The 144,179-nt window shown below is 45.9% G+C and overlaps 1 protein-coding gene and 2 pseudogenes across 1 annotated transcript; 1 reads left to right on the top strand and 2 right to left on the bottom strand.

Annotated features, from left to right (window-relative positions):
* Positions 1-28,860: 28,860 nt before the first annotated feature.
* LOC134983681 (5S ribosomal RNA) lies at positions 28,861-28,978 on the bottom strand (annotated as a pseudogene).
* Positions 28,979-29,598: 620 nt separating this feature from the next.
* Positions 29,599-29,716, top strand: LOC134983683 (5S ribosomal RNA; annotated as a pseudogene).
* Positions 29,717-68,746: 39,030 nt separating this feature from the next.
* Positions 68,747-121,862, bottom strand: LOC134983670 (zinc finger protein 135-like). Its single transcript, XM_063949334.1, has 7 exons — positions 121,481-121,862; positions 98,377-98,525; positions 96,353-96,544; positions 95,555-95,633; positions 95,339-95,436; positions 90,234-90,726; positions 68,747-71,493 (listed from the first exon to the last, which is right to left on the bottom strand). The coding sequence occupies exons 1-7, from the start codon at positions 121,812-121,814 to the stop codon at positions 70,010-70,012; spliced, it is 2,829 nt and encodes a 942-aa protein (XP_063805404.1). The 5' UTR covers positions 121,815-121,862; the 3' UTR covers positions 68,747-70,009.
* Positions 121,863-144,179: the final 22,317 nt, after the last annotated feature.

The raw sequence follows: 144,179 nt of genomic DNA, 5'->3' as shown, positions 1-144,179 counted from the left end.
CCTATGTTTAGGCTCCATAAAAGTTCAAATCTCAGCCTTGTCTTTTTCTTCCAGGGAACAATTGGCTGTTCTCCCAGTGGTCCAGATGTTCTTGACAGGTGTCCTTCATATTCGACCACCCTTTGTTCCTCCCACAGCGCCATGAGTTCTCAATTTGGTTTTGGCCTTTCTCCAATCGGTTTGATTGAACATTTACACAAGGTGGACATGGAGTATTTGACATGGCAGGCTATCATGTTGTCCTTGGCCTCAATGAGGCGTGTTTTGGAATTAGAGGCCTTATTCTGTAAGAGTCCATCTGTGGTGTTTCATGAGGATAGAGCATTGCTTAAAACTCGCTAGACATTCTTGCCTAAGGTGGTGTCAGCATTTCATATCAATTGGCCAATGGTGGTTCTGGTTGTCACTGGCACGTCTGTTACACCAATGTCCTTGGACGGTGTTCGGCCTTTGGAGATTTATGTCAAGAGGCCAGCTCGTCTCAGAAAATCAGACTCGCTTTTTGTTCTCTATGATGCTTCAAAGATTGGTTGTCCTGCTTCGAAGTAGTCTATTGTGTGTTGGACCAGGCTTACGATCCAACAGGCTCACTCTTCGGCAGCTTTGCCGCTTCCGAGGTCTGTTCAGGCCCACTCCACACGGTCAGTGGGTTCTACCTAGGTGGCTGCCCGGGGTGTCTTGGCTTTGCAGTTATGCTGGGCAGCTACTTGGTTGGATTCGAACACGCTGTAAAGTTTTAAAGGTTCAACACCTTGGCTACTGAGGACCTTCAGTTTGGTCAATCAGTTTTGATGGGGTCTCAGCACTCTTCCACCCAGTTTGGAGTTTTGGAACTTCCCCATGGTACTAAGACCATCCCAGTATCCCCTTGGACATTAGAGAAAATAGAATTTTAATACCTACCGGTAAATCCTTTTCCCGTAGTCCATAGGGGATACTGGGCGCCCGCCTCTGTGCTTTGATATTTTCCAGGAAGAGATGTTCTTGTGTGTTGTAGTTTGGGTCTGCTTTTGCTGTCCCTATTTTCAAGTTGTGGTTAGTGTTGCTATCCTCTTGTTATGTTGTGTGCTGGTTCATTCTCACCACTTTCTTGTCTCTCTTCCTCCTTTCAAAGTATGTCCGTCTCCTTGGGCACCGTTTTCCTGGACTAAGTCTACAGGAGGCGCATAGAAGGGTGGAGCCAGCACACTCTGAAGAAGTTTTAAATTGCCAGGCTCCAATGGACCCTATCTATACCCCATGGTACTAAGACTATCCCAGTATCCCCTACAGACTACAAGAAAAGGATTTACCGGTAGGTATTAAAATCCTCGGTTGATGGTATCACTGTGAAGGCTCCGTTTCGCATTACAATAAGCTTAGTAGGAAAGCCCCATTTGTATTGTACATTTCCTTGGGTGGAATAGACGCCTTTTGGCCAGCGTCACAGGAGAAATATCTACAGATTATCCAGGCACTCAGCTGTGGATGAGGAAGGCAAAGCAGCCGTAGAATGCGTTCTTTAATATGAAAAAAGTGGACCCTGAACAGAGTGTCCCTCGGTGCTTGGATAGGGGCCTGGTTGGACTTTGGGAGTCTATGGATCCTATCAATAAGAAGGTCAGCGGCAGAAGCCTTCAGTGGAAGTTTCTGAAAAGAGAACCGTGGCATAATCACAAAGCTCAGCATTTGTAGCACAATCCGGAACGCCCATTGGCCCTCATTCCGAGTTGTTCGCTCACTAGCTGCTTTTAGCAGTTTTGCACACGCTAAACCGCCGCCTACTGGGAGTGAATCTTAGCATATCAAAATTGCGAACTAAAGATTAGCAAAATTGCGAATAGACACTTCTTAGCAGTTTCTGAGTAGCTCCACACTTACTCGGCATCTGCGATCAGTTCACTGCTTGTCGTTACTGGTTTGACGTCACAAACACACCCAGCGTCCGCACAGACACTCCCCCGTTTCTCCGGCCACTCCCGCGTTTTTCCCAGAAACGGTAGCGTTTTTTCACACACTCCCATAAAACAGCCAGTTTCCACGCAGAAACACCCACTTCCTGTCAATCACATTGCGATCACCAGAACGAAGAAAAAACCTTGTAATGCCGTGAGTAAAATACCTAACTGCATAGCAAATTTACTTGGCGCAGTCGCACTGCAGACATTGCGCATGCGCATTAGCGACTAATCGCTCCGTTGCGAAAGAAAAATAACGAGCGAACAACTCGGAATGACCCCCATTATTCTGATATTATTTCTCCGAGAGCAGTCTCCTAAATCAATGAATTTATCACGAATAGAGACCGGGTCTTCCTGAAGGGTGTCATGTGCTGAAATCAGATCTTTGTGAGACGCAACAATCTCTTTAATCTTAGTCTGTACGAGTGCCAATCTCACTGATACCGGACTTCAAAGCTTGAATATTAGAGTTAAATTCTGAGATTATTTCAGTCCTTAAATGCAGATAACATAGAATGTATAGAGCGTAGAGTAACAGGACCATCTAGAGTGTCTTAAGACGTCTTCAGCCATTACAGCTGGGCTGTGCGTCTGACAAGAAGAAGCAGGTGATGTTGTAGCGGTCTCAGAAGGACCACTTGAATTCGAGGTACTAAAGAGATGGACAGGTGGGGCCGATTTGGTACCTTTAAACCTTTTTTGGAGGCATGGTAAGCCGGCTACAAAGAGACTGACCTCTCTGAGATAGGAAAATACAAACGATCTATAAATAAAAGGAGCAGTAGTACGCTGTCAGGAGGTTACATCAAGATGACTCAGTTCAAAATGACATTCTTAGTCGGGGTGATGGGGGAATCCGAGCCAAATTTTCAAGTAAACATGATGTAATGCAACTCAAATAACACAGTAATGACCGAGAAATTCCACTAGAGGTCAGCGTGATCACAGACGTGAAGTACTCCGCACAGAGAGACACAAATGGCAAAATATATTCAGTGGATAAATCCACAAAATAATATACTGTGAGGTTGTAATCAGAGTGTAATGCGCTGTACTCAGACGATACTTGATACTGGGCTCTGCATGTAGACTGAGAGGAAGTAGATTATAGTGGTACCATATAAATACAAGGTAGTTTCACCTCCAGGCAAATGCCTCAATTTAGTGTAGTGACCCCGGTCCAGCCGTCAGGACACTTATTTATATTAAACCTTATTGAAGGCAGAAGGCAAAGCATGCGATGGCCGGGCACCAGGATCCAAAATGGCAGCCCGTTCTGCGCACCCGTGTTATCTGGAGAGCAAGTACTCCTGCCTGAGCTAAAAGCGCCTTCAAGTCAGGTGTCTGTAGTGAGCGGAGCGAGCAGCTTTAGGACAGTAGGAGTGGGTGACTTAATAGATTGGGTCTTGGTCCCAGTAGCGGCTGAGAGCTATCAGGTAGGGTAGATAAGAAGCCACTTAGTAATGAAAGCTCCAGAAAGCACGTCTGGATGGACCACGCCCCTCTTATTTATTATTTTATATAATAACAGGGGTGACAGGTGTGGTACATCCCTGCTAAGGCAGATCCAATCTCTTTCTCATCAGACTCTGCTGTCTTCCCTGCACTCTCACTCAGATGTTCACTGCTGCCAGTAGCACACGTATGAGAAGCAGAAGTATGGCAGAAGCTGTATAGATTCTGATATGTAATTCTCTGTATCATATTTACCGTACACACATCATCCTTATTACTATTGAGAGAATAGAGGTAAGACACTGATTATGGGGATGTAAAAATAGGATTTTAATTACCTACCGAAAATCCTTTTCTCGTAGTCTGTAGAGGATGCTGGGGTCCATTTAGTACCATGGGGTATAGACGGGTCCTTTGGGAGCCACTGGCACTTTAAGAGTTTAATAGTGTGGGATGGTTTCCCTCTATGCCCCTCCTACCAGACTCAGTCTAGAAACTGTGCCCTAGGAGACAGACATACTTCGAGAGAAGGAAATACACAGATAGTGGTGAGATTCACACCAGCTCACACATAACAAAAAGGAAAGCCAAACTAACCAACTTGGAACAATTCAGCAACGGCTAAACCAACAATACTGAACCAAGTAACAATGCAGTAATACGAATCACAGGGCGGGCGCCCAGCATCCTCTATGGACTACGAGAAAAGGATTTACCAGTAGGTAATTAAAATCCTATTTTCTCTTACATCCTAGAGGATGCTGGGGTCCATTTAGTACCATGGAGATGTACCAAAGCTCCCAGTACAGGAGGGAGAGTGCTGAGGTTCCTGCAGAACTGATTGACCAAACTTGAAGTCCTCAGAAGCCGAAGTATAGAACTTGTAAAACTTAGCAAATGTGTTCGACCCTGACCAAGTAGCTGCTCGGCAAAGCTGAATAGCTGAGACACCCCGGGCAGCTGCCCAGGAAAAACCCACTTTACGGGTAGAGTGGGCCTGAACAGATTTTGGAATTGGCAATCCTGCTGTGGAATAAGCATGCTGGATAGTAAGCCTGATCCAGCTTGAAATTGTCTGCTTAGAAGCAGGACACCCAATCTTGGGATGATTGTAGGAGGCTACCATCTTCCCCAGAAGGCGAATGCGCTGATGAGCCGTTACCCGGGGAGGTTTCAAGACATCCCGGACCATTGATTGGATCACCAACGCTTTCTCCACCAGTAGAAACAACCTCTGCACTTCCGTGTCGAATATCATCCGCAGGAAGGGCAGTCTCCTTGTCGGCTCCAGATGCGACTTTGGAAGATTCAGGATCCACCCACGATCCTATAGTTGAGTCATGAGAGCAATACTCTGTAACAGCTTCTCGCTGGAAGACGCATTGTCTGTTCCAAATGTGACGTTGGAAGGTTCAGGATCCACCCATGATCCCAGAGTAGTTGAGTTGAGAGCGCAATACTCTGCAACAGCTTCTCCTTGGAAGATGCCTCTATCAGCAGATCATCCAGTTATGGAATTAGGTTCACTCCCTGTTTGCGTAGGAGGAGCATCATCTCCGCCATGACCTTGGTGAACACCCTAGGTGCTGTGGAGAGGCCAAATGGCAATGTCTGGATGTGACAGTCCTGTAGAGCAAACCGTAGATAGGCCTGTTGAGGTGGCCAGATCAGAATGTGAAGGTACGCATCCTTGATATCCAGGAATACTAAGAATTCCCCCTCCTCCAGACCTGAGATCACCGCTCTCAGAGACTCCATCTTGAATTGCAAAACCCTCAAGTAGTGGTTCAATGACTTCAAGTTCAATATGGGCCTTACCGAACCGTCTGGTTTTGGTGCCACAAACAGGTTTGAGTAATAACCCTTGGTTTTTGGGTGAGGTGGAACTGGAACAATTACATTTGTTTGTACCAATTTTTGAATGGCTTCCTGTAGAATAGCACTTTTTGTCAGCGAAGCTGGTAAGCCTGATTTGAAGAATCTGTGAGGTGGGAGTTCCTGAACTCCAGTCTGTACCACTGGGTAACAATATCCGTTACCCAGGGGTCTAGGCATGATGACACCCAGACGTGACTGAAATCTTTTAGTCTCACTCCCACCTGCCTGATATCCAGGCTGAGAGGTCCACCATCATTCTGAGTATTTGGAAGAAGCAGAACCTGGTTTCTGTTCCTGGGAACCTGTTGGTGCAGGTTTTTTTTATTTTCCCCAACCTCCTCTAAAGAAGGTGGGAGGGGGTTTTGATTTTTTTAAATTTTGCAGTCCAAAAGGACTGCAGTGTAGGTGTAGGATAAGATTTCCTAGCTGGGGCTGCTGCGGAGGGAAGAAATGTCGACTTACCCGCAATCGCCGTGGAAATCCACGCATCCAATGCGTCCCCAAATAGTGCTTGACCTGTGAATGGCAGGTTATCCACACTTTTCTTGGATTCTGCATCCGCAGTCCATTGGCGTAGCCAGAGTCCTCTGTGTGCCGAGAGAGCCATGGAAGTAGCAGGCCAATGTCCTTCATGACCTCCACCATGAAACCTGCAGAATCCTGTATGTGATGTAAAAACAAGTCAATGTCACTCCTATTCATAGTATCTAAGTCCTCTAGTAAGGTGCCTGACCACTTTACTATGACTTTAGAAGTCCACACACAAGCAATAGGGTGCCTTAAAGCCACGGCTGTAGCAGTGTAGAGCGATTTGAGCGTAGTCTCAATCTTGCGGTCAGCTGGCTCCTTTAGGCGGTTGAACCATGGACAGGTAAAACCACCTTTTTAGACAGCCTAGATGCAGAAGCGTCTACTATAGGTGGGTTTTCCCACTTCTTCCTATCCTCTTCAGGGAAAGGGAAAGCAATGAGAATTCTTTTAGGTATCTGGAATTTTTTCTCTTGGTTTTTCTAGGATTTTTCAAACATAGAGTTTAACTCCTTAGAAGCAGGGAAGGTAAGTGAGGATTTCTTATTTACTGTAATATAAGATTCCTCTACTTGTTCTGGAACCTTCTCAGAAATATGCAAAACATCCCTAATGGCTTCAATCATTAGCTGCACCCCTTTAGCAAGGGATGCACCTCCCTCTGCATATCCCCATCACCGTCCCCTGTAACAGAGTCGGTATCAGTGTCAGCTTTCATTATCTGGGCAAGTGTACGTTTTTTGGGGTATGTAGGTGGGGTTTTAGATGAAGTAGTGGGAGCTGAATACTTCAAACCCACTACAGATTGTCTCAAAAACTGCGTCTCTTTCTCAGTATGTGACATCCTTGTTGAAATCTGGGATATCATTCCCCTTAAAGAATCCACCCATGGGGGTTCGGATTCTGAAGGCTGACACAGCACATTGCAGTCCTGAGTACATGGAATAGACTCCTCAGGAGACGATAAACACTCTGCAGCACAGGACACAGAGTCCTTAGACATGGTAATGTGGATATACACACACACACACACACACACAGGAAAATGTCAGACACAGTTTCCCCCAGAGTACCTTCAGAGAGTCACAGAGTATAAGGAGCCAGCCACACAGCGCCCCTGTAGGCAGTTATGATAAAAGCCCGGCGCTGACTTTAATATGGATGGCAGCGCTCCCTGTCAGTGTCCTAGTTCCTAGGATCTGCAGGGAGAAAATGGCGCTGGTGAGTGCTGGATCCTCTCTGAGAGGAAGCCCCGCCCCTTGTAATGGCGTGCGGTTTCCCGAACTAATTTGTTTATACTGGCCTGAGGATTTTAGTGATAACAGGGGGATTAGCGCCTGTTAGCTGTGTGACCAGTGTAGGGTTTATCCGTGCTGGCTCAGGATGCCCCTTAAAGTTCCTACACTGTGTGTTGCTGAGCCTTCCTGGAGCGCAGCCTGTCAGAGCTGCGCTCCCACCCTTGTGCTGCCATACCCGGCCGCTAACCGGGACGCTGGCGCTGTACTCGCCACTTTTCTTTCTTCAGGCTTTGTTAGGGGGTGACGGCTGTGCTGCAGGAGTGAGCAGTCGCCTCGTGGGCTTGCGATCAGCACCCTCAGGAGCTCGTTGTCCTGACAGTGGAGTAGAGAACCATTAACTCTTCAGGAAGTTGGTTCATATTCCTGATTCCCCTCCCCCCCCCCCCCCCCAAGTCCCACAAAGCAGGGAGGCTTCTTGTAACCTAACTAACTCTATAAAATAAAAACAACTAAGAAAACTCCTAGGAGCTCCCCTAGCTGTGACCGGCTCCTCCAGGCACATTTTCTAAACTGAATCTGGTAGGAGGGGCATAGAGGGAGGAGCCAGCCCACTCTATTAAACTCTTAAAGTGCCAGTGGCTCCCAAAGGACCCGTCTATACCCCATGGTACTAAATGGACCCCAGCATCTTCTATGACATAAGAGAAAGTAGATTATAACCTAGCAGATGATGATGATTATAGGGTATCATATGGTGTATTGCATCTAAAATACCTTGTTCCACACCTACTCTGCTGTAGCAATATACCTTATATAAGGGTGAGTAACACTTGTACAGGCTTACCAGCGTATGAGCACACACATAAAGGAATGCTACCTTACCAATGCTTCCAGGAGTAACGTTAGGAGACATTTCTCTGATCCATCAGCTCATATGACTGGTATTATTGTTCATCTAGAATCTCCAGTTCATACGATAAGTTCCCCATCCATTGTTTTACATTGGTGCTGACATAGGACTTGGCGAGTGACTACATCTCCATTTATACTTCATGGTTAGTTACCAGTACAAGAGAGAGAGATATCTAAGTCTTATTATAATATTACATTTGTTATTGTGAGTGTTCTCAGGAGGCTGGACACAATGATAGTCTGAGACGCAATACTATAAAGCCTTCTTTAAAAGTTTTATGTTTTATTATACACACACATTTACAATTAAGTGTTCCAGAGAGTCGTCTTCTATTGTTTACAAGATTAATATTGTTACAGAAAATGTCACATTTCCATAATGTATTTTATTTCCAGCAGATATCAGCAGGAATATCTCAGAAGGACATCTAATGTTATCCCCGGATTGTGACATAAAAGATAATGACAGTAGACAGGATTCTCCAGGAGATAACCCCATAACCCTAATTATACATCCAGCTCTATCAGCTGGTCCCCCTGATCCTGGAAAAAGTTCTCCTGATCACTCTGATATTAGTGCATCTGTTACAGCTCTGAGAGTAAATACAGAGTTTCCCTGTTCTGTAGATGCCAAATGTTTTACACAGAACACAAAGCTTATTACCCATCAGCCAGCTAAGGCAGGTGAGAGGCCATTTCTATGTTCTGAGTGTGGGAAATGTTTTACACTGAAATCACAACTTCTTACACATCAGCGAAGTCACACAAGTGAGAATCCATTTCCATGTTCTGAGTGTGGGAAATGTTTTACACGGAAATCAAATCTTGTTATACATCAGAGAAGTCACACAGGTGGGAATCCATTTCCATGTTCTGAGTGTGGAAAATGTTTTGCATACAAATCAGCTCTTGTTATACATCACAGAAGTCACACAGGTGAGAAGCTATTTCCATGTTCTGAGTGTGGGAAATATTTTACACAGAAATCAAGTCTTGTTATACATCAGAGAAGTCACACAGGTGAGAATCCATTTCCATGTTCTGAGTGCGGGAAATGTTTTTCCCGTAAATCAGAACTTGTTAAACATCACAGAAGTCACACAGGTGAGAAGCCATTTCCATGTTCTGAGTGTGGGAAATATTTTGCACACAAATCAAGTCTTGTTATACATCAGAGAAGTCACACAGGTGAGAATCCATTTCCATGTTCTGAGTGCGGGAAATGTTTTTCCTGGAAATCACAACTTGTTACACATCAGCGAAGTCACACAGGTGAGAATCCATTTCAATGTTCTGATTGTGGGAAATGTTTTGCACAGAAATCAGTTCTTCTTAGACATCAGAAAAGTCACACAGGTGAGAAGCCATTTCCATGTTCTGTGTGTGGGAAATGTTTTGTACACAAATCAGAACTTGTTAAACATCACAGAAGTCACACAGGTGAGAGGCCATTTCCATGTTCTGAGTGTGGGAAATGTTTTGCACTCAAATCAGATCTTCTTAGGCATCAAAGAAGTCACACAGGTGAGAGGCCATTTCCATGTTCTGAGTGTGGGAAATGTTTTGCACAGAAATCAGTTCTTCTTAGACATCAGAAAAGTCACACAGGTGAGAAGCCATTTTCTTGTTCTGAGTGTGGGAAATGTTTTACACTGAAATCACATCTTGATAGACATCAGAGAAGTCACACATCAGAGAAGTCACACAGGTGAGAGGCCATTTCTATACTATGAGAAATATATCAGCTCTTGTTGCACAAAATAGACATCAGTCAGGTGAGGAACCATTTTAATTTTCTGGAGTATACTTAAAATGAAAGATGAGATATGAGGTGCACTCTGGAAGCTTATAAGGGGTTAATCAGAGATGAACGCAGATGTGACATCACGCAGCCCCCGGAAAATGGTCCGGGCCCTCCCGCATATAGACAAAAATCTGTGTATTAAAGATATGAAATAAAGTTGTTTAAAAACAAAATATTTCCGGTGAGTCATTTTATGTGTCTGTGTATTATCTTATTTCCAGATAATTGTTGCTATGGTGACAGAAACAATTTCCTGTTAATGTGTCCCTTGTAGTGTTACTTTTGTGTCCACATAATATCAGTGTTTGCTGTGTATAAATATCCCGTCTGGTGTATAAGGGTGGCTACACACGCTGCCATTTTAGCTATGTCTGATTTTGACAGCTCATGTGAATAGTGGGGTGACATTACAGGGGGGGGGGGGTGTCATGGCTGGGTTAGGTTGTGCACCCGGACTAGTACTGGACATTGCATCTGGTCTTGAGCGCTGTGTACAGAACTGGTCTGGCTTAATTGGTCTGATTCAGGCGTGGCAGTCAGGCAGTATGAACTGTGATGGTAGGTGACCGGCTGTGAGGTGAGTACTGGACCACTGATGGGAGCCACCAGTGCAATGTGTAGCCGGGTAACACCTATAGAGAGAGTCACTTGAGGACTGGTGAGTGACGCAATGCTGGGAGGAACAGCAATGCAGGAGAGGCTCGGGTCACTGGCTGGAACCAGTGTGGTAGCTGTGAGGACTGGTGAGTAACGGAATGCTGGAAGGAACAGCAATGCAGGAGAGGCTCGGGTCACTGGCTGGAACCAGTGTGGTAGCTGTGAGGACTGGTGAGTAACGGAATGCTGGGAGGAACAGCAATGCAGGAGAGGCTCGGGTCACTGGCTGGAACCAGTGTGGTAGCTGTGAGGACTGGTGAGTAACGGAATGCTGGGAGGAACAGCAATGCAGAGAGAGGCTCGGGTCACTGGCTGGAACCAGTGTGGTAGCTGTGAGGACTGGTGAGTACTGGAATGCTGGGAGGAACAGCAATGCAGGAGAGGCTCGGGTCACTGGCTGGAACCAGTGTGGTAGCTGTGAAGAGGTAGAAGTCTATGGTAATTACTGTAGAAGAAGCTGAGGGCATCAGCAATACTTGCAGACGAAGCTGAGGATGTCAGCAACACTTGTAAATGAAGCTGAGGATGTCGGAAATACTTGTGAACGAAGCCGAGGATGTCGGCAATGCTTGTAGATGAATCTGAGGATGTCAGCAACACGGGTTTTCAGATGCTGGGCAGCTGAGGTAGTGCAGTGGGGATTCCATATGCTGTGCAGGCACTGCTGGTTTCCCAGTAGCTGTGATGCGGTGGTTCTGCATAATGGATACTGCAATGTTGTAGACAGCAGTAGCAGGTTTTCCGGATACTATGGTGCGCTACTCTGCACATCGGAGAACTGGAAGCTGGTAGGAACCAGCAGAATCTCTAATGCCGCTAGGGATATAGGACAGCCTCTCTGGATCACTGGATGACTTCCAGGGAGTCTGGAGATGCCAGGATGTAACGGCAGTGATGGCCTTTTAAATCATCCAGGGAGTCGGGCAGTGCGGGGGATGGTAACTTGCACTGAGTCTATCACCAGCAGGAGATTCTCGAGCTCACTCCAGGCTGAGAGACACCAAAGCACTGACAGCTTGTTAGTGCTGAGAGCTGGAACTTATACCCAGTGCTTGCAGCTGAGTGGATGAACTGCTCACATGACACGGAGAGACTCTGGGTTGGCTCCTGGAGAATCAGCTGTCTGGAGACTGTCATGGCACTGCCCATGGAGGGGAGCAGCGGGAACTCCGGCGTGCTGTGGCCTGATCCAATGGCTGCTAGCAGGGAGACACTGGAGCACAATCATGGAAACGGCAGCGAGCAGCAGGACACAGCGGAGACGTGCTTGAACGAGGGATCGTGCCCAGACTTGTGGTGGAGGTAGGCCAAGGCGTGACTGGGGAACGCAGGTAACCTCCATTTTGTGACAGGGGGTCTCTCTCTGTGTAACTAAATAGTGGCAGACATTTTATATCAGTGCGTTTATGTGGAGTGGGGGCAGTGGCCTGTCAGGAAGCTGCAATTACATCATGTGACTTCCTCTCATTTCCATATTCCCTTCTGCTGTGTGTGTGTATATATATGTGTGTGTGTGTGTATATATATATGTGTGTGTATATATATATATGTGTGTGTGTGTGTAGAGCACAATCATGGATCAGTGTTAAAATGACCTTCAGGCTGTGTGTATAAGGTGTATATGATGTGCATACGGTGTACATGAAACATAAATCCCAATGATATCTCATTATGGTAAGCAATTATTCCAAAATACGGAAAAATACGATATCCAAAATACTTCTGGGGGTATATTTACTAACATTCGTATCTTTCGGAAAAAGGTCAAAGTTCAATCACGAATGACATCGAAAGTGTAAAACTGCAACTTTTTGAATTGATTACGACTAATTTACTAAGCTGTCGTATTCTGCATTTTCGTTTGTTCCGATGTCGATGTCATTCGTTTTTTTCCCTGTGTTTTACGGCAGTGATTTGCAAAACACTGCCGACTTTAACACAATGAATCACGGCCGGATCTGTGAGATCCGTGCTGGGGTTCATTGTGCATTTAAAAAAAAAAATAGTGTAAAACCAAAAAAAAAATTGCGTGGGGTCCCCCCTCCTAAGCATAACCAGCCTCGGGCTCTTTGAGCCGATCCTGGTTGCAGAAATATGAGGAAAAAATGGACAGGGGTTCCCCCATATTTAAGCAACCAGCATCGGGCTCTGCGCCTGGTCCTGGTTCCAAAAATACGGGGGACAAAAAGCGTAGGGGTCCCCCGTATTTTTGAAACCAGCACCGGGCTCCACTAGCTGGACAGATAATGCCACAGGCGGGGGTCACTTTTATACAGTGCCCTGCATCCGTGGCATCAAATATCCAGCTAGTCACCCCTGGCCGGGGTACCCTGGGGGAGTGGGAACCCCTTCAATCAAGGGGTCCCCCCCCAGCCACCCAAGGGCCAGGGGTGAAGTCCGAGGCTGTCCCCCCCCCATCCAATGGGCTGCGGATGGGGGGCTGATAGCCTTTGTGATGGTTATGAATATTGTTTTTAGTAGCAGTACTACAAGTCCCAGCAAGCTTCCCCCGCAAGCTGGTACTTGGAGAACCACAAGTACCAGCATGCAGCGGAAAAACTGGGCCACTGGTACCTGTAGAACTACTACTAAAAAAATACCCCAAAAAACACAAAACACACACACCTTGAAAGTAAAGTTTTAATACATCCATCCACACAAACATATACACATACTTACCTTATGTTCCCACGCAGGTCGGTCCTCTTCTCCAGTAGAATCCATGGGGTACCTGTTGAAAAAATTCTACTCACTAAATCCAGTGTAGATCGGTCCTCTTCAAATCCATTTGTAATCCACATACTTGAGAAGAAAAAAAAACGGAGTCCCGACCACGAACTGAAAGGGGCCCCATGTTTTCACATGGGACTCCTTTCCCCGAATGCAAGGAACCCCCTCTGACTTAAGTCCAAGAGGGTTCCATCAGCCAATCAGGGAGCGCCACGTTGTGGCACCCTCCTGATCGGCTGTGTGCTCCTGTACTCACTGACAGGCGGCACACGGCAGTAACCAATGGTGGGCATTTTGCGGTCAGCGGTGAGGTCACTTTCGGTCAACCGCTGAGCAGAAAGTTCCCACCATTGGCTACAATGGAGCGCATAGGCGCTACATTGTAACACTGCCATGTGCCGCACGTGGATTACAAATGGATTTGAAGAGGACCGATCTACACTGGATTTAGTGAGTATAATTTATTTCAACAGGATTTCAACAGAATTCTACTGGAGAAGAGGACCGACCTGCGTGGGAACATAAGGTAAGTATGTGTATATGTTTGTGTGGATGGATGTATTAAAACTACTTTCAAGGTGTGTGTTTTTTGGGGTATTTTTTTAGTAGTAGTTCTACAGGTACCAGCGGGCCCGTTTTTCCGCCTGCAGGCTGGTACTTGTGGTTCTCCAAGTACCAGCTTGCGGGGGAGGTTTGCTGGGACTTGTAGTACTGCTACTAAAAACAATATTCATTACTTCAAACAAAGGCTATCAGCCCCCCATCCGCAGCCCATTGGATGGGGGGGACAGCCTCGGGCTTCACCCCTGGCCCTTGGGTGGCTGGGGGGGGGACCCCTTGATTGAAGGTGTCCCCACTCCCCCAGGGTACCCCGGCCAGGGGTGACTAGTTGGATATTTGATGCCACGGCCGCAGGGCACTGTATAAAAGTGACCCCCGGCTGTGGCATTATCTGTCCAGCTAGTGGAGCCCGGTGCTGGTTTCAAAAATACGGGAGACCCCTACGTTTTTTGTCCCCCGTATTTTTTGAACCAGGACCAGGCGCAGAGCCCGATGCTGGTTGCTTAAATATGGGGGAACCCCTGTCCTTTTTTCCCCATATTTCTGCAACCAGAAAGAGCCTGAGGCTGGTTATGCTTAGGAGGGGGGACCCCACGCAATTTTTTGTGTGAAAAATAACACTTTCCCACCCCTTCCCACTGATATACATGCACGGATCTCATGGATCCGTGCATGCCTATCCAATCACGGCTCAAAAAAGCAGGTCTGCTTTTTTTTAGCACTTTTTTACGATTTGTAATTTTTCACTGCAGTGTTTGGCTCTTTTGAGATTTGCACTTTTTAGTAAATGACCGAGTTCTGCTAATTTGCTGGCGTATTTGACCGATGGTGTATTCATTCGTATTTTTCTTCTTGGACTTCCAAAAAAATACGAATGCCCTCATCACTGCCGTGATTTGAGTTTAGTAAATGACCGAGATGACACTTTGAAGAAAAAACGGCATCTCAGTCAAAATCGGGACCTTAGTAAATATACCCCCTGGTACCAAGCATTTTGTATAAGGGATAATCAACCTGTAATATTAGTGATGTGCACCGGAACTTTTTCGGGTTTTGTGTTTTGGTTTTGGATTCGGTTCGGCGGCCGTGTTTTGGATTCGGACACGTTTTGGCAAAACCTCCCTGAAATTTTTTTGTCGGATTCGGGTGTGTTTTGGATTCTGGTGTTTTTTTACAAAAAACCCTCAAAAACAGCTTAAATCATAGAATTTGGGAGTCACTTTGATCCCATAGTATTATTAAGCTCAATAACCATCATTTCCACTCAGTTTCAGTCTATTCTGAACACCTCACACCTCACAATATTATTTTTAGTCCTAAAATTTGCACTGAGGTCGCTGGATGATTAAGCTAAGCGACCCAAGTGGCAGACACAAACACCTGGCTCATCTAGGAGTGGCACTGCAGTGTCAGGCAGGATGGCACTTCAAAAAAATAGTCCCCAAACAGCACATGATGCAAAGAAAAATTAAAGAAAAAAGAGGTGCAAGATGGAATTGTCCTTTGGCCCTCCCACCCACCCTTATGTTGTATAAACAGGACATGCACACTTTAACAAACCCATCATTTCAGCGACAGGGTCTGCCACACAACTGTGACTGAAATGACGGGTTGGTTTGGGCCCCCACCAAAAAAGAAGCAATCAATCTCTCCTTGCACAAACTGGCTCTACAGAGGCAAGATGTCCACCTCATCATTATCCTCCGATTCCTCACCCTTTCACTGTGTACATCCCCCTCCTCACAGATTATTAATTCATCCCCACTGGAATCCACCATATCAAGTTCCTGTGTACTTTCTGGAGGCAATTGCTGGTGAATGTCTCCACGGAGGAATTCATTATAATTAATTTTGATGAACATCATCTTCTCCACATTTTCTGGAAGTAACCTCGTACGCCGATTGCTGACAAGGTGAGCGGCTGCACTAAACACTCTTTCGGAGTACACACTGGAGGGGGGGCAACTTAGGTAAAATAAAGCCAGTTTCTGCAAGGGCCTCCAAATTGCCTCTTTTTCCTGCCAGTATACGTACGGACTGTCTGACGTGCCTACTTGGATGCGGTCACTCATATAATCCTCCACCATTCTTTCAATGGTGACAGAATCATATGCAGTGACAGTAGACGACATGTCAGCAATCGTTGGCAGGTCCTTCAGTCCGGACCAGATGTCAGCACTCGCTCCAGACTGCCCTGCATCACCATCAGCGGGTGGGCTCGGAATTCTTAGCCTTTTCCTCGCAGCCCTCAGTTGCGGGAGAATGTGAAGGAGGAGCTGTTGACAGGTCACGTTCCGCTTGACTTGACAATTTTCTCACCAGCAGGTCTTTGAACCTCTGCAGACTTGTGTCTGCCGGAAAGAGAGATACAACGTAGGTTTTAAATCTAGGATCGAGCACGGTGGCCAAAATGTAGTGCTCTGATTTCAACAGATTGACCACCCGTGAATCCTGGTTAAGCGAATTAAGGGCTCCATCCACAGGTCCCACATGCCTAGCAGAATTGCTGTTTTAGCTCCTCCTTCAATGTCTCCAGCTTCTTCTGCAAAAGCCTGATGAGGGGAATGACCTGACTCAGGCAGGCAGTGTCTGAACTGACTTCACGTGTGGCAAGTTCAAAGGGTTGCAGAACCTTGCACAACGTTGAAATCATTCTCCACTGCGCTTGAGTCAGGTGCATTCCCCCTCCTTTGCCTATATCGTAGGCAGATGTATAGGCTTGAATGGCCTTTTGCTGCTCCTCCATCCTCTGAAGCATATAGAGGGTTGAATTCCACCTCGTTACCACCTATTGCTTCAGATGATGGTAGGGCAGATTCAGGACTGTTTGCTGGTGCTCCAGTCTTCGGCACACGGTGGCTGAATGCCGAAAGTGGCACGCAAATTCTTCGGCCACCGACGGCATCTCTTGCACGCCCCTGTCATTTTTTAAAATAATGCTGCACCACCAAATTCAATGTATGTGCAAAACATGGGACGTGCTGGAATTTGCCCAGATATAATGCACGCACAATATTGGTGGCGTTGTCCGACGTCACAAATCCCAAGGAGAGTCCAATTGGGGTAAGCCATTCTGCGATGATGTTCCTCAGTTTCCATAAGAGGTTGTCAGCTGTGTGCCTCTTATGGAAAGCGGTGATACAAAGCGTAGCCTACCTAGGAACGAGTTGGCATTTGCGAGATGCTGCTACTGGTGCCACTGCTGCTGTTCTGGCTGCGGGAGGCAATACATCTACCCAGTGGGCTGTCACAGTCATATAGTCCTGAGTCTGCCCTGCTCCACTTGTCCACATGTCTGTGGTTAAGTGGATATTGGGTACAACTGCATTTTTTAGGACACTGGTGACTCTTTTTCTGACGTCTGTGTACATTTTCGGTATTGCCTGCCTAGAGAAATGGAACCTAGATGGTATTTGGTACCGGGGACACAGTACCTCAATCAAGTCTCTAGTTGCCTCTGAATTAACGGTGGAAACCGGAAACACGTTTCTCACCACCCAGGCTGTGATATTTCATCTTCCTCGCAAAGGACTGTTGGACAGTCAATTGCTTACTGGAAGTAGTACAAGTGGTCTCCTGACTTCCCCTCTGGGATGATGATCGACTCCCAGCAGCAACAACAGCAGCACCAGCAGCAGTATGCGTTACACTCAAGGATCCATCGGAGGAATCCTAGTCAGGAGAGTACTCGTCAGACTTGCCAGTGACATGGCCTGCAGGACTATTGGCGTTCCTGTCTAAGGAGGAAATTGACACTGAGGAAGTTGGTGGTGTGGTTTGCAGGAGCTTGGTTACAAGAGGAAGGGATTTAGTGGTCAGTGCACTGCTTCCGCTGTCACCCAAACTTTTTGAACTTGTCAATGACTTCGGATGAATGCGCTCCTGGTGACATATAAGGGAGGATGTTCCTAGGGGGTTAACGTCCTTACCCCTACTTATTACAGCTTGACAAAGGCAACACACGGCTTGACAAATGTTGTCCGCATTTCTGTTAAAATAATCCCACACCGACGAGGTGATTTTTTTTTTTGTAATTTGACCAGGCATGTCAATTGTCATATTCGTCCCACGGACAACAGGTGTCTCCCCGGGTGCCTGACTTAAAAAAACCACCTCACCATCAGAATCCTCCTTGTCAATTTCCTCCTCAGCGCTAGCAACACCCATATCCTCATCCTGGTGTACTTCAACAGTGACATCTTCAATTTGACTATCAGAAACTGGACTGCGGGTGCTCCTTCCAGCACTTGCAGGGGGCGTGCAAATGGTGAAAGGCACAAGCTCTTCCCGTCCAGTGTTGGGAAGGTCAGGCATCGCAACCGACACAATTGGACTCTCCTTGGTGATTTGTGATTTAGAAGAATGCACAGTTCTTTGCTGTGCTTTTGCCAGTTTAGGTCTTCATTTTTCTAGCAGGAGGATGAGTGCTTCCATCCTCATGTGAATATGAACCACTAGCCATGAACATAGGCCAGGGCCTCAGCTGTTCCGTGCCACTCCGTGTCGTAAATGGTATATTGGCAAGTTTACGCTTCTCATCAGACGCTTTTTATTTTGATTTTTGGGTCATTTTACTGAACTTTTGTTTTTTGGATTTTACATGCTCTCTACTATGACATTGGGCATCGGCCTTGGCAGACGACATTGATGGCATTTCATCATCTCGGCCATGACTAGTGGCAGCAGCTTCAACAGGAGGTGGAAGTGGATCTTGATCTTTCCCTATTTTACCCTCCACATTTTTGTTCTTCATTTTTTAAAGTGTGGAATTATATGCCAGTAATATATCAATAGCAATGGCCTACTGTACCGTACTACTATATATTATATACTGGTGGTCAGCAAAATTCTGCACTGTCCTACTATATATACTGCGCACAACTAAAATGCACCACAGGTATGGATGGATAGTATACTTGACGACACAGAGGTAGGTAGAGCAGTGGCCTACTGTACCGTACTGCTATATATTATATACTGGTGGTCAGCAAAATCCTGCACTGTCCTCCTACTATATATACTGTGCTCAACTAAAATGCACCACAGGTATGGATGGATAGTATACTTGATGACACAGAGGTAGGTAGAGCAGTGGCCTACTGTACCATACTGCTATATATTATATACTGTGATCAACAAAATTCTGCACTGTCCTCCTACTATATATACTGCGCACAACTAAAATGCACCACAGGTATGGATGGATAGTATACTTGACAACACAGAGGTAGGTAGAGCAGTGGCCTACTGTAAAGTACTGCTATATATTATATACTGGTGGTCAGCAAAATTCTGCACTCTCCTCCTACTATGTATATTGCACACAACTAAAATGCACCACAGGTATGGATGGATAGTATACTTGACGACACAGAGGTAGGTGGAGCAGTGGCCTACTGTACCGTACTGCTATATATTATACGCTGGTGGTCAGCAAAATTCTGCACTGTCCTCCTACTATATATACTGCGCACAACTAAAATGCACCACAGGTATGGATGGATTGTATACTTGACGACACAGAGGTAGGTAGAGCAGTGGACTACTGTACCGTACTGCTATATATTATATACTGATGGTCAGCAAAATTCTGCACTGTCCTCCTACTATATATACTGTGCACAACTAAAAAGCACCACAGGTATGGATGGATAGTATACTTGACGACACAGAGGTAGGTAGAGCAGTGGCCTACTGCACCATACTGCTATATATTATATACTGTGGTCAGGAAAATTCTGCACTATCCTCCTACTATATATACTGCGCACAACTAAAAAGCACCACAGGTATGGATGTATAGTATAATTGACGACACAGGTAGGTAGAGCAGTGGCCTACTGTACCGTACTGCTATATATATTATATACTGGTGGTCAGCAAAATTCTGCACTGTCCTCCTACTATATATACTGTGCACAACTAAAAAGCACCACAGGTATGGATAAATAGTATACTTGATGACACAGAGGTAGGTAGAGCAGTGGCCTACTGTACCGTACTGCTATATATTATATATTGGTGGTCAGCAAAATTCTGCACTGTCCTCCTACTATATATACTGCACACAACTAAAATGCACCACAGGTATGGATGTATAGTATAATTGACGACACAGGTAGGTAGAGCAGTGGCCTACTGTACCGTACTGCTATATATATTATATACTGGTGGTCAGCAAAATTCTGCACTGTCCTCCTACTATATATACTGTGCACAACTAAAAAGCACCACAGGTATGGATGGATAGTATACTTGACGACACAGAGGTAGGTAGAGCAGTGGCCTACTGTACCGTACTGCTATATATTATATACTGTGATCAGCAAAATTCTGCACTGTCCTCTATATATACTGCGCACAACTTAAATGCACCACAGGTATGGATGGATAGTATACTTGACAACACAGGTAGGTAGAGCAGTGGCCTACTGTACCGTACTGCTATATATTATATACTGTGATCAGCAAAATTCTGCACTGTCCTCTATATATACTGCGCACAACTTAAATGCACCACAGGTATGGATGGATAGTATACTTGACGACACAGAGGTAGGTAGAGCAGTGGCCTACTGTACCGTACTGCTACATATTATATACTGGTAGTCAGCAAAATTCTGCACTGTCCTACTATATATACTGCGCACAACTAAAATGCACCACAGGTATGGACGGATAGTATATTTGATGACACAGAGGTAGGTAGAGCAGTGGCCTTCTGTACCGTACTGCTATATATTATATACTGGTGGTCAGGAAAATTCTGCACTGTCCTCCTACTATATATACTGCATGCAACTAAAATGCACCACAGGTATGGATGGATAGAATACTTGACAACACAGAGGTAGGGAGAGCAGTGGCCTTCTGTACCGTACTGCTATATATTATATACTGGTGGTCAGCAAAATTCTGCACTGTCCTCCTACTATATATACTGCACACAACTAAAATGCACCACAGGTATGGATGGATAGTATACTTGACGACACAGAGGTAGATAGAGCAGTGGCCTACTGTATTGTACTGCTATTTATTATATACAGGTGGTCAGCAAAATTCTGCACTGTCCTCCTACTATATATACTGTGCACAACTATAATGCACCACAGATATGGATGGATAGTATACTTGACGACACCGAGGTAGGTAGAGCAGTGGCCTACTGTACCGTACTGCTATATATTATATACTGGTGGTCAGCAAAATTCTGCACTGTCCTCCTACTATATATACTGTGTACAACTAAAAAGCTAGAAAGTATTTAGTGTGGAACCGCACTAGTCTGACAGTAATACTAAAGTATAAGGAATAAATGAAAAAAACAATATATGTGCAGTTAATGAATAATTCTTAAACTGCTAATGATTGGCGGTGCTCCCAGGAATTTTGTAGGTTAGACTACAATAAAAAGGAGAGGAAAGACAAAAAACCCTTGTTTGGGAGCACTCATTAGTAACGATCGAAATGTGAGTAGTGAAAGGAAATAAAATAAAACTTAACCTGGGGGCGTGGCTTGGAGGCTGTATGAGCAGGCTGCGTTTTTAGTGAGCTCTCAGGGACCTGAGAGTTAAAGTAGAATACCACAGCAGCATCTTATCCTATTTGATCCAAATTTACTGGATCCTTTATCTAGAGGGCTACTACAGGGGGCGAGTACGAGCTGCGGAATCGGGGAGCCGGTCTTCCGGCTCCCGCGGATTGCGGCCTACTCAACACCCAGAAGCCGGGGCCTAAATTTCCACACTACACCCCAGCTGAGAGACCGGCCTGCCCGGAAAGATTGAAGGACCAGCTACCATCTCACCCCTTATAAGGGTGCATCGGAGGACTCACCGGAGGTTCCCGCTGGTCGGCGAAAGGAGGCCCAGGCTTGGATGACAGACGTGAAGCGCACGACGGGACAGGAGTGGCGGCCATCTTGGAGACGGGAGTGCGGGAGGCAGGACAGAGGAGACCCGGAGGAGACGTCTGGTGACCCGGGAGGAGACTGAGAGCTGCCAGGAGAGGTGGCTGCTGCTGACTGCCGCCGCGCACAGCGGAGGAGCCGCGGCCGAGTCAGACCGGAAGCCGCGCTGTGGGGAAGAGAGCTGTGACCCGGGACCCGTCCGCTGTGAGCGGCCGCAGCGGGGCCGCCCGCCGCAGCAGCGCATCACCAGCCGCAGCTGTAGCCCTGGGACCCGAGAGGCAGGCTGTGTGGAGTTGTAAGCTGGCAGCTGATGCCAGCCGGGACTCGCTGGTCTCTCCCTCACCTGTCAGCCGCGGAGGGGAGCCCTGCGTGGCCGGTCACCACAGCGCTGCAGGACCGAGTCATCAGCCGCTGCAGTGCCAAGAGTCTGAACGTGGACACCACTGACGACCCACCAGCAGCTGGTAAGGAGATTGCCCCCTACACTGCACCACCGCTGACCCCGATCTTCACCATAGAGGCTTAGACAAGCCACTGAGGCAGTTAACCATTTGCTCCCCTCCCATTTACTCTATTAAGCCAAAGGCTTTTGCTCCCCCCCATCAACTCTATTAAGCCAAAGGCTCTTACCTCTGCCAGCATCGCCAGTGCATCAGTAGGAGGCAACAACAAAGAGGGAAGTTGTGACTAGGTCATAGCCGACCCGCAGAACTACCACAACGACATTTACGAACCGGCGGGACTAAGCCCTGATATCGCACGGTGACGATCAGCTCCTGTCGCTATCCATAATCTACATACGTCACTGACATTCCTAACCCCTACCGACACATATACTATACCTATTATTCACAGTAAATTTCTAAACCTGACCGCAGATTCCCCTGCAACTATGAGAAGACCCCTAGACACTCCTTGGAAGGTGTGTCTGCTCGACTGATGCCGCCTTGAAGCCACGTGGGGGGCTACTGTATGGCGATGGCCCGCACCTTGTTATATTGCCGGGGATATGTGAAAGTATAATACTACACCAACCTTTTTGCAGACCGATCTCATGGTGGGAGGCACGAAGAAACAAAAGGCCAAAACCAAGCCAGACGAAACTCCAAAATACGCGACGCGTCATTCTTCGGACCTGCGTCAGTTTCTCACTCCATCAACCGCGGGCCATACTTCCACCCCAGCGACAGCGGATTCCTCGATTCTTCATATACCAAAGGGCGACATGTCGGTTTCCAAAGACGCACATTCCTCATGGACTTCCTCCTCATCTGCAGAAATTAGTGAAATTCTGTCTCACGTCAAGTCGCTTCCTACCAAACAAGACTTCTCCGCGCTAGAGACACGCTTACGCTCTACTATTAAACAGGAGGTGGCAACTCTCCAACAGGACATATCTCAAGTCGCGGCCCGGGTAGATATATTGGAACGCCACGAGACATCTGGCTTGGACACTCTAACTAAATTTCAAGAGGTGCTTACCCATCAGAGGAATGATATTGCCTTTCTCAGGTCACGTATCGAAGATATGGATAACCGCGGGAGGCGGAACAATATTAGGGTCAGAGGCCTCCCTGAGAGTGTCCAACAGGCAGATCTGACGTCAGCCCTTATCTCAATATTTGGAGAGCTTATAGATCTGGATTCGAATGAGACAATCATGTTTGATAGGGCGCATCGAGCCCTCCGTCCTCGCGGTATACCATCAGACAAGCCACGGGATGTGATTTGCAGGCTCCACTATTATGCCCAAAAGGAGGAGATAATGAGGAAAGCCCGTCAACTGAATGATATCGATTTCCAGGGGGAAAAGATTCAACTATTTCCGGATCTTGCATGGTCGACATTGCAACAACGCCGTGCCTTAAAGCCTCTTACCGATTCCCTCCGGAAGCAAGAGGTGAAATATAGATGGGGCTTCCCTTTTTCTCTCCAGGTCACCCACAATGGCAGATCGGTTATCCTCTCCAGACCTTCAGAGTTACCAGCCTTCCTCTTGACTTTGGGTTTGCAGCCAATATTGTTACCTGATTGGGACTCTTTTCACCACCAACCTGAAATACCAGAGGTGTCTCCTCCAGAAGACGGGTGGCAACAAGTGCGATCCCCGCGGCCGCGGGGAACTGGGACTGGGAGCGCACGATCTTCCGAGCCTCCATGATGGCGTTGCCTTATTCTTTTGAGGCATAAAAGTTTTTGTCATTGCAGCCGCATAATTGGTTTCTTTTGCTCCTTTGTGCCGCAATGCGCTATTGATATGTATAATCGGTTCTGTAATGGTTCTTCTAAATGATTGTTATGTTTTAGTTAGCTTGCGTTTCGATTATGTCCAGACTGCATTTTTGCTAACGATGCTCATACTTTCCTCATTCCTTAGTAAATTTTTGAGTACTGTATAGATTCCTAGACTCGTGGGCGGTCGCCTTCAGTGGCCCCCTGTAGGACCCCCTATATGCTGCACCCCCTATCTCTTCGGGCTAGGAGCTGGCAGGACCCCGCTCCTGTCCCTATTGCAGCAACCTTTTTTCTACCACTACGGTTAGCTAGGTTTGATATTATAGCACTTTGTGCTGTGGTTTTCCATACTACATTCTTTTTTATTTTTCTTGATTATATTTGGACTTTCTTCTTTTCTTTTCTTACTGTCCTTTTTTCTTCTTCTCCCTCTACTATGGTTGAGATGATTGATATAAATCTGTTCAGGTTTAGGCTATAATGAGTCACGGTGATTTACATGTTACTTCCCTCAATGTTAAGGGCCTAAATATCCCTGAGAAAAGGTCCAAACTTCTCAAATGGCTCAGAGATGAGAAAGTGGACGTTGCCTTTATCCAGGAAACTCATTTTAAGATTGGTCATGTACCATCACTTAAATGTCATTATTATCCCCATGTCTTCATGACTAATAATCCCTCTGGTAAGACACTAGGTGTAGCTATTCTGTTTGCTCGCCACTTGCCTGTTCAAAATGTCACTTCTCATAGACTAGTGGAAGGCAGGGGGTTGTTGGTAAAGTGCGATATCCATAACCAACGTTTTTCCTTTTTGACTGTATATGCTCCCAATACTAAGCAGCCTTCCTTCTTGACCTCGGTTCTGGAACTCGCCGAGCCTCTTTTGGAGGGAGTGGTGGTGATGGGAGGCGACCTGAACTGGACTCTCGACCCTCTCCATGACTCATCTAAAAAGGTATCTCATAAACCAGAGAAGGAGTATAGGAGGATGAGACGCGCTCTGCTTGACCACCAGCTGATCGACACGTGGAGGTTGACACACCCTTCAGAGGTAGACTACTCTTTCTTTTCCCATCCCCACCAGACATATTCTAGGATTGACTACTTGTTTCTAAGCCACCGACACTTACACCTAATTTCTGACACCTCTATAGGACAGATTGTATGGTCCGATCATGCCCCTGTTAATCTCACGATACGCCTTCCTTCAAGTCCACGGCGTCAATGGTCATGGCGTTTCAACGACACACTTTTACAAGATGAGATATGTCGCTCTCAAATAGGAGCGGCTATAGACTCCTATATTGGCGACAATGACCTAGACGATATATCTAAACTCTCGGTGTGGGAGGCACATAAGTGTGTCCTGCGTGGGGTTTGCATTCAGATAGGCTCTCGACGCAAAAAGCAGAGAGAACAGCTCAGAGAGGATCTATTATTTAAAATAAAATCCTTAGAACTCTTACATAAGAAGTCCCACACTCCTCAACATTATGCAGATCTCGAGACAGCTAGGGCAGATTTGAACAGACTGCTTTCCGATAGAGTCAAGTTCTCCTACCGGAAATGTCGAAGCAGATATTATCAATGGGGCAATAAACCGGGGAAATTGTTAGCCAGGGCTCTTCGTGAACAACGTGCTATTACTTTCATTCATTGCATTAAGGATGGTCGGGGGAAACCCCTCCACGAGACTCCCCACATAGCTAAAGCCTTCCAGGCTTATTACTCCGCCCTGTACAATCTTTCTGGGCCATCTGGGAGGATAGACAAGATTTCACACCAAACAGCCATAGCAGATTATTTAAACAGCATAGATTACCCTACTTTGTCAAAAGAAGATGCAGAAGGTTTAGACGCACCCTTCTCTCCTGAGGAGGTTTTAAAAGTCATCGAATCCTCCCCTAATGGCAAAAGTCCGGGCCCCGACGGGTACACTATTGCTTACTATAAGGCCTTTAAGGAGAAATTAACCCCTATTCTCACAAGAGCTTTTAACACCGTGTCGGAAAAATCACAGTTTGCTTCACAATCCCTAGAGGCACATATCACTGTTCTACCCAAGGAGGGTAAAGACCCCAGCCTCTGCTCCAGTTACCGGCCGATCTCACTACTAAATTTAGATATAAAACTCTTCGCAAAGCTGATTGCAAATCGCCTTAAATTGCTGCTACCAGATTTAATTCATGGAGACCAGGCGGGGTTTGTCTTGGGTCGGGAAGCCAGGGATAATACCTCTAAGGTGCTTAATATGATCTATTATGCCAACCAGGCCACATCCCCCTCAATTATATTGTCAACTGATGCTGAAAAAGCGTTTGATAGGGTGGATTGGGACTTTATGTCCGGCATCCTGAGGCACCTGGGACTTGGCAACGCTTGTCTCCATAGAATTTTATCCCTATACTCTACGCCATTTGCCAAAATTAAGATTAATGGCTCCTTATCGGACCCCTTTACCATTTCCAATGGCACGCGACAGGGATGCCCGCTATCCCCTTTACTTTTTGTCTTAGGCATGGAAGCCTTAGCGAGAAGCATTAGGGCTAACCGAAATATCTCTGGGTTATTAGTAAGAGGACGCGAATACAAATTAGCTTTGTATGCTGATGATTTGCTTGCCCTAATTTCAAACCCGGTGACTTCTCTCCCAAATTTGATGCTAGAATTTGATAGGTTCGGAGCCCTTTCTAATTTTAAGATAAATTATTCCAAATCCATAGCAATGAACCTAACCACTTCCCCTGGCGTGCTGACCGGTCTGAAGGGCTCTTTCCCTTTTACTTGGCACGAACACAGAGTTAAGTACTTGGGGGTAATGCTATCTAACGATTTATCTAAAATATTTCCCTTAAATTTCGGCCCCTTGTTGAAAACACTCCGTTTAGACTTCCAGAAATGGAAGAAACTGCGTTTATCCTGGTTTGGTAGGATTAACGTGGTTAAAATGAACGCTCTCCCCAGGATTCTATTCTTTCTTCAAACCCTCCCTATATACATCCCTCCTCTGTGGTTCAGGGACGTTCAGAACCTCATTCGCACGTTTGTTTGGGGAGGTAAAGTTCCCAGATTTAAACATGACATTCTATTCCGGAGGGGACATCAAGGGGGACAACAACTCCCTCATATTCCCAGCTACTACCATGCTGTACAATTAAATAGAGTTTTGGAATGGACAAGGGCCAAAGACTCTAAACAATGGGTGCTTTTGGAAGAAGGCTGTCTCCCACATTACATAGAAATAGTTCCATGGCTGCCCTCCCTCCCGAAAATCGCTCACCCAACGGTCACCCCCACGCTTAAAGTATGGCACAAGCTCAGGTTAAAGACACACATTTCCTCTCAGTGGTCCCCCTTGACTTCTTTTCTTCATAACCCCGAATTTGGTCCTGGACTCCACAGCCTGGCATTTGCTTCTTGGGCTGAGGCGGGGCTTTTCAGGGTCGGTCAGCTGGTGAGTTCGGGTAGAGTGCGCTCATTCTCAGATGTTCAGTCCCTCTGGAAAATATCAAGCGTCGATTTTTGGAAGTTCCTTCAGGTTCATCATTTTCTGGCATCCTCCAAAAATCTTTCTGACATAACCAGAGATCTCACTAATTTCGAAAAACTATGCGTTTCCACTCGTTCCCCTACACATACCATCTCCCAAATTTATGCGCTTATTGTGGAGGACCTGTTTTCCCAACCCCCTGCCTTCATGACTTCTTGGGAAAGGGAAATGCGAGGGATAAACTCTCAGGCCAATTGGGACACTATATTTCGTAATGCTCAGGCAAGCTCTCTATGTTTGTCGACGAAGGAAACGGTATATAAGCTTATATATAGATGGTACAGGATTCCCTGTGTCCTTAATAAAATGTTTCCTACCCTTTCGAATCTCTGCTGGAGGTGTAAGGGGGCACCAGGGAGCTTTTTACACATCTGGTGGGACTGCCCTCTTATAATTCCTTTCTGGAAGGATGTTTTTAGATGCTCCGAGCTGATAGTGGGAGATGTGTTACCCGAGGGGCCTGAGTTTTGGCTCTTTAATCTTACTTCAGCAAGTGCACATTCTTATAAATGCTCACTTCTGAGACACCTTAGCAACGCTGCAAGGGCCGTGATACCGACTCTTTGGAGATCCACCTCCCCACCCTCGATCAAACAATGGTTTAACAAGATTACATACTTTTTAGACATGGAAGACCTTATATCCTTCTCGATGGGAAGAACCACTGACTTTACCGCTACCTGGTTTCCGTGGTTTGATTTCATGGAGTCTCCGATATACAGGTCCTATATGGTAACTTAATCATCCCCGTATAAATCTCTAGACAAAAAACTTCATCTCAACTGACTTCTTTTATATTCTCTTCCTTTTCATATTTCTCACTTTCTTTCTGTTTCTACTCTCTTTTTCCTTTCCTACATTTCTCATAATTAATGCTTTATAATGTCTGTATTCCTTTATATATATTTTGATGGAAGAACAGTCAACTTTTCTATCTGTGCTATTATGTTTAAAACAAAGTTAATAAGACGGTACGACCAGATATGTTTTCTTTTGTTTATTTTGGATTCAATTGTTTGAAAATGTTGTACTACTGTTATATCTACAGCTTTAATAAAAACAGATTAAAGAAAAAAAAAAAAAAAAAAAAATAAAACTTAACCTTTATTTCTTGAAAATAAAAAGATATATATACCTAAAGTAATATCTATAATAGAAGAGCTTGTTGACTAATGAAAAAACTTGGTGACCTTTTTAACATATGAGGTACAAGATGGTTGAAGAGGGTGAAAATATCGAAGGACAATGATGTGTTAAATATCTATATATATATATGTGATATATGTGTGGATGCCATGTGGCACCAAACGGCATTAAAGGCATCCCAAAGGAACATCACTGAGCATGCCCAAAATATAGGTATAACTGGTAGCGTAGTTGTAATGTGAAACTCGAGATTAGAGTACCAAAAAGATAAGAGAAAGAATGTTGGAATAAGTCGAAGGTTTCATTTGGGAAAGAGGCCCACTGCACCTGGTATTCTCAGGAGGTTTCCCTTCCTGATACTAAACAGGCCATGCCTGCTTAGCTTCCGAGATCGGACAAGATCGGGCGTGTTCAGGGTAGTATGGCCGTGGGCCAATGTTGGGAGGGTAATGGGAAAACCACACTCTGCTTTCTGTACTTCACATATAATGAAAGAAATTGATCTGAAATGGTATTTCCAGATAGGAGTGTGTGTTTGTGGCAGAGAGATGTTGAGAAAGAGGCACAAGGGAATGAAAAGAGATTGAAAGGAGAAAAACAATTTGTGTGTGGGAAAGATTGTGAAGATATGTGTGTAAGTGTGTCTGCTGGTGGAAAAAGGGGTGAGAAAGGGTGTGTATTGGTGATTGTGTGAGGTATTGAGAAATGGTGAAAATGGATATTGCAGATGGGTGCTAGCTGGGATTTGATATGGAAGAGAAAAACTTTATGTGTTGAGCATGTTGGAGCTGGGTCAAATTGGTTGTTAGTACCCTGAACACGCCCGATCTTGTCCGATCTCGGAAGCTAAGCAGGCATGGCCTGTTTAGTATCAGGAAGGGGAACCTCCTGAGAATACCAGGTGCAGTGGGCCCTTTTTCAAGAAAAATACCCATTCTCCACACTTTTGCTTCTGGAAAAACCTATTGAATCAATTTTCCTCTGATTTATGTACGGTACAGATAGCAGCAGTGACCTTTCTTTTCATTTCATTTACTTTCATTCCAACAAACGTCCCACGGCCATACTACCCTGAATACGCCCGATCCTGTCCGATCTCGGAAGCTAAGCAGGCATGGCCTGGTCAGTATCCGGAAGGGAAACCTCCTGAGAATACCAGGTGCAGTGGGCCTCTTTCCCAAATGAAACCTTCAACTTATTCCAACATTCTTTCTCTCACCATTTTGGTACTCCAATCTCGAGTTTCACATTACAACTACGCTACCAGTTATACCTATATTTTGGGCATACTCAGTGATGTTCCATTGGGATGCCTTTAATGCCGTTTGGTGCCACATGGCATCCACACATATATCACATATATATATATATATAGATATTTAACACATCATTGTCCTTCGATATTTTCACCCTCTTCAACCATCTTGTACCTCATATGTTAAAAAGGTCACCAAGTTTTTTCATTAGTCAACAAGCTCTTCTATTATAGATATTACTTTAGGTATATATATCTTTTTATTTTCAAGAAATAAAGGTTAAGTTTTATTTAATTTCCTTTCACTACACACATTTCGATCGTTACTAATGAGTGCTCCCAAACAAGGGTTTTTTGTCTTTCCTCTCCTTTTTATTGTATTACAACTAAAAAGCACCACAGGTATGGATGGATAGTATACTTGACGACACAGAGGTAGGTAGAGCAGTGGCCTACTGTACCGTACTGCTGTATATTATATACTGGTGGTCAGCAAAATTCTGCACTGTCTTCCTACTATATATACTGCGCACAACTAAAATGCACCACAGGTATGGATAGATAGTATACTTGACGACACAGAGTAGGTAGAGCAGTGGACTACTGTACCGTACTGCTATATATTATATACTGGTGGTCAGCAAAATTCTGCACTATCCTCCTACTATATATACTGCTCACAACTAAAAAGCACCACAGGTATGGATGGATAGTATAATTGAGGACACAGGTAGGTAGAGCAGTGGCCTACTGTACCGTACTGCTATATATTATATACTGGTGGTCAGCAAAATTCTGCACTGTCTTCCTACTATATATACTGCGCACAACTAAAATGCACCACAGGTATGGATGGATAGTATACTTGATGACACAGAGGTAGGTAGAGCAGTGGCCTACTGTACCGTACTGCTATATATTATATACTGGTGGTCAGGAAAATTCTGCACTGTCCTCCTACTATATATACTGCGCACAACTAAAATGCACCACAGGTATGGATGGATAGAATACTTGACAACACAGAGGTAGGTAGAGCAGTGGCCTTCTGTACCGTACTGCTATATATTATATACTGGTGGTCAGCAAAATTCTGCACTGTCCTACTATATATACTGCACACAACTAAAATGCACCACAGGTATGGATGGATAGTATACTTGACGACACAGAGGTAGGTAGAGCAGTGGCCTACTGTATTGTACTGCTATATATTATATACAGGTGGTCAGCAAAATTCTGCACTGTCCTCCTACTATATATACTGTGCACAACTATAATGCACCACAGATATGGATGGATAGTATACTTGACGACACAGAGGTAGGTAGAGCAGTGGCCTACTGTACCGTACTGCTATATATTATATACTGGTGGTCAGCAAAATTCTGCACTGTCCTCCTACTATATATACTGTGCACAACTAAAAAGCACCACAGGTATGGATGGATAGTATACTTGACGACACAGAGGTAGGTAGAGCAGTGGCCTACTGTACCGTACTGCTGTTTATTATATACTGGTGGTCAGCAAAACTCTGCACTGTCTTCCTACTATATATACTGCGCACAACTAAAATGCACCACAGGTATGGATGGATAGTATACTTGACGACACAGAGGTAGGTAGAGCAGTGGCCTACTGCACCATACTGCTATATATTATATACTGGTGGTCAGCAAAATTCTGCACTGTCCTCCTACTATATATACTGCGCACAACTAAAATGCACCACAGGTATGGATGGATCGTATAGTTGACGACACAGAGGTAGGTAAGCAGTGGACTACTGTACTGTACTGCTATATAATACTGGTGGTCACTGGGCAGCAAAATTCTGCACTGTCCTCCTACTATATACTACAATGCAGCACAGATATGGAGCGTTTTTCAGACAGAGAACGTAGATATTTTAAGCACAATGAGCACAGATATTTGCAGCACACTGAGCACAGATATTTCCAGAACACTGAGCACAGATATTTGCAGCACACTGAGCACAGATATTTGCAGCACACTGAGCACAGATATTTGCAGCACACTGAGCACAGAAACTGAGAGAATGCAGCCACGTCCTCTCCCTATCATCTCCAATGCACGAGTGAAAATGGCGGCGACGCGTGGCTCCTTAGATAGAATACGAATTTGCGAGAATCTGACAGCGGGATGATGATGTTTGGGCTCGCTCGGGTTAACCGAGCAAGGCGGGAGGATCCGAGTCTGCCTCGGAACCGTGTAAAATTGGTGAAGTTCGGGGGGTTCAGATTCCAAGGAACTGAAACCGTTCATCACTAAGGCTAACCAGTAATGTTTTCACCTGCTGATGTACTTAGTGGGTAATTCAGAGTTGATTGTAGCAGCAAATTTGTTAGCAGATGGGCAAAACCATGTACAGTGCAGGGGAGGTAGATGTAACATGTGCAGAGAGAGTTAGATTTGGGTGGGTTATATTGTTCTGTGCAGGGTAAATACTGGCTGCTTTATTTTTACACTGCCATTTAATAAAATGCAGTTAAATTCAATTTGGTTCCATACTCACAATCTCCAAAAAGACTTCAAAGAGTTACAAACCAACAATAACACACAAAGGCAGCAGGCTGAGGCAGGGACACATGGAGCAGAAGTAAGATAACAGCTCTTACCCGTGGCCACGGTTGATCTAGGTACCCCAGCACCAGTACACCTTCCTTCTTCATGTTTCAATGTTGGATTGATCTCGGTGGTGGCCTCCAAAATTATTTTGCTGTTCAAAATAATTGAAGTCTCTTTGGTAGATTTATTGCACTGGAAAATTCACAGGGCTCATGATAAAAGAATATCATGAACTGCCCATTGACACAATAATTTCATCTTATATACTTCTAATTACAGCGTTACATGATCCAATCCAATTAACAGGCCAATAATTTACATAGACCAATCACAATTCATTTATCAGAGTATATTATTAATTTAAAAACTCCCCTTAGGGAGGATCTCCAATTAATTAGCTCAACATCTTGTAATTATGACTGTTTAATATCAAAATACATTTTACCTTTCACCTACTTTTAATTATCTTTATTCTGCAAAATACAATTGCCTACTCTGCAGAACACTAGCTAACCACAGTCTCATGACACACTGCGCAGCTGCCGTACTTCTTGTTTTCACTAACGTCAGTTTCTGCAAACATATAAAAAAAAATCACTTTTAAAGCAACAGTTTATTTTATGAACAATAGACAAACTGACATCCAGCTTCCATTTTGTATTCACTTATCTATATCAGGCATTACGGTGTGTAATAATGTGTAAGGGGCATTATGTATTTATAATAATGTGTAAAGGGCGTTACGTTGTGTAATAATGTCTAAGGGGCATTATGTATTTATAATAATGTGAAAAGGGCGTTACAGTGTGTAATAATGTGTAAGGTGCATTACGTATTTATAATAATCTGTAAAGGGCATTACGGTGTGTAATAATGTGTAATGTGCATTACGGATGTGTAATAATGTGTAATGGGCATGACGGATGTATAATTATGTGTAATGGGCATTATGGTGTGTAATAATGTGTAATGTGCATTACGGATGTATAATAATGTGTAATGGGAATTACAGTGTGTAGAATAATGTGTTATGGGCATTACAGTGTGTAATAATGTGTAATGGGTGTCAAAGTCGAAAAATATCGTTATTCACATTGTCATATACTAACCCCAATGCGCCCGCCCACTGCTCGTGCATGCAGTCTGCCGTGCGTGCACATGTCCGCAAATTGCGTACACTCGCTCCGGCAATTATGCGCATGACATGCGTATGTACGGTAGAGTTTATGGGCTTGTAGCGGGCGACTCGTTTATAGTACAATTAACCCACATAGCGTGTTTTATAGATAATATTCCCCTTAACAATGTCAGTAAGTTTGTTTAGTTTAAACGGTTTCAGGGACTTGGGAATTCCTCTTTACATGATACAAAGGGTCTGACAAAGGTTGAACAGCGGTGTCTGGTACCTAACTGAAGAGTATTTTATTAGAAACATTCCGGTGTTGGTTAGGAAGAGATCGGTCGCTCCAGCGTATAGTTATATGTAAAAGTAGTTTATGGACATTTACAGTATTTGCAGTTCATTACACATGCAGGGGGGATCCAGAGGATGCCTCCCACCTGAGCAGTTGGAGAGAGACACATCCCACCCGTACGAACCCACCTATGACCTTTTGTTATAGTGCAAAGAGACATTCCTGTGTCCAATGAACAATGAGATTGTAAGGACCATTGTATTGTGAATGTAGGCTGTAAATATAAGGCAGCCAGCCTGGGCCAGCTCACTCACTTCTCTCAACAAAGGTTTTCATCATTGATTAACTTGGAGCTGGTTTCCAGATTGCGCCTGCGATTCATTCCCACGTGTGTAAGTTTTTCTCTGTGGCCATTTCGTTACTCTGTATGTATGCAATTGTTCTTTTGTAGCTAACTTATATTATAAGTGTTTGCCATTTATCCTCTTTCTGTTTATTTGTATTTGCAATCGTTTGCTAATGTTTGTATTTCTGCTTAGTTATTGTGTTTAGGTATTAATGTCAGGTCTGTAGTGTATGAACTGTTTTTGTTTTTCCCTTTTCTTATGTACTAAATATCGTCAGTAAAGGTGTTGGAACCTTAGCAAGGAGTGTGTGTTTCACTAGTTAGTATAAAGGGTTTCTGAGCGTCTCAATCGCTCAAACAGCTTTCATATTATCTGGGTTAATCAGCGTTTCATTGTGGTAGTATTACAGTACTAAGGTCTACAGTATAAGCATACCCTTACAGTGTGTTGTTACAAGGTTGTCTGTGTGTAGATCAGTGAGCGTCAGCGCCGCTCGTATCCCGCTCTTGCAGTACAGCGTCCGCTACGCTCATAGCGTAGCATTACGGTACTCGGGCCGCCTATAGCGTGCTCGATACCAAGCGTAAGCTGTGAGCGAATGTGCCGCTCGTGCATCTCGACCACGGCCTAGCGTCTGCTACGCTAAGTGCGTACCATTATGGCACCTCGTGCATCTATTGCGTATGTTGTAAGTATATAGCTTAGGTTCAAGATAAATAATTAGCTTTATCATGGGCATTATGGATGTAAAATAATGTGTAATGGGCATTACGGTATGTAATAATGTGTAATGGGCATTACGGATTTATAATTATGTGTAAAGGGCATTATGGTGTGTATTAATATGTCATGTGCATTACAGACGTATAATAATATGTAATGGGCATTGTGGTTTGTGGCATAATGTTTAATGGGCATTCCGGATGTAAAATAATGTCTAATGGGCATTACGTATGTGTAATAATGTGTAATGGGTATTACGGATGTATAATTATGTGTAAAGGGCACTATGATGTGTAATAAAGTGTAATGTGCATTACGGATGTATAATAATGTATAATGGGCATTACGGTTTTGTAGCATAATGTGTAATGGGCATTACGGTGTGTAATGAGCATTATGGATGTATAAATATGTGTAATGGGCATTACGGTTTGTAATAATGTGTTATGTGCATTACGGATGTATAATAATGTGTAAAGGGCATTACAGTTTATAATAATGTGTAATGGGCATTACGGATGGATAATGTGTAATGGGCAATACGGTGTGTGATAATGTGTAATGGACATGACAGTGTGTAATAATGTGTAATGTGCAGTACGGATGTATAATAATGTATAATGGACACGACGGTGTGTGGCATAATGTGTAATGGGCATTACGCTGTTTGGTATAATGTGCAATGGGCATTACGGTGTGTAATGAGCATTACAGTGTGTAACAATGTGTAATGGGCATTACATATGTATAATAATGTGCAATGGGCATTACGGTGTGCAGTATAATGTGTAATGTGCATTTTAGTGTCCAGTAATGTGTAATGGGCATTACAGTGTGTAATGCGCACTACAGTGTGTAACAATGTGTAATGGGCATTACAGATGTATAATAATGTGTAATGGGCATTACAGTGTATAGCATAATGTGCAATGTGCATTTCAGTGTGTAATAATGTGTAATGGCATTACGGTGTGTAATAATGTGTAATGGACATTACGGATGTTTAATAATGTGTAATAGGCATTACGGTGTGTAGCATAATGTGTAATGGGCATTATTGAGTATAATGGGCATTATGGTGTGTAATAATGTGCAATGGGCATTATGGATGTATTATTATGTGTAATGGGCATTTTGGTGTGTAATAATGTGTAATGTACATTACGGATGTATAATAATGTGTAATGGGCATTACAGTTTTGTAGCATAATGTGTAATGGGCATTACGGTGTGTGTAATAATATGTACTGGGAATTATGGTGTGCAATGTGTAATGGACATTATGGATGTGTAGTAATGTTTAACGGGCATTACAGTTTGTATCATAATGTGTAATGGACATTACAGTGTGTAATAATGTGTAAAGAGCATTGCGGTGTGTGGTATATTATGTAATAGGCATTATGGTGTATAATAATGTGTAATGGGCATTACGGTGTGTAGCATAATGTGTAATGGGCATTACTGAGTAAAATAGGCATTACAGATGTAGAATAATGTGTAATGGGCATTTCAGATCGGTAATAATGTGTAATAGGCATTACGGATGTATAATTAAGTGTAAAGGGCATTTTGGTGTGTAATAATGTGTAATGGGCATTATGAATGTATAATTAAGTGTAATGGGCATTATGGTGTGTGTAATAATAAGTACTGGACATTACGGTGTGTAATGTGTATTGGGCATTACGGTGTATATAATAATGTCTTATGGGCATTACGGCTTTATAATAATGTGTAATGAACATTACGGTGTGTAATGTGTAATTGGCAATATGGTGTGTAATAATGTGTAATGTGCATTACAGATGTATAATAATGTGTAAAAGGCATTAAGGATGTGTAATAATGTGTAATAGGCATTACGGTGTGTAATAATGTGTAATGGGCATTACGGACATATAATAATGTGTAATGTGCACTAAGGATTGTAGAATAATGTGTAACGGGCATTAAAGATGTGTAGTAAGGCGCCCATAACTTTATTGTGATTACATAAACCTTTCTTAAGCTAGCTTATCACTAAAATAAAACAACACGCACACTGAAATAAAGACACGGACACGGTAGCTGGAGTTAAAGGTCAGACGATATTTATTGATTGCTGACCAACTCTTTAAACTATAATTGTAATTGAATTGGAATTAATTTAGATTGTAGAGTTAAATTTAAATTGGAGGATGGCAAAGGAAAGTCGCTACCAGACACCAGCTCCAGTCACCTAGATGAAAACCAACAAACCATGGAGGGGAGTACCCAAACCTTGCCTCCTTCCTGCATAACCCGCATTGTGCTGGCCTCACCACTCTTTTCTCTGGCAAATGTTCGGTTCCCGCATGGGAACGTCTAAATGTCCAACTGCAAGAGAAGCACACACCTGCCGTCCTTCTAAAGAGGGTGCTCCACAATGACCACTTATGCCTGTTTGACCGCTGGTTGGTAGTGACTTCCCGCCAATCTGGCTTTCAATAGCCAACTGAAGGAACAAAACAAAGTAAATGTAATCAGGGAGGGCGGGAGTGCATACAATAAGTGGCAAGAGGAAGTCTGAGGCACATGATCCTGCCCTATATACTAACATACGGCCAACCCTTTAAAGCTTGATGGACAACCCTCTAATCCTATAGGAAAAACCACCGGAAATATGATCTGCCTAGCAACTGCTTAGTCATCAAACAACCAATCACCAAAAGTTCGGCTCTTATATGGCCTCAGGCTTATGCAGCCTTCAGCTAATCTAAGACGATCACTTATGCCTGTTTGACCGCTGGTTGGTAGCGACTTCCTGCCACCAAAGGTTTACAAAACCGCCACCGCCATCCGAACCAGCAAATAATAACAAACTAAGAACAAACTAAAGAGCCCTAATGAAAAGGACCAAAAACATCCTCCATGAAAACCTGCACTACGGAGAAAGATGCACCCCATCCTCCTTGTAGAACTGCCGATTACGCAGCACAAGTAAAGGATGCCTGATAGCTACTCCACCTATGGCCCTAACAAACAGAGACACTGCCGAGTTCACCTTCTTGCGAGCCTTCTCCAGAGCCGAGAAACGCACCGCACCACGCCAATGAAAACGCGGAACTATCTCCGACCACACAATACGGACTCCCGGCCAGTGACAACGAATTGCCACCAAATCCGCCTTAATGGACAAAATTAAATCTATGCCCTTAACTCGGCCCAAATCATTCCCACCTATTTGCAGGATAATACAACTGGGGCGACCCCAGCGGCGCTCACGGTGAAAAAGGAGCCGCAACAAATCACCCCACAGCATGCCCCTGACACCTAACCAACGCAACTCCCTGGACCCAAAAACATCAGCTGCCCTAAGTGCCATGAGATGCCTCGCCGCCCCAAAATCAACTGAAAAGAAAAACACCCTAACATCAGAAATGTGAACACAAAACAAAACATATATAATGCAATAAACAGAAATAACCCAAGTGAAGGAGAAAACTCAAAAAACCTCCCGTGGACCTTAAGAGAACAGCCAATTGAAATTAGGCCCCCTCGGAGGAAAATTTAAAAATTCACTTCACACCCTCGATTCCTGAACGGTAAGCGTTCAAAAACCAACGAGTAAACACGTTTTTGGGTTAGTGCAACAGGCGCACCTACATCTTATCAAAACGGACATGAGACTTATAGGAGGCGGACTTTCAATGGCCCAGCTCCCGAATAGCCGCCGGGGATGAACCCGTAGCCGCTGCATGGGTAGCCACCCCAATCCGAAAGGAATGGGTACCGAAGTGCGCCCCGCGCAAGCCCAACGCCTCCAAACATTTCTTAGACACAGCAGCAAATTGAAACTTCATCAGCAGGCCAGCGTGCGCGTGCACCAGCAACTGGTCGCCCTCCGAAGGCCTCAACCGGAGATACTCCTGCGCCAACCGCAGCGGGCAAACACTCGCTTCCTCCTGAGCCTCCAAGGACACCCAGCGACCCCGACCTGTTTGATCTGTCTTGGACCGCACAATCCTACAGAGCAACAGGCCATCCTGCAGGCGTACATTCTCGTAAAGCATACCCGAGATGACTTGCTGAACGCCACTAACTCGCTCACTCGGAAAGCCCCAAAGAAAGCTAGGGCATATGCACAACTAAACAGGGCCACCTCGAACTCCGAGGTCGCAATTCGAGGCAGCACACCCAGCAACACCGTTAGAAGCTGCAACGTCACGGGTCTACGGAAGTCCGCGGGCGCTGGTCGCATCCTAGCCTATTCTTTAAGTGCTCTGGAAATGACAAAAGACCCAGTGGGGTCCATCATCCCGTGGAGCTGAGAGTGAAAGGAAATGCTCGCAAGGGCAGAAGACATGGGCGCTTTTGACCTACCCTTTTGATAATGTTCCCAAACAAAGGCTATCAAAACGCCAGCCGTGGACTCACCTGCCACATCGTACCTACTTTGAAATGCCGACCAATCACGCCAGGCCGCATCATACGCCCTGAGCGTGGAAGGAGCCAACGCACACCTGGCCAGAGCAGCTAACCTGATTCGACAATCTGCCAGACAGAAGGTGGGCACGGTAAACCCTCCGCTGCCGCTCCCAGAACCAACGCCCGGAACTTATCAAATTGGAACCGAGACAATGCATCCGCAATTCCTTTGTCGATTCCGGGAACATGACGGGCCCTGAAATTAATATTGCGCCGCAAGAAAACTAACACTAGATGCCGTAGAAGCCGCAAAGCCTGAGGAGAGGACCACCCCCAAGTTGGCCCACAACTCAAGAAATCCTGGCAAAAAATGCCCCGAAGCCCTGACTGTCCAAGGCATCCGTGAACAACTGGAGCCAACTGCTGGAACAACAAGGGGGAGGCCACAAAACCTCCCTGTTGAAGGACACCAGGAACGAAACCCAAATCCGCAAATCATCCCTGATCTCGCGGGAAAGGTACACGGTGTGATGCTGCCGTACCATCCCACGCCGTGGCCCGTTCCAGTTTGCGACAGAAAACCCTACCCATGGGGATAATCTGGCACGCAAAGTTGAACGAACCCAGTAAAGACTGTACCTGCTTAAGCCGAACCCTGCGCTTGCCTAAACAATCGTGAATTAAACCCAACAGCTTACACACTTTATCCTCGGGGAGGCGACATCAACCCGCCACCGTGTCTATTTAAATTCCTAAATAGCTAAGACAAGTACAGGGGCCCTCACACTCGTCCTGCGCGACGGGAACCCCCAAACTTTTGAACAAGGACCTAGCCACCGACAGAATATCTCCACAGATCGAACTGCCCCCTGGGCGCATAAAGAGAAAATCGTCCAGGTAGTGAGCCACCCCGAGTTGGCCGGAGGCGGCCTGGACGCACCAGTGCAAAAACGTGCAAAATCTCTCAAAATAGGCGCAGGAGACCGAACAGCCCATGGGAGACACCGATCCACATAAAACTCGACCCCCAGTTTGAAACCCAGAAACCGCAGGGAATCTGGATGCAGGGGAAGTAGCCGAAAATCCGACTCCACGTCCAATTTCGCCAACAGGCCCCCCGGACCACAGTTCCGCACCAAGCGCAGAGCAACATCAAAAGACTGATAACGCACCCTGCACACGGCCTGAGGAATGGAGTCATTAACCGAAACGCCCAAAGGATGCGACAAGTGCTGTATCAGGCGAAACGTGCCCGGGCCTTCTTGGGCACCACCCCAATGGGGGAGATGCACAAGGAGGGCATAGGGGGAAAGGCGTAGGGCCCACACATATGCCCCAAGCCGATCTCCGCATCCACTTTCCGCCGGACCTCCTGTGGGAATTCGCGAGCCGACCTCAAATTCTGGCGCGCCACCACGTGCACCGAATCCGAAATGGGCCGACGAAAACCATGCCGAAATCCCTTCAAAAGGAGCGACGCTGCCGACTTGTCGGGGTATAAACTCAGCCAGCGCCGCAATTTGGGAACTCGAATCGGGGAGAAGGCCTTACTTGCCAACTCCCCCCGGCCTCGGCTGGAGCGGAGGGCTTACAGCTCGCCGCCGAGGTGCAGTCTTTGGCCGGGTGACCCCGTACAACTTACACGAGTGTCGAAAACGTCAATTTACTCCCCTGGTGCATTTTCCTCGTTGTAGGCAAAACACTATCCTTTCCCCACCGAGCAGGAGCCCAAAACCCCGGCCGCCACGGGCTTCTTGACCACGGCGTCCGGAGTGGGCTTAAACTGCTGTGTGACCTCCAACCACACCTTGACATCCTTAAAACCCGCGGGCAGAATGGGGTTACCATCATGATTATGACGGAATTTCTCGTCGTAATCCCGCCAAGCAGAACCTTTGGATTTTAAGTATATGTCATGCACCAAAAACAGGTATTTGACCAAATTGGAATACTCAGCGGGCCGCGATTCTGTGCAGCAAGCCTTAAAAACCAAGAACCCCCGCAACCACTGGTGAAAATTGCAGAAAGCACTCTCCCCAATGCCCCCCGGTTTCTTAGCTGCGTCAAAACAGGTGTATGGCATAATGTGTAATGGGCATGATAGTGTTTAATAATGTGTAACGGGCTTTACGGTGTATGGCATAATGTGTAATGGGCATTATGGTGTGTAATAATGTGTAACAGGCTTTACGGTGTATGGCATAATGTGTAATGGGCATTATGGTGTGTAATAATGTATAATAGGCATTACGTGTGTAATAATGTGTAACGGCGATGGATATGGGTCAGCTGGGTGCTCATAATTCAAGTTGCTGTTTGTGCATTACTATACAGGTTGTGTGACACAGGTGTGTACATTACACATGTACTTTGTAATTAAATTATGTTTAATATTTTTCTTACAGATATGTCAGCAGAGGAAAATCACAAATTCTGGTCTGGATTCATTGAATTGTATCACGAGAACGAGTGCCTGTGGTGTGTAATAAGTGTGGACTATGCCAACAGGACAAAGAGGAATCGGGCGTATGACCAGCTGATCAGATACAGTAGAGCCAGGAACAGCGCTGCATACCTAAATTGGGTAAAGAAGATCAAACAATGTCAAAGTGTTTTTGTAGGAGCAGAATAAGTACAAGGAATTGCAACGTTCAAGAGCCGGGATGGATGAGGTTTACAAGCCAACGCTGTGGTACTATGACCTCATGATTCATTTTGGAGCAAGAGCCAAGGATAAGGTCACAGTGTAATCTGGATCCGGATTCTCCCACTCTTGTGGAAGAGTAGACATTGGAGAGTCTGGATCTGGTAAGTACACACACATTTGTATTGTATTGCAACCACACATTTTTGCATGGAGTTAATTTTTGTTTTATTTTGCAGGATATTACACCGGAGCTGGAACTGGAGCCTTCCATGAGCGAGGCAACTGAAGTGGATAACCCAACTCCACAGCCACGACCCCAACACAGCGGAGGTTGTCCAGAAACCCACTTTTTCCCCGCCTAGCTCACAACAGTTTTTTACTCACGCCAAGGATGTTCTTCATTGGTCCCGAGACTTGGAGCAAAATTTTGGCAATAACATCATGATGGAGATGCAACTGATGAAGGAGGATCAAAAGAAGATCTACAAGCATATGGTTCTTGATGCTACCTCACGCGCAAATGACGAATCTCTTGTCGAGGCGTGTGAGATAACACCACCTGCCAGGCGTTGTCTCTCAAATGTGCCCCACCCACCTACCCACATCACTAAGATGAGCTGTTTTCTGCCAGGACCCATATAGCCCTCCCCCCTCCTCCTATTCCAGCAATTCATCCAGTGGCAGTACTTAGACATGCTGAGTACACAGTCCTCTGTACTGGACGATCCTCATTTTTTAAATTTATAATTATTTTTTTTCAAACCGGTTTTTAAGTTGTGTTTAAAAAATTGTTGTTGCCCTTACCCTAGTCTCTTGCTCCAAGTGACCTGTATTGAGGTCATTAGTACCACAGCATTGGTTTCTTGACCTCATTGTCCCGGACTTCTGATCATTGTGATCTATACACTTCTTGTGTTCCTTCTAAAAGCACTGTTCAGAAATCTGCACTTTATCTTCTCTACCTAATGTATGGTGGCAGCACTGATATTCTGTGGGATACGCCTGATTCCTCTACTGGTTACTGTTGGCATAGTCCTTGCTAAAAAAGGCTCTTGTTCTCCTGATAGAGTCAATGGATCCAAACCAGAATTGGTGATTTTCTTCTATTGTTTTATATAGATAAAGTTTTTTTGGGGAAAAATTGTGGTGTGTTTTTCTTGTTTAATTAATGGTTGTTAATGCAAATGTCATTTTGTGTAACATATTTTTGTAAAAATCAGAGGGTCAGCGAGACGTTATGGAGCCAATGTATCATTTCATATTTGCTGCTAATTCCTCAAAAACAACCGCACCTCATAAATGTAAGTAGAAGGGACTGCAGCAGGTATCTCCCATACCTTCATACATGGACATTTCCAGGCAAGGGTCAGGTAAGTTTATTATTTAAATACAACAACCCTAATTCACCTACAAGTAAAAGAGAAACAGAACATTTGAACAGATATCATTTATTTAAAACTATATATATATATATATATATATAATATATAAAACTACAGCAGCAGACGGCACTCACACGTAGATCAACATGCTCTGGTGCCCACTAAGACGTGTGATACAGTCCTCCAGCAGAAAGCAGCACTCAGAGACAATTAAAGTGAAAAAAGTTGTATTAAATATCCATTAAGTCAGGGTGCCCAAACTTTTGCAGACGTCATTTTTTATTTTTTTTGAAAGTGTAAATGATGGAAATAAAATCAAACTTTTTTTTGACATGTTATAAGAATGTCTAATCTGTAATGTGATGCCTTTTGGAGATTCTCATGTGTGGTACAGTGTCGAATGCTTTGGTAAAATCTAATAAGATTACATCCACCTCTTTACCCTGATCTAGATTTGCGCTTACTGTTTCATAAAAGCCAAGTAAGTTGGTTTGACAGGATCTGTCCTTCATAAACCCATGTTGATTCCTTTTAATGACCTTATTGACTTCAAGGAACTTAATACTTTCCCCACTATAGATGTAAGACTAACTGGTCTATAATTACCTGGTTCAGCTTTACTACCCTTTTTGAATATAGGCACTACTTCCGCTATATGCCAGTCTTTGGGAACCATACCTGATATTACTGAATCCTTAAAGATCAGAAATAGCGGTTTTGCAAGTTCAGAGTGAAGCTCCATTAGAACCCTTGGGTGAATACCATGGGTACCTGGTAACTTATTAATCTTTAAATGTTTTAATCGGTCACAGACTACTTCCTCGCTTAAATAAGTACCTATCAGGGGGATATTCTCATTATTGAGATTATGTGTTAGTCCCTGAATTGGGTCCTCTCTAGTAAATACTGTTGAAAAAAACTCATTTAGTGTGTCCGCTATGTCATTATCATTTTTGCTTAAGACTCCCAACTTACATAGTAACATAGTATCTGAGGTTGAAAAATGACAATTGTCCATCGAGTTCAACCTATTTGTGGTGTCCTATGCATGATGATTTGACTAAAATTTCTGACTGATGCTGCTGTCAGCCATTGCATTTTATCCCTATTTATAGTAACTATAATGCATGACTATGCACCATACCCCTGGATATCCTTATCCAATAGGAATTTATCTAACCCATTCTTAAAGGTGTTGACAGATTCCGCCATTACAACTCCCTCGGGCAGGGAATTCCAAACACGTATTGTCGTTACCGTGAAAAAGCCTTTACGCCGTATTGTGCGGAATCTCCTCTGTGTTGATCTAACCAAAAACAGGTCCCACGCAAGCTCTGTGTATTGTCCCCTTATATATTTGTAGATGTTGATCATATCCCCTCTTAGTCTCCGCTTTTCCAATGTAAACATGCCTAGTCTTTCAAGCCTTTCCTTGTATTCCATCGTCTCCATGCCCTTAATTAGTTTGGTCGCCCTGCTCTGTACCCTTTCAAGCTCCAGGATATCCTTTTTGTAGTACGGTGCCCAGAACTGTACACAGTATTCAAGGTGTGGCCTCAATAGTGATTTATATAACGTGAGTATAATACTCTCGTCCCTAGCATCAATACCCCGTTTTATGCATGCTAATATCTTGTCTTTTGTCTTTTAAAGGGCCTATACTCTCCTTCTTTAATCTCTTGCTATTAATGTATTTAAAGAATTTTTTGGGATTCGCTTTGCTTTCCTTTGCTACTAGTTTTTCAGTTTCTTCTTTAGCCGCTCTTATTTCCTTTTTACATATTTTGTTACATTCCTTATAGTGCTGAAATGACTCTGCTTCCCCGTTTGATTTGTATTTTTTAAATGTTCACCTTTTCTTGCCCATAAGTTCCTTTATCTTTTTTGTTAAGCCACATCGGTTTATAATTTTTATTCCTTTTTTTGCTGCTCTTTGGAATAAATTTGAGTGTATTTTTAGCTAGCAGGAATTTTAGTACCATTTCTCCGTAGTATTTTTTCCTAAAAAGAAACCTTCCCATTCAATATCCCTGAAAAATACCCTCATCTTTTCAATATTCACTTTGCTAACGTTTAGAGTCCTAGTTGAGCTAGTATAGGGCTGTTTATGAAAACTACTAGAATCCGGCACTGTAAACTCAACAATAAAATGCCAAGGAAGCTATAAATGTGGAAGCTGCATTATTTGTAAACTGGTCCACAGGAATCGAAAGACATTCTTCAATATTGACAATTCCTGTGAATATACGATTAAACAGTTCATTAATTGCAATTCCACCATGGTTATTTATCTTCTAGAATGTACCTGTGGCTTAAAATATGTTGGAAAGACCAAGAGGTGCCTAAAAATACATATCCAAGAACATGTACGAAATATTAGAAATAAAGTTACGACACATGCCATTTATAGACATTTCCAGGAGAAACACAACTCCAATGCAAATGACCTTACTTTTAAAGGAATTGAAATTGTAAGCCTTGGAGAGCGGGGCGGTGACATTTTAAACAAACTGTCTAAAAGAGAAATGTTCTGGATTTTCGAACTAAAAACACTGGCACCTTCAGGATTCAACGATGGCTTTGAAATTGCACCTTTTTTATGAGTCTTAAACCACCTAACACTTTCATCACCCTTTTTATTCTGCTATTATAAGTCATTTAAAATAATATAAAAAAAAATGTTTATTCCAATAACGGCTTTTATTAATATTTATTGCACTAATTTCACTATGCACTTTATTATCACATCTCCTTGAGGATTCTTAGCTATAACACTTTTTACACACTTTTTATATATATTTATATATTTATTTATATAAAAAAACATGGCTGTGCGTTCCAGGACTTCTTTGAAATATCTACTATCAAATAGAATCAGTAAGATGGCTGTGCGTTCCAGGCATGAGGAAATATGGACGTAATTAAACAAGAGACTGACACCTGAAGACTATTGTGCCTCTCAACGCCGGTAGCCGGAAGTGATGTCTTGCCAGTTCAGCTCCCAGTGCAGTCTAGATCCTCCGACTCAACCGGAAGAGTGTGCGTGTCACCATGCGTTCCATCGCCGTCATCCGGAAATGACGTTCCGCTATACCGGCGTCCGCTACAGCTGCGATCTACTGACTTTATTGTGCAACTTTAAAAACAACCAGGGACACACTAACACTGTGACCCTATGTCCATGCGAAATGTGCTTATATATATATAAAAATTACCTCTTTTTTTTATTCTACTAAATAAGCGGGCCGCCCCCGGGAAGTGACGTAATGCGTTCCAATTGGGCGGAAGTGACGCCATATGCGTTCCACATCGTTTTCTCTTATCCCATTTAATTTCTTCATTTTTACCTTCTAAATTTATCTCTGCTGTGAATTAGTTTTATCTATCTACTGAGCTTACACTATATTGACAGACATATAATGGTTATTTGTTTTTTTTAAAACTCACTATCATTACTGACAGGAAGTGATGTCATGTTAACCTGCTCACATGTGACTACTAACTATGGTATAAATATCCTGTATTATCCATATGAGTTATCCCCTTGATGAAGTCCTCATACAAAGGACGAAACGCGTTGGGACAGGAACTTGATACTTATCCCTTGGACTTCCCATTTGCGGACAGATAAGCTGTTTTTTTATTCTAATCCTGTACGTTTGATACCTGCTATTACAGATAGAAAATCTGCTTGAATACTTCTCTTTATCTATGGCGTTCCCATATGCGGACAGATAAGCTGTTTATATTTTCTGAGTCTGTACGTGTGCTACCTATATTTATGACCAGACGAGATATATTCTTTTAATTATTTTTATCTACCACCTGTGGCTGTGACAGGACTACTGTTTAATAAATTGTTACTGTTTTTATTTCAAAATTATTGGAACCAGCAAAGTTCCTAATGCTTGCATCTTTGAAAAACGTTTGAAAACAGTACACACTATGTTGTTTTTTATCTCTCTTTTACATGTTTTACCTCTGAGAATCATCAGGCTGAAAGTTTTATTAAGCTAAGTTATCTTTTATATAAATTTCCACACCAACACTACTAGGCGCTCTTATTTACTTCATTTTCTGATTTCTATCCTTATACTGTGTGAGAGCTGCCACTCATTCACATATGAGGTGTGTTATATTATATTAAAATAGGATACTCAATAGTTCCGATAACTTTATTTTTATATAAGTGCCCTATCGGGTATATCTAGGCGCTATTCTCTATTGCTCTACATATATATATATATATATATATATATATATAGTGCAGGGGGATGAGGTTGTTACAAGCGACCAAAGGTGTCAAATAAATAATGTAAAAAAACAGGTACTGATAAAAAAATAAAATATTTTAATTTCAAAAAGGACGGGCACTAAAAAAAGGTTGGTAATAACTGAAACAATAAAACTAGACCAATGCAGCCTAGTAAAAAACTGTTGTTCATAACCCTTGATGAAGTCTATGAGGGACGAAACGCGTTGGATGCTACTCTGATTTTACCTCAACCTCTTAAAAGATAAGCTTTTTCATGTTTTATCCTGTGTATTTTACATCGTATTTTTCCTATGCCTGTGTGTACCTTTTATGAATTTTAGGCATATGTAGCTTTGAGTTTATCAACCTAGCTTCTTGCTCTTTTTTATACAACAGTTTTTTACTAGGCTGCATTGGTCTAGTTTTATTGTTTCAGTTATTACCAACCTTTTTTTAGTGCCTGTCCTTTTTTAAATTAAAATATATTTTTTTTTTTATCAGTACCTGGTTTTTTACATTATTTATTTGACACCTTTGGTCGCTTGTAACAACCTCATCCCCCTGCACTATTTTCAATTTGTAGGCATATATACCAGTGCCTTCCTATATCTTTGAGGTTTCTTAGCTAACACCCTAAATACTTGAAAGGGAGTGTCTACCAGGTCTAGTTCTGTTTATTAGTCCAGAACGTTCCCCCTTTTTTTTCCCATACTGTTTATATACCTTAGATACTGTATCTGTGGTGCTGGTAGCTTCTTTTGTACACACATATATATATATATATGACCTGTCTCCTGGTAGCGCCTCCATGATCTGGACACTACGATGACAGACACAGCAAACCTTCTTGCCACAGCTCGCATTGATGTGCCATCCTGGATGAGCTGCACTACCTGAGCCACTTGTGTGGGTTGTAAGGAGGTCATACCGGCACTAGAGATGAGCGGGTTCGGTTCCTCGGAATCCGAACCCCCCCGAACTTCAGCCTTTTTACACGGGTCCGAGGCAGACTCGGATCTTCCCGCCTTGCTCGGCTAACCCGAGCGCGCCCGAACGTCATCATACTGCTGTCGGATTCTCGCGAGGCTCGTATTCTATCGCGAGACTCGGATTCTATATAAGGAGCCGCGCGTCGCCGCCATTTTCACACGTGCTTTGAGATTGATAGGGAGAGGACGTGGCTGGCGTCCTCTCCGTTAGAATAGATAGAGACACTTGAGTTGATTACTTAGTAATTTTGGGGAGCATTAGGAGTACTCAGAGTGCAGAGTTTTGCTGATAGTTACTAGTGACTGACCACCACCAGTTTTATTTATTATTTAATATAATCCATTCTCTGCCTGAAAAAAAATGATACACAGTCACATACCATATCTGTGCTCAGCCTCAGTGTGCTGCATGATAATATCATCTATATGTATATCTGACTGTGCTGAGTGCTCACTGCTCACACAGCTGAATTGTGGGGGAGACTGGGGAGCAGTTATAGCAGGAGTACAGTGCACACTTGCTGCCAGTGTGACTGACCAGTGACCACCAGTATATTGTCTGCATGAAAAAGTTAAACACTCCTGTCTGTGGTGTTTTGTTTTTTTATTCTATAAACGCATTCTGCTGACAGTGTCCAGCAGGTCCGTCATTCATTATATTATATAAATATTTACCTGCAGTAGTGTTATATTTTTTTTGTTCATCTCTATCATCTTTATCATCTCTATATTAGCAGACGCAGTACAGTAGTCCACGGCTGTGGCTACCTCTGTGTCGTCAGTGCTCGTCCATAATTGTATACCTACCTGTGGTGGGGTTTTTATTTCTATCTTCTTCATACTAGTAGTTTAGGAGTTTGCTGACAGTGTCCAGCAGGTCCGTCATTATATTATATATACCTGCAGTAGCGATATATATATATTTTTTATATCATTATCATCTCTATACTAGCAGACGCAGTACGGTAGTCCACGGCTGTAGCTACCTCTGTGTCGTCAGTGCTCGTCCATAATTGTATACCTACCTGTGGTGGGTTTTTTTTTTCTATCTTCTTCATACTAGTAGTTTAGGAGTCTGCTGACAATCTCCAGCAGGTCCGTCATTATATTATATATACCTGCAGTAGTGATATATATATATTTTTTATATTATCATCTCTATACTAGCAGATGCAGTACGGTAGTCCATGGCTGTAGCTACCTCTGTGTCATCAGTGCTCGTCCATAATTGTATACCTACCTGTGGTGTTTTTTTTTTCTATCTTCATATTAGTAGTTCAGCAGTCTGCTGACAGTGTCCAGCAGGTCCGTCATTATATTATATATACCTGCAGTAGTGATATATATATTTTTTTTGTATCATTATCATCTCTATACTAGCAGACGCAGTACGGTAGTCCACGGCTGTAGCTACCTCTGTGTCATCAGTGCCTCGTCCATAATTGTATACCTACCTGTGGTGGGGTTTTTTTTTTCTATCTTCTTCATACTAGTAGTTTAGGAGTCTGCTGACAGTGTCCAGCAGGTCCGTCATTATATTATATATACCTGCAGTAGTGATATATATATATATATTTTTTATATCATTATCATCTCTATACTAGCAGACGCAGTACGGTAGTCCACGGCTGTAGCTACCTCTGTGTCGTCAGTGCTCGTCCATAATTGTATACCTACCTGTGGTGGGTTTTTTTTTTCTATCTTCTTCATACTAGTTGCTTAGGAGTCTGCTGACAGTGTCCAGCAGGTCCGTCATTATATTATATATACCTGCAGTAGTGATATATATATATATATATATATTTTATATCATTATCATCTCTATACTAGCAGACGCAGTACGGTAGTCCACGGCTGTAGCTACCTCTGTGTTGTCAGTGCTCGTCCATAATTGTATACCTACCTGTGGTGGGGGTTTTTTTTTCTATCTTCTTCATACTAGTAGTTTAGGAGTCTGCTAACAGTGTCCAGCAGGTCCGTCATTATATTATATATACCTGCAGTAGTGATATATATATATATTTTTTATATCATTATCATCTCTATACTAGCAGACGCAGTACGGTAGTCCACGGCTGTAGCTACCTCTGTGTCGTCAGTCACTCGTCATCCATAAGTATACTAGTATCCATCCATCTCCATTGTTTACCTGAGGTGCCTTTTAGTTGTGCCTATTAAAATATGGAGAACAAAACTGTTGAGGTTCCAAAAATAGGGAAAGATCAAGATCCACTTCCACCTTGTGCTGAAGCTGCTGCCACTAGTCATGGCCGAGACAATGAAATTCCATCAACGTCATCTGCCAAGGCCGATGCCCAATGTCATAGTACAGAGCATGTAAAATCCAAAACACAAAAGATCAGTAAAAAAAGGACTCAAAAATCTAAATTCAAATCGTCGTCGGAGAAGCGTAAACTTGCCAATATGCCATTTACCACACGGAGTGGCAAGGAACGGCTGAGGTCCTGGCCTATGTTCATGGCTAGTGGTTCAGCTTCACATGAGGATGGAAGCACTCAGCCTCTCGCTAGAAAAATGAAAAGACTTAAGCTGGCAAAAGCACAGCAAAGAACTGTGCGTTCTTCGAAATCACAAATCCACAAGGAGAGTCCAATTGTGTCGGTTGCGATGCCTGACCTTCCCAACACTGGACGTGAAGAGCATGCGCCTTCCACCATTTGCACGCCCCCTGCAAGTGCTGGAAGGAGCACCCGCAGTCCAGTTCCTGATAGTCAGATTGAAGATGTCAGTGTTGAAGTACACCAGGATGAGGAGGATATGGATGTTGCTGGTGCTGGGGAGGAAATTGACAAGGAGGATTCTGATGGTGAGGTGGTTTGTTTAAGTCAGGCACCCGGGGAGACACCTGTTGTCCGTGGGAGGAATATGGTCATTGACATGCCTGGTGAAAATACCCAAAAAATCAGCTCTTCGGTGTGGAAGTATTTCAACAGAAATGCGGACAACATTTGTCAAGCCGTGTGTTGCCTTTGTCAAGCTGTAATAAGTAGGGGTAAGGACGTTAACCACCTCGGAACATCCTCCCTTATACGTCACCTGCAGCGCATTCATCATAAGTCAGTGACAAGTTCAAAAACTTTGGGCGACAGCGGAAGCAGTCCACTGACCAGTAAATCCCTTCCTCTTGTAACCAAGCTCACGCAAACCACCCCACCAACTCCCTCAGTGTCAATTTCCTCCTTCCCCAGGAATGCCAATAGTCCTGCAGGCCATGTCACTGGCAATTCTGATGAGTCCTCTCCTGCCTGGGATTCCTCCAATGCATCCTTGCGTGTAACGCCTATTGCTGCTGGTGCTGCTGTTGTTGCTGCTGGGAGTCGATGGTCATCCCAGAGGGGAAGTCGTAAGACCACTTTTACTACTTCCACCAAGCAATTGACTGTCCAACAGTCCTTTGCGAGGAAGATGAAATATCACAGCAGTCATCCTGCTGCAAAGCGGATAACTGAGGCCTTGGCATCCTGGGCGGTGAGAAACGTGGTTCCGGTATCCATCATTACTGCAGAGCCAACTATAGACTTGATTGAAGTACTGTGTCCCCGGTACCAAATACCATCTAGGTTCCATTTCTCTAGGCAGGCGATACCGAAAATGTACACAGACCTCAGAAAAAGACTCACCAGTGTCCTAAAAAATGCAGTTGTACCCAATGTCCACTTAACCACGGACATGTGGACAAGTGGAGCAGGGCAGACTCAGGACTATATGACTGTGACAGCCCACTGGGTAGATGTATTGACTCCCGCCGCAAGAACAGCAGCAGCGGCACCAGTAGCAGCATCTCCCAAACGCCAACTCTTTCCTAGGCAGGCTACGCTTTGTATCACCGCTTTCCAGAATACGCACACAGCTGAAAACCTCTTACGGCAACTGAGGAAGATCATCGCAGAATGGCTTAACCCAATTGGACTCTCCTGTGGATTTGTGGCATCGGACAACGCCAGCAATATTGTGTGTGCATTAAATATGGGCAAATTCCAGCACGTCCCATGTTTTGCACATACCTTGAATTTGGTGGTGCAGAATTATTTAAAAAACGAGAGGGGCGTGCAAGAGATGCTGTCGGTGGCCAGAAGAATTGCGGGACACTTTCGGCGTACAGGCACCACGTACAGAAGACTGGAGCAACACCAAAAACGCCTGAACCTGCCCTGCCATCATCTGAAGCAAGAAGTGGTAACGAGGTGGAATTCAACCCTCTATAAGCTTCAGAGGTTGGAGGAGCAGCAAAAGGCCATTCAAGCCTATACAACTGAGCACGATATAGGAGGTGGAATGCACCTGTCTCAAGCGCAGTGGAGAATGATTTCAACGTTGTTCAAGGTTCTGCAACCTTTTGAACTTGCCACACGTGAAGTCAGTTTAGACACTGCCAGCCTGAGTCAGGTCATTCCCCTCATCAGGCTTTTGCAGAAGAAGCTGGAGACATTGAAGGAGGAGCTAACACAGAGCGATTCCGCTAGGCATGTGGGACTTGTGGATGGAGCCCTTAATTCGCTTAACAAGGATTCACGGGTGGTCAATCTGTTGAAATCAGAGCACTACATTTTGGCCACCGTGCTCGATCCTAGATTTAAAACCTACCTATCTCTCTTTCCGGCAGACACAAGTCTGCAGGGGTTCAAAGAACTGCTGGTGAGAAAATTGTCAAGTCAAGCGGAACGCGACCTGTCAACATCTCCTCCTTCACATTCTCCCGCAACTGGGGGTGCGAGGAAAAGGCTCAGAATTCCGAGCCCACCCGCTGGCGGTGATGCAGGGCAGTCTGGAGCGACTGCTGATGCTGACATCTGGTCCGGACTGAAGGACCTGACAATGATTACGGACATGTCGTCTACTGTCACTGCATATGATTCTCTCCCCATTGAAAGAATGGTGGAGGATTATATGAGTGACCGCATCCAAGTAGGCATGTCAGACAGTCCGTACTTATACTGGCAGGAAAAAGAGGCAATTTGGAGGCCCTTGCACAAACTGGCTTTATTCTACCTAAGTTGCCCTCCCACAAGTGTGTACTCCGAAAGAGTGTTTAGTGCCGCCGCTCACCTTGTCAGCAATCGGCGTACGAGGTTACATCCAGAAAATGTGGAGAAGATGATGTTCATTAAAATGAATTATAATCAATTTCTCCGTGGAGACATTGACCAGCAGCAATTGCCACCACAAAGTACACGGGGAGCTGAGATGGTGGATTCCAGTGGGGACGAATTGATAATCTGTGAGGAGGGGGATGTACACGGTGATATATCGGAGGATGATGATGAGGTGGACATCTTTCCTCTGTAGAGCCAGTTTGTGCAAGTAGAGATTAATTGCTTCTTTTTTGGTGGGGGTCCAAACCAACCCGTCATTTCAGTCACAGTCGTGTGGCAGACCCTGTCACTGAAATGATGGGTTGGTTAAAGTGTGCATGTCCTGTTTATACAACATAAGGGTGGGTGGGAGGGCCCAAGGACAATTCCATCTTGCACCTCTTTTTTCTTTCATTTTTCTTTGCGTCATGTGCTGCTTGGGGAGTGTTTTTTGAAGGGCCATCCTGCGTGACACTGCAGTGCCACTCCTAGATGGGCCAGGTGTTTGTGTCGGCCACTAGGGTCGCTTAGCTTACTCACACAACTACCTCATTGCGCCTCTTTTTTTCTTTGCGTCATGTGCTGTTTGGGGAGTGTTTTTTGAAGGGCCATCCTGCGTGACACTGCAGTACCACTCCTAGATGGGCCAGGTGTTTGTGTCGGCCACTAGGGTCGCTTAGCTTACTCACACAGCTACCTCATTGCGCATCTTTTTTTTCTTTGCGTCATGTGCTGTTTGGGGAGTAGTTTTTTGAAGGGCCATCCTGCGTGACACTGCAGTGCCACTCCTAGATGGGCCAGGTGTTTGTGTCGGCCACTTGGGTCGCTGAGCTTAGTCACACAGCTACCTCATTGTGCCTCTTTTTTTTCTTTGCGTTGTGTGCTGTTTGGGGACTGGGGAGTAGTTTTTTGAAGGGCCATCCTGCGTGACACTGCAGTGCCACTCCTAGATGGGCCAGGTGTTTGTGTCGGCCACTAGGGTCGCTTAGCTTACTCACACAGCTACCTCATTGCGCCTCTTTTTTTCTTTGCGTCATGTGCTGTTTGGGGAGTGTTTTTTGAAGGGCCAGCCTGCGTGACACTGCAGTGCCACTCCTAGATGGGCCAGGTGTTTGTGTCGGCCACTTGGGTCGCTGAGCTTAGTCATCCAGCGACCTCAGTGCAAATTTTAGGACTAAAAATAATATTGTGAGGTGTGAGGTGTTCAGAATAGACTGAAAATGAGTGTTAATTATGGTTATTGAGGTTAATATTACTATGGGATCAAAATGACCCCCAAATTCAATGTTTTAAGCTGTTTTTTAGGTTTTTTTGAAAAAAACACCAGAATCCAAAACACACCCGAATCCGACAAAAAAAATTCGGTGAGGTTTTGCCAAAACGCGTTCGAACCCAAAACACGGCCGCCGAACCGAACCCAAAACCAAAACACAAAGCCCGAAAAATTTCCGGCGCTCATCACTAAATATTACATTAGGTAGATGGCGTACTTCTGATCCAGTGTGGAATAGATGCTTAGAAGTAGGACACCCAAACTTGTGGGGATCATAGAGGATAAACAATGCTTCTGTTTTCCTTACACGAGCTGTTCTCGTGACATAAGTCCTCAGAGCTTTGACGGCATCCAAGGACTTAGAAACAGCTGAGGTGTCAGAAGCCACTGGCACCACAATAGATTGGTTCACATAGAAGGAAGATACAACCTTAGGATGAAATTGCTGACGCGTCCGCAGTTCAGCCCTATCTTCATGAAAGCTCAAATAAGGGCTCTTGTGAGACAAAGCCGCTAACTCAGACACCCTTTTGCCTGATGCCCAGGCCAACAGCATGACCATTTTCCAAGTGCGAAACTTTAACTCCACCTCCTGTAGAGGCTCAAACCAATCAGATTTAAGGAACTGCAACACCACGTTAAGATCCCATGGTGCCACAAGAGGCACAAATGGTAGTTGGATGAGCAGAACCCCCTTTATGAACGTCTGAACCTCAGGAAGTGAAGCCAATTGCCTCCGAAAGAAAATGGACAAGGCCGAAATCTGGACCTTGATAGATTTCAATCTTAAACCTGCATCCACACCAGCCTGTAGAAATAGGAGAAGACGCCCTAATTGAAACTCCTTGGATTTACACCAGGAGACATTTTCTTCAAATGCGATGATAATGTCTAGACATTACTCCTTTCCTGGCCTGAATAAGTGTGGGAATTACTTCATTGGGAATACCCTTTTGGGCTAGGATCTGGCACTCAACAGCCATGCCATCAAACGCAGCCTCGGTAAGTCTTAATAAACCAATGGCCCTTGCTGAAGCAGGTCCTCTCGAAGAGTAAGAGGCCAAGGATCTTCTACCAGTAACTCCTGAAGATCGGAAATATTCTCAGCGCCGTGGAGAGCCTGAAAGGTAACATCTGGAACTGGTAGTGGCAGTCCTGAACCGCAAACCTCAGGTATGCTTGGTGTGGAGGGTAAATTGGAACATGCAAATAAGCATCCTTGATGTTCACTGACACCATAAATTCCTTCTCCTCCAAACTGGAGACCACCGCTCTCAGGGATTCCATCTTGAATTTGAATCTTCTTAAATAAAAGGTTCAGAGATTTTAGGTTTAGAATCGGTCTGACCGAGCCGTCCGGCTTTGGTACCACAAAACAGGCTTGAATAAAATCCCTGTTCCTGGTGTAGTACAGGAACCAAGGAAATGACTTTGTCATGACATAATTTGTGTAATGCGTCCAGGACCTTTCCACTGTCTTGAACAGAAACTGGTAAGGCTGATTTGAAAAATCGGCATGGGGGAGCTCTTGAAACTCTTACTTGTAACCTTGAGATAATATTTGTATTATCCAAGGATCCAGATATGAGTGCACCCAGACCTGATTGAAGATCTTTACACGTGCCCCCACCTGATCATATAGCAGGGAATCCCAGCATCATGCTGTGATTTTTGCAGAAGCAGCGGTTGATTTCTGCTCCTGCAAGCCTGATGGTGTGGTAGGCTTCCTACCTCTTCCCCGCCCTCTTCCTGTGGAGAAGCGGGCATTTTTGGCCTTTTTGTATCTGTTGGGCCGAAAGGACTGCATCGTATGAGAATGATACGCTTTCTTAGCGGTTGCTGCTGCAGAAGGGAGAAATGATGATTTGCCTGAGGTAGTTGTTGAAATCATGGCATCCAGCTTGTCGCCAAAGAGGACCTCACCCTTGTAGGGAAGCGCCTCAATATTTCTCTTTGATTCCACATCTGCATTCCATTGGAGAATCCACAGTGTTCTACGAGCCAAAATTGCCATAGCTGAGGATTTGGAACCCAGCAAACCAATATCCTTCATAGCTTCTGTGAAGATACGGATTCTCAGATCACTCAGGTAAACAGTTTAGTAAAGTGGCAAATGCCCTTTATTGTAAAAATACACCCACAGTACACAAAACAGTAACTATTACATGCCAGGATGGTATCCTACTTACTAAGTCCCCTTCTGTGTAGATCTCCCCCTCAGTGCACGTTCAGTAGCCTCTTGAAACCAGCAGATCCCAACAATGCTTCTAGGCCTCAGCACACTGGCAGCACTATCTTACCAGTAGCTTTCAGAAGCCAAACACATCACTCCTCTCAGGCCAAGAACTTCCCTGCACTCTCTGTTTCAATAGCCTCTGTTATCCTCAAACCTTTGTCTGTCCTACCATAATGCGACACCTTCTGGCTCTGTATTGGGTGGGTTACATTAAAGGGGCTGACTACAGAACACTTTCAGATAGACCTACTTTAACATGTCCAGGCATGTCCTCTAGCACACAATAGATGTTAACTAAATGAACCTTAATTAATCTGATTGTGTAGCCTGGAATCCATTGTGTGGGGAAGAATGAGAGGGGTGTATGGACTGACATCTGATACTGGCTGTATCTCCAACACCAAACAAACAGGTTATCATAGCAGTCACATGGGACGGGGACGGAGACATTATTTACAAACTATAACACAATAACCAGTACATTCATATATATACATCTTCATATGCATTCTGTACAAAACATCAGGCTAGACATATTAGTCCCTGATAAACACAAACACATGACAGAGGGATGATGTTTCACAATAATATGTGATGTCCAGTTCTATTGGGAATCCAGGCAGCATGCTGTATAGGTGATAACCAAGTTCTGTCCTGTCTCTTTACACTAACGCACTGAATCCAGAAACAGGCTGGCAAAAAGTACTCCTCATGAGCCATCTGGGGCTGTGTCCGTTACAGCTTCCACCAAGTAACCTGCAGAATCTTTTATGTGACCTAGAGTTAAGACCATTTCATCTTTATCAACTGTGTCTATATTTGCAAGCACGTTGTCTGACCATTTTTGCACAGCATTACCGACCCATGCACAAGCAATCGTGGGTCTAAGTAACGTTCTGGTAGCCATATAAAGGGACTTTAAGGCTGTTAATAATTTACGGTCAGCAGGTTCTGTTAATAAAGCCGACCCTGGGGCAGGTAAAATAATTTTCTTAAACAGCCTAGAAATTGAAGTGTCTACCATGGGGGGTGATTCCCATCTGTTCCTGTCCTCTTCAGGGAAGTGGTACGCTAAACGTATCCTTCTAGGAATAATAAGATTTTAAACCTACCGGTAAATCTTTTTCATATAGTCCGTAGAGGATGCTGGGGACTCCGTAAGGACCAAGGGGATAGACGGGCTCCGCAGGAAACATGGGCACTAAGAAAGACTTTAGACTATGGGTGTGCACTGGCTCCTCCCTCTATGCCCCTTCTCCAGACCTCAGTTAGAGAAACTGTGCCCAGAGGAGATGGACAGTACGAGGAAAGGATTTTAGCAATCCAAGGGCAAGATTCATACCAGCCCACACCAAACACACCGTATAACTAGGAACACAAGAACCAGTCAACAGTATGAAACAACATAGCATCGGCACAAAACCGATGAAACCATAACATAACCCTTATGTAAGCAAAACTATATACAAGTCTCGCAGAAGTAGTCCGCACTTTGGACGGGCGCCCAGCATCCTCTACGGACTACATGAAAAAGATTTACCGGTAGGTTTAAAATCTTATTTTCACTAACATCCTAGAGGATGCTGGGGACTCCGTAAGGACCATGGGGATTATATTAAAGCTCCCAAACGGGCGGGAGAAAGAAATGTTTAAAAAAAAAACTGTCGGGGGCTCTTCTTATATACAGTGCCTAGCTGTATATAAGATTATTTTGCCATAAAGGTGTTTTATTGCTGCCCTGCGCCCTTACAGTGACTGCTCTGTGTGAGGTGTATGGGAGCAATGGTGCACAGCTGCACTGCTGTGCGTTACCTCAGTGAAGATCATGAAGTCTTCTGCCGCCTGTGATGTCTTCTTTTCTTCTCATACTCACATGGCTTCTATCTTCCGGCTCTGCGAGGAGGAATGGTGGCGCGGCTCCGGGACGGACGGCGAGGGTGAGACCTGCGTACCGATCCCTCTGGAGGTAGTGGTGTCCAGTAGCCTAAGAAACAGAGGCTACTTAAAGTAGGTCTGTTTCTCTCTCCTCAGTCCCTCGCTGCAGGGAGTCTGTTGCCAGCAAAGCTCCCTGAACGTAAAAAACCTAACAAAATACTTTCTTAACAGAAACTCAGGAGAGCTTCTGTAATTGCACCCATCTCCTCTGGGCACAGTAATAAACTGAGGTCTGGAGGAGGGGCATAGAGGGAGGAGCCAGTGCACACCCATAGTCTAAAGTCTTTCTTAGTGCCCATGTCTCCTGCGGAGCCCGTCTATCCCCATGGTCCTTACGGAGTCCCCAGCATCCTCTAGGACGTTAGTGAAATTACATTTCTTTTCTGTGTTAGACCAGGAATCTTCAAAGAATGTATTCAATTCCTTTGAAGGAGGAAAAGTCCTCACCTATTTTTTTTTTTTTCAAATTAAAATACCGTATATACTCGATTATAAGCCGACTTTTTCAGCACTTTTTTTGTGCTGAAAAAGACACCTCAGCTTATAATCGAGTCAGCGTTGAGGGACACGGAGAGCGCAGCGCGCGGCTCTCCTGTGTCCCTCCTGCATCTCCAGCGGCGTGTGTGTGTTAAAGGAAGTGCACGAACCGGCACTTCCTTTAACATGCGCCGCTGCCGCCCGAGATGCAGGAGGGACACAGGAGAGCCGCGCGCTGCGCTCTCCGTGTCCCTCATTCAGAAGACAGCGCGGGAGCGACGGAAGGTAAGTATCTAGCACTGTGGGGCATATCAGGCACATCTGGCACTGTGGGGCATATCAGGCACATCTGGCACTGTGGGGCATATCAGGCACATCTGGCACTGTGGGGCATATCAGGCACATCTGGCACTGTGGGGCATATCAGGCACATCTGGCACTGTGGGGCATATCAGGCACATCTGGCACTGTGGGGCATATCAGGCACTGTGGGGCATATCAGGCACATCTGGCACTGTGGGGCATATCAGGCACATCTGGCACTGTGGGGCATATCAGGCACATCTGGCACTGTGGGGCATATCAGGCACATCTGGCACTGTGGGGCATATCAGGCACTGTGGGGCATATCAGGCACATCTGGCACTGTGGGGCATATCAGGCACATCTGGCACTGTGGGGCATATCAGGCACATCTGGCACTGTGGGGCATATCAGGCACATCTGGCACTGTGGGGCATATCAGGCACATCTGGCACTGTGGGGCATATCAGGCACATCTGGCACTGTGGGGCATATCAGGCACTGTGGGGCATATCAGGCACATCTGGCACTGTGGGGCATATCAGGCACATCTGGCACTGTGGGGCATATCAGGCACATCTGGCACTGTGGGGCATATCAGGCACATCTGGCACTGTGGGGCATATCAGGCACATCTGGCACTGTGGGGCATATCAGGCACATCTGGCACTGTGGGGCATATCAGGCACATCTGGCACTGTGGGGCATATCAGGCACATCTGGCACTGTGGGGCATATCAGGCACTGGGGCATATCAGGCACATCTGGCACTGTGGGGCATATCAGGCACATCTGGCACTGTGGGGCATATCAGGCACTGGGGCATATCAGGCACATCTGGCACTGTGGGGCATATCAGGCACATCTGGCACTGTGGGGCATATCAGGCACATCTGGCACTGTGGGGCATATCAGGCACTGTAGGGCATATCAGGCACTGGGGCATATCAGGCACTGTGGTGCATATCAGGCACTGTGGGGCACATCTGGCACTGTGGGGCATATCTGGCACTGTGGGGCATATCTGGCACTGTGTGGGGCATATCAGGCACTGTGGGGCATATCAGGCACTGTGGGGCATATCAGGCACATCTGGCACTGTGGGGCACATCTGGCACTGTGTGGCATATCTGGCACTGTGGGGCATATCTGGCACTGTGGGGCTTATCTGGCAGCATGAGGGAATATCTGGCACTGTGGGGGCATATCTGGCACTGTGGGGCATATCTGGCACTGTGTGGGGCATATCTGGCACTGTGGGGGCATATCTGGCAGTATGAGGGCTGTGTACGGCTAGAGCTGCATTTCCCACCCTAGGCTTATACTCGAGTGAATACGTTTTCCCAGGTTTTTGGGGTAAAATTAGGTGCCTCGGCTTATATACGGGTCGACTTATACTCGAGTATATACAGTAAGTCTTTTCCTCAGGTTCAGGTGTTGCATCTGTAATCTCTAACACCTCTTTAATAGCGATTATCATACATTGAATGCTTTTGGCTAATTTGGGTCTACCCCTCTCAATTCCCCAGTGTCGACTTCAGTGTCAGAATCTGTGTCTGTGTCCCCTTGTATAACCTGCGCCAGAGACCCCTTTGGGAACTGGAAGGGTCCCAAGTGGATGACGTGGATGGGTCAGGAAAATGTACATCCTCCACAGACTCTCCAATACTTTGTCTGTTGTTCAGACTCAGAGAATTTTTTAGCAAGCTTTGACATATTACTTTGCAATTTTCTCATCCACATCGGCTCCTTCTGAGAAGGAAGGGCCACTACATTACCCTCCTGTGCATCTAGAATGGGTTCCTCTGGGGAAGAGCTCTCTCCATTGTCTGACATGTTACACACGTGTACACACACACCACTATCACACAGGGGAGCTATCGGAGACAGACTCACACTAAGGTCTGTCAGGGAAACAGAGGGATTTGCCAGTCCACACACTGCGCCTAATAAGTAGAATATGTATAATAACTACACAAAACTACAGCGCTTTTTCCAATATTAGGTACACTGACCTAATGTAATAAAACACTCCCTCCCCCCTCTATAACAACCTGGTACTTGTGTCAGCGTTGTTATGAGAAGACAGTGTTCAGCAGCATCACTGTGGCAGGAGAAAATGGCGCCTAGTGAGTATCCTGGCAAGCTGAGAAGTCCCGCCCCCTGTAATGGCGCGATTTTGCCTCAACAATATGGAATATTTTTATACTGGCCGAGGTAGGCAAACCAGCGGCTAACATGTATTTGCGATGTGGCCAGTGAGAGTAAGGATTTTTCATGTCGCCCAGAGCGCACCCTCTCTGTGCGCTCTGCACTCCGAGACATGGCTGCGCAGCGTCCCGCCACTGCGCTTGTACCTGTGAGCCGCCAACGATGACCGGAGGACTCCTCTCTGGTAGGACTCCGGTAATATACTCACCAGTCTTCTGACTTCTGGCTGTTAGGGGGTGGCGGCAGTGCTGTGGGAGTGAGCGCTGGCCAGGCTTGGGCTTCAGGACCCTTCAGGAGCTAATGGTGTCCTGTGCGCGGAAGCAGAGCCATTGAACTAAATGAGAAGTTGGTTCCTACTTCCTCCCCTAAGTCCCACGAAGCAGGGAAGCTGTTGCCAGCAGCTTCCATGAAAATAATAAACCTAACAATGTCTTTTTCTAGCAGAACTCTGTAGAGCTCCACTAGTGTGCATCCAGTCTCCCGGGCACATTTTCTAAACTGAGGTCTGGAGGAGGGGCATAGAGGGAGGAGCCAGTTAGGCACTTTAAGACTTTTTAACAGTGTGAAGGCTCCTGCGGACCCGTCTATACCTCATAGTATTAAAATGGACCCCAGAATCCTCTAGGACGTAAGAAAAATATGTATACACTAGAAAAGCGGCAACTAAGAGGAGACATTAATATCTACAAATATGTAAAGGGTCAGCACAAGGAGCTAGCAGCGGATTTGTTTATTAAAAGAACTTTGTATAGGACACGTGGGCACTTGCTGAGGCTAGAGGAGAGAAAATTCCGTATACAAAGTAGGAAAGGGTTCTTCACGGTAAGGGCAATAAAAATTTGGAACTTCCTGCCGGAGAAGATAGTAATGGCAGACTCTGTAAATGTATTTAAAAACCGATTAGACAAATTTCTAAGTGTAAAGGGAATCCAGGGTTATAGCATTTACCACAGTGACATTAATCTGGGAGTGGTAAGAATCATTGTTGTCAATTGGTACTAAGACATTACATCAGCAGGTACATTATAATATGATCAGCTGATCACAGAATACAAGTTGAACCCGATGGGCATTTTGCCTCTTTTCAATCTCACTAATTATGTAACTATGTAACTATTACCTTATATAGGAGTTTAACCGTATTCAGACGCATAGCAAAAGAAACAACAGTAATAATTATTAGACTCGTATGCATCCGGCACTTATCCAACTATTCATACTCAAAAGGTAGATAGAGACTTAGTGCTGTATTACCCGGCTCAGTAGAGTGGGAGACTCATCCCGCTTCCAGGACTGAACAATACGTTAGCAAACGCTGAGTGGATCCAGACGCTAATAGTGTACACACTCGCCTCGTGAACCTACAGTGAACACAGACGCCTATGTTACGACTGGGTCTTTTTAGATACACAGAGTCTCAGGCGAAAGCGGGAAAATGGTTCATGGCGGGAGACTCGGATGAAACTGGTCATGAACCGGGGGGAGGGGTGAACAGGGGAGCATCTGACTCCCCACTGGTGACATCAATCCCATACTACCTCAGGAGCCTATGATCCCTAAGGCCTGGCGCTGGTGCACCCTAGGTGACAGCTGCGTCAGTGACTGGTAGTGTCCTCCAAAACAGTGCGGCTGTGTCCATGTTCCCCCTCTAAGCAGAACCGATGCCTTACCTTCTCCCCATGCTCCGGCCACAGCCTGATAACTTCTGCTGCACTTGCTAGTATATCCGACACAGACGCCCGCCAAACAGGCACTGTACACGTGGGTAAGCGTGGTCACGACCCGGCGGGGAATTGTTGGAGCGACTCTTTCTAAGGTATGTATAAGATGCTTTTTAGAAAGATCACTCAAGAAAAATAGACTATAGAAATAAAATAAGAAAGCTTATGGCTGCTAAAAACCAGCAGCCCTCTGACCATGGTCTGGCTCCTGCTACACCAAACAAAAAACTGATTTGCCTGAGCCAGGAGGTGGGGACATATGGACGGGACCCCAGCAATGGTTCCTGATCATCAATGGTTGATGGCCAATCCTAGACCGGACCCTGAGAGACCACAGCCATCACCGGATCCACAATGTGTACCTGGAAGCTGCCACATCTGGCACTTTGTCACCTGTTAGCAGATCTACCTTCTCCTAGAGAGCCACCTCTCCACAGCTTTCCACATCTAGGCTGGAACTCTGCAGGTTTCCTTCACCACCTGCTTGGATCTCCTTTTGCATCAGCATCCCGGCCAGCCTCACACAGGTCAATGGAAGCAGCATTATGATAACTTTTGACTCTATTTGCTGCAGCTGCTGTATAGTTCCTGTGATTTCCTCCAGCTCATTAACCAGCTCCTCATTTCATGTAACTCTATCCCAGCTGCTGCAAGTTTTTTCTCCTGCAGGGTCCACAGGTCATCCACAGGATAACATTGGGATATGGTGACGCAACAGTGTATTTGCACCAAACGGTCAAAGCTTTTGGCCTCCCAGCATGGTTCTAAGGTATGATACCTGATGATACCTAGTTTTACCATCAAGGAAGTTGATAGTAGCTGTGACGATACAGAGTTCCAAATCACTCAGGCACAGTGGTAGATGAAAAAACAACGGTGGTTTATTGAACAGAATGGGCTATAAACAGCTCAGCACACCTCTGTAATCCAATTCCACATGACAATTCCCACCACAAACTCCTGACAGAACATCACTTCTTAGTCAGAGAGCATAGAATCTCTCCTTTCAACTCTCTGGTTATCTCTACCAGTAGCTTCATATAGCAGGGGTGTGTGTGACATATTTGTCTAAGGATCTTACAGCATTGAAATACAATACATATTCTAATCAACGTGATTACATCAGCCAGAGAGCCACCATGTCTGGTCAGCTCACTGTTGGACAATAGGGAGTAAACAAAAAGGGACAATGGTACCTTATATGACTCACCGTTTAAGTGTCCACTGTGGTGGTAGTAAACAATAGAAAACCAGGTCTAACATGAATACATTATCTAAAGTTGTAACAGATAACGTAACACAATTGCATATATTAATATTAAGGTTGATTTAAACACAATGGCCCTCATTCCGAGTTGTTCGCTCGGTAAATTTCATCGCGTCGCAGCGATTTTCCGCTTAGTGCGCATGCGCAATGTCCGCACTGCGACTGCGCCAAGTAAATTTGCTATGAAGATAGGATTTTTACTCACGGCTTTTTCTTCGCTCCGGCGATCGTAGTGTGATTGACAGGAAATGGGTGTTACTGGGCAGAAACAGGCCGTTTTATGGGCGTGTGGGTAAAAACGCTACCGTTTCCGGAAAAACGCATGAGTGGCTGGAGAAACGGGGGAGTGTCTGGGCGAACGCTGGGTGTGTTTGTGACGTCAAACCAGGAACGACAAGCACTGAACTGATCGCAGATGCCGAGTAAGTCTGAAGCTACTCTGAAACTGCTAAGAAGTTTGTAATCGCAATATTGCGAATCCGTCGGTCGCAATTTTAAGAAGCTAAGATTCACTCCCAGTAGGCGGCGGCTTAGCGTGTGTAACTCTGCTAAAATCGCCTTGCGAACGATATTGGGTGAGCAGTAATGGACATGTTATGGAGAATGAGGAAACAGATGAATTTAGGGGGTAATTCTGAGTTGATCGCAGCAGGATCTTTGTTAGCAGTTCGGCAAAACCATGTGCACTGCAGGGGAGGCAGATATAACATGTGCAGAGAGAGATAGATTTGGGTGGGGTGAGTTCAATCTGCAATCTAAATTGCAGTGTAAACATAAAGCAGCCAGTATTTACCCTGCACAGAAACAAAATAACCCACCAAAATCTAACTCTCTCTACAAATGGAATATCTGCCTTCCCTGCAGTGCACATGGTTTTGCCCAACTGCTAAAAAGTTTCCTGCTGCAATCAACTTGGAATTACCCCCTTAATGTATAAGGATATGGGGATAAAAAGTACATATCTGACATAAGAAATGAGGCATAGCTATATTGTCACAGACCTCTCATTTCCTCACAGTAGCCATGGGCCAGATGTTTATTTCCCATCATTTACAGACTTCTGCGGCTGCACCGAGATGCTAGGCTGTCAGCCAGTAGCCCTGCACCGCTCCGGCTCTTACATATACTGTGCTGTTCCTGCTGGGAATGGGATGCCCCATCCACCTCACTGACGTGACAGGCTTAGCTGTCAGTCATGCAGCCCCACTGCGCCCACTCTCTCCGTACTCATACATACATGCCTTTCTGGGAGTGTCTCGTCCTGGGTGTCAGTGATGCAGCCCCACTGCTCCCACTCTCTCCGTACTCATACATACATGCCTTTCTGGGAGTGTCTCGTCCTGGTTGTCAGTGATGCAGCCCCACTGCTCCCACTCTCTCCGTACTCATACATACATGCCTTTCTGGGAGTGTCTCGTCCTGGTTGTCAGTGAGACAGTGTCTCTGGCATGTCACAATCCGGGTATCTGGACGCCATTACTTACCATTCAGATGTCTCCTGAGGCTGGCTCAGCGTTCCAGGGCCGGATCTCGCCTGCGTTGCTGATGTCCATACTGTACATCTCCCTCCTGTCACTCTAAAGCGCTGTCACAAGCGGCTTCATGTTAAGTCTTAGAATGGCGTCTCCAGCCCTCCGTGGCCTCTGCCGCCGTTCCTGTGTTTCCAGTATACAGATTGATCAGTGTGGCGTCTCATGCCTGCCGCGGCCTCCGCTGTCATCCATGTGGTTCCAGTATGCAAGTTGTCAGTGTGGCGTCTCCTGCCCTCCGCGGCCTGCGCCGCCATTACTGCTGAATCTCCACATGGTTTCTCAAACTAGCTTTCCCTCCAAGTGCTAACATGGGCGCAGCCATGTTGGTTTCTATCATATGCCTCAGTTTCCACCAATCCGCTGCTCTACTGGAATCTGCATAATTGTTCAGCCAATGCCTGCCTTGCTGCAGGTATAAATATCCTGTGCCTGAACCAGGAGATCGTCAGTGCTTTGGTTGTCAAACCTTGTTTCCAGTCTCTCTCTCCTGTGGTTGTTTTTCCAGGTTTCCAGCTCCTGTCTCCAGCCTCCACTAAGAGACCCGCACCAGCCTACCACCTGCGGTGCAGCCTGACTCTACAGTCCTCCGTGACTACTCCAGTTTCCAGCTACAGATCCATCTGCTTCCAGCAGAGATCAGCTTCTCTTAAAGTGCCGGTGCTTTTCCTGCAGATTTCCACAAACCACCGGTACCAGTATTTCATCGCTCCCAAGCTTCATACGATCATTTGGCTGGTACCATCCAGCATCCACTCCGTGTTAACACCTGACTGGTTCCAACCAGTACCCACAGCAGCTACTTCATCAACAGCGGACCAGCTTTCCAAGGAACATCAGCTGGTGTGTTCCTGGGCTATTCTCACTACTACAGTCGGGCCTGGTAAGGACTTTCCATCTCAAGGACAATAAGAACTGTACCTAATTCTAACCAGAGCCCTGTGGCCATTGCCAACCCGTAGTACCCAGGAACTGTGATATACTTACTGTTGATTATAGTATTTATTTTACCACTGCTGTGACACATGGAGCTTGTTTAATAAATGATTATTGACTTTTACTTTGGTTGTCGTGGTCACGCCTTCGGGCAATCTTCCTGCGTGTAACTTACATGTCCAGGGGTCTGATTCAACCTCCCAGGTTCCACTACATCTCAGCCCCTACAACTGAGGCTTCCTCCCGTCAGCTCAGGCCCTCAGTTGTGACATGGCACAGCTGTGTAATCATGATGTGAGTGTGTATGTTTAGTGAGTACTGCAGTGTAGCAGTGTGGTGGGGAGAAGGGGGTTGCTACACCAATGAGTCAAGGAATGGAGTAGTTGGATGGGACTCACACAGCAGGTGGTGAAAAGCTTAAAAAGGAGTGGTTGGAAGGGGAAGGAACTGGTAGGTGTAGAAGGGATTAGTGAGGGTAAGGACTCTCAAGGAAGATTGGAGTGGGATCCCACAGGTACCAAAGTGGGTAAAGAGCAGCTTTTAGGAAGGAAATAGGTAAGACAGACCCTGTGTTTGACCCTTCTTTACCTCATGCAGGGTCGATCTTTGGACTCTCCAGTTCCTCAGGGGGCTGTGGATCCTTTTTGCCCACTACCTGGCAGTTCTGTGGTCATCTCAGGCCATGAACCTCCCAGGTGCCAGGCCTCCAGATAAACATGAAATGGTCATGGAGATGGTCCTGGGCTCTGTGGAGTAGGTGGAAAAAGCAAAGGAAAGTTGTGACCCTTCTGAAGGGGCAATGGTGGACATTGTGAATGGTTAAGGGAAGGTTTTTGTGGGTGAAGAGGGAGTTATGCCATATATACCAGAAGCATTGGGTCCTCAGCCTATATGATGTGCCACCATTAATGTGGATTCTGTCTTGTCCGGCCAAGCTTGATTTACGGGCGTTGTAATTTTTATAAGCAGGATAAAGGCTGAGTTTTTTATTTCTGCAGTAGACTAGAATAAGCCCAGACAGTCCCACTTCCATGATACCACCTGAATGTGACGGTCAGTGACCACCGTGCCATCACTTACCTGTATGCTTACACGAAACAGAATGATGGAACACTTACCCGGTTTCTTTACATCTTCTGGGGTCCACTCCGAGATTAGACATTATGGCGTAATTACTCAGACGGGAATATAAAACAGAATAAAAAATAAAAGCTTTAATGTAATAATTAGATGCAAACAAAAGCTTTTATTATGAAATACAGGGGAGTATCCGCACCATATAGATGTAACATACAACAAACCACCGCAGATGGAACCCGGGTGACTCTAATGCACATGATAATGTACAGGGTATATATGGATAGGATCTTGTATAAGAAAACACTCGACACTCCTGATCAAGATGAGTGTCTGCAACAAGTTAGGCAAACTAGAAGAAGTGAAAACACGTTCCAATGGCCGCCATATTGTCGTGCAGCAATACAGATTGTGGAAACTGGTATTAGACATTCACATTTACACAAAGCACAAGATACAAAATAAACAGCAGAAAAAAGACCTAAGCATTTGGGATGTATTATTTAGGAAGTAAATAGAGGTACATTAATGAAAAGTGTGAGTAACAGTCATCAGTCTGTTTGTGAAGGTCTCTAGAGTGGAGGCCTCTTGGACTGTGCAAGGCAGTGAGTTCCATGGTCAAAGCTAAACGTTCAACCCATAAATGAATGACAGGAGATTCTTGGTACTGCTGGTAACAGTCCATCTGTAGAAGCAAGCAAGCAAGCAGGGCAGTAAGGAGGCAGAAGCTGCTTCTAGTTCCTTGGACCATGTAATGTTGGGCTGGGAAGGTCAGTTAGCCAATTATGAAATAGATTTGTCATCTTACAGGCAGCCGGTGAAGGGAGTAGAGAATGGGTGTTAGGAGGCAGGAACGGGCTGGTTAGGTAACAGCTGGGCTGCTGCATTCTGTACTAGCTGCAAGCTCTGTAATTCTTTTGCTGGGTGACCCAGGTAGATGGCATTGCAGTAGTCTATGAACTTCTGAGGGAATCAAGTGCTTGATTCTGGCTATGGTCCACAGATGGAAGAATGAGGATTAGTATGTGGCAGATACCTGATGTCTGTGTCAGCCACATACCAGGACAACACAAAGATTCAGCACATGTTTAGTATTTTGCAATTCTGAACACCAAAGCATAAATCCAGATGGTTGGTAAAGCTGTAGTCTTGTCCTTTGTTCGGGAGCTTCTATTATGTTTCACAAAGACTGAGTCACAGCCAACTGGCATCATCCACCCCTGGAGCTCAGCTAGACAACCATTTAGGATTGGTATTAGGTTCTCAGTACATGGTGCAAAAAGCAGGTCATCTGCATAGCTGCGGTAGACCAGGCCATGACGTCTGATTATATTACCCAGTGGTAGCATGTATATTTTATAAAGCATAAGAGATCGGATTCACCCTTGAGGAACATTGGACGGCAGTGATAATTATACTCCAGAAGATGTAAATGGTTCCGTACTTGGGTAATGTCTAATATGTTCAACAAGAGCAGATTTATTTCTCTCACAGCATGAAAATGGCTTCTCATCTGTGAAATCGCTGATGTTTGACAAGAACTGATTTCGTGCAAAACATTTCCCACACTCAGAACAAGAAAACGGCTTCTCACCTGTGTGACTCCTCTGATGTCTAACAAGATGTGATTTCCATGCAAAACATTTCCCACACTCAGAACAGGAATATGGCTTCTCACCTGTGTGACTTCTCTGATGTATAACAAGATCTGGTTTCGATGAATAACATTTCCCACACTCAGAACAGGAATACGGCTTCTCACCTGTGTGACTTCTCTGATGTATAACAAGAGCTGGTTTCCGTGCAAAACATTTCCCACACTCAGAACAGGAATATGGCTTCTCCCCTGTGTGACTTCTCTGATGACTAACAAGATGTGATTTCGATGAAAAACATTTCCCACACTCAGAACAGGAATATGGCTTCTCACCTGTGTGACTTCTCTGATGTGTAACAAGAGCTGATGTCTGTGCAAAACATTTCCCACACTCAGAACAGGAATACGGCTTCTCACCTGTGTGACTTCTCTGATGTGTAACAAGATCTGATTTATATGCAAAACATTTCCCACACTCAGAACAGGAATATGGCTTCTCCCCTGTGTGACTTCTCTGATGACTAACAAGATGTGATTTCGATGAAAAACATTTCCCACACTCAGAACAGGAATATGGCTTCTCACCTGTGTGACTTCTCTGATGTGTAACAAGAGCTGATGTCTGTGCAAAACATTTCCCACACTCAGAACAGGAATACGGCTTCTCACCTGTGTGACTTCTCTGATGTGTAACAAGATCTGATTTATATGCGAAACATTTCCCACACTCAGAACAGGAATACGGCTTCTCACCTGTGTGACTTCTCTGATGTGTAGCAAGAAATGATTCTGTTGCAAAACATTTCCTACACTCAGAACAGGAATACGGCTTCTCACCTGTGTGACTTCTCTGATGTGTAACAAAAGCTGATTTATATGCGAAACATTTCCCACACTCAGAACAGGAATACGGCTTCTCACCTGTGTGACTTCTCTGATGTCTAACAAGATCTGATTTATATGTAAAACATTTCCCACACTCAGAACATGGAAATGGCCTCTCACCTGCCTTAGCTGGCTGATGAGTAATACGGTTTGTGTTCTGTGTAAAACATGGTGCATCTATAGAACAAGGAAACACTGAATCTACTCTCAGAGCTGTAACAGATGCACCAATATCAGAGTGATCAGGAGAACATTTCCCAGGATCAGAGGGATCAGCTGATAGAGCTGGATGTATAATTGGGGTAATGGGGTTATCTCCTGGAGAATCCTGTCTACTGTCATTATCTTTTATGTCACAATCCGGGGATAACATTAGATGTCCTTCTGAGATATTCCTGCTTGTGTGTCCATCTCCTGGAAATAAAATACATTAATATATAAAATGAGTAGACAAGACTCAGGGTGTTACAGGATACAATATATAATTCTATAACAGACATTTTTACCTGTAATCATTGCTTTTATGTTTATTAAAAAACAAAAAAAGCTAGGATGCTTAGACTGGAGCTTGATCAACACTGAATGCTCATGTGGGATTACTAGAGGGGACGTGGACGCTCCTGTGGGATCACTAGAGGTGACGTGGATGCTCACGTGGGATTACTAGAGGTGACACGGGCGCTCACGTGGGATTACTAGAGGAGACAGGGACGCTCACGTGGGATTACTAGAGGAGACAGGGACGCTCACGTGGGATTACTAGAGGTGACAGGGACGCTCACGTGGGATTACTAGAGGTGACAGGGACGCTCACGTGGGATTACTAGAGGTGACAGGGACGCTCACGTGGGATTACTAGAGGTGACACGGACGCTCACGTGGGATTACTAGAGGTGACACGGACGCTCACGTGGGATTACTAGAGGTGACGTGGACGCTCCCGTGGAATTACTAGAGGTGACACGGGCGCTCACGTGGAATTACTAGAGGTGACGTGGATGCTCACGTGGAATTACTAGAGGTGACGTGGATGCTCACGTGGGATTACTAGAGGAGACATGGACGCTCACGTAGGATTACTAGAGGTGACACGGACGCTCATGTGGGATCACTAGAGGTGACACGGACGCTCATGTGGGATCACTAGAGGTGACACGGACGCTCATATGAGATCACTAGAGGTGACACGGACGCTCATGTGGGATCACTAGAGGTGACATGGACGCTCATGTGGGATCACTAGAGGTGACATGGGCATTCATGTGGGATTACTAGAGGTGACATGGCCACTCATGTGGGATTAGTAGAGGTGACATGGACGCTCATGTGGGATTACTAGGGGTGACATGGACGCTCATGTGGGATTAGTAGAGGTGACATGGACGCTCATGTGGATTACTAGAGGTGACACGGAGGCACATGTGGGATTACTAGAGGAGACACGGACACTCATGTGGGATTACAAAAGGTGACATGGACGCTCACGTGGGATTACTGGAGGTGACATGGACGCTCATGTGGGATTACTATAGGTGACATGGACACTCATGTAGGATTACTAGAGGTGACATGGACGCTCATGTGGGATTACTAGAGGTGACATGGGCACTCATGTGGGATTACTAGAGGTGACATGGGCTTTGCAATAATAAAACAGCAAAGAAGAGAAAGTGCTGTCCTGTTTGCGCACTAATAAATAATATATAACCTTTATTAAGTACAGTAAAGTATGTAAGATAAATCAGTGATATATAAAACACAAAGGTATATGTATAAAGGTGCATAAAGTAATCAAAAGACAATTGTATTTGTTGTTAAACATCGGCATGTATATTATATTGGGCGATAATTGATTCAGTGCTGGTAATCCTGTTCAGTAAGAATATATTAATATATTACACCCATACGAGGATGGGATAAATTACACATTTAATAATATTGTGGCAGAGTTTCCTCCAGCGGTAATCTCAATGTAACATCATACTGTATGTATAAACATTTTATGGGGGGGGATTCAGTTCATCGCAAAAACTCCCTAACCAATTAGCCGCAAAAAGTTATTGGTGCAGCCGCCCAAGAAGAGCCCACCTTCTTTGTGGAATGGGCTTTCACTGATTTTGGATGCGGCAATCCAGTCGCAGAATAAGCCTGCTGAATCATGTTACAGATCCAGCGAGCAATAGTTTGCTTTGAAGCAGGAGCACCCAGCTTGTTGGATGCATACAGGATAAACAGCGAGTCAGTCTTCCTGACTCCAGCCGTCCTGGTTACATAAATCTTCAAAGCCCGGACTATGTCAAGTAACTTGGAATCCTCCAAGTCACGAGTAGCCGCAGGCACCACAATAGGTTGGTTCAAATGAAAAGATGACACCACCTTTGGCTGAAATTGCGGACGAGTCCGCAATTCTGCCCTGTCCATATGGAAAACCAGATAGGGGCTTTTACATGACAAAGCCGCCAATTCTGACACACGCCTAGCCGAAGCTAAGGCCAACAGCATGACCACTTTCCACATGAGATACTTTAGCTCCACGGTTTTAAGTGGCTCAAACCAGTGGGATTTCAGGAAACCCAACACCACGTTAAGATCCCAAGGTGCCACTGGTGGCACAAAAGGAGGCTGAATATGTAGCACTCCCTTAACAAACGTCTGAACCTCAGGCAGTGAAGCCAGTTATTTTTGAAAGATAATGGATAGGGCCAAAATCTGGACCTTTATGGACCCAAATTTTTGGCCCATAGACACTCCTGACTGTAGGAAGTGCAGGAACCGGCCGAGCTGGAATTCCTCTGTAGGGGCCTTCCTGGCCTCACACCAAGTAACATATTTTCGCCATATACGGTGATAATGCTTTGCTGTCACGTCCTTCCTAGCCTTTATCAGCGTAGGAATAACTTCTCCAGAATGCCTTTTTCCGCTAGGATCCGGTGTTCAACCGCCATGCCGTCAAACGCAGCTGCGGTAAGTCTTGGAACAGACAGGGCCCCTGTTGCAACAGGTCCTGTCTGAGAGGCAGAGGCCATGGGTCCTCTGTGAGCATTTCTTGCAGTTCCGGGTACCAAGTCCTTCTTGGTCAATCCGGAACAATGAGTATTGTTCTCACTCCTCTTTCTTACAATTCTCAGCACCTTTGGTATGAGAGGAAGAGGAGGAAACGCATAGACCGACTGGAACACCCATGGTGTTACTAGTGCGTCCACAGCTATCGCCTGAGGGTCCCTTGACCTGGCGCAATACCCTTTTAGCTTTTTGTTGAGGCGGGACGCCATCATGTCCACCTGTGGCAGTTCCCATCGATTTACAATCTGCGTGAAGACTTCTTGATGAAGTCCCCACTCTCCCGGGTGGAGGTCGTGCCTGCTGAGGAAGTCTGCTTCCCAGTTGTCCACTCCCGGAATGAACACTGCTGACAGTGCTTGCACGTGATTCTCCGCCTAACGAAGAATCCTGGTGGCTTCCGCCATTGCACCCTGCTTCTTGTGCTGCCCTGGCGGTTAACATGGGCCACTGCGGTGATGTTGTCTGACTGAATCAGCACTGGTTGGTTTCAAAGCAGAGGCTCCGCTTGACTCAGGGCGTTGTATATGGCCCTTAGTTCCAGGATATTGATGTGCAGACAAGACTCCCGACTTGACCACAGCCCTTGGAAGTTTCTTCCCTGAGTGACTGCCCCCCATCCTCGGAGGCTTGCATCCGTGGTCACCAGGCCCCAGTCCTGTATGCCGAACCTGCGGCCTTCGAGGAGGTGAGCACTTTGCAGCCACCACAGAAGAGACACCCTGGCCCTGGGGGACAGGGTGATCAGCCGATGCATCTGAAGATGCGATCCAGACCACTTTTCCAACAGATCCCACTGAAAGATCCTCGCATGGAACCTGCCGAAGGGAATGGCTTCGTATGACGCCACCATCTTTCCCAGGACTCGCGTGCAGTTATGCACCGATACCTGTTTCGGTTTTAGGAGGTCTCTGACCAGAGTCACGAGCTCCTGAGCCTTCTCCGCCGGGAGAAACACCTTCTTCTGGTCTGTGTCCAGAATCATGCCCATGAAGGGCAGACGCGTCGTAGGGATCAGCTGCGACTTTGGAATATTCAGGATCCACCCGTGTTGTTGCAACACTTCCTGAGAGCGTGCTAGGCCGATCAGCAACTGCTCCCTGGACCTCGCCTTTATGAGGAGATTGTCCAAGTATGGGATAATTGTAACTCCTTGCTTTCGAAGGAGTACCATCATCTCCGCCATTACCTTGGTAAATATTCTCGGTGCTGTGGACAGGCCAAACGACAACGTCTGGAATTGGTAATGACAGTCCTGTACCACAAACTGAGGTACTCCTGATGAGGTGGATAAATGGGGACATGCAAGTAAGCATCCTTGATGTCCAGCGACACCATAAAATCCCCCTCTTCCAGGCTTGCAATGACCGCTCTGTGCGATTCCATTTTGAACTTGAATTTCTTCAGATAAATGGTCAGGGATTTTAAATTCAAAATGGGTCTGACCGAACCGTCCGGTTTCGACACCACAAACATTGTGGAATAGTAGCCCCATCCCTTTTGAAGAAGGGGAACCTTCACCACCACCTGCTGGAGATATAACTTGTGAATTGCCGCCAACACTACCTCCCTTTCCATGGGAGAAGCCGGCAGGGACGATTTTAGGTAACGGTGAGGGGGCGTCACTTCGAATTCCAGCTTGTATCCCTGAGACACAATTTGTATAGCCCAAGGATCCACCCGTGAGCGAACCCACTGGTGGCTGAAATTTAGGAGACGTGCCCCCACCGCTCCTGACAGCGTCACGCGGTGGATTTAGTGGAGGCTTTTTTTGAATGAAAGAACTGCATTTGGTAATACGGTGCTTTGGCTGTGAGGGAACATATGGCAAAAAATTCGACTTCCCAGCCGTTGCTGTGGAAACCAGGTCCGCGAGACCGTTCCCAAACAATTCCTCACCCCTGTAAGGTAAAACCTCCATGTGTTTTTTAGAGTCGGCATCACCAGTCCACTGCCGAGTCCACAGGACCCTTCTGGCAGAAATCGACATTGCGTTTACTCTAGAGCCCAGTAGGCAAATTTCCCTCTGGGCATCCCTCATATATAAGACAGTGTCTTTGATATGTCCCAGGGTCAGTAAAATAGTCTCCCTGTCCAGGGTATCTATCCCCTCAAACAGATTATCTGTCCATTCTGCTACAGCACTACACATCCAGGCCGAAGCAATTGCTGGCCTCAGGAGAGTACCAGAATGTGTATAAACAGACTTCAGGATACCTTCCTGCTTTCTATCCGCAGGATCCTTTAGGGCGGCCTGTGACGGCAGGGCCACCTTCTTAGATAAGCGTGTCAACGCCTTATCTACCCTAGGGGAGGATTCCCAGCGTAACCTGTCGGTTGGCGGGAAAGGGTACGCCATAAGCAATCTTTTGGAAATTACTACTTTCCTATCAGGGGAATACCACGCTTTTTCACACAATTCATTTAATTCATGTGAAGGGGGAAAAGTCACTTCTTGCTTTTTCTCCCCATACATGTAAACCCTCTTGTCAGGGACAGGGTTTTCCTCTGATATGTGCAACACATCCTTCATTGCTATAATCATGTAGCGGATGGCTTTAGTCAATTTAGGCTGCAACTTAGCATCATCGTCATCGACACTGGAGTCAGAATCCGTGTCGACATCTGTGTCAACAATCTGGGATAGTGGGCGTTTTTGAGACCCTGACGGTCTCTGCGCTGTAGGATCAGACATGGGCTGAGACCCTGACTGTCCCAAGGCTTCAGCTTTATACAACCTCTTATGCAAGGAGCTTACGTTATCATTTAACACCTTCCACATATCCATCCAATCAGGTGTCGGCGCCGTCGGCGGCGACCCCACATATCATCACTTGTTCAGCCTCCACGTATCCTTCCTCGTCAAACATGTCGACACAAACGTACCGACACACTGCACACAACCAGGGAATGCTCACTTTAGGACAGGACCCCCACAAAGGCCTTTTGGGGACACAGAGTATGCCAGCACACACCCCAGCGCTATATAACCCCAGGGATTACACAGTAATTTAGTGTTTACCCAGTAGCTGCTGTTTATGACAATTTGCGCCTAAATTTATGTGCCCCCCCCTCTCTTTTTACGCTTTTTCTACCTGGATACTGCAGGGGAGAGCCTGGGGAGCTTCCTCTCAGCGGAGCTGTGGAGAGAAAATGGCGCTGGTGAGTGCTGAGGAAGAAGGCCCCGCCCCCTCAGCAACGGGCTTCTGTCCCGGGTCTGTGTAAATAAAATGGCGGGGGCTCGTACATATATACAGTGCCCGGCTGTATATATGTGTCTTTTTGCCAAGAGGTATCCTAATTGCTGCCCAGGGCCCCCCCCCCCCTGCGCCCTGCACCCTACAGTGACCAGAGTGTGTGGGTAGTGTGGGCGCTACCTCATGTGAAGACAGGAGTCTTCTGCCACCGATTTCGATGTCTTCTTGCGTCTGCCGGCTTCTGACTTTGCGAGGGGGACGGCGGCGCGGCTCCGGGAACGTACGACCAACGTACCTGTGTTCGATCCCTCTGGAGCTAATGGTGTCCAGTAGCCTAAGAAGCGCAACCTAGCTTCAGTGAGTAGGTTTGCTTCTCTTCCCTCAGTCCCTCGTAGCAGAGAGTCTGTTGTCAGCAGAAGCTCTCTGAAAATAAAAAACCTAACTAAAATACTTTCTTATTAGCAAGCTCAGGAGAGCTCACTAAAATGCACCCATCTCTGGCCGGGCACAGATTCTAACTGAGGTCTGGAGGAGGGGCATAGAGGGAGGAGCCAGTGCACACCAGTAGTACTAATTCTTTCTTAGAGTGCCCAGTCTCCTGCGGAGCCCATCTCTTCCCCATGGTCTTTACGGAGTCCCCAGCATCCACTAGGACGTTAGAGAAAATTTGATTTACCTGCGGTAGCTGTGGAAACCAGGTCCGTCAGCCCATCCCCAAACAATACGTCTCCCTTATACGGTAGGACTTCCATATGTTTTTTGGAATCCGCATCACCCGTCCATTGGCGAGTCCATAAGAATCGTCTCGCCGAGATAGACATGGCATTGGCCCTAGAAGCCAGCAATCCAATATCCCTTTGAGCAGCTCTCATAAATAAGACTGCACCTTTAATATGGGCTAGAATTAACAATACAGTATCTCTATCCATGGTATCAAATTCAGCCGTCAGATCATCTGTCCATGCTGAAATTGCGCTACATACCCATGCCGACGCAATAGTCGGTCTTAGCACAGCTCCAGTATGCGAATAAATTAGAGATGAGCGCCGGAAATTTTTCGGGTTTTGTGTTTTGGTTTTGGGTTCGGTTCCGCGGCCGTGTTTTGGGTTCGACCGCGTTTTGGCAAAACCTCACCGATTTTTTTTTGTCGGATTCGGGTGTGTTTTGGATTCGGGTGTTTTTTTCAAAAAACCCTAAAAAACAGCTTAAATCATAGAATTTGGGGGTAATTTTAATCCCAAAGTATTATTAACCTCAAAAAACATAATTTCCACTCATTTTCAGCCTATTCTGAACACATCACACCTCACAATATTATTTTTAGTCCTAAAATTTGCACCGAGGTCGCTGTGTGAGTAAGATAAGCGACCCTAGTGGCCGACACAAACACCGTGCCCATCTAGGAGTGGCACTGCAGTGTCACGCAGGATGTCCATTCCAAAAAACCCTCCCCAAACAGCACATGACGCAAAGAAAAAAAGAGGCGCAATGAGGTAGCTGTGTGAGTAAGATTAGCGACCCTAGTGGCCGACACAAACACCGGGCCCATCTAGGAGTGGCACTGCAGTGTCACGCAGGATGTCCCTTCCAAAAAACCCTCCCCAAACAGCACATGACGCAAAGAAAAAAAGAGGCGCAATGAGGTAGCTGACTGTGTGAGAAAGATAAGCGACCCTAGTGGCCGACACAAACACCGGGCCCATCTAGGAGTGGCACTGCAGTGTCACGCAGGATGTCCCTTCCAAAAAACCCTCCCCAAACAGCACATGACGCAAAGAAAAAAAGAGGCGCAATGAGGTAGCTGACTGTGTGAGAAAGATAAGCGACCCTAGTGGCCGACACAAACACCGGGCCCATCTAGGAGTGGCACTGCAGTGTCACGCAGGATGTCCCTTCCAAAAAACCCTCCCCAAACAGCACATGACGCAAAGAAAAAAAGAGGCGCAATGAGGTAGCTGACTGTGTGAGAAAGATAAGCGACCCTAGTGGCCGACACAAACACCGTGCCCATCTAGGAGTGGCACTGCAGTGTCACGCAGGATGTCCCTTCCAAAAAACCCTCCCCAAACAGCACATGACGCAAAGAAAAAAAGAGGCGCAATGAGGTAGCTGACTGTGTGAGAAAGATAAGCGACCCTAGTGGCCGACACAAACACCGGGCCCATCTAGGAGTGGCACTGCAGTGTCACGCAGGATGTCCCTTCCAAAAAACCCTCCCCAAACAGCACATGACGCAAAGAAAAAAAGAGGCGCAATGAGGTAGCTGACTGTGTGTGTGAGAAAGATAAGCGACCCTAGTGGCCGACACAAACACCGGGCCCATCTAGGAGTGGCACTGCAGTGTCACGCAGGATGTCCCTTCCAAAAAACCCTCCCCAAACAGCACATGACGCAAAGAAAAAAAGAGGCGCAATGAGGTAGCTGACTGTGTGAGAAAGATAAGCGACCCTAGTGGCCGACACAAACACCGGGCTCATCTAGGAGTGGCACTGCAGTGTCACGCAGGATGTCCCTTCCAAAAAACCCTCCCCAAACAGCACATGACGCAAAGAAAAATAAAAGAAAAAAGAGGTGCAAGATGGAATTGTCCTTGGGCCCTTCCCACCCACCCTTATGTTGTAACTATAAACAAAACAGGACATGCACACTTTAACCAACCCATCATTTCAGTGACAGGGTCTGCCACACGACTGTGACTGAAATGACGGGTTGGTTTGGACCCCCACCCAAAAAGAAGCAATTAATCTCTCCTTGCACAAACTGGCTCTACAGAGGCAAGATGTCCACCTCATCATCATCCTCCGATATATCACCGTGTACATCCCCCTCCTCACAGATTATCAATTCGTCCCCACTGGAATCCACCATGTCAGCTCCCTGTGTACTTTGTGGAGGCAATTGCTGCTGGTCAATGTCTCCGCGGAGGAATTGATTATAATTCATTTTAATGAACATCATCTTCTCCACATTTTCTGGATGTAACCTCGTACGCCGATTGCTGACAAGGTGAGCGGCGGCACTAAACACTCTTTCGGAGTACACACTTGTGGGAGGGCAACTTAGGTAGAATAAAGCCAGTTTGTGCAAGGGCCTCCAAATTGCCTCTTTTTCCTGCCAGTATAAGTACGGACTGTGTGACGTGCCTACTTGGATGCGGTCACTCATATAATCCTCCACCATTCTATCAATGGTGATAGAATCATATGCAGTGACAGTAGACGACATGTCCGTAATGGTTGTCAGGTCCTTCAGTCCGGACCAGATGTCAGCATCAGCAGTCGCTCCAGACTGCCCTGCATCACCGCCATCGGGTGGGCTCGGAATTCTGAGCCTTTTCCTCGCACCCCCAGTTGCGGGAGAATGTGAAGGAGGAGATGTTGACAGGTCGCGTTCCGCTTGACTTGACAATTTTCTCACCAGCAGGTCTTTGAAACCCAGCAGACTTGTGTGCGCCGGAAAGAGAGATCCAAGGTAGGTTTTAAATCTAGGATCGAGCACGGTGGCCAAAATGTAGTGCTCTGATTTTAACATATTGACCACCCGTGAATCCTTGTTAAGCGAATTAAGGGCTCCATCCACAAGTCCCACATGCCTAGCGGAATCGCTCTGTCTTAGCTCCTCCTTCAATGTCTCCAGCTTCTTCTGCAAAAGCCTGATGAGGGGAATGACCTGACTCAGGCTGGCAGTGTCTGAACTGACTTCACGTGTGGCAAGTTCAAAGGGCATCAGAACCTTGCACAACGTTGAAATCATTCTCCACTGCGCTTGAGACAGGTGCATTCCACCTCCTATATCGTGCTCAGTTGTATAGGCTTGAATGGCCTTTTGCTGCTCCTCCAACCTCTGAAGCATATAGAGGGTTGAATTCCACCTCGTTACCACCTCCTGCTTCAGATGATGGCAGGGCAGGTTCAGGCGTTTTTGGTGGTGCTCCAGTCTTCTGTACGTGCTGCCTGTACGCCGAAAGTGTCCCGCAATTTTTCTGGCCACCGCCAGCATCTCTTGCACGCCCCTGTCGTTTTTTAAAAAATTCTGCACCACCAAATTCAAGGTATGTGCAAAACATGGGACGTGCTGGAATTTGCCCAGATTTAATGCACGCACAATATTGCTGGCGTTGTCCGATGCCACAAATCCACAGGAGAGTCCAATTGGGGTAAGCCATTCCGCGATGATCTTCCTCAGTTGCCGTAAGAGGTTTTCAGCTGTGTGCGTATTCTGGAAACCGGTGATACAAAGCGTAGCCTGCCTAGGAAAGAGTTGGCGTTTGCGAGATGCTGCTACTGGTGCCGCCGCTGCTGTTCTTGCGGCGGGAGTCCATACATCTACCCAGTGGGCTGTCACAGTCATATAGTCCTGACCCTGCCCTGCTCCACTTGTCCACATGTCCGTGGTTAAGTGGACATTGGGTACAACTGAATTTTTTAGGACACTGGTGAGTCTTTTTCTGAGGTCCGTGTACATTTTCGGTATCGCCTGCCTAGAGAAGTGGAACCTAGATGGTATTTGGTAACGGGGGCACACTGCCTCAATAAAATGTCTAGTTCCCTGTGAACTAACGGCGGATACCGGACGCACGTCTAACACCAACATAGTTGTCAAGGCCTCAGTTATCCGCTTTGCAGCAGGATGACTGCTGTGATATTTCATCTTCCTCGCAAAGGACTGTTGAACAGTCAATTGCTTACTGGAAGTAGTACAAGTGGGCTTACGACTTCCCCTCTGGGATGACCATCGACTCCCAGCAGCAACAACAGCAGCGCCAGCAGCAGTAGGCGTTACACGCAAGGATGCATCGGAGGAATCCCAGGCAGGAGAGGAATCGTCAGAATTGCCAGTGACATGGCCTGCAGGACTATTGGCATTCCTGGGGAAGGAGGAAATTGACACTGAGGGAGTTGGTGGGGTGGTTTGCGTGAGCTTGGTTACAAGAGGAAGGGATTTACTGGTCAGTGGAGTGCTTCCGCTGTCACCCAAAGTTTTTGAACTTGTCACTGACTTATTATGAATGCGCTGCAGGTGACGTATAAGGGAGGATGTTCCGAGGTGGTTAACGTCCTTACCCCTACTTATTACAGCTTGACAAAGGGAACACACGGCTTGACACCTGTTGTCCGCATTTCTGGTGAAATACCTCCACACCGAAGAGCTGATTTTTTTGGTATTTTCACCTGGCATGTCAACGGCCATATTCCTCCCACGGACAACAGGTGTCTCCCCGGGTGCCTGACTTAAACAAACCACCTCACCATCAGAATCCTCCTGGTCAATTTCCTCCCCAGCGCCAGCAACACCCATATCCTCCGCATCCTGGTGGACTTCAACACTGACATCTTCAATCTCACTATCAGGAACTGGACTGCGGGTGCTCCTTCCAGCACTTGCAGGGGGCGTGCAAATGGTGGAAGGCGCATGCTCTTCACATCCAGTGTTGGGAAGGTCAGGCATCGCAACCGACACAATTGGACTCTCCTTGTGGATTTGGGATTTCGAAGAACGCACAGTTCTTTGCTGTGCTTTTGCCAGCTTGAGTCGTTTCATTTTTCTAGCGAGAGGCTGAGTGCTTCCATCCTCATGTGAAGCTGAACCACTAGCCATGAACATAGGCCAGGGCCTCAGCCGTTCCTTGCCACTCCGTGTGGTAAATGGCATATTGGCAAGTTTACGCTTCTCCTCCGACAATTTTATTTTAGGTTTTGGAGTCTTTTTTTTTCTGATATTTGGTGTTTTGGATTTGACATGCTCTGTACTATGACATTGGGCATCGGCCTTGGCAGACGACGTTGCTGGCATTTCATCGTCTCGGCCATGACTAGTGGCAGCAGCTTCAGCACGAGGTGGAAGTGGATCTTGATCTTTCCCTAATTTTGGAACCTCAACTTTTTTGTTCTCCATATTTTATAGGCAGAACTAAAAGGCACCTCAGGTAAACAATGGAGATGGATGGATTGGATACTAGTATACTATATATACAATTATGGACGGACTGCCACGGTTAGGTGGTATAAAAAAACCACGGTATAAAAAAACCACGGTATAAAAAAACCGCACTGTACACTGGTTGATAAAGAGATAGTAGTATACTCGTAACAATTAGGATGACACTATGACGGTATAAAGAATGAAAAAAAACCCACGGTTAGGTGGTATATAATAAATAATACAATTCTGGTCGGACGGACTGCCTGCCGTGTGCCGACACAGAGGTAGCCACAGCCGTGAACTACCGCACTGTACACTGGTTGATAAAGAGATAGTAGTATACTCGTAACAATTAGGATGACACTATGACGGTATAAAGAATGAAAAAAAACCCACGGTTAGGTGGTATATAATAAATAATACAATTCTGGTCGGACGGACTGCCTGCCGTGTGCCGACACAGAGGTAGCCACAGCCGTGAACTACCGCACTGTACACTGGTTGATAAAGAGATAGTAGTATACTCGTAACAATTAGGATGACACTATGACGGTATAAAGAATGAAAAAAAAAACCACGGTTAGGTGGTATATAATAAATAATACAATTCTGGTCGGACGGACTGCCTGCCGTGTGCCGACACAGAGGTAGCCACAGCCGTGAACTACCGCACTGTACACTGGTTGATAAAGAGATAGTAGTATACTCGTAACAATTAGGATGACACTATGACGGTATAAAGAATGAAAAAAAAACCACGGTTAGGTGGTATATAATAAATAATACAATTCTGGTCGGACGGACTGCCTGCCGTGTGCCGACACAGAGGTAGCCACAGCCGTGAACTACCGCACTGTACACTGGTTGATAAAGAGATAGTAGTATACTCGTAACAATTAGGATGACACTATGACGGTATAAAGAATGAAAAAAAAACCACGGTTAGGTGGTATATAATAAATAATACAATTCTGGTCGGACGGACTGCCTGCCGTGTGCCGACACAGAGGTAGCCACAGCCGTGAACTACCGCACTGTACACTGGTTGATAAAGAGATAGTAGTATACTCGTAACAATTAGGATGACACTATGACGGTATAAAGAATGAAAAAAAAACCACGGTTAGGTGGTATATAATAAATAATACAATTCTGGTCGGACGGACTGCCTGCCGTGTGCCGACACAGAGGTAGCCACAGCCGTGAACTACCGCACTGTACACTGGTTGATAAAGAGATAGTAGTATACTCGTAACAATTAGTATGACACTATGACGGTATAAAGAATGAAAAAAAAACCACGGTTAGGTGGTATATAATAAATAATACAATTCTGGTCGGACGGACTGCCTGCCGTGTGCCGACACAGAGGTAGCCACAGCCGTGAACTACCGCACTGTACACTGGTTGATAAAGAGATAGTAGTATACTCGTAACAATTAGTATGACACTATGACGGTATAAAGAATGAAAAAAAAACCACGGTTAGGTGGTATATATAATTATACAATTCTGGTTGGACGGACTGCCTGCAGAGTGCCGACACAGAGGTAGCCACAGCCGTGAACTACCGCACTGTACTGTGTCTGCTGCTAATATAGACTGGTTGATATTTAAAGAGATAGTAGTATACAACAATACTATACTGGTGGTCAGGCACTGGTCACCACTCCTGCAGCAAAAGTGTGCACTGTTAATTAATATAATTGTACTCCTGGCTCCTGCTAACAACCTGCAGTGCTCCCCAGTCTCCCCCACAATTAATTATAAGCTTTTATACATTGATGACTGTGCAGCACACTGGGCTGAGCTGAGTGCACACAGACTGAGTCACACTGTGTGACTGACTGTGCTGTGTATCGTTTTTTTTTTCAGGCAGAGAACGGATATAGCAGAGAGAACGGATATATTATATTAAATAAAAGTTAACTAGCAACTGCACTGGTCACTGACTGTGGTAAACTAACTCTGTCTGCGACTCTGCACAATCTCTCTCTATCTAATCTATCTATCTCTATTCTAATGGAGAGGACGCCAGACACGTCCTCTCCCTATCAATCTCAATGCACGTGTGAAAATGGCGGCGACGCGCGGCTCCTTATATAGAATCCGAGTCTCGCGAGAATCCGACAGCGTCATGATGACGTTCGGGCGCGCTCGGGTTAACCGAGCAAGGCGGGAAGATCCGAGTCGCTCGGACCCGTGGAAAAAAAAGTGAAGTTCGTGCGGGTTCGGATTCAAAGAAACCGAACCCGCTCATCTCTAGAATAAATAGACTTTAAAGTAGTCTCCTGCCTGCGATCCGCAGGATCCTTGAGGGCCGCTGTGTCTGGAGACGGTAGCGCCACTTTCTTGGACAGGCGCGTTAAGGCCTTGTCCACAGTGGGAGGTGATTCCCAACGTACCCTGTCCTGTTTAGGGAAGGGGTATGCCATATAAATAATTTTTGGGATCTGCGGTCTCTTCTCCGGAACTCCCAAGCTTTTCCAAAGAACTTATTTAGTTAATGAGATGTGGGAAAATAAATAATCTGTTTCTTACCCTTAAACATGTGTACCCTTGTGTCGGGGACCGAGGGTTCATCCTCAATATGCAACACATCCCTTATTGCCACAATCATACACTGAATGCTTTTTGTCACCTTAGGTTGCAATTTCACTTCATCATAGTCGACACTGGAATCAAAGTCCGTGTCGGTAGTAATGTCCACAATTTGTGCTAAGGGACGTTTTTGAGACCCCGACGGGCCCTGTGAGTCGGTCCAATCCGAGGATTGACCTCTTGATGCCTCCCTGGATTCAGCCTTATCAAGCCTCTTATGTAAAGATGCCACACTTGCATTCAACATATGCCACATGTCCATCCATTCCTGAGTCGGCACTACCGACGGGGACACACCACTCATTTGCTCCACCTCCTCCTTGGAGAATCATTCCGCCTCAGACATGTCAACACGCACGTACCGACACCCCACACACACAGGGATAAACCTATAAGGGGACAAAACCCCAACCAGGTCCTTAGGAGAGACAGAGAGAGAGTATGTAAGCACACACCCAGCGCCTAAATAACACCGGAAAAAATAAATGACCAGATATATATATATATATATAAAACAAAAAACCCAGCACTCTCCTAAGCAGCTTCATTCACCTTAGGAGAGTGCTGGGTTTTTGTTTGGTATATTTGAGTTTGGTGGTCACAGCCCACCGCACCCCAACCCCTGGGAATGGCGAGTGCAGTGGTTCCTCGTGTTTGTTTGTTTGTTTATATATATATATATATACATATACACACATATACACATATATATATACATATACACAATTCCCACTCACTGCGTTACCAATGTGCCCCCCTCCTCTTTTTCCAGCCTGTGAAAGTGTTCAGCAGGGAGAGAGACCGGGGAGCCAGCGTCCTCATGCAGCTTCTGTGGAGAAAATGGCGCTGGTTAGTGGTGAGGATCAAGCTCCGCCCACCCGACGGCGGGCTTCGGTCCCAGTGCAATTGTAATAAAATGGCGGGGGATCTGTGATTTACTGCCTCCGCAGCCTAATCCTACTCTTTGTGCATCAAACTTTGAGGATTATTGCTGCCCAGGGCGCCCCCCCTCCCCCCTGCACCCATCAGTGCTGCCTCTGTGTGTTGTGTCTGGGAGCAATGGCCTTACCTCAAGAAGATCTGAAGTCTTCTGCCACCTGAGATGTCTTCTATCTTCTCATACTCGCCCGGCTTCTATCTTCCAGCATCTGTGAGGAGGACGGCTGCGCGGCTTCAGGACGAACCCCAGGGCAAGACCTGTGTTCCGACTCCATCTGGACCTAATGGTGTCCAGTAGCCTAAGAAGCAGAGCCTATCAGTTAAGTAGGTCTGCTTCTCTCCCCTCAGTCAAACGATGCAGGGAGCCTGTTGCCAGCAGTGCTCCCTGAAAATAAAAAAACCTAACAAAATTCTTTTTCTACAGAAAACTCTGGAGAGCTCTCTGCAGTGCACCCTTCTCCTCTGGGCACAGAATCTAACTGGGGTCTGGAGGAGGGGCATAGAGGGAGGAGCCAGTGCCCACCCATAGGAAAAGTTCTTTTAGGTGCCCATGTCTCCTGCGGAGCCCGTCTATAACCCATGGTCCTTACGGAGTCCCCAGCATCTTCTAGGATGTAAGAGAAAAAGGCTTTGTAGATGTTTACTACTGTATTGTCTTACTGACCTATAGTTTCCTACTGTATTGTCTTACTGACCTATAGTTTCTTACTGTATTGTTTTACTGACCTAGTTTCCCACTGTATTGTCTTACTGACCTACAGTTTCCTTTTGTATTGTCTTACTGGCCTATAGGTTCCTACTGTATTGTCTTCCTGACCTATAGTTTCCTACTGTATTGTCTTACTGACCTACAGTTTCCTACTGTATTGTCTTACTGACCTATAGTTTCCTTCTGTATTGTCTTACTGACCTATAGTTTCCTTCTGTATTGTCTTACTGACCTATAGTTGCTTCTGTATTGTCTTACTGACCTATAGTTTCCTACTGTATTGTCTTACTGACCTATAGCTTCCTTCTGTATTGTCTTACTTACCTATAGTTCCCTACTGTATTGTCTTACTGACCTATAGTTTCCTTCTGCATTGTTTTACTGACCTATAGTTTCCTTCTCTATTCTTACTGACCTATAGTTTCTTCTGTATTGTCTTACTCATCTAGTTGCCTTCTACATTGTCTTACTGACCTATAGTTTCCTGTCTTACTGACCTATAGTTTCCTACTGTATTGTCTTACTGACCTAAAGTTTCTTCTGTATTGTCTTACTGACCTATAGTTTCCTACTGTATTGTCTTACTGACCTATTGTTTCTTCTGTATTGTCTTACTGACCTATAGTTTCTTACTGTATTGTCTTAGGGCCCTACACACTAAAAGATTATCTGTCCAATCTGGCAATGTCTGGGAGCAAATGGCAATTTACTATTTGCTCTCAAAGATTGGAAAACAGACAAAAATGGACTTTCAGACAAATTGGTTACATTTGTTTCATTAAACCAATTTATCTGAACTGTGTTTGTCCATTTTCTTGATTTTGGGAGCAAATGGTTGATTGTCATTTGCTCCCAGACATCACCAGATTTTCTTTCCAATCAGCCAGATTGGACAGATAATCTTTAAGTGTGTAGGGCCCTTTACTGACCTATAGTTTCTGACTGTATTGTCTTACTGACCTATAGTTTCCGACTGTATTGTCTTACTGACCTATAGTTTCCTACTGTATTGTCTTACTGACCTATAGTTTTTTACTGTATGGTCTTACTGACGTATCATGGCTTACTGTAGTCTTACTGGTCTATAGTTTCCTTATTTATTGTCTTGCTGACCTATAGTTTCTTCTGTAATGTCTTACTGACCTATAGTTTCTTCTGTATTGTCTTACTGACCTATAGTTTCCTTCTGTATTGTCTTACAGACCTATAGTTTCCTATATACATAGTTTTCCTGTCTATGTATGGTAGGTATGGAAGGGAGACCTACCATACATAGACAGTATATATAAGCCTCAGCCTCTCCCTTCTGAAAATGATAATGAATAAGGTGTATGTGTGGATACCATGCACATGTAACTGATTCTATTTACAGGAAACAATAGGGAGAGCCCACGGCTGTCTGGCAGTGTTCTAGATGGTTAAGTATTACACATATGAATATATTTCTTCTAAATAAAATATTTTTCACCCTGATTGATATAATACTGATAGTAAGACAATTCAGTCAATAGTAATCTTTCTTTTAAGTAAGTAAGATCCATATATATGAATTTTTAGTGAATAGTTATTAAAGGTTATATTTTAATTGCAATTAAGTTAACAAGAGTGCTCCCAAAAAGGAAGTTTACTTCTTTCTTTCCGGACCGCTCTTCTATGCAGAAGGGAAATATCTGCTGTTTATTGAGAGATGCTCCCTGTAAGGAATTTACCACTTGCAGCTGAAATTGCAAAAGACCCCACCCCTTGCATCAGGTAAATTAATGTCTCCTATGATTATGACTTCTCCCTTTAAAGCCATTTTAGTGATGTCCAACAATAGATTCCTGTCCAAATCCTGCCCCAGGCCACGTGGTCTAGAGATCACCCCAATATGAATAATGTCCTTTTTCCCGGTTTCTGTGGTGACCAAAGGGGCCTCAGATTTGTCTTCAATATTTTGTATTAATTGAAGTAGCATTTATGCTTTTTTCCCACATACATTGCTACGCTTCCTCCTACACTGACCATTCTATCCTTCCTAAATAAATTGTATCCTGGTATAGCTATGTCCCAGTCATGATTCTCATTGCACTATGACTCTGTAATTGCCACAATATCCAGGTTATCCCTGGTCATTATCACAATTAGCTCTGGAATTTTGTCTCCTAATCTCCTAGCATTTGCACACATAGCTTTAAGAATTATGTCTGTGCATCTGTTATTAGTAGCCATGTCCAGACAGTACAAAATAAATGACAAGTTTAAAGTTGAAATTACCTGTTTGGTGATGTTGTTCAGTATTTGGTATTTGTTTTTTTAACTAATCAGGAATCACAAACTGTCCTTTACACCACGACTACACCTCACTAAATGAAAAGATATAGTAAACATGACCACAAATGGCCAAATAGGTCTACTATATACAAGGAGTTATTTAATACCTGCATCATCTAACAAAATGAAGGTTATTTAATAAATGGTTGCTAAACTGAGAAATTTAGATCCCATACAAATTACACACTACTACTTATATATGATCCCTAAAAACTTCTGCTTGTTACTTTTAATAACATTATAGTGTTGTGTGTAATAACTCTCTTCATCTGATGTTTGTCATGGATAACCTTGTGTTATAAACACCCAACTGAGAACTGGGATGATGGCAGAGGATGGTGTAGAATAAGAGATTGCTGTAGTGACTGAGCAATGAGAATATGTTACTTCTGTAATAAGTGTTTATTACTCACCTGTGCTGATATCTGTAGGGATCTCCTCCTCCTTACACTTCTGATCACCCCTCACATACGTTTCTTCTTCTCCCTCTGTATCTTCTGTCATCATATCAGTCGCATACCTCTCTTCTTCTCCCTCTATATCTTCTTCCTTTATATCAGTCACATACGTGTCTTCTTCTTCCTCTATATCTTCTGCCTTCATATCAGTCATATACGTCTCTTCTTCTCCCTCTATATCTTCTGCCTTTATATCAGTCACATACGTCTCTTCTTCTCCCTCTATATCTTCTGCCTTCATATCAGTCGCATATGTCTCCTCTTCTCCCTCTATATCTCCTGCCTTTATATCAGTCACATACATCTCTTCTTCTCCCTCTATATCTTTTGCCTTTATATCAGTCACATATGTCTCTTCTTCCTCTATATCTTCTGCCTTTATATCAGTCACATATGTCTCTTCTTCTCTCCTTATATCTTCTGCCTTTATACAAGAAAGACGTTCTACCTAAATAACCCAAAAAAAGATGATTTTGGTACTTACCGATAAATCCATTTCTCTGAATCCTCTAGGGGACACTGGAGTCTTATACAGTAGGTGTGTGAAGCTTGCAACCGGAGGTGTGGCACAATCTAAAATTAGCATTGTCTGCACAGCCGGCTCCTCCCCCTTCACATCCCTCCTCCCTCAGTTTGGAAAACGTGACTGAGAGAATAGGACATGATACTATAGCACTTGGCGAGGAACCGAACCGTACAACAAAGCAACAGCATCCAAGAAACTCTTAACAGAAAAACCAACGCTGTTTGCACAAACTGTTTGAACAAGAACTTTGAACACAGCAGGTTGACAGCACCGAGGCGGGCGTCCAGTGTCCCCTAGAGGATTCAGAGAAATGGATTTATCGGTAAGTACCAAAATCCTCTTTTATCTTTCATCCACTAGGGGACACTGGAGTCTTATACAGTAGGGGACGTCCCAAAGTTATCCCCAAGGGAGGGAGTGCTGTCGATGGCCTGCAAAACTAAACGTCCGAACTTAGAATTTCCGGACGCCAAGGTATCAAACCTGTAAAAGTTTGCGAATGTGTGGGCTGAGACCACGTTCTCGCTCTGCAAAATTGAGTAGTGGAAGCACCTCGAATAGCCGCCCATGAGGCACCCACTGATCTGGTATTATGAGCACCAGTCTGAACCGGAAACTGCTTACCACAGGAAATATTAGCTTGCCGATTGGCAAAGCTATTCCATCTAAACAAAGACTGCCTAGATGCTGGCCAACCATTCTTTGGACCAAACAAAATGGTCCGACCTTCTAAAGGACGACGTAACTTGTAGTATATTCGTAAGCTCGGACAACATCCAAAGACACGTCCCCTTCTGCGAATCCCTGAAAGGATGGGACCACAATCGGTTGGTTTACCTGAAACCCCGAAACAACCTTAGGAAGGAAATCCGCTCATGTACGGAGTTTGGCCTTATCCTTCTGGAAAATTAACAAAGGACTCTAACCTGATAGGGCTCCTTACACCGAAACCCTTCCAGCCGAAGCCAAGGCAAGTAATAACGTGACCTTCCAAGAGAGATATTGCAGGTCTGTTCTTTCCAACGGCTCAAAAGATGGTTATCTCAAAAATTCCAACTACAAATCTAAGTCCCACTGCGCAGTGGGAGGACGGAAAGGAGGTTGTATCCTCAGAACCCCCTGTAAAAAGGTTTGAACCTCTTGTAAGGACGCTAACCGCTGTTGAAATAGGATGGAGAGAGCCGAAACTTGAACCTTCAAGGAACCTAGTCTTAGTCCTTCATCTAGACCAGCTGGAGTGAAAAGTAGAAGTCTGGGTAAGTGGACGTTCGTCTAATTCTACCCATGTTCCTAACACCAGTCCATGTACTTCTTCTAATGTCTGCAGTCGTACATGGGTGTCACCGGCTTTTGAGCAGCGATCATCTTTAGGAATAGCCATTCTTGGTATACCTCTCACTCTTAAGATCCGGGTCTCAACAGCCACGCCATTAAACGTAGCCTGTTCAGGTCTGAGTGGAGGAACGGCCCCTGATATAGCCGGTCCTCCCTTCGAGGTAACTGCCAAGGGTCCTCCGCTAGTATCCCCCGTAAGTCCGAGTACCAACCTCTACGGGGCCAACTTGGTGCTATGAGAATTGCCCATACTCGCTCTCGTATTACCCCTTTTTGGAGAATTCGGGGTATGAGTGTGAAAGGCGGAAAAATGTAAACCCTTCTGTAACACCAAGGAAGTGTCAGCGTGTCCACTTCCTCTGCTGCTGGATCTCTTCTTCTGGACACATACCTGGGCAGCTAATGATTTTGTCGAGATGCCATCAGGTCCACCTGAGGTAGACACCATCTACTCACCATCATGTCGAAGATCTGTGTAAGCACCGCTCGCCTGGATGCAGTCCTGGCGACTGTGATAATCTGCTTTCCGGTTCACTGTTGACCATTGACTATATCTTCAGCTAAGAGAAGCGATTTGTAAACTGTTTCTCAGTTCGAGAATGGTTATTGGTAACCCTCTCTCCAGTAAAGTCCATTTGCCCTGAAAGTGGTGGGACTCTAGGACAGCTTCCCCAACCTCTGAGACTGGCATTTGTTATGAGAATCCTATAATCCAAATTATTATAAATTCCAAATTCTTGCCTGCTGCAAGGGTCTCTATAACCGCTTCTATAAGGGAATCTAAACTCCTGATCTAAGGCAGACTTCAGTATCTTGCCTCTTTATCTATAATAAGACCTTCTTCCTCCTTCGTGTAAGATGAGGATGGTTCTCTTAATCGACTTGTTCGCATTTCTTTATGCTTGCGCAGGAGGGATTCATTTAAATCAGAAATTCCTCCATAGTCTTTGAGAATCCCTCAGTCCTTTCCGACTGCTGTTTGCGGGATTCTGACATTTCCTCTGAAATACCTGTTAGGGCTTGCTCCCATGACCTTGGCGGAGCCTTCCTCCCGTGCTGGACGCCCTTAACTAGACAGGCAACGCATACCCAGGAGCCGCTCACCCTTGCTCATCTTACTACATTTTGTGGAAACATAATAAGTCTTAGTGTTGGTGGTAAGTGCTTTTGACATTTGAAGCCGTACCCCATAGAGCGCTCCTCAGTGCTTCCCCCCTTTATAATAGGAACAGAAAGACGGTAACGGGTGCTGGGAGTAAAGGTACACTGGATCCCCCTAGCTGGATCTTTCTAAACACTACACACAAAACAAAAAATAACAATTTATAATAATAATATCACCAGCCTCGTTGCAACCCTCACACACCCAACTGTATTTCAGTTCTGAGGTCGGGGTTGTGATCCAGTCGTTCCCATCATTTCATCGGGATCTTTTGTTTAGAAGTCCCTTGAAAATCTAAAGCATAAAAATGCCTGTCAGAATCCATTGAAAATCCATTGCAGCAGAGTCCTAAATACAAATGTCCAGTAGAAGGAGCAGTTGCTCTATTATAATAACCCGTCCCTCTGCTCTGACCGGCCAGGAAGCCCGTCTATTCTAAAGGTAATAACGCCTGAGAGAGTCCTAAATACAAATGTCCAGTAGAGGGAGCAGTTGCTCTATTATAATAACCCGTCCCTCTGCTCTGACCGGCCAGGAAGCCTGTCTATTCTAATGGTAATAACGCCTGAGAGAGTCCTAAATACAAATGTCCAGTAGAGGGAGCAGTTGCTCTATTATAATAACCCCTCCCTCTGCTCTGACCGGCCAGGAAGCCCGTCTATTCTAAAGGTAATAACGCCTGAGAGAGTCCTAAATACAAATGTCCAGTAGAGGGAGCAGTTGCTCTATTATAATAACCCGTCCCTCTGCTCTGACCGGCCAGGAAGCCCGTCTATTCTAAAGGTAATAACGCCTGAGAGAGTCCTAAATACAAATGTCCAGTAGAGGGAGCAGTTGCTCTATTATAATAACCCGTCCCTCTGCTCTGACCGGCCAGGAAGCCCGTCTATTCTAAAGGTAATAACGCCTGAGAGAGTCCTTTTGGCGCCTCTATTCATTTAAAAATGGCCGCCATTTATTTAATAAATATTTATTACTAAGGCTCTCTGGGTCCTTCCTAGGGTCACTCTACCTCCTTAACGGCTGCCCCAGGCCGGACTTACTAGCAAGAGGATCAGTTTCTATTAATTTCCCCCTTTGTCGTCACACTCAGCCATCCGCTGGCGGCGGGAAGGGACGAGAGATCATCTGAGCGGGCGGTGGACGCACTTCCCAAGCGCCCGTAGTGTGTGTGATGCTGCTACTGACAGGCGCGCTGTGTCTCCCTCCGCTGGCGGTGGGAGAGAGCTAGAGACCATTTCAGCATGCGGCAGGAGGTCAGTGCGCGTCCCCGCTGTATGTGAGGATGCCGCCGCTGACTGCTGCAATGCGTCTCCCTCCGATGTAGAGGGGGGGGGGGGGAGCTGACATGCAGCGGGAGTAGAAGCCAGCCAGGGAGTGTTTGAGCCCGCGCTGTGTGTATAAAAGAAGTCGGGCGGCGGGGGAGCTGCGCTGCTAGTCTGCCAGGACATAAGTTACAGGAAGCCTGGAGGCAGCAGCGTGCACACTGGCCAGATAATAATAATTTTTTAAACCTTAAGTTGTGGGAATTGGAAGGAGTCTGCTAATAGCCTCTGCCTGCCTATCTAAAGCCCATATTAACCACCAGTACTCACTGCCCATGGAAATGCTGACTCTGTGCTCCGGATTTTCCATAGAGAGATGCAGATCCCTTTATATGGGATCATTGTCTCTCTAATTCAAAGGCTTTTGTCCCCCTTTTCATTAGGTTGACGCAGCCTGAGTTTTCTGTAATGTTACCTCCTAGGCACAATTTTTCAAACTGAGGGAGGAGGGATGTGAAGGGGGAGGAGCCGGCTGTGCAGGCAATGCTAATTTTACATTGTGCCACACCTCCGGTTGCAAGCTTTAGACCCCTACTGTATAAGACTCCAGTGTCCCCTAGTGGATGAAAGAGAAATACAATGGCATTTGCATAATGTTTGATTAAATTGAGGTGAAACAGTATAATATCAGTGTATAAGACACACAGCTCCTCTACACATTATATAGTGACAGTCACTTTGGTATATTGGGGAGACCCTAAATCCCACCTACCTGATCCTCCTGTGTGATCCTGTGATTCTCCTCTGTACAGTCCTGGGAATACAGAGGACGGGGACATCTCTCTGGGGTATCTCTGTTACTGGGCCCATCTGTAGGAGACACACAGTGACTGAGTACAGTGTATATATGTGATTATCAGGTGATGTGTGTATATAGGGGGCCCCATACCTGCTCTCCCCTGTACAATACATGACAGTCTCCTCTTACCCAGTGATGTGAGAGGCCGATGATTCTCCATCATCACGTCCTTGTACAGACCCCTGTGTTCCTCTATATACTCCCCCTCCTGCATGGAGACATAGACAGTGACATCCTGACACCTTATAGGAACCTGACACACACAGTGATACAGTCATCACCCAGACACGTCCCCTGGTGTTACTGTATAATGTCCCATTCCCAGCAGTCACCTCTCCAGTCATCACCCAGACATGTCCCCCGGTGTTACTGTATAATGTCCCATTACCAGCAGTCACCTCTCCAGTCATCACCCAGACACATCCCCCGGTGTTACTGTATAATGTCCCCTTCCCAGCAGTCACCTCTCCAGTCATCACCCAGACACATCCCCCGATGTTACTGTATAATGTCCTATTCCCAGCAGTCACCCTCTCCAGTCATCACCCGGACAAATCACCTTGTGTTACTGTATAATGCCCCATTCCCAGCTATCACCTCTCCAGTCATCACCCAGACACGTCCCCTGGTGTTACTGTATAATGTCCCATTCCCAGCAGTCACCTCTCCAGTCATCACCCATACACATCCACTGGTGTTACTGTATAATGCCCCATTCCAAGCAGTTACCTCTCCAGGCATCACCCAGACACATCCCCCGATGTTACTGTATAATGTTACATTCCCAGCAGTCACCTCTCCAGTCATCACCCAGACACGTCCCCTGGTGTTACTGTATAATGCCCCTTTCCCAGCAGTCACCTCTCCAGTCATCACCCAGACACGTCCCCCGTTGTTACTGTATAATGCCCCATTCCCAGCAGTCACCTCTCCAGTCAGCAGCTGAATGATCTTGTTGGCGAGTTCCAGGATCTTCTTGTCATTGTGTCTCTCATGTGTCAGTGAGTGAGGTGGAGGCACCGTGATTGGGCTCTGGGTTCTTCTCAGTCCTCCTGATACATGGGGATGGCTGCTGGGTGTCTCACACCCATTGGATGTCTTCTTCACTATTGTGTAATCCTGTGTAAAGGTGGAGACATCAAATATCAATATATACACTCCCAGATCCCCTCACCTCCCCAGTCATGTCCCTGTATTATTACTATAGATATAAGTGACGTCACTATGAAGCTCCAAGATCCCTTAACCTCCTCAGTCGTGTCCCTGTATTATTACTATAGATATAAGTGACGTCACTATGAAGCTCCAAGATCCCTTAACCTCCTCAGTCGTGTCCCTGTATTATTACTATAGATATAAGTGATGTCACTGTGAGGCTCCAAGACCCCCTCACCTGCCCAGTCACATCACTGTATCATTAATATAGATATAAGTGACCTCACTATGACGCTCCGATTCCCTCACCTCCCCAGTCATGTCCTTGTATAATTACTTTAGATATAAGTGATGTCACTGTGAGGCTCCAAGACCCCCTCACCTCCCCAGTCACATCACTGTATTATTACTATAGATGTAAGTGATGTCACTGTGATGATCCCAGATCAATTCACCTCCCCAGTCATGTCACTGAATTATTACTAAAGATATAAGTGATGTCACTGTGACACTCCCAGATTCACTCACTTCCCCAGTCATGTCCCTGTTTTATTACTATAGACAAAAGTAACATCACTGTGACGCTCCCAAACCCCTCACCTCCGCAGTTATGTCCCTGTATTAATACTATAGATATATGTGACGTCAAAGTGATGCTCCCAGATCCCTTCACCTCCCCAGTCATGTCCTTGTATTATTACTATAGATATAAGTGATGTCACTGTGACACTCCCAGATCACCTCCCGTCATGTCCATGTGTTATTACTATAGATATGTGACATCACTGCGTCGCTACCAGATCCCCTTCCCTCCCCAGTCATGTCCCTGTATTTACTATAGATATGTGATGCCACTGTGACGATCCCAGATCCCCTTACCTCCCCAGTCATGCCCCTGTGTTATAGCTATAGATATGTGACATCACTGCGCCACTCCCAGATCCCCCCACCTCCGTTGTCAAGTCCCTGTATTTACTATAGATATAAGTTACTTATCAGTAACGCTTCAAAATCCTCTCACCTCCCCAGTCATGTCCCTGTATTATTACTATAGATGAGTGACGTCACTATGAAGCTCCAAGATTCCATCGCCTCCCAAGTCAAGTCCCTGTATTATTACTATAGATATACGTGATGTCACTGTGATGCTCCCAGATCCCCTCACCTCCCCAGTGACATCCCTGTATTATTACTATAGACATGTGACCTCACTGTGATGCTCTGATTCCCTCACCTCCCCAGTCATATCCCTGTATTATGACTATAGATATTAGAGATGTCACAGTGACGCACTCAGATCCCCTCACCTCACCAGTCATGTCCCTGTATTATTACTATAGATATAAGGTCACATTGATGCTTCCAGATCCTATCACCTCCCCAGTCATGTCCCTGTATAATTACTATAGATATAAGTGATGTCACGGTGACACTCCTAGATCCCCTCACCTCCCCAGTCATGTTCCTGTATTATTACTATAGATATAAGGTCACAGTGATGCTCCCAGATCTCCTCACCTCCCCAGTCATGTCCCTGTATTATTACTATAGATATAAGGTCACTGTGATGCTCCCAGATCCCCTCACCTTCCCAGTCATGTCCCTGTATTATCACTATAGATATAAGGTCACTGTGACGCTCCCATATCCCTTCACCTCCCCAGTCATGTCCTTGTATTATTACTATAGATATAAGTAGTCACAGTGATCCTCCCAGATCCCCTCACCTCCCCAGTCATATCCCTGTATTATTACTATAGATATAAGGTCAATGTGATGCTCCCAGATCCACTCACCTCCCCAGTCAGCAGGTAGATGATCTCCAGGGTGATATTTATTATCCTCTCAGTCCTGTGACTCCTGTCCTTGTCCATCCTCGGTGAATCAGAGAGAATACAGAACGTGTGATGTGTAATAAAGTGTCCGTTCCCCACAGCTGGAGTTCCTTGGAATAAATATAATACATAAAACATACTGCACATGTAACATAGTAAATATGGAATAGAGTGGTCATTAAGTCTCCTATTTCCCCACAGCCATAGAGTCCTGGTCAGTGTCTCCAAGGTTCCTGTGACCCAGCCCCATAAGGCTGTACTGCATAGTGGGCCTGATCTAGAGTGTAGCGCTATTGTGGGTGGAGTCACAATGAGCTGATGTTCGGTACACCGCTCATGTGCACGACCCATACGGAGCATGTGCTCTATGTGTCCTGAGTTGTCAGACGAGTATGGCTGCAGCCATGAAGTGGTGTAAGGGTGAGAATTGGTTGTGAAGGGACAGGGTCTCCTGAGGGAAATTTCATGGCCTCATTCATGGAGCTGCAGCGTACAGTCTCCGTAACCTCAGAATTCACAGATCCAGCCGATGGTGTAGCAGAGGTGGTAGGAGACAGGCAAGGGGGTGGCAGAAGACCGGCAGGGGAAAAGTGGCAGGAGACAGGCATGGGAAAGGCTGCAGGAGACAGGCAAGGGAAAGGTTGCAGGCGACAGGCAGGGAAAAAGTTGCAGGTGACAGGCAGGGGAAAGGCTGCAGGAGACAGGCAAGGGAAAGGTTGCAGGAGACACACAAGGGAAAAGGCGGCAAGAGACAGGCAGGGCAAAGGCGGCAAGAGACAGGCAGGGGAAAGGCGGCAGGAGACAGCCAGGGGGAAGGTGGCAGACATTATTTGTTCTCAGGAGATTGCATAATTTCTTAATCATTTGTAATAAAAGTAAAGTTTTATTCTTTGAGAATATCTCATTATTTCTTCACAAGAGTGCGCCCACAATGAAGTCTACTTTCTTTCTCTTGTCACTGTGGCACTCCCAGGTCCCCCTCACCTCCCCAATGATGTCCCTCTATTATTACTATAGATATTAATGATGTCACTGTGACATTCCCAGATCCCCTTACCTTCCCAGTCATGTCCCTTTATTACTATAGATATAAGTGATGCCACAGTGATGCTCCCAGATTCCCTCACCTGCCCAGTCATATCCCTGTATTATTACTATATATATAAGTGATGTTAAAGTGACACTCCCAGACCCCCTCACCTCCCCAGTCATGTCCCAGTATTACTACAGATATAAGTGATGTCAAAGTGACGCTCCCAGATCCCCTCACCTCCGCAGTCATGTCCCTGTCTTATTTCTATATATATATAAGTGACGTCAGAGTGACTATCCCAGACCTCATAACCTCCGCAGTCATGTCCCTGTATTATTTATATATATATATGTGACATCAGAGTGACTATCCCAGACCTTCTCACCTCCCTGTATTATTACTATAGATAAGTGATGTCACAGTGACACTTCCAGGAGTGTGATATACATTTGCTTCATACTGCTCTAATTATCATCAGTTACAGATGCCAGGGATATTATGGTCCTTGCTTTAATATATCCTAGAATTTGAGCAATATTTTCAATCCCCACAATTACATATAATAAAATTAATAATAATAATAATAATAATGACACTAAAGGCTGCACCCCAGTATAAAAATAATAACATGTCTTTATTAACAGGACACCACAGGTTGCTCCTCCTGTATAATAATAATAATAATAATAATAATAATAATAATAATAGTAAAAGGACACCACAGGCTACTCCCCTGTATTATAATATAGTGTTCACTCTAGGATATTTTTAGGGCAGGGTGCTGAGCAGTGAAGAGGGCTCATTTTTGTTTTGAAGGGCACATTATTGATGTGACACTTTGCACACAAAGCATAGCGTATATGTTTATAGTTTTTGTACATACATTTTGCCTTTAGTAAATCATATACCCATACATACATACATATAAGACCCCCAACATCTATACTGAGAAACATACTGTATATGTCCAGTCTTCTATGTGTTATAAAACAGAAAAATTAAACAATGGGTTAAAATATATAGGAAAAAAATAAGTCTGTTCTACTCGGGAAATACTGTAAGCAGAACATGCTCACTGCTTTCCCTGTTCTTTTCCTCTTTATCAGAGTGCTGTGTTATTACAGTGCCTCCTCTGCCATCCAGTTCACTAAGGATAGAAATTGTGTTCCAATTTCAGAGGTGGGCAAGGAGTAGACGACAACATTGTAACCTGCACTCTGCCTGCTGCATTCTGTATACAAGGGGGCGATTTATGGTCCTGCAGGGTGCACCGAGACAGGGCAGGGGGCCGCACCCTGCTGAGACAGCCTAGAAGGAACACTATAATAACAGGACACCGCAGGCTGCTCACCCTGTATAATAATAACAGGACACCACAGGCCGCTCACCCTGTATAATAATAACAGGACACCACAGGCTGCTCACCCTGTATAATAATAACAGGACACCACAGGCTGCTCACCCTGTATAATAATAACAGGACACCACAGGCTGCTCACCCTGTATAATAATAACAGGACACCACAGGCTGCTCACCCTGTATAATAATAACAGGACACCACAGGCTGCTCACCCTGTATAATAATAACAGGACACCACAGGCTGCTCACCCTGTATAATAATAACAGGACACCACAGGCTGCTCACCCTGTATAATAATAACAGGACACCACAGGCTGCTCACCCTGTATAATAATAACAGGACACCACAGGCTGCTCACCCTGTATAATAATAATAATAATAATAATAATAATAATAATTACAGGACACCACAGGCTGCTCACCCTGTATAATAATAATAATAATAATAATAATAATAATAATAATAATTACAGGACACCACAGGCTGCTCATCCTGTATAATAATAATAATAATAATAATAATTACAGGATACCACAGGCTGCTCATCCTGTATAATAATAATAATAATAATAATAATAATAATAATTACAGGACACCACAGGCTGCTCATCCTGTATAATAATAATAATAATAATAATAATAATAATAATAACAACAATAACAGGACACCACAGGCTGCTACTCCTGTATTATAATAATAACAGGACACCACAGGCTGCTACTCCTGTATTATAATAATAACAGGACACCACAGGCTGCTCACCCTGTATAATAATAACAGGACACCACAGGCTGCTCACCCTGTATAATAATAACAGGACACCACAGGCTGCTACTCCTGTATAATAATAATAATAATAATAATAATAATAATTACAGGACACCACAGGCTGCTCACCCTGTATAATAATAATAATATTATTATTATTATTATTATTATTATTATTATTATTATTATTAATAATAATAATAACAACAACAACAACAATAACAGGACACCACAGGCTACTACTCCTGTATAATAATAATAATAATAATAATAATAATAATAATAATAATAATAATATCAGGACACCACAGGCTGCTCACCCTGTATAATAATAATAATAATTACAGGACACCACAGGCTGCTACTCCTGTATTATAATAATAATATAGAACACCAGAGACTGCTCCCCTGTATAATAACAACAACAACAACAACAACAGGACACTATAGGCTGCTCCCCTGTATAATGACAACAACAACAACAACAACAGGACACCACAGGCTGCTCCCTCTGTATAGTAATAACAACAACAACAGGACACTATAGGCTGCTCCCCTTGTATAATATTATTATTATTATTATTATTATTATTATTATTATTATTATACAAGGGGAGCAGTCTGTAGTGTCCTGTTGTTGTTATTACTATACAGAGGGAGCAGTCCCGTTATTATTATTATTATCAACAGGACACCACAGGCTGCTCCCTCTGTATTATAATAATAATAATAGGATTTTAATACCTACCGGTAAATCCTTTTCTCTTAGTCCGTAATGGATGCTGGGGACTCCGTAAGGACCATGGGGTATAGACGGGATCCGCAGGAGACATGGGTACACTATAAGACTTTGAATGGGTGTGAACTGGCTCCTCCCTCTATGCCCCTCCTCCTCTGTGCCCAGGGAGACGGACATTTCGAGGAAAGAATTTATTGTGTAAACACGGTGAGTGTCATACCAGCTCACACCACGAATGTACCGCAGAACGTGGCATTCAATAGAACACCAGCAAACGGCATGAACAATACACAGCCACATGCTGAGAGAATATGTAACACAACCTGTGTGTCAACACAACCAATAATAAGACACCGCATGCCATGGCATGCACAACGTCAGCAACAGCCTGACAGAAAAGAAATACCACAAGAGTGTAACCATAACCAATAACTGCAGATACAGTACACACTGGGACGGGCGCCCAGCATCCTCTATGGACTAAGAGAAAAGGATTTACCGGTAGGTATTAAAATCCTATTTTCTCATACATCCTAGAGGATGCTGGGGACTCCGTAAGGGCCATGGGGTTTATACTAAAGCTCCAGACCGGGCGGGATAGTGCGGACGACTCTGCAGCACCGATTGAGCACACATGAGGTCCCCATCAGCCAGGGTATCAAACTTATAGAGCTTAGCAAAAGTGTTTGAACCCGACCAAGTATCCGCTCGGCAAAGTTGAACCGCCAAGACTCCTCGGGCATCCGCCCAAGAAGAGCCCACCTTCCTAGTAGAATGGGTCACCACCGAATTCGGTAACGGCAATCCAGCCATAGAACGAGCACGCCGAATCGGATCACAGATCTAGTGTGTAACCGACTGCAGAGACGCAGGCGCCCCAATCACGCTGGGAGCATACCGGACAAACAGAGCCTCTGTTTCCCCAATCTGAGCCAAATTGGCGATATAAATATTCAAAGCCCTGACTACATCGAGAGACCTTGAATCAGCCAATGCTTAAGTAACCACAGGCATCAAATAGGCTGGTTTCTGCGAAACACTGAAACCACTTTTGGCAGAACTATTATCAGAGTTCTCAATTCTGCTCTATCCACCTGGAAGATCAAACAGGGGCTCTTGTGAGACCCAGCCGCTACTTCCGACACCCGCCTTGCGGACGCCAAAGCCAAAGGCATGACCACTCTCCAAGAAATAAATTTTAACACAACCTTTCATAAACGTTCCAATCATTGTGACACAAGAAAATGCAACACCACGTCAAGGTCCCACGGTGCCAATGGGGGCACAAATGGAGGTTGGATGTGCAGTACTCCTTCCACGAACGTCCGAACTTCCAGAAAGGTCGCCAGTTCTTTCTTGAAAGAAAATGCATAAGGTCAAAGCCGCACTTGAATGGAGCCTAACTCTAGGCCTGCACCCACACCTGCTTGCAAAGAATGGAGAAGAACGACCCAGCTGAAGCTTCCGTAGTAGCTTTCTTGGATTCACACCAAGACACATATTTTCTCCAAACACGGTGGTAAGGCTTTGCTTCTTTTCTAGCCTGAAGAAGATTGGCAATGACGTCACTGGGAATCCCCTTTCTGGCAAGGATATGGCATTGAATCGCCACGCCGTCAAACGCAGCCACTGTAAGTCTTGATACACGCCCGGATCTTGCTGTAACAGTTCCTCACGTAGAGGAAGAGGCCAGGGATCTTCTATGAGTAAATCTTGAAGAACTGGATACCAAGCCCTCCTTGTTTAGACTGTAACGATGAGGATCGCCTGAACCTTTGTTCTTATTACGTTTATCACCTTCAGAAGAGTGATAACGGACGGGACACATAGACCGACTGAAAAAACCCAAGGTGTCCCGAGGACGTCCACTGCTATAGCTTGATTGTCCTCTGACCTGGAACAATATACCTGAGGTCTCTCGATGAGGTGAGATGCCAACATGTCCAAGTGAGGCACTCCTCAAAGACTTGTCGCTTCAGCGAAACTTCTCGATGACAACAGTATTTCTCCCGGATGGAGATCGCGTCTGCAGAGGAAACTATTTCTCCATCGTTCACATCCGGAACTAAGACTGCTAATATAGCGTTTACCAGTCTTTCCACCCAGCAGAAAACTTTTACGGCATCTGCCATTGCTGCTTTGCTCCTTGTTCCGCCCTAGCGGCTTACTAACACCACTGCTGTCAAGTCGCCCAACAGAATTAACACGTGCAGATCACTAAGCATATGTTCACTGAAAATAGCTCTTAATTCAAGAAAGCTTATTGCAGACAAGCTTCCCAGCATGTGCAGGTGAGATTCAGACCACATTTCCAACTGGCCCCGTGAAAACCACTCTGGCATTTGACCTGCTCACCGAAAAGACCTCTTAGGCCGCACCATCTTCTTCATCAACGGAACATATTGATGGATTGTCACTGCAAATCTGATCCGACTCCGGATCCGCAGACCTCTTTCCACAGGAAAACACAGAGAACTTCAACCGTTCAGTATCTACTCTGATACCGACGTCTACGTCGTTGGGAAAACAGCCATTCCCTGTGTTGAAGAACACTCAGAGAGAAACAACGATTTGCACTTGTGTCTTGACCTCGCCTTAATCAGGAGAGTGTCCCAGTACAGAATAACAATGGCTCTCACTAGTGAAAGAATACCATCCTACTGCCATCACTCCGGTGAAATGGCAAAGACAGTCCTGGATATCAACCCAGGTAAGCTGAATGCAGAGAAAAATTCATCTAAACCCCTTTCTACCTTTCTACCTTTACGTACTGGAGCTCCCTGGCCTGAGAGATTCCATCCTGTAGTTCAACTTCGTAAGGAGAAATCTCCGTTTTCCCCCCTTTTTTTTTTTTTTTTTAACCAGGAACTGCAGGACAATGCCCTGACCTTGAAGCAACTCTGGTATGGCGTCGCGTACTACCTCCGCTTCCAGAGGGGAAACGGCAAGATCTATTTGAAAAATCAGTGAGGGGAATCATCTGTAAACTCCAGTATGTCCCCCTTTGGATTCCATTATTAACTCACAGGTCCAAGTCCATTCCCGGACTGACTGAAGAGTAGTGGACGAGTTCCACAGGAGTGGCCTCCAGCCAGATAGACCCAGCGACATGCGGTGGATGTGGTAGAAACAGAAAACGACATCCACTTCTGCGAACCTGACAAGGCTGCAGAACTCTTACCTTTTCACCGTCCACTATCTGCACAGAAAGGGAAAAAAGAACGGTATCGAACCGGTTGAAATGACTGAATCCCACAGCAGAATGCGTCACCAACCGTTGTGAGGGACTCTAACTCACGAAGTTACACTTACCAGTGGTATCCGCCGAGATTGACTGAGGCCTCCCCTAACAGCGGTACACCGTCCCAGGGAAACACTCCAGTATCTCTCGTAGTCAGCCTCAGCATTTCTACTGCAGTCGCACGGCAGCCTGCCGCCATGTTATAGAGCAGAATCAACATAAGACACACCCCCTCTCTCTATAGGGTAATTCTATGGGATGTCTTTCCGAATATAAACACTCCCCCGTGTGCATGTAATGCAAATAACTCCAAAGTATAGAATAAAATATCACTTAGCTTCCTGTGTACGATCCTTTGAGACAGGGCCCGTGCAGACCGGGAGTTGACTTTTACAGTATTCTGTCTACGGCGGGAAAAATAATAATCATTCGGACTCCTTGTGAGGATCTGAGACCAACTCGTCACGGCCGACATAGAGCTTTATCAACAGAGCGACCAGCACATGAGAAGGAATACTTTTACTTCAGCACTCATTAGAAATCATAATATGAATATACATAATGTAATACACATATCCTGCGTATATTATATATATATATATATATATATATATATATATATATATATATATATATATATATATATATATATATATACACACATACATACATATACACACACACACACACCATACATATAAGTGGATTGTCCGGAACCATTGGGTCCCTAGTGACATCAATGTGTTCTGAATGTGTATGACCATGTACTGAATGCCCCAGTTGTGGATCTGACAGGAAACCTTATGGTCGACAGAAAACCTAGCAATCGTCGACAGCAGGGAGAAGAAACCTGGCAAAATAACATTCTTGCGACCCCTGAGGGGTCCGAGGGAAGTATACATATATAATTTTAACAACACTCCCCCACAAATAATACCATGTCTGTGCTCGAGGTACAGGCCCATGGAACAGTACCACACATATACATATAAATATATATACAGGTTAGTTACAGCATGTTAATTTCTCTGACGTCCTAGTGGATGCTGGGAACTCCGTAAGGACCATGGGGAATAGCGGGCTCCGAAGGAGGCTGGGCACTCTAGAAAGATCTTAGACTACCTGGTGTGCACTGGCTCCTCCCACTATGACCCTCCTCCAAGCCTCAATTAGATTTCGTGCCCGGCCGAGGTTGGATGCACACTAGGGGCTCTCCTGAGCTCTTAGAAAGTTATAGTCTTAGAAAAGCGTGGGCTTCCCCTGATAAGAAATTGGTAATTCCTAAGAAGCTACTAATGGCGTTCCCTTTCCCGCCAGAGGATAGGTTACGTTGGGAAACACCCCCGAGGGTGGATAAAGCGCTCACACGTTTGTCTAAAAAGGTGGCACTACCGTCCCAGGATACGGCCGCCCTTAAGGAACCTGCTGATAGAAAGCAGGAGGCGATCCTGAAGTCTGTATATACACACTCAGGCATTATACTTAGACCAGCTATTGCGTCAGCATGGATGTGCAGTGCTGCCGCTGCGTGGTCAGATAAACTGTCAGAAAATATTGACACATTAGACAGACACGATTCTGCTAACCATAGACCATATCAAAGACTCAGTCTTATACATGAGAGATGCACAGAGGGAAATCTGCCGGCTGGCATCTAAAGTAAGTGCAATATCCATTTCTGCTAGGAGATGCTTATGGACTCGCCAGTGGACTGGAGATGCAGATTCCAAAAGGCACATGGAAGTTTTGCCTTATAAGGAGGAGGAATTATTTGGGGATGGTCTCTCCGACCTAGTTTCCACAGCAACGTCTGGGAAGTCAGCATTTTTACCCCATGTCCCCTCACAGCCTAAGAAGGCGCCATTTTATCAGGTTCAGTCCTTTCGGTCCCAGAAAAACAAGCGGGGAAAAGGAGGGTCTTTTCTGTCAAGAGGCAGAGGCAGGGGAAAAAGGCTGCAGCAAACAGCAGGTTCCCAGGAACAAAAGTCCTCCCCCGCTTCCTCTTCCAAGTCCGCCGCATGACGGTGGGGCTCCACAGGCGGAGCCAGGTACGGTGGGGGCCCGCCTCAGGAATTTCAGCGATCAGTGGGCTCGCTCACAGGTGGATCCCTGGATCCTTCAAATAGTATCTCAGGGATACAGGCTGGAATTCGAGGCGACTCCACCCCGCCGTTTCCTAAAATCCGCCTTGCCGATTGCTCCCTCAGACAGGGAGGCGGTGCTAGCAGCGATTCACAAGCTGTATTCCCAGCAGGTGATAATCAAGGTACCCCTACTTCAACAAGGCCGGGGTTACTATTCCACACTATTTGTGGTGCCGAAACCGGACGGTTCGGTGAGACCCATTTTAAATTTGAAATCCTTGAACACATACATAAAAAAATTCAAGTTCAAGATGGAATCGCTCAGGGCGGTTATTGCAACCCTGGACGAGGGGGATTACATGGTATCCCTGGACATCAAGGATGCTTACCTGCATGTCCCCATTTACAATTCTCACCAGGAGTACCTCAGATTTGTGGTACAGGATTGCCATTACCAATTCCAGACGCTGCCGTTTGGACTCTCCACGGCACCGAGGGTATTTACCAAGGTTATGGCGGAAATGATGATACTCCTTCGAAAAAAGGGAGTTTTAATTATCCCATACTTGGACGATCTCCTAATAAAGGCACGATCCAAGGAACAGTTGTTAGTGGGAGTAGCACTATCTCAGGAAGTGCTGAGCCAGCACGGCTGGATTCTGAATATCCCAAAGTCACAGCTGGTCCCCACGACACGTCTAATGTTCCTGGGAATGATTCTGGACACGGCCCAGAAAAGAGTGTTTCTCCCGGAGGAGAAAGCCAAGGAGTTGTCTTCTCTAGTCAGAGACCTCCTAAAACCAAAACAGGTATCGGTGCATCACTGCACGCGGGTCCTGGGAAAGATGGTAGCTTCTTACGAAGCAATTCCATTCGGCAGGTTCCATGCCAGAATTTTTCAGTGGGACCTGTTGGACAAGTGGTCCGGATCGCATCTTCAGATGCATCGTTTAATAACCCTGTCTCCGCGAACCAGGGTGTCTCTTCTGTGGTGGCTGCACAGTGCTCATCTTCTGGAGGGCCGCAGATTCGGCATACAGGACTGGGTCCTGGTCACCACGGATGCCAGCCTACGAGGCTGGGGGGCAGTCACAAAGGGAAGAAACTTCCAGGGACTATGGTCAAGTCAGGAGACTGCCCTTCACATAAATATTCTGGAACTAAGGGCCATTTACAATGCCCTAAGTCAAGCAAAATCCCTGCTCCTACACCAGCCGGTGCTGATCCAGTCAGACAACATCACGGCAGTCGCCCATGTGAATCGACAGGGCGGCACAAGAAGCAGGATGGCGATGGCAGAAGCCACAAAAATTCTCCGATGGGCGGAGAATCATGTACTAGCACTGTCAGCAGTGTTCATCCCGGGAGTAGACAACTGGGAAGCAGACTCTCTCAGCAGGCACGACCTCCACCCGGGAGAGTGGGGACTTCATCCAGAAGTCTTCCAAATGATTGTAAATCAATGGGGTCGTCCACAGGTGGACATGATGGCGTCCCGCCTAAACAAAAAACTAGAGAGGTATTGCGCCAGGTCAAGAGACCCTCAGGCGATAGCTGTGGACGCTCTAGTGACACCGTGGGTGTACCGGTCAGTTTAGGTGTTCCCTCCTCTACCTCTCATACCAAAGGTATTGAGAATAATAAGAAAGCGAGGAGTAAACACAATTCTCGTGGTTCCGGATTGGCCAAGAAGAGCGTGGTATCCGGAACTTCAAGAGATGATCTCAGAGGACCCGTGGCCTCTGCCGCTCAGACAAGACCTGCTACAGCAGGGGCCCTGTCTGTTCCAAGACTTACCGCGGCTGCGTTTGACGGCATGGCGGTTGAACGTTGGATCCTGAAGGAAAAGGGCATTCCGGAGGAAGTCATTCCTACGCTTATTAAAGCTAGGAAGGAGGTTACAGCAAACCATTATCACCGCATATGGCAGAAATAGGTTGCATGGTGTGAGGCCAAAAAGGCCCCAACAGAGGAATTTCAACTAGGTCGATTTCTGCATTTCCTGCAAGCAGGAGTGAATATGGGCCTAAAACTGGGCTCCATTAAGGTACAGATCTCGGCTCTGTCGATTTTCTTTCAGAAAGAACTAGCTTCAGTACCTGAAGTTCAGACATTTGTAAAGGGAGTGCTGCATATTCAGCCCCCGTTTGTGCCTCCTGTGGCAACTTGGGATCTCAACGTGGTGTTGAGTTTCTCAAAATCACATTGGTTTGAACCACTAAAAACCGTGGATCTGAAATATCTCACGTGGAAGGTGGTTATGTTATTGGTCTTGGCTTCTGCCAGGCGAGTATCAGAATTGGCGGCTTTGTCTTGTAAAAGCCCTTATTTGATTTTCCATATGGATAGGGCAGAATTGAGGACTCGTCCCCAGTTTCTCCCAAAGGTGGTGTCAGCGTTTCACCTGAACCAGTCTATTGTGGTGCCTGCGGCTACTAGGGACTTGGAGGACTCCAAGTTGCTAGACGTTGTCAGGGCCCTGAAAAAATAAGAATTTACTTACCGATAATTCTATTTCTCGTAGTCCGTAGTGGATGCTGGGAACTCCGTAAGGACCATGGGGAATAGCGGCTCCGCAGGAGTCTGGGCACATCTAAAGAAAGCTTTAGGATCACCTGGTGTGCACTGGCTCCTCCCCCTATGACCCTCCTCCAAGCCTCAGTTAGGATACTGTGCCCGGACGAGCGTACACAATAAGGAAGGATTTTGAATCCCGGGTAAGACTCATACCAGCCACACCAATCACACTGTACAACTTGTGATCTGAACCCAGTCAACAGCATGATAATAGAGGAGCCTCTAGAAAAGATGGCTCACTACAGCAATAACCCAAATTTTTTTGGTAACAATAATTATGTACCAGTATTGCATACAATCCGCACTTGGGATGGGCGCCCAGCATCCACTACGGACTACGAGAAATAGAATTATCGGTAAGTAAATTCTTATTTTCTCTGACGTCCTAGTGGATGCTGGGAACTCCGTAAGGACCATGGGGATTATACCAAAGCTCCCAAACGGGCGGGAGAGTGCGGATGACTCTGCAGCACCCCATGAGAGAACTCCCGGTCCTCCTCAGCCAGGGTATCAAATTTGTAGAATTTTACAAACGTATTTGTTCCTGACCAAGTAACTGCTCGGCAAAGTTGTAAAGCCGAGACCCCTCGGGCAGCTGCCCAAGATGAGCCCACCTTCCTTGTGGAGTGGGCATTTACAGATTTTTGGCTGTGGCAGGCCTGCCACAGAATGTGCAAGCTGAATTGTACTACAAATCCAACGAGCAATAGTCTGCTTAGAAGCAGGAGCACCCAGCTAGTTGGGTGCATACAGGATAAACAGCGAGTCAGATTTCCTGACTCCAGCAGTCCTGGAAACATATATTTTCCGGGTCCTGACAACGTCTAGCAACTTGGAGTCCTCCAAGTCCCTAGTAGCCGCAGGCACCACAATAGGTTTGGTTCAGGTGAACGCTGAAACCACCTTAGGGAGAAACTGAGGACGAGTCCTCAATTCCACCCTGTCCGAATGGAAAATCAGATAAGGGCTTTTACAGGATAAAGCCGCCAATTCTGACACGCGCCTGGCCCAGGCCAGAGCCAACAGCATGACCACTTTTTCTGTGAGATATTTTAACTCCACAGATTTAAGTGGGTCAAACCAATGTGACTTTTGGAACCCAAAAACCCCCTTGAGATCCCAAAGTGCCACTGAAGGCACAAAAGGAGGCTGTATATGCAGTACCCCTTTAACAAACGTCTGAACCTCAGGGACTGAAGCTAGTTCTTTTTTGGAAGAAAATTGACAGAGCCGAAATTTGAACCTTAATGGACCCCAATTTCAGGCCCATAGATACTCCTGTTTGCAGGAAATGTAGGAATCGACCCAGTTGAATTTCCTCCGTCGAGCCTTACTGGCCTCGCACCACGCAACATATTTTCGCCAAATGCGGTGATAAGGTTTTGCGGTTACATACTTCCTGGCTTTGATCAGGATAGGGATGACTTCATCCGGAATGCCTTTTCCCTTCAGGATCCGGCGTTCAACCGCCATGCCGTCAACGCAGCCGCGGTAAGTCTTGGAACAGACAAGGTCCTTGCTGGAGCAGCTCCCTTCTTAGAGAGGTAGAGGCCACGGATCCTCCGTGAGCATCTCTTGAAGTTCCGGTTACCAAGTCCTTCTTGGCCAATCCGGAGCCACGAATATAGTGCTTACTCCTCTCCATCTTATCAATCTCAGTACCTTGGGTATGAGAGGCAGAGGAGGGAACCCATACACTGATTGGTACACCCACGGTGTTACCAGAGCATCTACAGCTATTGCCTGAGGGTCCCTTGACCTGGCGCAATACCTGTCGAGTTTTTACCAACGGTTTATAATCATGTGGAAGACTTCTGGGTGAAGTCCCTACTCTCCCGGGTGGAGGTCGTGCTGAGGAAATCTGCTTCCCAGTTGTCCACTCCCGGAATGAAAACTGCTGACAGTGCTATCACATGGTTTTTCGCCCAGCGAAGAATCCTTGCAGCTTCTGCCATTGCCCTCCTGCTTCTTGTGGCACCCCGTCTGTTTACGTGGGTGACTGCCGTAATGTTGTCCGACTGGATCAACACCGGCTGACCTTGAAGCAGAGGTCTTGCTAAGCTTAGAGCATTGTAAATGGCCCTTAGCTTTAGGATATTTATGTGAAGTGATGTCTCCAGGCTTGACCATAAGCCCTGGATATTCCTTCCCTGTGTGACTGCTCCCCAGCCTCGCAGGCTGGCATCCGTGGTCACCAGGACCCAGTCCTGAATGCCGAATCTGCGGCCCTCTAGAAGATGAGCACTCTGCAACCACCACAGGAGGGATACCCTTGTCCCTGGTGACAGGGTTATCCGCTGATGCATCTGAAGATGCGACCCGGACCATTTGTCCAGTAGATCCCATTGGAAAGTCTTGCGTGGAATCTGCCGAATGGGATTGCTTCGTAGGAAGCCACCATTTTTTACCCAGAACCCTTGTGCATTGATGCACTGAGACTTGGTTCGGTTTTAGGAGGTTCCTGACTAGCTCGGATAACTCCCTGGCTTTCTCCTCCGGGAGAAACACCTTCTTTCTGGACTGTGTCCAGGATCATTCCTAGGAACAGAATACAAGTCGTCGGAACCAGCTGCGATTTTGGAATATTGAGAATCCAATCGTGCTGCCGCAACACTACCTGAGATAGTGCACCGACCTCCAACTGTTCCCTGGATCTTATCCTTTACTTGGACGATTCCCTGATAAGGGTAACTAAAATTCCCTTCCTTCGAAGGAATATCATCATTTCGGTCATTACTTCAGTAAAGACCCGGGGTGCCGTGGACCATCCCTACGGCAGCGTCTGAACTGATAGTGACAGTTCTGTACCATAACCTGAGATACCCTTGGTGAGAAGGGTAAATTTTGACATGAAGGTAAGCATCCTTGATGTCCCGAGACATCATGTAGTCCCCTTCTTCCAGGTTCGCAATCACTGCTCTGAGTGACTCAATCTTGAATTTGAACCTCTGTATGTAAGTGTTCAAAGATTTTAGATTTTAAAATCGGTCTCACCGAGCCGTCTGGCTTCGGTACCACAATAGTGTGGAATAATACCCCGTTCCCTGTTGCAGGAGGGGTACCTTAATTATCACCTGCTGGGAATACAGCTTGTGAATGGCTTCCAAAACTGCCTCCCTGTCAGCGGGAGACGTCGGTAAAAATAAGAATTTACTTACCGATAATTCTATTTCTCGGAGTCCGTAGTGGATGCTGGGGTTCCTGAAAGGACCATGGGGAATAGCGGCTCCGCAGGAGACAGGGCACAAAAGTAAAGCTTTTACAGGTCAGGTGGTGTGTACTGGCTCCTCCCCCTATGACCCTCCTCCAGACTCCAGTTAGGTACTGTGCCCGGACGAGCGTACACAATAAGGGAGGATTTTGAATCCCGGGTAAGACTCATACCAGCCACACCAATCACACCGTACAACTTGTGATCTAAACCCAGTTAACAGCATGATAACAGAGGAGCCTCTGAAAGATGGCTTCCTAAACAATAACCCGAATTAGTTAACAATAACTATGTACAATTATTGCAGATAATCCGCACTTGGGATGGGCGCCCAGCATCCACTACGGACTCCGAGAAATAGAATTATCGGTAAGTAAATTCTTATTTTCTCTATCGTCCTAAGTGGATGCTGGGGTTCCTGAAAGGACCATGGGGATTATACCAAAGCTCCCAAACGGGCGGGAGAGTGCGGATGACTCTGCAGCACCGAATGAGAGAACTCCAGGTCCTCTTTTGCCAGGGTATCAAATTTGTAAAATTTTACAAACGTGTTCTCCCCTGACCACGTAGCTGCTCGGCAGAGTTGTAATGCCGAGACCCCTCGGGCAGCCGCCCAAGATGAGCCCACCTTCCTTGTGGAATGGGCCTTAACAGATTTAGGCTGTGGCAGGCCTGCCACAGAATGTGCAAGTTGAATTGTGCTACAAATCCAACGAGCAATCGACTGCTTAGAAGCAGGAGCACCCAACTTGTTGGGTGCATACAGTATAAACAGCGAGTCAGATTTTCTGACTCCCGCCGTCCTTGAAATATATATTTTTAAGGCTCTGACAACGTCTAACAACTTGGAGTCCTCCAAGTCGTCTGTAGCCGCAGGCACTACAATAGGCTGGTTCAGGTGAAACTCTGATACCACCTTAGGGAGAAAATGCGGACGTGACCGCAGCTCTGCCCTATCCGAATGGAAAATTAAATAAGGGCTTTTATAAGATAAAGCCGCCAATTCAGATACTCTCCTGGCCGAAGCCAGGGCCAGTAACATAGTCACTTTCCATGTGAGATATTTCAAATCCACATTCTTTAGTGGTTCAAATCAATGGGATTTGAGGAAATCTAAAACTACATTTAGATCCCACGGTGCCACCTTAGGCACCACAGGAGGCTGTATATGCAGTACTCCTTTGATAAAAATCTGGACCTCAGGGACTGAGGCCAATTCTTTTTGGAAGAATATTGATAGGGCCGAAATTTGAACCTTAATAGATCCCAATTTGAGACCCATAGACAATCCTGATTGCAGGAAATGTAGGAAACGACCCCGTTGAAATTCCTCTATCGGAGCACCCCGCTGCTCGCACCACGCAACATATTTTTGCCAAATACGGTGATAATGCTTCGCGGTGACTTCCTTCCTTGCCTTTATCAAGGTAGGAATGACTTCTTCTGGAATGCCTTTTCCTTTTAGGATCTGGCATTCAAACGCCATGCCGTCAAACGCAGCCGCGGTAAGTCTTGAAAAAGACAAGGACCCTGCTGAAGCAGGTCCCTTCTCAGAAGTAGAGGCCACGGATCGTCCGTGACCATCTCTTGAAGTTCCGGGTACCAAGTCCTTCTTGGCCAATCCGGAGCCACTAGTCTTACTCCTCTTTGCCGTATAATCCTCAATACCTTTGGTATGAGAGGCAGAGGAGGAAACACATATACCGACTGGTACACCCAAGGTGTTACCAGCGCGTCCACAGCTATTGCCTGCGGATCTCTTGACCTGGCGCAATACCTGTCCAATGTTTTGTTGAGGCGAGACGCCATCATGTCCACCATTGGTTTTACCCAATGGTTTAATAGCATGTGGAAAACTTCTGGATGAAGTCCCCACTCTCCCGGGTGAAGGTCGTGTCTGCTGAGGAAGTCTGCTTCCCAGTTGTCCACGCCCGGGATGAATACTGCTGACAGTGCTATCACGTGATTCTCCGCCCAGCGAAGGATCCTGGCAGCTTCTGCCATTGCCCTCCTGCTTCTTGTGCCGCCCTGTTTGTTTACATGGGCGACTGTCGTGATGTTGTCCGACTGGATCAACACCGGTCTTCCTTGAAGCAGAGGTTCCGCCTGGCTTAGAGCATTGTAGATTGCTCTTAGTTCCAGAATGCTTATGTGAAGAGACTTTTTCAGGCTCGACCACACTCCCTGGAAATTTCTTCCCTGTGTGACTGCTCCCCAGCCTCTCAGGCTGGCATCCGTGGTCACCAGGATCCAATCCTGTATGCCGAATCTGCGGCCCTCCAATAGATGAGCCTCCTGCAACCACCACAGAAGAGATACCCTTGTCCTCGGCGACAGGGTTATCCGCAGGTGCATCTGAAGATGCGACCCTGACCATTTGTCCAACAGATCCCTTTGCATGGAATCTGCCGAATGGGATTGCTTCGTAAGAAGCTACCATTTTTTCCCAGGACTCTTGTGCATTGATGTACAGACACCTTTCCTGGTTTTAGGAGGTTCCTGACCAGGTCAGATAACTCCTTGGCTTTTTCTTCGGGAAGAAAAAACCTTTTTCTGAACCGTGTCCAGAATCATCCCCAGGAACAGCAGACGAGTTGTCGGCATTAATTGGGATTTTGGAATATTCAGAATCCATCCGCTGCTTTAGCACCTCTTGAGATAGTGCTAAACCCATCTCTAGCTGTTCTCTGGACCTTGCCCTTATTAGGAGATCGTCCAAGTATGGGATAATTAATACGCCTTTTCTTCGAAGAAGAAATATTATCTCGGCCATTACCTTTGTAAAGACCCGAGGTGCCGTGGACAAACCAAACGGCAGCGTCTGAAACTGATAGTGACAGTTTTGTACAACGAACCTGAGGTACCCCTGGTGTGAGGGGTAATTGGAACGTGGAGATACGCATCCTTGATGTCCAAGGATACCATAAAGTCCCCCTCTTCCAGGTTCGCTATCACTGCTCTGAGTGATTCCATCTTGAACTTGAACTTCTTTATGTACAGGTTCAAGGACTTCAGATTTAGAATAGGCCTTACCGAACCATCCGGCTTCGGTACCACAAAAAGAGTGGAATAATACCCCTTCCCTTGTTGTAGAAGAGGTACCTTGACTATCACCTGCTGAGAATACAGCTTGTGAATGGCTTCCAAAACCGTCTCCCTTTCTGAGGGGGACGTTGGTAAAGCAGACTTCAGGAAATGGCGAGGTGGCTCTGTCTCTAATTTCAACCTGTACCCCTGAGATATTATCTGCAGGATCCAGGGATTTACCTGCGAGTGAGCCCACTGCGCGCTGTAATTCTTGAGACGACCGCCTACCGCCCCCGAGTCCGCTTGCGAAGCCCCAGCGTCATGCTGAGGCTTTTGTAGAAGCCGGGGAGGGCTTCTGTTCCTGGGAAGGAGCTGCCTGTTGCTGTCTCTTCCCTCGTCCTCTGCCTCGTGGCAGATATGAATAGCCCTTTGCTCTCTTATTTTTAAAGGAACGAAAGGGCTGCGGTTGAAAGGTCGGTGCCTTTTTCTGTTGGGGAGTGACTTGAGGTAGAAAGGTGGATTTCCCGGCCGTAGCCGTGGCCACCAAATCCGATAGACCGACCCCAAATAACTCCTCTACGCATCGCCTGTCCACTGTCGTGTCCATAAAGCTCTTCTGGCCTAAATGGACATAGCACTTACCCGTGATGCCAGTGTGCAGATATCTCTCTGTGCATCACGCATATAAAGAAATGCATCCTTTATTTGTTCTAACGACAGTAAAATATTGTCCCTGTCCAGGGTATCAATATTTTCGATCAGGGACTCTGACCAAACTACCCCAGCACTGCACATCCAGGCAGTCGCAATAGCTGGTCGTAGTATAACACCTGCATGTGTGTATATACCTTTTTGGATATTTTCCATCCTCCTATCTGATGGATCTTTAAGTGCGTCCGTCTCAGGAGAGGGTAACGCCACTTGTTTTGATAAGCGTGTTAGCGCTTTGTCCACCCTAGGAGGTGTTTCCCAGCGCTCCCTAACCTCTGGCGGGAAAGGGTATAAAGCCAATAACTTCTTTGAAATTAGCAGTTTTTTATCGGGGCACCCCACGCTTCATCACACACGTCATTTAATTCTTCTGATTCGGGAAAAACTACTGGTAGTTTTTTCACACCCCACATAATACCCTGTTTAGTGGTACCTGTAGTATCAGCTAAATGTAACATCTCCTTTATTGCCAAAATCATATAACGTGTGGCCCTACTGGAAAATACGGTTGATTCGTCACCTTCACCACCGGAATCAGTGCCTGCGTCTGGGTCTGTGTCGACCGACTGAGGCAAAGGGCGTTTTACAGCCCCTGACGGTGTTTGAGGCGCCTGGACAGGCACTAATTGAGTGTCCGGCCGCCTCATGTCGGCAAACAACTGCTTAAGCGAGTTGACGCTATCCCGTAATTCCACAAATAAAGGCATCCATTCTGGTGTCGACCCCCTAGGAGGTGACATCCTCATATTTGGCAATTGCTCCGCCTCCACACCAATAACGTCCTCATACATGTCGACACACACGTACCGACACACAGCAGACACACAGGGAATGCTCTATACGAAGACAGGACCCACTAGCCCTTTGGGGAGACAGAGGGAGAGTCTGCCAGCACACACCAAAAAGCGCTATATATGACAGGGATAGCCTTATGATTAAGTGCTCCCTTATAGCTGCTTTTATATTAATATATTGCCATTTATTTTGCCCCCCCTCTCTGTTATACCCTGTTTCTGTAGTGCAGTGCAGGGGAGAGACCTGGGAGCCTTCCTGACCAGCGGAGCTGTGACAGAAAATGGCGCCGTGTGCTGAGGAGATAGGCCCCGCCCCTTTTTCGGCGGGCTCGTCTCCCGCTATTTAGTACATTTAGGCAGGGGTAAATATCTCCATATAGCCTCTAGGGCTATATGTGAGTTATTTTTAGCCTTTTTAAAGGTTTTCATTTGCCTCCCAGGGCGCCCCCCCCCAGCGCCCTGCACCCTCAGTGACTGCCGTGTGAAGTGTGCTGAGAGGAAAATGGCGCACAGCTGCAGTTCTGTGCGCTACCTTTAGAAGACTGCAGGAGTCTTCAGCCGCCGATTCTGGACCTCTTCTTGCTTCAGCATCTGTGAGGGGGCCGGCGGCGTGGCTCCGGTGACCCATCCAGGCTGTACCTGTGATCGTCCCTCTGGAGCTTCATGTCCAGTAGCCAAGAAGCCAATCCATCCTGCACGCAGGTGAGTTCACTTCTTCTCCCCTCTGTCCCTCGTTGCAGTGATCCTGTTGCCAGCAGGAATCACTGTAAAATAAAAAAACCTAAGCTAAACTCTCTAAGCAGCTCTTTATGAGAGCCACCTAGAATTGCACCCTTCTCGTCCGGGCACAAAAATCTAACTGGAGTCTGGAGGAGGGTCATAGGGGGAGGAGCCAGTACACACCACCTGACCTGTAAAAGCTTTACTTTTGTGCCCTGTCTCCTGCGGAGCCGCTATTCCCCATGGTCCTTTCAGGAACCCCAGCATCCACTTAGGACGATAGAGAAACAGACTTTTGGAAACGGCGAGGGGAATACGTCTCGAATTCCAATTTGTACCCCTGAAATATTACCTGAAGGATCCAGGGGTCTACTTGCGAGTGAGCCCACTGAAATTCATTGAGAACGGGCCCCCACCGTGCCTGAACTTGTAAAGCCCTAGCGTCATACTGAGGGCTTGGCAGAGGCGGAAAAGGGTTTCTGTTCCTGGGAACTGGCTGATCTCTGCAGCCATTTTCCTCTCCCTCTGTCACGAGCAGAAAAGAGGAACCCTTTTGTCCGCTTGCCAACAAAGGACTGCGCCTGATAATACGGCGTCTTATTTTGAGAGGCAACCTGGGGTACAAACGTGGATATCCCAGCTGTTGCCGTGGCCACCAGGTCTGAAAGACCGACCCCAAATGTCCCCTTTTTAAGGCAATACTTCCAAATGCCGTTTGGAATCCGCATCACCTGACCACTTTACTGGTAGAATTGGACAACGCACTTATACTTGATGCCAGTCGGCAAATATTCCGCTGTGCATCATGCATATATAGAAATGCATCTTTTAAATGCTCTATAGGCAATAATATACTGTTCTTATCTAGGATATCAATATTTCCAGTCAGGGAATCCGACCACGCCAACCCAGCACTGCACATCCAGGCTGAGGCGATTGCTGGTCGCAGTATAACACCATTATGTGTGTAAATACATTTTAGGATACCCTCCTGCTTTTATCAGCAGGATCCTTAAGGGCGGCCATCTCAGGAGAGGGTAGAGCCCTTGTTCTTACAAGCGTGTGAGCGCCTTATCCCCCCTAGGGGGTGTTTCCCAACGCACCCTAACCTCTGGCGGGAAAAGGTATACTGCCAATAACTTTTTAGAAAATATCAATTGTTATCGGGGGGAAACCCACGCATCATCACACACCTCATTTTATTTCTCAGATTCAGGAAAACTACAGGTAGTTTTTCATCACCAACATAATACCTTTTGGTGGTACTCATATTATCAGAAATGTGTAAACATTTTCCTTTGCCTCAATCATGTAACGTGTGGCCCTATTGGAAAACACGGTTGTCTCTTCACCGTCGACACAGGAGTCAGTATCCGTGTCGGCGTCTGTATCTGCCATCTGAGGTAACGGGCGCTTTAGAGCCCCTGACGGCCCATGAGACGTCTGGACATGCACAAGCTGAGTAGCCGGCTGTCTCATGTCAACCACTGTCTTTTATACAGAGCTGACACGGTCACGTAATTTTCAACAGTACATCCACTCAGGTGTCGACCCCCTAGGGGGTGACATCACTATTACAGACACTCTGCTCCGTCTCCACATAATTTTTCTCCTCATACATGTCGACACAAACGTACCGACACACAGCACACACACAGGGAATGCTCTGATAGAGGACAGGACCCCACTAGCCCTTTGGGGAGACAGAGGGAGAGTTTGCCAGCACACACCAGAGCGCTATATATATACAGGGATAACCTTATATAAGTGTTTTCCCCTTTATAGCTGCTGTATTATTTATACTGCGCCTAATTAGTGCCCCCTTCTCTTTTTTAACCCCTTTCTGTAGTGTAGTGACATCAGGGGAGAGCCAGGGAGCTTCCCTCCAACGGAGCTGTGAGGGAAAATGGCGCCAGTGTGCTGAGGAGATAAGGACGCCGAGAAGGGGGCGGAGCCTATCATCCGTTTTTCTGTATGTTCTGGCAGGGGTTAAATGCATCTATATAGCCCAGGAGCTATATGTGATGCATTTATTTTAGCCATATAAGGTTTTTATCGATTTATTGCGTCTCAGGGCGCTGCCCCCCCAGCGCCCTGCACCCTCAGTGACCGGAGTGTGAAGTGTGCTGAGAGCAATGGCGCACAGCTGCGGTGCTGTGCGCTACCTTATCTGAAGACAGGACCGTCTTCTGCCGCCGATTTTCCGGACCTCTTCGCTCTTCTGGCTCTGTAAGGGGGCCGGCGGCGCGGCTCCGGGACCCATCCAGGCTGGAACTGTGATCGTCCCTCTGGAGCTAATGTCCAGTAGCCAAGAAGCCCAATCCACTCTGCACGCAGGTGAGTTCGCTTCTTCTCCCCTTAGTCCCTCGATGCAGTGAGCCTGTTGCCAGCAGGACTCACTGAAAATAAAAAAACCTAATTTAAACTTTTACTCTAAGCAGCTCAGGAGAGCCCCTAGTGTGCACCCTTCTCGTTCGGGCACAGAGATCTAACTGGGGCTTGGAGGAGGGTCATAGGGGGAGGAGCCAGTGCACACCAGGTGGTCCTAAAGCTTTCTTTAGATGTGCCCAGACTCCTGCGGAGCCGCTATTCCCCATGGTCCTTACGGAGTCCCCAGCATCCACTAGGACGTCAGAGAAAACTCTCTACATGTGATATTTGTCATGGATAGCCTTGTGTTTGAAACACCCAACTGAGAACAGGGCTGATGGCAGAGGAGGGTGTAGGATAAGAGATTGCTGTAGTGACTGAGCAATGAGAATATGTGACTTCTGTAATAAGTGTTTATTACTCACCTGTGCTGATATCTGTAGGGATCTCCTCCTCCTTACACTGCTGATCACCCCTCACATACGTCTCTTCTTCTCCCTCTGTATCTTCTTCCTTCATATCAGTCACATACGTCTCTTCTTCTCCCTCTATATCTTCTGCCTTTATATCAGTCACATACGTCTCTTCTTCTCCCTCTGTATCTTCTGCCTTCATATCAGTCACATACGTCTCTTCTTCTCCCTCTATATCTTCTGCCTTTATATCAGTCACATACGTCTCTTCTTCTCCCTCTATATCTTCTGCCTTTATATCAGTCACATACGTCTCTTCATCTCCCTCTGTATCTTCTGCCTTCATATCAGTCACATACGTCTCTTCTTCTCCCTCTATATCTTCTGCCTTTATATCAGACAGACGTTCTTCCTAAATAACCCAAAAAACACTATAATGACATTTGCATACAGTCAGATCAAACTGAGGTGAAACAGTATAATATCAGTGTATAAGACACAAAGCTCCTCTACAGATCATATAGTGACAGTCACTTTGGTATATTGGGGAGACTCTAAATCCCACCTACCTGATCCTCCTGTGGGATCCTGTGATTCTCCTCTGTACAATCCTGGGAATACAGAGGACGGGGACATCTCTCTGGGGTATCTCTGTTACTGGGCCCATCTGTAGGGGACACAGTGACTGAGTACAGTGTATATATGTGATTATCAGATGATGTGTGTATATAGGGGCCCCCATACCTGCTCTCCCCTGTACAATACATGACAGTCTCCTCTTACCCAGTGATGTGAGGGGCCGGTGATTCTCCATCATCACGTCCTTGTACAGACCCCTGTGTTCCTCTATATACTCCCCCTCCTGCATGGAGACATAGACAGTGACATCCTGACACCTTATAGGCACCTGACACACACAGTTATACAGTCATCACCCAGACACGTCCCCCGGTGTTACTGTATAATGCCCCATTCCCAGCAGTCTCCTCTCCAGTCATCACCCAGACACATCCCCCGGTGTTACTGTATAATGTCCCATTCCCAGCAGTCACCTCTCCAGTCATCATCCAGACACATCCCCTGGTGTTACTGTATAATGTCCCATTCCCAGCAGTCACCTCTCCAGTCATCATCCAGACACATCCCCTGGTGTTACTGTATAATGTCCCATTCCCAGCAGTCACCTCTCCAGTCAGCAGCTGAATGGTCTTGTTGGCGAGTTCCAGGATCTTCTGGTCACTGTCTCTCTCATGTATCAGTGAGTGAGGTGGAGGCACCGGGATGGGGCTCTTGGTCCTGTTACGTCCTCCTGATACATGGGGATAGCTGGGCGTCTTCTTCACTACTGTGTCTTCCTGTGAAATGCGGGAGACACCAAATATCATTATATACACTCCCAGATCTCATCACCTCCCCAGTCATGTCCCTGTATTATTACTATAGATATAAGTGATGTCACTGTGACACTCCCAGATCCCCTCACCTCCCCAGTCATGTCCCTGTATTATTACTATAGATATAAGTGATGTCACTGTGACACTCCCAGATCCCATCAAATCAAGAAGGTGGGCAGCAGAAGACAGGCTGTCAGAAGGTGAGGTGGCAGCAGGGGCAGATGGGGTGGCATGTTAAGGGTCGTCAGGAAACACACTGGGGGCAGCAGGAAAGGGTGGTAGTAGAAGACAGGCAGCAGCAGGTGAGGTGGGAGGATGGGGGAGGCGGTAGGTGAGGAGGGGTTGCAGTAGAGATGCAGTAATGACAGGCAGGGAGCTGCATGTGGGGGGGGGGAGACAATGGTCAGCAGGTGAGGAAGGGAGTAGGTGAGGGGGTCAACAGGAGACAGGTGGGGAGCGGCTGGAGACTGGGAAGGGGCAGGTAAGGGGCAGCAGAAAGTGGTGGCAGGGGGCCAAAGGTAAGGGGGGTTGCAGGGTGAAATAGGATACGACAGCCATTACCTGGAGGATGAGAGCGGCAGGAAATGGAGGAGGGTGGGGATGCTGTTCGCATCTGCCAGTCTTATAAATGTCCCTCCAAAAATGGTCGCCATCTCCTCTAGCAACAGTCTGAAGTGTCTCCTCTGAGGCGGTGGCCATTTTGGGTGAGACACTTTCAACATTATTCCATGCGGAAAGCCAGACATAGAATACTGTCTCAAAGAGACCGCGGCCGCATGCGCCCCGTGTGATTGCACAGATCACCTAACCCTAGAAATGGCTCTGATGGCAGAAGACTGGGGTGCGGCAGGAGATAGGTGAAGGGGCAACAGGAGAATGACAGGGAGCGGCAGGTTAGAAGGGCAGCAGGGACAGACATTGGGCAGCAGGTGAGGGACAGATAGGGCAGCAGGTGAGGGGGCATTAGGAGAATGTCAGGGGCAGCAGGTGAGGGGGCATTAGGAGAATGTCAGGGGCAGCAGGTGAGGGGGCATTAGGAGAATGTCAGGGGCAGCAGGTGAGGGGGCATTAGGAGAATGTCAGAGGCAGCAGGTGAGGGGGCATTAAGAGAATGTCAGAGGCAGCAGGTGAGGGGGCATTAAGAGAATGTAAGAGGCAGCAGGTGAGGGGGCATTAAGAGAATGTCAGGGGCAGCAGGTGAGGGGGCATTAGGAGAATGTCAGGGGCAGCAGGTGAGGGGGCATTAGGAGAATGTCAGAGGCCTTAAGAGAATGTCAGGGGCAGCAGATGACAGACCGACAGCAGGTGAGGGGGCATTAGGAAAAAGTCAGGGGCAGCAGGTGAGGGGGCATTAGGAAAAAGTCAGGGGCAGCAGGTGAGGGGGCATTAGGAAAAAGTCAGGGGCAGCAGGTGAGGGGGCATTAGGAAAAAGTCAGGGGCAGCAGGTGAGGGGGCATTAGGAAAAAGTCAGGGGCAGCAGGTGAGGGGGCATTAGGAGAATGTCAGAGGCATTAGGAGAATGTCAGGGGCAGCAGATGACAGACCGACAGCAGGTGAGGGGGCATTAGGAGAATGTCAGGGGCAGCAGGTGAGGGGGCATTAGGAGAATGTCAGGGGCATTAGGAGAATGTCAGAGGCAGCAGATGACAGACCGACAGCAGGTGAGGGGGCATTAGGAGAATGTCAGGGGAAGCAGGTGAGGGGGCATTAGGAGAATGTCAGGGGCATTAGGAGAATGTCAGAGGCAGCAGATGACAGACCGACAGCAGGTGAGGGGGCATTAGGAGAATGTCAGGGGCAGCAGGTGAGGGGGTATTAAAATGTAGGGACAGCAGGTGAGGCGTATTAGGAGAATGTAGGGGCAGTAGGTTACAGACAGGGGCAGCAGGTGAGGGGGCATTAGGAGAATGTCAGGAGCAGCAGGTGAGGGGGCATTAGGAGAATGTCAGGGGAAGCAGGTGAGGGGGCATTAGGAGAATGTCAGGGGCAGCAGGTGAGGGGGCATTAAGAGAATGTCAGAGGCAGCAGGTGAGGGGGCATTAAGAGAATGTAAGGGGCAGCAGGTGAGGGGGCATTAAGAGAATGTCAGGGGCAGCAGGTGAGGGGGCATTAGGAGAATGTCAGGGGCAGCAGGTGAGGGGGCATTAGGAGAATGTCAGGGGCAGCAGGTGAGGGGGCATTAGGAGAATGTCAGAGGCAGCAGGTGAGGGGGCATTAAGAGAATGTAAGGGGCAGCAGGTGAGGGGGCATTAAGAGAATGTCAGGGGCAGCAGGTGAGGGGGCATTAGGAGAATGTCAGGGGCAGCAGATGACAGACCGACAGCAGGTGAGGGGGCATTAGGAAAAAGTCAGGGGCAGCAGGTGAGGGGGCATTAGGAAAAAGTCAGGGGCAGCAGGTGAGGGGGCATTAGGAAAAAGTCAGGGGCAGCAGGTAAGGGGGCATTAGGAAAAAGTCAGGGGCAGCAGGTAAGGGGGCATTAGGAAAAAGTCAGGGGCAGCAGGTGAGGGGGCATTAGGAAAAAGTCAGGGGCAGCAGGTGAGGGGGCATTAGGAAAAAGTCAGGGGCAGCAGGTGAGGGGGCATTAGGAAAAAGTCAGGGGCAGCAGGTGAGGGGGCATTAGGAAAAAGTCAGGGGCAGCAGGTGAGGGGGCATTAGGAAAAAGTCAGGGGCAGCAGGTGAGGGGGCATTAGGAAAAAGTCAGGGGCAGCAGGTGAGGGGGCATTAGGAAAAAGTCAGGGGCAGCAGGTGAGGGGGCATTAGGAAAAAGTCAGGGGCAGCAGGTGAGGGGGCATTAGGAGAATGTCAGGGGCAGCAGATGACAGACCGACAGCAGGTGAGGGGGCATTAGGAGAATGTCAGGGGCAGCAGGTGAGGGGGTATTAAAATGTAGGGACAGCAGGTGAGGCGTATTAGGAGAATGTAGGGGCAGTAGGTTACAGACAGGGGCAGCAGGTGAGGGGGCATTAGGAGAATGTCAGGAGCAGCAGGTGAGGGGGCATTAGGAGAATGTTAGGAGCAGCAGGTGAGGGGGCATTAGGAGAATGTCAGGGGCAGCAGGTGAGGGGGCATTAGGAGAATGTCAGGAGCAGCAGGTGAGGGGGCATTAGGAGAATGTCAGGGGAAGCAGGTGAGGGGGCATTAGGAGAATGTCAGGGGCAGCAGGTGAGGGGGCATTAGGAGAATGTCAGGGGCAGCAGGTGAGGGGGCATTAGGAGAATGTCAGAGGCAGCAGATGACAGACCGACAGCAGGCGAGGGGGCATTAGGAGAATGTCAGGGGCAGCAGGTGAGGGGGTATGAAAATGTAGGGACAGCAGGTGAGGCGTATTAGGAGAATGTAGGGGCAGTAGGTTACAGACAGGGGCAGCAGGTGAGGGGGCATTAGGAGAATGTCAGGGGCAGCAGGTGAGGGGGCATTAGGAGAATGTCAGGGGCAGCAGGTGAGGGGGCATTAAGAGAATGTCAGGGGCAGCAGGTGAGGGGGCATTAGGAAAAAGTCAGGGGCAGCAGGTGAGGGGGCATTAGGAAAAAGTCAGGGGCAGCAGGTGAGGGGGCATTAGGAAAAAGTCAGGGGCAGCAGGTGAGGGGGCATTAGGAAAAAGTCAGGGGCAGCAGGTGAGGGGGCATTAGGAAAAAGTCAGGGGCAGCAGGTGAGGGGGCATTAGGAAAAAGTCAGGGGCAGCAGGTGAGGGGGCATTAGGAGAATGTCAGGGGCATTAGGAGAATGTCAGAGGCAGCAGATGACAGACCGACAGCAGGTGAGGGGGCATTAGGAGAATGTCAGGGGCAGCAGGTGAGGGGGCATTAGGAGAATGTCAGGGGCAGCAGGTGAGGGGGCATTAGGAGAATGTCAGGGGCAGCAGGTGAGGGGGCATTAGGAGAATGTCAGGGGCAGCAGGTGAGGGGGCATTAGGAGAATGTCAGGGGCAGCAGGTGAGGGGGCATTAGGAGAATGTCAGGGGCAGCAGGTGAGGGGGCATTAGGAGAATGTCAGGGGCAGCAGGTGAGGGGGCATTAGGAGAATGTCAGGGGCAGCAGGTGAGGGGGTATTAAAATGTAGGGACAGCAGGTGAGGCGTATTAGGAGAATGTAGGGGCAGTAGGTTACAGACAGGGGCAGCAGGTGAGGGGGCATTAGGAGAATGTCAGGAGCAGCAGGTGAGGGGGCATTAGGAGAATGTCAGGAGCAGCAGGTGAGGGGGCATTAGGAGAATGTCAGGGGAAGCAGGTGAGGGGGCATTAGGAGAATGTCAGGGGCAGCAGGTGAGGGGGCATTAGGAGAATGTCAGGGGCATTAGGAGAATGTCAGGGGCATTAGGAGAATGTCAGGGGCAGCAGGTGAGGGGGTATTAAAATGTCAGGGGCAGCAGGTGAGGGGCATTAGGAGAATGTCAGGGGCAGCAGGTGAGGGGGCATTAGGAAAATGTCAGGGGCAGCAGGTGAGGGGGCATTAGGAAAATGTCAGGGGAAGCAGGTGAGGGGGCATTAGGAGAATGTCAGGGGAAGCAGGTGAGGGGGCATTAGGAGAATGTCAGGGGAAGCAGGTGAGGGGGCATTAGGAGAATGTCAGGGGCAGCAGGTGAGGGGGCATTAGGAGAATGTCAGGGGCAGCAGGTGAGGGGGCATTAGGAGAATGTCAGGGGCAGCAGGTGAGGGGGCATTAGGAGAATGTCAGGGGAAGCAGGTGAGGGGGCATTAGGAGAATGTCAGGGGAAGCAGGTGAGGGGGCATTAGGAGAATGTAAGAGGCAGCAGGTGAGGGAGCATTAGGAGAATGTAAGAGACAGCAGGTGAGGGAGCATTAGGAGAATGTAAGAGGCAGCAGGTGAGGGAGCATTAGGAGAATGTCAGGGGAAGCAGGTGAGGGGGCATTAGGAGAATGTCAGGGGAAGCAGGTGAGGGGGCATTAGGAGAATGTCAGGGGCAGCAGGTGAGGGGGCATTAGGAGAATGTCAGGGGCAGCAGGTGAGGGGGCATTAGGAGAATGTCAGGGGCAGCAGGTGAGGGGGCATTAGGAGAATGTCAGGGGCAGCAGGTGAGGGGGCATTAGGAAAAAGTCAGGGGCAGCAGGTGAGGGGGCATTAGGAAAAAGTCAGGGGCAGCAGGTGAGGGGGCATTAGGAAAAAGTCAGGGGCAGCAGGTGAGGGGGCATTAGGAAAAAGTCAGGGGCAGCAGGTGAGGGGGCATTAGGAAAAAGTCAGGGGCAGCAGGTGAGGGGGCATTAGGAAAAAGTCAGGGGCAGCAGGTGAGGGGGCATTAGGAAAAAGTCAGGGGCAGCAGGTGAGGGGGCATTAGGAAAAAGTCAGGGACAGCAGGTGAGGGGGCATTAGGAAAAAGTCAGGGGCAGCAGGTGAGGGGGCATTAGGAAAAAGTCAGGGGCAGCAGGTGAGGGGGCATTAGGAAAAAGTCAGGGGCAGCAGGTGAGGGGGCATTAGGAAAAAGTCAGGGGCAGCAGGTGAGGGGGCATTAGGAAAAAGTCAGGGGCAGCAGGTGAGGGGGCATTAGGAGAATGTCAGGGGCAGCAGGTGAGGGGGCATTAGGAGAATGTCAGGGGCAGCAGGTGAGGGGGCATTAGGAGAATGTCAGGGGCAGCAGGTGAGGGGGCATTAGGAGAATGTCAGGGGCAGCAGGTGAGGGGGCATTAGGAGAATGTCAGGGGCAGCAGGTGAGGGGGCATTAGGAGAATGTCAGGGGCAGCAGGTGAGGGGGCATTAGGAGAATGTCAGGGGCAGCAGGTGAGGGGGCATTAGGAGAATGTCAGGGGCAGCAGGTGAGGGGGCATTAGGAGAATGTCAGGGGCAGCAGGTGAGGGGGCATTAGGAGAATGTCAGGGGCAGCAGGTGAGGGGGCATTAGGAGAATGTCAGGGGCAGCAGGTGAGGGGGCATTAGGAGAATGTCAGGGGCAGCAGGTGAGGGGGCATTAGGAGAATGTCAGGGGCAGCAGGTGAGGGGGCATTAGGAGAATGTCAGGGGCAGCAGGTGAGGGGGCATTAGGAGAATGTCAGGGGCAGCAGGTGAGGGGGCATTAGGAGAATGTCAGGGGCAGCAGGTGAGGGGGCATTAGGAGAATGTCAGGGGCAGCAGGTGAGGGGGCATTAGGAGAATGTCAGGGGCAGCAGGTGAGGGGGCATTAGGAGAATGTCAGGGGCAGCAGGTGAGGGGGCATTAGGAGAATGTCAGGGGCAGCAGGTGAGGGGGCATTAGGAGAATGTCAGGGGCAGCAGGTGAGGGGGCATTAGGAGAATGTCAGGGGCAGCAGGTGAGGGGGCATTAGGAGAATGTCAGGGGCAGCAGGTGAGGGGGCATTAGGAGAATGTCAGGGGCAGCAGGTGAGGGGGCATTAGGAGAATGTCAGGGGCAGCAGGTGAGGGGGCATTAGGAGAATGTCAGGGGCAGCAGGTGAGGGGGCATTAGGAGAATGTCAGGGGCAGCAGGTGAGGGGGCATTAGGAGAATGTCAGGGGCAGCAGGTGAGGGGGCATTAGGAGAATGTCAGGGGCAGCAGGTGAGGGGGCATTAGGAGAATGTCAGGGGCAGCAGGTGAGGGGGCATTAGGAGAATGTCAGGGGCAGCAGGTGAGGGGGCATTAGGAGAATGTCAGGGGCAGCAGGTGAGGGGGCATTAGGAGAATGTCAGGGGCAGCAGGTGAGGGGGCATTAGGAGAATGTCAGGGGCAGCAGGTGAGGGGGCATTAAGAGAATGTCAGGGGCAGCAGGTGAGGGGGCATTAGGAGAATGTCAGAGGCAGCAGGTGAGGGGGCATTAGGAGAATGTCAGAGGCAGCAGGTGAGGGGGCATTAGGAGAATGTCAGAGGCAGCAGGTGAGGGGGCATTAGGAGAATGTCAGAGGCAGCAGGTGAGGGGGGAATTAAAATGTAGGGGCAGCAGGTGAGGGGTATTAGGAGAATGTAGGGGCAGTAGGTTACAGACAGGGGCAGCAGCTGAGGGGGCATTGGGAGAATGTCAGGGGCAGCAGCTGAGGGGGCATTGGGAGAATGTCAGGGGCAGCAGCTGAGGGGGCATTGGGAGAATGTCAGGGGCAGCAGCTGAGGGGGCATTGGGAGAATGTCAGAGGCAGCAGGTGAGGGGGCATTAGGAGAATGTCAGAGGTAGCAGGTGAGGGGGCATTAGGAGAATGTCAGAGGCAGCAGGTGAGGGGGAATTAAAATGTAGGGGCAGCAGGTGAGGGGTATTAGGAGAATGTAGGGGCAGTAGGTTACACCTCTACTTATCTTAGGAGGTCGACCCAGGTCCCACCTTCTCCTCGTTAGATTTTATTGTGGGTATTAGTGGATGATATTAATCCAAAAAAAGAGTCCAACCATTCATGCAAGAGAAAGATAAAAAACACAATCTAGTGTATTAACGTTATTAGAAAACCCTTCCTTAGGGAATATGGCATGGGTCTGAGAACTTAGATCAAAAACACATATGATCCATACGTATACATAAAATATAATTTTTAATACTAAAAAAATTAAAAAAATTCCAAGTGACAAACTTATGCTTCAGTCACATTAATTATGACACATATCCACTGTTTACATCCAGTAATGTGTGAGGGTGGCTTCCTACCAGATTTCGGATTTTTGAAGTGCTTATAATGAAAGCTGTACAGATGTTTCAGCAGCCCCAGGGAAAACCAGCTTCAATGGTCAGCACCCCGTCCTCTCCTCGTCTGGTATGTCCGTCACAGGTCCTCACCGTCAGCCAACGCGTTTCGATCAAATTCGCTGATCTTTGTCAAGGCATAATCCTGATGTCCTGCTCTTCCAGATATTTATACCCTAGTGAATTGGTGATCCTAATTGCTGGGAGGAGCCACTCCCACTCACAATTCATAGCGTTTTTTACAATCATTCAATCATTCTAAGCTATTCTAACATAAAAAAACTGCTCTATAGGATAATCTAATATCCACATAATTCATAGTACAGCATGCTAATACAATTGTTAACCCAGAAAAACATAAAATATAAAATTTCGCCAACCGGAAGTGTCCTGCGCAAACAGGATCATCTTCCGTTTATACTGTTATTAGTGTTCCACACAGCGGAACAGAGCCGTTCTATCCCATCTCTTCCTGTCACGTGATCGCTCCGTCACGTGACCGCTGCGGTCTGCATCGATCTGACCCGTCTTTCGTCTGGAAAACAGTCCGGTCACGTGATGTTCTATGACCGGAAGTCCTACGGCGGCCATTTTTAAAAATCCAAAGTAGAGAATATACGTCATATCTCCTCTTCCCTACATCTTAAAAAATATATAAAAGGGCGGAAATAGATATACCGCCATCATATCTCCTGGAAAAGAAAGGATTTTCATTTATTTGTCATAATAAATAGAATAGTTCAAATCGATAAACTGTAATACATGGAAATTGTAATATTTCTATTACTATCAGATAGTGAATTACTAACATTGCATTTCTTCATTACTATAGTGCTTATACAGAGGAAGACAGAAAAGGGCAAAAAATATATTCCACCATAATGCTTCCTGGAAACCATATGAATTTGTCATAATAAGCAAAAAGGCTATTTTATTCAGACATACTTTTAAAGGATTATAATCCATATAGTATCTTTTCTTCCAGTTAATATAGGATATTTGGGCTAAGGAAGATCGCAGAAAGAAACAGACATATATGTTTACCTCTGCTATCCCCTAATTGAGAAACCATTTTACCTCAAAATCCTTATTCAGGCCCCCCGGGATTAGAGTTTTTAATAAATGAATATATTGCATCTCGGTTTTTGCCAATATTGCAGCTATGTTGTTACATCTCCAATTCCCCTTTATCTGTTTTAATGCTCCGAATGACTTTAACTGTTTAATATCTTGACTATGCATTTGTTTGAAATGATGTGAGAGTGCGTGTGTCTCAACCCCATTTCTTATATTGCGAAGGTGCTCTGCGAATCTTGTTTTTAAATTCCTGCTGGTCCTGCCTATATAAAATAGGTTACAACTACATCCCAAATAGTAAACCACATTCCTTGAGGTGCACGTTATGAATTCATTGATTTTATTATTTTGTCCATTTATTTCAATTTCCATACACTTTGCTGCACCTCTCACCTCTTTACACATACAACAGGTACCGCATCTATAGAAGCCTTTAGATAGAGTGCGAGTATTTGCTTTTGGCGGGGACATGGCACTTCTGACCAATTTATCTTTTATATTTTTTGCCTTCCGATAAATAAATTTAGGTTTATCTGGCAACAATTTTTCTAATAGTGGGTCACCCTTCAAGATACTCCAATGGTTCCTAAAAATCTTCTCTATTTGTTTGTGTTGGATGTTATAGCCCGTAATAAATGCTAAGGAATGGTTTTTCTTTTCATCCAATGTAGATGTCTTTTTTATTGGAAGTAGTAGATCCTTTCTATCTTTAATTTCACACTTAGTGACTGCCCTCTCGATACTCATATCGCTATAGCCACTACTCCTAAATTTTTGGATCATTACATCGGCTTGTTTCTTAAAAACCTCATTATCTGTGCAGTTCCTCTTCAGTCTCTGTAACTGACTGTTAGGAATTGACTCAAGCCAATTGGCATGGTGGCAGCTAGTAGTGTGAATGTATGTCCCTGAATCCGTCGGCTTTATATAATTCCGAGTTTTTAGCTGTCCATTCTCCACATAGATGTCCAAGTCGAGGAAATTTACACTCTTATTGCTAACTTCAAATGTCAGGATAATATTATACTCATTTTCATTCAGTTGTTCACAAAAGGTTGTCAAGGTTTCTCTATCTCCCCTCCAAACAAACATAATATCATCTATATACCTGGACCAGGATACCAGGCACGCCCCTGCCAGATGGTTTTGCCATACATGTTGGGCCTCCCACATTCCCATAAACATGTTGGCATAGCTCGGGGCGAACCTGGTACCCATGGCCGTGCCCACCCTTTGCAGATAGAAACTGTCCTTGAAGTGGAAATAATTGTTTCGTAGAATAAAGTCGACACCTTTTATCAAAAAATCACAAAGTTCTGATTCGTAGTTACTTTCAGATAAATATGTAACCACTGCCTCTATTCCTAGATCGTGGTTAATAATCGTATACAATGAAGTAACATCTGCTGTAACTATAAAGCAGTCTTCACCCCACTGTTTACCATTGACAACATTCAATGCATCTCTGGTGTCCTTTAAATGAGAGCGATTTTTTTGTACTAGGGGTTGGAGGTGGAAATCTATGAACTCTGACATATTGGCAGTCACCGAATTAATTCCGGACACTATTGGTCTACCGGGGGGATTTTGTAGGTCCTTGTGGACTTTCGGCAAAATGTAAATCACGGGGATGCTTGGATCTGTGGGTATCAGGAACTGACCTTCTACCTCAGTGATGGTACCATTATCTACATAGGTTTTAACCAATGTTGTGAGACCGGTCATGATCCTTTTCGTTGGGTCTCCTCTCAATTTTTTATATGTATCCCCGTCATTCAACTGTCTCATCACCTCGTTCTCATATTTGTCTATGTCCATTATTACAACTCCTCCGCCCTTATCTGTTGGTTTTATTATAATATCTTTATTCAATTTCAGTTCTTTTAAGGCCTCATTTTCTTTTTTTGTTAGGTTATAATGGATTTTTGGTGATGTAATTGCTTCAATATCCTTATTTACTAAGGAAAAAAAGGTTTCTACATAGTTTCCCCGCATATAAATCGGGTTGAAGACAGACTTGGGTCTGAATGTTTTTCTAGGTGGGAGGTCCTCTATTACTTCCTCCTCTGGTTGTTGTTTACCTGCAAAGAACCTCTTCAGAGATAATTTTCTTACATACTTCTGAAGATCGACATAGACTTCAAATTTGTTGAGATTTGCTGCCGGGGCAAATTTCAGCCCTTTTTCAAGTAGTGAAATCTCTGATTCCCCCAATATATGGTTACTCAAATTGAAAATCTTTACCTTATTTTCCACATTGGTAATCTCGGTCTTTTGTGGGGCTATGACCCCTGTCCCCTGACCCTTATTTTTCTTCCTTTTATTTTTTCTGTTCTTACTATTCCTTTTTATTGCTCTTCCTCTCTTTCCCCCCCTTTTTCCTCTGTATTTCCTGCCAGTTATATGTATTTTGGCTTCCTCGTCCCAACCTCTAAAAAACGATCATCATTTTGGAATCGACTGAAATGATTCCGATGATATGGAGAATGATTCAATTCTTTTCTTTCCCTTCTTTGGTAAGTAGATGAACCATCTTCTCTCCAATTGTTGGACCTATATTCACTATGATTTCTTACAGTAGAATAGTGATTTTGTCGATCACGTGGTGCATCATCATACACATTCCTAGAGGGAATTCTCCCCCTACCCCTCCTCCAATCATGTTGTATTTCCTCTTTATTATAAAATCTCCTTCTATCTCTAGATTGGGCAATATGTTGATCCTTCTGCTCCCTTTTATAATTATTTTCCCTCATCCTTGGGGGGACAGATTTGATTGATTCGTTAGGGGCATCCTCCATCCCTTTCTTGTCCCTATTAAATTTCCTGGATTTTTTTGTCATTAATTCTTTTTCATTCCTCTGTAATCTGAATGTAATATTTCTTTCAAAATCTTTATATTCTGGCTGTTTAGAAAAAGGGGCAATCAATGTTCTTAATAAGTCAACTTCTCCCTCTACCGCCCTCAAATCTCCTTTTCTTTCCTGTATTATTAGTTCCATTAATCGGAATGAACAGTCATCAATTATTCTTTCCCATTCTCTCTTAAATTCCTCAGTGGAATCAGAGAAACTAGAGGTTTTATTTATTCTAAGACCTCTCGGGATAAGTTTACTAGACAAATACTTTTCCAGGGAGGTCACCTCCCACCATAATCTTCCTTCTTTTAACAGAAGTTTTTCCATTTTTTTCATACTACTCTCAAGATCATCATCTTCTATGGAGACGATATCTTCATCTCCCTCAAATAATTTCGTACACATATTAAGTCTATTCTCTCTCACTGAGAACATGACTTCTGAGCAGCAAGATCTACTGGTGTTAAGGGTAGAAGGTTAAATGAGAAGAAAAAAGAAAACACCTATAGATAAAGCGCTTGATAGCCGCAGGGGAATGGAGATCTAGAAAAGGGGCGTTACCCTTACCCCAATGGAATTAAGTGAATAAAAAAAGATCTAGATCTCCTATCTACTGCGCTCTCCAAGTTTTTAAGTGTGTGAAGAAGGGAATAAACCTCTACTTATCTTAGGAGGTCGACCCAGGTCCCACCTTCTCCTCGTTAGATTTTATTGTGGGTATTAGTGGATGATATTAATCCAAAAAAAGAGTCCAACCATTCATGCAAGAGAAAGATAAAAAACACAATCTAGTGTATTAACGTTATTAGAAAACCCTTCCTTAGGGAATATGGCATGGGTCTGAGAACTTAGATCAAAAACACATATGATCCATACGTATACATAAAATATAATTTTTACTAAAAAAATTAAAAAAATTCCAAGTGACAAACTTATGCTTCAGTCACATTAATTATGACACATATCCACTGTTTACATCCAGTAATGTGTGAGGGTGGCTTCCTACCAGATTTCGGATTTTTGAAGTGCTTATAATGAAAGCTGTACAGATGTTTCAGCAGCCCCAGGGAAAACCAGCTTCAATGGTCAGCACCCCGTCCTCTCCTCGTCTGGTATGTCCGTCACAGGTCCTCACCGTCAGCCAACGCGTTTCGATCAAATTCGCTGATCTTTGTCAAGGCATAATCCTGATGTCCTGCTCTTCCAGATATTTATACCCTAGTGAATTGGTGATCCTAATTGCTGGGAGGAGCCACTCCCACTCACAATTCATAGCGTTTTTTACAATCATTCAATCATTCTAAGCTATTCTAACATAAAAAAACTGCTCTATAGGATAATCTAATATCCACATAATTCATAGTACAGCATGCTAATACAATTGTTAACCCAGTTTATCGATTTGAACTATTCTATTTATTATGACAAATAAATGAAAATCCTTTCTTTTCCAGGAGATATGATGGCGGTATATCTATTTCCGCCCTTTTATATATTTTTTAAGATGTAGGGAAGAGGAGATATGACGTATATTCTCTACTTTGGATTTTTAAAAATGGCCGCCGTAGGACTTCCGGTCATAGAACATCACGTGACCGGACTGTTTTCCAGACGAAAGACGGGTCAGATCGATGCAGACCGCAGCGGTCACGTGACGGAGCGATCACGTGACAGGAAGAGATGGGATAGAACGGCTCTGTTCCGCTGTGTGGAACACTAATAACAGTATAAACGGAAGATGATCCTGTTTGCGCAGGACACTTCCGGTTGGCGAAATTTTATATTTTATGTTTTTCTGGGTTAACAATTGTATTAGCATGCTGTACTATGAATTATGTGGATATTAGATTATCCTATAGAGCAGTTTTTTTATGTTAGAATAGCTTAGAATGATTGAATGATTGTAAAAAACGCTATGAATTGTGAGTGGGAGTGGCTCCTCCCAGCAATTAGGATCACCAATTCACTAGGGTATAAATATCTGGAAGAGCAGGACATCAGGATTATGCCTTGACAAAGATCAGCGAATTTGATCGAAACGCGTTGGCTGACGGTGAGGACCTGTGACGGACATACCAGACGAGGAGAGGACGGGGTGCTGACCATTGAAGCTGGTTTTCCCTGGGGCTGCTGAAACATCTGTACAGCTTTCATTATAAGCACTTCAAAAATCCGAAATCTGGTAGGAAGCCACCCTCACACATTACTGGATGTAAACAGTGGATATGTGTCATAATTAATGTGACTGAAGCATAAGTTTGTCACTTGGAATTTTTTTAATTTTTTTAGTATTAAAAATTATATTTTATGTATACGTATGGATCATATGTGTTTTTGATCTAAGTTCTCAGACCCATGCCATATTCCCTAAGGAAGGGTTTTCTAATAACGTTAATACACTAGATTGTGTTTTTTATCTTTCTCTTGCATGAATGGTTGGACTCTTTTTTTGGATTAATATCATCCACTAATACCCACAATAAAATCTAACGAGGAGAAGGTGGGACCTGGGTCGACCTCCTAAGATAAGTAGAGGTTTATTCCCTTCTTCACACACTTAAAAACTTGGAGAGCGCAGTAGATAGGAGATCTAGATCTTTTTTTATTCACTTAATTCCATTGGGGTAAGGGTAACGCCCCTTTTCTAGATCTCCATTCCCCTGCGGCTATCAAGCGCTTTATCTATAGGTGTTTTCTTTTTTCTTCTCATTTAACCTTCTACCCTTAACACCAGTAGATCTTGCTGCTCAGAAGTCATGTTCTCAGTGAGAGAGAATAGACTTAATATGTGTACGAAATTATTTGAGGGAGATGAAGATATCGTCTCCATAGAAGATGATGATCTTGAGAGTAGTATGAAAAAAATGGAAAAACTTCTGTTAAAAGAAGGAAGATTATGGTGGGAGGTGACCTCCCTGGAAAAGTATTTGTCTAGTAAACTTATCCCGAGAGGTCTTAAAATAAATAAAACCTCTAGTTTCTCTGATTCCACTGAGGAATTTAAGAGAGAATGGGAAAGAATAATTGATGACTGTTCATTCCGATTAATGGAACTAATAATACAGGAAAGAAAAGGAGATTTGAGGGCGGTAGAGGGAGAAGTTGACTTATTAAGAACATTGATTGCCCCTTTTTCTAAACAGCCAGAATATAAAGATTTTGAAAGAAATATTACATTCAGATTACAGAGGAATGAAAAAGAATTAATGACAAAAAAATCCAGGAAATTTAATAGGGACAAGAAAGGGATGGAGGATGCCCCTAACGAATCAATCAAATCTGTCCCCCCAAGGATGAGGGAAAATAATTATAAAAGGGAGCAGAAGGATCAACATATTGCCCAATCTAGAGATAGAAGGAGATTTTATAATAAAGAGGAAATACAACATGATTGGAGGAGGGGTAGGGGGAGAATTCCCTCTAGGAATGTGTATGATGATGCACCACGTGATCGACAAAATCACTATTCTACTGTAAGAAATCATAGTGAATATAGGTCCAACAATTGGAGAGAAGATGGTTCATCTACTTACCAAAGAAGGGAAAGAAAAGAATTGAATCATTCTCCATATCATCGGAATCATTTCAGTCGATTCCAAAATGATGATCGTTTTTTAGAGGTTGGGACGAGGAAGCCAAAATACATATAACTGGCAGGAAATACAGAGGAAAAAGGGGGGGAAAGAGAGGAAGAGCAATAAAAAGGAATAGTAAGAACAGAAAAAATAAAAGGAAGAAAAATAAGGGTCAGGGGACAGGGGTCATAGCCCCACAAAAGACCGAGATTACCAATGTGGAAAATAAGGTAAAGATTTTCAATTTGAGTAACCATATATTGGGGGAATCAGAGATTTCACTACTTGAAAAAGGGCTGAAATTTGCCCCGGCAGCAAATCTCAACAAATTTGAAGTCTATGTCGATCTTCAGAAGTATGTAAGAAAATTATCTCTGAAGAGGTTCTTTGCAGGTAAACAACAACCAGAGGAGGAAGTAATAGAGGACCTCCCACCTAGAAAAACATTCAGACCCAAGTCTGTCTTCAACCCGATTTATATGCGGGGAAACTATGTAGAAACCTTTTTTTCCTTAGTAAATAAGGATATTGAAGCAATTACATCACCAAAAATCCATTATAACCTAACAAAAAAAGAAAATGAGGCCTTAAAAGAACTGAAATTGAATAAAGATATTATAATAAAACCAACAGATAAGGGCGGAGGAGTTGTAATAATGGACATAGACAAATATGAGAACGAGGTGATGAGACAGTTGAATGACGGGGATACATATAAAAAATTGAGAGGAGACCCAACGAAAAGGATCATGACCGGTCTCACAACATTGGTTAAAACCTATGTAGATAATGGTACCATCACTGAGGTAGAAGGTCAGTTCCTGATACCCACAGATCCAAGCATCCCCGTGATTTACATTTTGCCGAAAGTCCACAAGGACCTACAAAATCCCCCCGGTAGACCAATAGTGTCCGGAATTAATTCGGTGACTGCCAATATGTCAGAGTTCATAGATTTCCACCTCCAACCCCTAGTACAAAAAAATCGCTCTCATTTAAAGGACACCAGAGATGCATTGAATGTTATCAATGGTATACAGTGGGGTGAAGACTGCTTTATAGTTACAGCAGATGTTACTTCATTGTATACGATTATTAACCACGATCTAGGAATAGAGGCAGTGGTTACATATTTATCTGAAAGTAACTACGAATCAGAACTTTGTGATTTTTTGATAAAAGGTGTCGACTTTATTCTACGAAACAATTATTTCCACTTCAAGGACAGTTTCTATCTGCAAAGGGTGGGCACGGCCATGGGTACCAGGTTCGCCCCGAGCTATGCCAACATGTTTATGGGAATGTGGGAGGCCCAACATGTATGGCAAAACCATCTGGCAGGGGCGAGCCTGGTATCCTGGTCCAGGTATATAGATGATATTATGTTTGTTTGGAGGGGAGATAGAGAAACCTTGACAACCTTTTGTGAACAACTGAATGAAAATGAGTATAATATTATCCTGACATTTGAAGTTAGCAATAAGAGTGTAAATTTCCTCGACTTGGACATCTATGTGGAGAATGGACAGCTAAAAACTCGGAATTATATAAAGCCGACGGATTCAGGGACATACATTCACACTACTAGCTGCCACCATGCCAATTGGCTTGAGTCAATTCCTAACAGTCAGTTACAGAGACTGAAGAGGAACTGCACAGATAATGAGGTTTTTAAGAAACAAGCCGATGTAATGATCCAAAAATTTAGGAGTAGTGGCTATAGCGATATGAGTATCGAGAGGGCAGTCACTAAGTGTGAAATTAAAGATAGAAAGGATCTACTACTTCCAATAAAAAAGACATCTACATTGGATGAAAAGAAAAACCATTCCTTAGCATTTATTACGGGCTATAACATCCAACACAAACAAATAGAGAAGATTTTTAGGAACCATTGGAGTATCTTGAAGGGTGACCCACTATTAGAAAAATTGTTGCCAGATAAACCTAAATTTATTTATCGGAAGGCAAAAAATATAAAAGATAAATTGGTCAGAAGTGCCATGTCCCCGCCAAAAGCAAATACTCGCACTCTATCTAAAGGCTTCTATAGATGCGGTACCTGTTGTATGTGTAAAGAGGTGAGAGGTGCAGCAAAGTGTATGGAAATTGAAATAAATGGACAAAATAATAAAATCAATGAATTCATAACGTGCACCTCAAGGAATGTGGTTTACTATTTGGGATGTAGTTGTAACCTATTTTATATAGGCAGGACCAGCAGGAATTTAAAAACAAGATTCGCAGAGCACCTTCGCAATATAAGAAATGGGGTTGAGACACACGCACTCTCACATCATTTCAAACAAATGCATAGTCAAGATATTAAACAGTTAAAGTCATTCGGAGCATTAAAACAGATAAAGGGGAATTGGAGATGTAACAACATAGCTGCAATATTGGCAAAAACCGAGATGCAATATATTCATTTATTAAAAACTCTAATCCCGGGGGGCCTGAATAAGGATTTTGAGGTAAAATGGTTTCTCAATTAGGGGATAGCAGAGGTAAACATATATGTCTGTTTCTTTCTGCGATCTTCCTTAGCCCAAATATCCTATATTAACTGGAAGAAAAGATACTATATGGATTATAATCCTTTAAAAGTATGTCTGAATAAAATAGCCTTTTTGCTTATTATGACAAATTCATATGGTTTCCAGGAAGCATTATGGTGGAATATATTTTTTGCCCTTTTCTGTCTTCCTCTGTATAAGCACTATAGTAATGAAGAAATGCAATGTTAGTAATTCACTATCTGATAGTAATAGAAATATTACAATTTCCATGTATTACAGTTTATCGATTTGAACTATTCTATTTATTATGACAAATAAATGAAAATCCTTTCTTTTCCAGGAGATATGATGGCGGTATATCTATTTCCGCCCTTTTATATATTTTTTAAGATGTAGGGAAGAGGAGATATGACGTATATTCTCTACTTTGGATTTTTAAAAATGGCCGCCGTAGGACTTCCGGTCATAGAACATCACGTGACCGGACTGTTTTCCAGACGAAAGACGGGTCAGATCGATGCAGACCGCAGCGGTCACGTGACGGAGCGATCACGTGACAGGAAGAGATGGGATAGAACGGCTCTGTTCCGCTGTGTGGAACACTAATAACAGTATAAACGGAAGATGATCCTGTTTGCGCAGGACACTTCCGGTTGGCGAAATTTTATATTTTATGTTTTTCTGGGTTAACAATTGTATTAGCATGCTGTACTATGAATTATGTGGATATTAGATTATCCTATAGAGCAGTTTTTTTATGTTAGAATAGCTTAGAATGATTGAATGATTGTAAAAAACGCTATGAATTGTGAGTGGGAGTGGCTCCTCCCAGCAATTAGGATCACCAATTCACTAGGGTATAAATATCTGGAAGAGCAGGACATCAGGATTATGCCTTGACAAAGATCAGCGAATTTGATCGAAACGCGTTGGTGACGGTGAGGACCTGTGACGGACATACCAGACGAAGAGAGGACGGGGTGCTGACCATTGAAGCTGGTTTTCCCTGGGGCTGCTGAAACATCTGTACAGCTTTCATTATAAGCACTTCAAAAATCCGAAATCTGGTAGGAAGCCACCCTCACACATTACTGGATGTAAACAGTGGATATGTGTCATAATTAATGTGACTGAAGCATAAGTTTGTCACTTGGAATTTTTTTAATTTTTTTAGTATTAAAAATTATATTTTATGTATACGTATGGATCATATGTGTTTTTGATCTAAGTTCTCAGACCCATGCCATATTCCCTAAGGAAGGGTTTTCTAATAACGTTAATACACTAGATTGTGTTTTTTATCTTTCTCTTGCATGAATGGTTGGACTCTTTTTTTGGATTAATATCATCCACTAATACCCACAATAAAATCTAACGAGGAGAAGGTGGGACCTGGGTCGACCTCCTAAGATAAGTAGAGGTTTATTCCCTTCTTCACACACTTAAAAACTTGGAGAGCGCAGTAGATAGGAGATCTAGATCTTTTTTTATTCACTTAATTCCATTGGGGTAAGGGTAACGCCCCTTTTCTAGATCTCCATTCCCCTGCGGCTATCAAGCGCTTTATCTATAGGTGTTTTCTTTTTTCTTCGCAGTAGGTTACAGACAGGGGCAGCAGCTGAGGGGGCATTGGGAGACTAAGAGCAGCAGGTGAGGGGGCATTAGGAGAATGTCAGAGGCAGCAGGTGAGGGGCATTAGGAGAATGTATGGGGAAGCAGGTGAGGGGGCATTAGGAGAATGTCAGAGGCAGCAGGTGAGGGGGTGTTAGGAGAGGTTGAGGGCAGGAGAGGGGGTATTAGGAGAATGTAGGGGCAGGAGAGGGGGTATTAGGAGAATGTAGGGGCAGGAGAGGGGGTATTAGGAGAATGTAGGGGCAGAAGAGGGGGTAATAGGGGAGGATGGGGCAGAAGGGAGGGTATTAGAGGAGATGTTGGGGCAGGAGAGGGGGTATTAGGAGAGGATGAGGGCACGAGAGGGGGTATTAGGAGAGGATGGGGCAGGAGAGGGGGTTTTAGGAGAGGTTGGGGGCAGGAGAGCGGGTATTAGGAGAGGTTGGGGGCAGAAGGGAGGGTATTAGGAGAGGTTGGGGGCAGAAGGGAGGGTATTAGGAGAGGTTGGGGGCAGAAGGGAGGGTATTAGGAGAGGTTGGGGGCAGAAGGGAGGGTATTAGGAGAGGTTGGGGGCAGGAGAGCGGGTATTAGGAGAGGTTGGGGGCAGGAGAGCGGGTATTAGGAGAGGTTGGGGGCAGGAGAGCGGGTATTAGGAGAGGTTGGGGGCAGGAGAGCGGGTATTAGCAGAGTTTGGGGGCAGGAGAGCGGGTATTAGCAGAGTTTGGGGGCAGGAGAGCGGGTATTAGGAGAGGTTGGGGTCAGAAGGGAGGGTATTAGGAGAGGTTGGGGGCAGGAGAGGGAGTATTAGGGGAGAATGGGGGTTAGAAGAGAATGGGGGGCAGGAGGGGGTAATAGGAGAGGTTGGGGCAGGAGGGGGTATTAGGAGAGGTTGGGGCAGGAGAGGGGGTATTAGGGGAGGATGGGGGTTAGAAGAGAATGGGGGCAGGAGGGGGTATTAGGAGAGGTTGGGGCAGGAGAGGGGGTATTAGGAGAGGTTGGGGCAGGAGAGGGGGTATTAGGAGAGGTGAGGGCAAGAGAGGGGGTATTAGGAGAGGTGAGGGCAAGAGAGGGGGTATTAGGAGAGGATGGGGGCAGAAGAGGGGGTAATAGGAGAGGATGGGGGCAGGAGAGGGGGTATTAGGAGAGGTTGGGGCAGGAGAGGGGGTATTAGGAGAGGTTGGGGCAGGAGAGGGGTATTAGGAGAGGATGGGGGCAGGAGAGGGGGTATTAGGAGAGGAGAGGTTGGGGCAGGAGAGGGGGTATTAGGAGAGGATGGGGGCAGGAGAGGGGGTAATAGGAGAGGTTGGGGCAGGAGGGGGTATTAGGAGAGGTTGGGGCAGGAGAGGGGGTATTAGGGGAGGATGGGGGTTAGAAGAGAATGGGGGCAGGAGGGGGTATTAGGAGAGGTTGGGGCAGGAGAGGGGGTATTAGGAGAGGATGGGGGTTAGAAGAGAGGGTATTAGGAGAGGATGGGGGTTAGAAGAGAATGGGGGGGGCAGGAGGGGGTATTAGGAGAGGTTGGGGCAGGAGAGGGGGTATTAGGAGAGGTTGGGGCAGGAGAGGGGGTATTAGGAGAGGTGAGGGCAAGAGAGGGGGTATTAGGAGAGGTGAGGGCAAGAGAGGGGGTAATAGGAGAGGATGGGGGCAGGAGAGGGGGTATTAGGAGAGGTTGGGGCAGGAGAGGGGGTATTAGGAGAGGTTGGGGCAGGAGAGGGGGTATTAGGAGAGGTTGGGGCAGGAGAGGGGGTATTAGGAGAGGTTGGGGCAGGAGAGGGGGTATTAGGAGAGGATGGGGGCAGGAGAGGGGGTATTAGGAGAGGTTGGGGGCAAGAGAGGGGGTATTAGGAGAGGTTGGGGGCAAGAGAGGGGGTATTAGGAGAGGTTGGGGGCAAGAGAGGGGGTATTAGGAGAGGTTGGGGGCAGGAGGGGGTATTAGGAGAGGATGGGGGCAGGAGAGGGGGTATTAGGAGAGGTTGGGGCAGGAGAGGGGGTATTAGGAGAGGTTGGGGCAGGAGAGGGGGTATTAGGAGAGGTTGGGGGCAGGAGAGGGGGTATTAGGAGAGGTGGGG

This window comes from Pseudophryne corroboree, assembly GCF_028390025.1.
Source record: "Pseudophryne corroboree isolate aPseCor3 chromosome 3 unlocalized genomic scaffold, aPseCor3.hap2 SUPER_3_unloc_20, whole genome shotgun sequence".
NCBI classification, from domain to species: domain Eukaryota; kingdom Metazoa; phylum Chordata; class Amphibia; order Anura; family Myobatrachidae; genus Pseudophryne; species Pseudophryne corroboree.
The sequence above is the reverse complement of the archived record's forward strand: the minus strand, read 5'-3'. Positions and strand labels throughout refer to the sequence as shown.

Excerpts from the sequence above, each read along its gene's own strand:
- LOC134983670 (XM_063949334.1), bottom strand. The coding sequence starts at position 121,814 with ATGAAGGCAGAAGATACAGAGGGAGATGAAGAGACGTATGTGACTGAT. Across the intron at positions 95,437-95,554 it reads TCGGCCTCTCACATCACTGG|ATGGGCCCAGTAACAGAGAT; the intron begins GTAAGAGGAGAC and ends TGTCTCCTACAG. Across the intron at positions 71,494-90,233 it reads CCCTACAGATATCAGCACAG|GAGATGGACACACAAGCAGG; the intron begins GTGAGTAATAAA and ends TTTTATTTCCAG.